The 144,179-nt window shown below is 44.0% G+C and overlaps 1 protein-coding gene across 1 annotated transcript; it reads left to right on the forward strand.

Moving 5' to 3' along the window:
• Window positions 1-9,046: 9,046 nt before the first annotated feature.
• On the forward strand, window positions 9,047-108,921 carry KLF13 (Kruppel like factor 13). The gene is made up of 2 exons (XM_038746262.1): window positions 9,047-9,657; window positions 102,120-108,921. Exons 1-2 carry the CDS (start codon window positions 9,090-9,092, stop codon window positions 102,410-102,412), a joined length of 861 nt encoding a protein of 286 aa, XP_038602190.1. The 5' UTR covers window positions 9,047-9,089; the 3' UTR covers window positions 102,413-108,921.
• Window positions 108,922-144,179: the final 35,258 nt, after the last annotated feature.

A 144,179-nucleotide genomic window follows, 5' to 3' on the forward strand; every position in this document is an offset into this window, starting at 1 on the left:
GAAGGGACAGCAGGAACTGAACTCTCCCCTCAGAAACTGCGTTCGTGGTTAGGATGGGGCTGCGGCACAGTGCACGGCCTTTAAAATAAGGTGAAAAGGGGAACCAGACGGTTTGCAAAGTTACCCGCTGAATTTGTCAACAAGGCGTGCTCTGTAAGGGAGACTGAAAAAATGACCCAGGTGAACAGACCCCCGCAGTATGGTTCTTCACAGTGGGCTTGTTTTGAAATGAACACAGCAGGGTTTAGTCACCAGTACTGCGATGACAATCTAGCACTTTGGGAATGGAAATCATGAGTTTCAACCCAGAGAATTTTTGCTATAGGATGGGTTCCTCACCTCTGACTCCTAATTGGATAGGGAATTTTTAATGACTGACAGCTGCTGCCCAGATGTGCCACCAGGTTTGTATAGGCCCTTCCGTCCCGCCCCCAGCTAGCTCGGGCTTGGGGTTTTTGGGTCCCTTTCCCTTGGGACCATCAGGGGATAAGAGTTAAAAAATTACGGGGAGTGAAGGTTCTGAAATGCTGTGTAACAAAGACATGGGCTGATACTATAAGCTCATTGTGGGCAGGGAATGTGTCTGTTTTATAGTTATATTATACTCTCCCAAGCATTTAGTACAGTGCTCTGCACACCATAAGCACTCGATAAATATGATTAATTGATTAATGTTCCTGGCAGAGGCAAGAAAATCCCAAGTATGACTGCCCAGGAGCTCTATGTACTGCAGGGAACATGTGTTCTGGTTCTGGTGTTCTCTGCCAAGCACTTAGTACAGTGCTTTACTCTCAGGAGGTGCTCAAACACCAGTGAGGCCCCAGATGGAACCAGAAACAGGTTGGATAAAGACCAGCAAATCTGTTCTCTCCCAGGCTCTACAGGCGTGAACTCGTGCCATTTGTGTTACTAATGCTTCTAGACTGTGAGCCGGCTATTCGGTAGGGACCGTCTCTATATGTTGCCAACTTGTACTTCCCAAGTGCTTAGTACAGTGCTCTGCACACAGTAAGCGCTCAATAAATATGATTGAATGAATAACACTAATGTTGCAGTGGTCTGAAATTCCCTTTCCCACTAATCCGACAGACTCTAGCTCTCCCCAGCTTCAAAGCTCTCACAAAATCCCACCTACTCCAAGAAGACTACCCCGCTTCCCAAACTCCAAGTCACACCAACCCATAGGCTACCTCTAGTTCTTGCAACATGTGCATATGTACATACCAGGCCAGAGGTAGGATGTGGGCCGGGGGTTGGTGGCGAGACGGGTGAGATCGCAGCGCAGTGCGAAGGACAGCACCGAGGAGCGAAGTGTGCGGGCTGGGAAGTAGGGGAGAAGTGAGGTGAGGTCAGAGGGGGCAAGGTGGTAAACTGCTTTAAAGCCAATGGTCAGGAGTTTTTGTTTGATATGGAGGTGAATAGGCAACCACTGGAGATTTTTGAGGAGCGGGGGTGACATTCATTCATTCAATCGTATGTCCTGAACGTTTTTGTAGAAAGATGATCAGGGCAATGCTGTGAAGTATGGACTGCAGTGGGGAGAGGCAGGAGGTTGCGAGGTCAGAAAGGAGGCCGATTCAGTAATCTAGGCGGGATCGGATGAGTGACTGCATTAACATGGTAGCAGTTTAGACGGAGAGGAAAGGGTGGATTTTAGCGAGGTTGTGAAGGTGAGACCGTCACCGTCTCATTCTTCTGTAATACTTTCCCAAGTGCTTAGTGCACTTGGTGCACTAAGTGCACTTAGTGCAGGGCACTGCACCCAAATGTCACTCAGTACATTCTTTTATTGCCCTCTACTACTTTATCCCCTAAATTCTGTAATTAGGTTGGCACTTCACACCACAGTTATCCCATGGAGAAACTTGACCAAAGTGGAGTAGAGAAATACATTATTTTAATTCTTTTGCTTTGGAAAAAAATCAGCATACTAAGCTCCTCTTTTTACACCACAACCCAGCCCACACAGCTTGCTCCTATAACTCTGCCAACTTACTCTCACTGTGCTTTCATTTTGTCTCTCTCACTATTCATTCATTCAATCGTATTTATTGAGCTCTTACTGTGTGCAGAACACTGTACTAAGCGCTTGGGAAGTACAAGTTGGCAACAATAGAGACAGTCCCTACCCAACAATGGGCTCACAGTCTAGAAGGGAGAGACAGACAACAAAACAAAACATGTGGACAGGTGTCAAGTCGTCAAAATAAATAGAATTAAAGCTAAATGCACATCATTAACAAAATAAATAGAATAGTAAATATGTGCAAGTACAATAAATAGAGTAATAAATCTGTACAAACATATATACAGGTGCTGTGGGGAGGGGAAGGAGGTAGGGCTGGGTGGGGGGGAACTCTCTCCCTATTGACTGCTTACTCTGTGCCTAGTGCTGCATTGAGCACTCGCATTCATTCATTCACTCAATTGTATTTATTGAGCGCTTACTGTGTGCAGAGCACTGTACTAAGCGCTTGGAAAGAACAATGCAGCAATAAAGAGAGACAATCTCTGCCCACAATGGGCTCACAGTGGCGGGGGAGGGGGGCGGGGGGAGAAGAAACAGACAACAGACAAGGAACAGGAATCACTATAAATACAATAATAATAATAATAATAATAATAATAATGATAATGATGGCATTTATTAAGCACTTACTGTGTGCAAAGCACTGTTCTAAGCGCTGAGGAGGTTACAAGGTGATCAGGTTGTCCCACAGGGGGCTCACAATCTTAATCCCCATTTTACAGATGAGGCACAGAGAAGTTCTAGACTGTGAGCCTACTGTTGGGTAGGGACCGTCTCTATATGTTGCCAACTTGTACTTCCTAAGCACTTAGTACAGTGCTCTGCACACAGTAAGTGCTCAATAAATACAATCGATTAAGTGACTTGCCCAAAGTCACACAGCTGACAATTGGTGGAGCCGGGATTTGAACCCCTGACCTCTGACTCCAAAGCCCAGGCTCTTTCCACTGAGCCCCGCTGCTTCCAATTATAGATATATACATAAAAGTGCTGTGGGACGGAGTAGGGGAAGAGCCAAGGGAGGGAGTCATGGTGATGTGGAAGGGAGGGAGAGCTGAGAAAAAGCAGGGCTTAGTCTGGGAAGGCCTCTTGGAGGAGGTGAGCCTTCAGTAGGGATTTGAAGGGAGGAACAGTGATTGTTTCGTGGATTTATGAGGCAGGGCATTCCAGGCCAGGGGTAGGATGTGGGCCAGGGGTTGGCATTGAGGCAGGTGAGATGGAGGCCCAGTGAAGAGCCAGAGGAGCGGAGTGTGGGGGCTGGGATGGAGAAGGAGAGAAAGGAAGTGAAGTAGAAGGGGGCGAGGTGACGGAGAGCTTTGAAGCCAATAGTGAGGAGTTTTTGTTTGGTTGCTTAACCACTGGAGATTTTTGAGGAGGGGGGTGACACTCCCTGAACGTTTCTCTAAAAGATAATCCAGGGAGCGGAGTGAAGTATGGATTGAAGTGGGGAGAGGCAGGAGGATGGGAGGTCAGAAAGGCGGCTGATGCAGTAATCCAGGCGGGTTGGGATGAGTGATTGTACTAATGTGGTAGAGGCTTGGGTGGAGAAGAAAGGGCGGATCTTGGTGATGCTGTGAAGGTGAGAGCGACAGGAGTTGGTGACGGATTCGATACGTGGGTTGAATGAGAGACCGGAGTCAAGGATGACGCCAAGGTTATGGGCTTGTGACACGAGAAGGATGGTTGTGCCGCCTACGGTGTTGGGAAAGTTCAGGAGAGGACAGGGTTTGGGAGGGAAGATAAGGAGCTCTGTCTTGGACATTTTGAGTTTGAGGTGGAGGGAGGACATCTGAGTAGAGATGTACTGAGAGCAGCAGGAGACGTGAGTCTGGAGGGAGAGAGAAGAGGGGAGGAAATGTAGATTTGGGTGTCATCGGCATAGAGATGGTAGTTGAAGCCGTGGGAGCAAATGAGTTCTCCAAGGGAGCCAGTGTAGATAATAATAATAATAATAATGGCACTTATTAAGCACTTACTATGTGCAAAGCCCTGTTCTAAGCGCTGGGGAGGTTACAAGATGATTAGGTTGTCCCACTTGGGGCTCACAGTCTTTATCCCCATTTTACAGATGAGGCAACTGAGGCACAGAGAAGTTAAGTGATTTGCCCAAGGTCATACAAGTGACGAGCGGCAGAGTCGGATTAGAACCCATGACCTCTGACTCCAAAGCCCGGGCTCTTTCCACTGAGCCACGCTGCTTCACTGGAGAATAGAAGGGGGCCAAGAACTGAGCCTAGAGGAACCCCTACATTTAGGGGATGGGAGGCGGCAGAGGAGCCCGCGAAGGAGACTGAGAAAGAACGGCCGGAGAGACGGGAGGAGAACCAGGAGAGGACGGAGTCCGTGAAGCCAAGGTTGGATAAACTATCCAGGAGAAGGGGGTGGTCCACACTGTCAAAGGCAGCGGAGAGGTCGAGGAGGATTAGGATCGAGTAGAGGCCAGTGGATTTGGCAAGAAGGGGATCACTGGTGACTTTTGAGAGGGTGGTTTCAGTGGAGTGGAGGGGGTGGAAGCCAGATTGGAGGGGGTCCAGGAGAGAGTTGGAGGAGAGGAATTTGAGGTAGAGAGTGTAGACGACTCGCCCCAGGAGTTTGGAGAGGAAAGGTAGGAGGGAGATGGGGCAGTAACTGGAGGGGGCTGTTGGGTCAAGGGAGGGTTTTTTTTAGGATGAGGGAGACGAGAGCATGTTTGAAGGCAGTGGGGAAGCCATTCATTCAGTAATATTCATCAAGCGCTTTCTGTTTGCAGACTACTGAGCTAAGTGAGAAGCAGCGTGGCTCAATGGAAAGAGCAGGGGCTTGGGAGTCAGAGGTCATGGGTTCTAATTTCACCCCGCCACGTCTGCTGTGTGACCTTGGGCAAGTCACTTAACTTCTCTGAGCCTCAGTTACCTCATCTGTACAATGGAGATTAAGACTGTGAGCCAGTGAGCCCACTGTTGGATAGGGACCGTCTCTATATGTTGCCAACTTGTTCTTCCCAAGCGCTTAGTACAGTGCTCTGCACACAGTAAGTGCTCAATAAATATGATTGAATGAATGAATGAATGAATGAATGAGCCCCACGTGGGACAACCTGATCACCTTGTACCTCCCCAGCGCTTAGAACAGTGCTTCAGACATGGTAAGCGCTTAATAAATGCCATTATGATTACTAAGCGCTTGTGAGAGTACAGTATAACCATAAACAGACACATTCCCTGACCACGACGAGCTTACAGTCTAGAAAGTACTTGAAGAAATAAAATCTAGAGGGGGAGACAGGAATTAAAATACATTTCAGGTCAGTAAATGCCACTAAGTAGATTTTTTTTTTCAGAGTTATCCGATCTTCCCGGTGTTCTCTGATGCGGGGAGCTTATTGCCAAGGAAGAGAGATTGTAATGGGGAGAAACAGGTTTTGACATTCCTCGGTTTCACTAGCAGCAGGAGACAATGGGACAGAGGCAGCCAGAGGGTCTCCCAGCCCGGCCGGGCTCCCTCGCTGGCAGTTGGGCCTGGTGATCAATCAATCAATCAATCAATCAATCGTATTTATTGAGTGCTTACTGTGTGCAGAGCACTGTACTAAGCGCTTGGGAAGTACAAGTTGGAAACATATAGAGACAGTCCCTACCCAACAGTGGGCTCACAGATCACAGTCTTGGTGATCACAAAGCGTGGGATGGGAGGAGAGGTGCTTATCTCACAGAGCTTCCAAATGACCATCTCCACAATCCCATGCTCCCCAAGCGCTTAGTACAGTGCTCTGCACACAGTAAGCGCTCAATAAATAGGATTGATTGATTGATCTCCCCGCAAGGAATGACATCACCGCCGATCCAATATAGATTCATTCATTCCTTTATTCACTCCATCGTATTTATTGAGCGCTTACTGTGTGCAGACCACTGGACTAAGCGCTTGGAAAGTACAATTCAGCAACAGAATCAATCCCTACCCAACAATGGGCTCACAGTCTAGAAGGGGGAGACAGACAACAAAACAAGATTCCAGTGCTTAGAACAGTGCTTGGCACCCAGTAAGCGCTTAATGATAATAATGATGTCATTTGTTAAGCGCTTACTATGTGCGAAGCACTGTTCTAAGCGCTGGGGGGATACAAGGTGATCAGGTTGTCCCACGTGGGGCTCACAGTTTTAACCCCCATTTTACAGATGAGGTGACTGAGGCTCCGAGAAGCTAAGTGACTTGCCCAAAATCACACAGCTGACAAGTGGGAGAAGCAGCGTGGCTCAGTGGAAAGAGCCCGGATTTTGGAGTCAGAGTTCATGGGTTCAAATCCCGGTTCCGCCAATTGTCAGCTGGGTGACTTCGGGCAAGTCACTTCACTTCTCTGGGCCTCAGTTACCTCATCTGTAAAATGGGGATTAAGACTGGGAGCCCCCCGATGGGACAAACTGATCAATCAATCGTATTTATTGAGCACTTACTGTGTGCAGAGCACTGTACTAAGCGCTTGGGAAGTACAAGTTGGCAACATATAGAGACGGTCCTTACCCAACAGTGGGCTCACAGTCTAGAAGATTGATCACCTTGTAACCTCCCCAGCGCTTAGAACAGTGCTTTGTGCATAGTAAGCGCTTAATAAATGCCATCATTATTATTATTACCCCAGCGCTTAGAACAGTGCTTTGCACATAGTAAACGCTTAACAAATGCCATTATTATTATTATTATCATTACCCCGCGCTTAGAACAGTGCTTTGCACATAGTAAACGCTTAACAAATGACATCATTATTATTATTATTATTACCCCAGCGCTTAGAACAGTGCTTTGCACATAGTAAGTGCTTAACAAATGCCATCATTATTATTATTATTACCCCAGCGCTTAGAACAGTGATTTGCACAAAGTAAGCGCTTAACAAGTGCCATCATTATTATTATTACCCCAGCGCTTAGAACAGTGCTTTGCACATAGTAAACGCTTAACAAATGCCATTATTATTATTATTATCATTACCCCAGCGCTTAGAACAGTGCTTTGCACATAGTAAGCGCTTGATAAATGCCATTATTATTATTATGATCATTACCCCAGCGCTTAGAACAGTGCTTTGCACATAGTAAGCGCTTAACAAATGCCATCATTATCATTATTACCCCAGCGCTTAGAACAGTGCTTTGCACATAGTAAGCGCTTAACAAATGCCATCATCATTATTATTATTAGCATTATCCCAGCGCTTAGAACAGTGCTTTGCACATAGTAAGCGCTTAACAAATGCCATCATTATTATTATTATCATTACCCCAGCGCTTAGAACAGTGCTTTGCACATAGTAAGTGCTTGATAAATGCCATTATTATTATTATGATCATTACCCCAGCGCTTAGAACAGTGCTTTGCACATAGTAAGCGCTTAACAAATGCCATCATTGTTATTATTATTATTATTACCCCAGCGCTTAGAACATAGTAAGCGCTTAACAAATGCCATCACTATTATTATTACCCCAGCGCTTAGAACCGTGCTTTGCACAAAGTAAGCGCTTAACAAATGCCATCATTATTATTATTATCACTACCCCAGCGCTTAGAACAGTGCTTTGCACATGGTAAGCGCTTAACAAATGCCATCATTATTATCATTACCCCAGCGCTTAGAACAGTGCTTTGCACATGGTAAGCGCTTAACAAATGCCATCATTATTATTATTATTACCCTAGCGCTTAGAACAGTGCTTTGCACAAAGTAAGCGCTTAACAAATGCCATCATTATCATTATTTATTATCATTATTTATTCTCATTACCCCAGCGCTTAGAACAGTGCTTTGCACAAAGTAAGCGCTTAACAAACGCCGTCATTATTATTATTATCCCAGCGCCTAGAACAGTGCTTTGCACAAAGTAAGCGCTTAACAAATGCCATCACTATCATTATTTATTATCATTATTTATTCTCATTACCCCGGCGCTTAGAACAGTGCTTTGCACAAAGTAAGCGCTTAACAAACGCCGTCATTATTATTATTATTATTACCCCAGCGCCTAGAACAGTGCTTTGCACAAAGTAAGCGCTTCATAAATGCCATCATTATTATTATTATTATTTAAAAAAAGACAAAAAGAGGGGCGGGGCGGAGGCGCAATGGTGGCCCAAGCCCCGAATGAGGTGTCTGAGCCAGGAGGGAGGGGGTGGGACCATTTCCACCAAGACCCCACCCTGAAACCGCGCAGCGTCTGCGGAGAAGGTTTGGCTGAGGCCGGCCACGGCCTTATCATTTCTAATTTCTGGGCCGCGCTCGGCCGGCCGGGAGCTGCCCTCCCATTGGCTGCGGCAACATGGCGACTCGGAGATGTATCCCTTGCAGGCCGCCGATTGGCCGGCGCCCCGCCGCCCCGGCCAATGGCCTTCTCCGTTTCCTCGGCTCGGTCCCGGCCGCCTCCCGAGCCCCTCCCGGCTCTGTTCTGGACGCCGCCGTTGCGTTTTTTCGGGTTTTTTTTCCCCCCCATTCTCTTCCTTCTCTTTTCCCTTCCTCCAGCCCCTGCTCTTCACACGCAGCCCCGCGATCTGCCCCAGGCTCCTGGGGTGACGTCGGGCCCAGATGTTCACCCCGGGCCACGCCCATCATCCACCAGACCCGAGGCGCCAATAACGGGCGAAGCTTATTCTACTGTCACAATGCAAGGAAAGGGGTAGAAAGAGACGGCTCCTCGTTACTATCATCCTTCTTCTCGTCATTTTTCTTCGGGCACTGGGAAAAGAACCCAAACACGTCTTTCAGAGCCGATGAAGAAGCGGCCCTCCGAGCTGGGATTGCTTCCTTTCTTTTAAATTTTTCCTCTTTTCCACCGGACTTTACATGCATTTACTTTTTCACGCTCAGCCGGGCGGGACCCTCTTGAATCGAGCTCGGTTCTGGTAAAAAAAAACCCACGCCCCATCCCTCCACTCCCACCAGCCTGGGGATTTTTCGTCCTCCTTTTTCCTCCCCACCCCCCCACCCCTTTCCTTTTTCATTCTAGGGGTGTGGGGAGGTGGGAGGGAGGGGAAAGTGCAATTTGGACGATTATTATTTTTTTTTTCCGACGAAGAACTGAGCTGTAAAATGGCAGCAGCCGCCTATGTGGATCATTTCGCAGCCGAGTGCCTTGTTTCCATGTCCAACCGGGCCGTCATCCACAGGCCCGAGGGGGAGCCGGCCCTTCGGGGGGAAGGTTTCCTGCAGGCCGAAGACAGGAGGGAAGGGAAGGAGGCGGGAAAGGACAACGCCTCCCTGTTCGTGGTGGCCCGCATCCTGGCCGATCTCAACCAACACATCCCGGACCCTCCCCTGCCTCTGCCGAAAAAAGAAAACCACCCCAAAAGGGAGAGGGGACCGGGCCGGGGCCTAGTCGAAGAGGAGCCCGGGCCCGGTGGGCTGGGCCTGGGCCCCGGTGGGTTGGTCCTGGGGCCCGGTGGAGGGGTCCCCGGGCCTGGGGGGGTGGTCCTCGTGTCCTCGGGGTCCCCTTCCCCCCGAAGCCCGGCCGGCTCCGACCCCAGCCTCAGACAAAGGAGCAGGAGGGGGCGAGCCCGACCCGACTCCCCCCAGAAAAAGCACAGATGCCACTACGCGGGCTGCGAGAAAGTTTACGGCAAGTCCTCCCACCTCAAAGCTCACCTAAGGACTCACACAGGTCAGTTGTTGTCCCCTCCCCCGGGAGAGGGGAGGGGGCTCGGGGGGAGGGGGCTGTGGAAGGAGTGGCCGCCCCCTCCCCATAATCAATCATCAATCAATCAATCGTATTTATTGAGCCCTTACTGTGTGCTGAGCGCTGTACTAAGCGCCTGGGAAGTACAGGTTGGCAACATATAGAGACAGGCCCTACCCATCAGTGGGCTCACAGTCTAAAAGGTGATAATCATGATAATGATGCCGTTTCTTAAGCGCTTACTATGTGCAAGGCACTGTTCTAAGCGCTGGGGGGGGATACAGGGTGATCAGGTTGGCCCACGTGGGGCTCACCGTCTTCATCCCCATTTTACAGATGAGGTAACTGAGGCACGGAGAAGTTGTGACTTGCCCAAAGTCACACAGCTGACAAGTGGCGGAGCGGGATTTGAACCCATGACCGCGGACTCCAAAGGCACTGAGCCACGCTGCTTCTGCTTCCCCATCCCCCCCATCCTCCTCCCCTTTCCTCCCCTCCCCTAGTGCCACCCTCTGATAATAATGATGGCCCGCTGTTGGGTAGGGACTGTCTCTATATGTTGCCGACTTGTACTTCCCAAGCGCTTAGTACAGTGCTCTGCACACAGTAAGCGCTCAATACGATTGATTGATTTATTGTATATATGTTTGTACGTATTTATTACTCTATTTTATCTGTTCATATTTATTCTATTTATTTTATTAATGTGTTTTGTTTCGTTGTCTGTCTCCCCCTTCTAGACTGTGAGCCCGCTGTTGGGTAGGGACCGTCTCTAGATGTTGCCAACTTGTACTTCCCAAGCGCTTAGTACAGTGCTCTGCACACAATAAGCGCTCAATAAATACGATTGAATGAATGAATGAATGAATGAAGCCCTTATTATGTGCAAAGCACTGTTCTAAGCCCTGTTGGGGAGTGGGTGTCCCCCCTCCCCCCCGGCAGGCCCCCACCCTCTCGGAGGGCGGTCCTGGGGGTCTTCCCGGTGGCGGCGGTCGCGGTGGAGGGGGTGGGGATATAATAATAATAATAATAATAACATTCGTCCATTCATTCTTTATTGAGCGCTTACTGTGTGCAGAGCACTGTACTAAGCGCCTGGGAAGTACAAGTTGGTAACATATAGAGACGGATCCTACCCAATAGCGGGGATGATAATAATAATAATAATAATGATAATAGTATTTGTTAAGCGCTGACTTTGTGCCAAGCACTGTTCTAGACCCATGGGGAGGGGAGCTGGTCCTAGGCCCATTTTCTTTTTTTTTTTCCGCCCTGCCCCTCCCCCTAAGGGGCTCCACCCTTCCCCCCCCAGGACCCCCTCCCCTCCCAAACCCCAGCCCCAAGGGTGGTGGGGGGACGGGAGGCTGTAGAGGTCAAGCGCTTAGTCCAGTGCTTTGCACCCAGTAAGCAGTCAATAAATAGTCATTCATTCAGCAGCGTGGCTTCATTGAGCGCTGACTGGGTGCAGAGCACTGGACTAAGCGCTTGGGAAGTACAGATGGGCAACATATAGATGGGCAGCATGGCCTAGTAGTAAGAGCCCGGGCTTGGGAATCAGAGGTCATGGGTTCTAATCCCGGCCCCACCACTCGTCTGCTGTGTGACCTCGGGCAAGTCACTTAACCTCTCTGGGCCTCGGTTCCCTCATCTGTAAAATGGGGATTGAGACTGTGAGCCCCACGGGGGACAACCTGATCACCTTGTGTTCCCCCCCAGCGCTTAGAACAGTGCTTGGCACAAATATTATTATTATTATTGTTGTTGTTGTTGTTGTTATAGAGACTGTCCCTACCCAACAGCAGGCTCACAGTCTAGAAGGGGGAGACAGACAGTAAAACCAAACAAGTAGACAGGTGTCAATGCCATCAGAATAAATAGAATAAGAGCTATGTACACCTCATTAATAAAATAAAGTAATAAATATGTACAAATAAAATAGAGTAATAAATATGTACAAATACGATTGAAGGAATGAATGACCAGGAAGGAGGGGTGGGAGGAGGATGGGTGGGGGGGCGGCCTGCCCAGCTTTTCTGGGGACCCCTGGGGGCTGGGGGCTGGGGGACTGTGAGCCCACTGTTGGGTAGGGACCGTCTCTATATGTTGCCAACTTGTACTTCCCAAGCGCTTAGTACAGTGCTCTGCACACAGTAAGCGCTCAATAAATGCGATTGATTGATTGATTGAGAGGGAAAAGGGGCGTCTCCATCCATCCACCCAGTGTTGCAAGGAAAACCGGGGGGAGGGGGGTCTGTCAATCAAATCAATCGATCAATGGCATTTGTCGAGCGCTTACGAGGCGCGGAACACTGTACTAAGCGCTCGGGGCTGCAGTGAAGGGGGAGGAGCAGGTGCTTGTCTTGAGGCTTGGGGAGGAGGAGGAGGGGTGTCCATCAATCAATCAATCGATTGATTTACATTGATCTGTCTCATTGGCACTTATCGAGAGCTTACGAGGTGCGGAGCACTGTAGTAAGCGCTCGGGACTGCAGTGAAGACCCAGGGGGCGGAGCAGGTGCTTGCCTCGTGGCCTGGGGGGGGGGGGAGGAGGGAGGGAGAGGTGGCCCTCCATCGATCCGATCGTTCATTCATTCAATTGTATTTATTGAGCGCTGACTGTGTGCAGAGCACTGTACTAAGCGCTCGGGAAGTACAAATCGGCAACATGATAGAGACGGTCCCTCCCCAACAACGGGCTCACAGTCTAGAAGGGGGAGGCAGACAACAAAACAAGCAGAACAAGTAGACAGATGATTGACTGACATTGATCTGTCTCAGTGGCATTTACCGAGCGCTTAAGGGGTGCGGGGCACTGTACTAAGCGCTCGGGAAGTACAAATTGGCAACATAATAGAGAAGGTCCCCACCCAACAACGGGCTCACAGTCTAGAAGGGGGAGGCAGACAACAAAACAAGCAGAACAGGTAGACAGATGATTGCCTGACATTGGTCTGTCCCAGTGGCATTTACCGACGGGCTTTGGAGTCGGGGGTCCCGGGTTCAAATCCCGGCTCCGCCAGTTGTCAGCTGTGTGACTTTGGGCAAGTCACTTCATCATCATCACCATCAATCGTATTTATTGAGCGCTTACTATGTGCAGAGCACTGTACTAAGCCCTTGGGAAGTACAAATTGGCAACATATAGAGACAGTCCCTACCCAACAGTGGGCTCTGGGCCTCAGTTCCCTCATCTGTAAAATGGGGATTCAGACTGTGAGCCCCCCGTGGGGCAGCCTGATCACGTTGTAACCTCCCCAGCGCTTAGACCAGTGCTTTGCACATAGTAAGCGCTTAATAAATGCCATTATTTTCATTAGTATTATTATTACCCTCCCCGGGGTACACTCTGTGGGAGCGACCCGTCTGTCTTTAAAGCCTTTTATAGCCCCGAAAAGGGGGAATCTGGTGGTCCAGATGGGCGTGGGGATGGGGAGGAGAAGGGATAACTGGTGGGGAGGGGGTGGGCCCTCCCTGAGCTCCCCCATCCCCCCGGGGTGAACTTGGGCTGCGTCGTGAACGCCCAGTGGAGGGGAGGGGCGGGGAAAGAGCAGCCTGGGTTCATTTGAGGACGCTGGCCCTTCTCCGGCTACTCTGCACATGCCTCACTCTGCTCCTCCTGTCGTTTTTCCAGTGCTCTAGGCCTTAATTTGTCGTTGCTCTATCCTAGTGGTCAATCAATCGTATTTATTGAGCGCTTACTATGTGCAGGACACTGGACTAAGCGCTTGGGAAGTACAGGTTGGCAACATATAGAGACAGTCCCTACCCAACAGTGGGCTCACAGTCTGTTAACAAAATAAAATAAATAGACAAATAATAGGTAAATGCCGGACAGGGCAGCTACTGGTCCCATCCTGGGGAGAAACTGGGGTGACTCCGTTAGCAGGCCCCCACCGGGCAGGCCAGATGCCCCGCTCTCTCTCTCTCTCCCTCTCACGCACGAAACCCGCAGCTCCACACCCCCAGATCCAGCTCCTGCAAAGAAGAAACTTCCTATTTACAATAGGTCTGCGTGGTTAACTCCCTTGCGTTGGCGTCCTCGGCCGCCCCGAGCTCTTTCCCGGGAATTTCAGGCTCGCGGAATGCACGCAGGTCTTACCCGGCGCAGTTGCTGACCCAACCTCACAACTTGGGCAGAAAGTAAACAGAGGTGAACAATAACCCTGTAGGCGAGGATTGAAGTCAGAAGTATGGCGTGGCACGCTTAAATCGGAATTATGGCGTGGCACGCAACGGACAGCCCCTTGGGAACGAGCGCGTGTGTCTGTTCTGTGACTGAGATACGGTTATAATAAGGCCCGAGATTCAAGCCACGTATAACTTATTCAAGCCGTGTACAGCCTCATCTGGCAATTCTCCCTGCGTACCGTTCACCAGTCCAGACCCCCCGCAACCACCCAAAGGATTAGTTTTTGTTTGTTTTGGTGGAAAGAGGGACCCCCTCGACACTGGGCTTATGAAAAAAGGATATTTCCATAGCTCACTCCTTCACATTCTGGTGCCTCATTCAAGCAGCGGCCCTTCAAAAGTAAGCTCCCTGGCATCTGAATCCCTAAAGTGACTGTGTCTTTAGTAGCTATTAATCAGTTCTATTGGCCCATATTTCATTAACAGTTTAAACCACTCCTAGTAGCAAAATAAACATGAATTATGGTAGTGAAGATCATGGAACATTTGAAGCCCCAAGCTTCTAGGAAATAGGAAGATGACACTCTGTTGGGCAGCTTTAGGTCTTGTGAAACGAGGAAACACCCAAACTATGTACAGACAGTTTGGCTCAGGAGCAGTGCAAATAGGAAGGAGCGTAGGCTAGTGGAAGGAGCACAGGCTTGAGAGTCAGAGGTCCTGGGTTCTAATTCTGTCTATGCCATTTGACTGCTGGGTGACGTCACTTCATTTCTCTGGGCCTCAGTTTCTTCATCTGTAAAACGGGGATTAAATCCTACCCCCTTCTACTTCGACTGTGAGCCCCATGTGCAACAGGGACTGTGACAACCTGCTGAACGTGTATCTACCTCAGCACTTAGACCGGTTCTTGGCACGCAAATAAGGGGCTTTATGCATTTTATTATTATCATTCTTATTATTATGGCAGCAGTGTAGCTCGTGGGTCTAAGATTTGAGGGAAGGGGAGGAGAGCTAATTTGGGAGGGAGGGTAGGGGGCTGGAGAATGGAAGACAAATGGAAAGAACCTTCTCTCCCACAATGAGATGCATGAGGAATTTGCTTGCCACCACTAATCCCGTCAGGCGAGATTACCCAGAGAAACAGAAAAGCAGCATGGAAAGAGCGTGGGCTAGGTGTCAGAGGACCTGGGTTCAAATCCCAGATCTGCTACTTGCCTGCTGTGTGATCTTGGGCATGTCACTTAATTTCTCTGTGCCTCAGTTACCTCATCTGTAAAGTGGGGTTGAAGACTGTGAGACCCACATGGGACATAGACTGTGTCCAACCTGATTATCTTCTACCTACCCTAGCACTTAGTGCAGTGCTTGGCACATCATAAGCGCTTAAAACAAATACCATTAAAAAACAGAGTGGTCTCGTATCATCAACATCATCGATGGTATTTTTGAGTGCTTGCTCTATGGAGAGCACTGTATTAAGCATATGGGAGAGTACAGTGAAACAGAGATTGGAGACACGTTTCCTGGCACATTTCCAGACCCAGACTTTTTAAAATTTAAGAAGAGACTCTGACAGAACTGGCGGTGCAAGAAATGAGGTTGTGATGATGCAGTGAGTCATTAAAAAAAAAGCCTATGTCAGGTTCGATTGTAAGGTTATGTCATACCACTGGTTACCTGGGTATCTCATGTTTGATACATTAGTATTTCTATCCCAATGACTATGTCTGTCAATGCCAAGTAAAGTGAATAATTGATGAAATTCTGAATGTCAAACAAAAAAAAAAAAACCTACAAGACAAGCCCTTTCATGTAAATATCCAGAAAATTAAAGGTCAAACCCAGTTTTTCTTACTCAGTTATCCAGATACTTCATTTACTAGCATATTCTTAACCTATAATCTTTGTTAGGAGGGTTGGAGTCACCTTAATCCAATTCGGCCAAATCAACATAGTTCAGGGAAATGTTCTTTGTTTTCAGTTTTCTTCCTAGGAAAGTTGGTCATGTCAAAAGGTTATGTCAGACTCAGAGAGGGGAAGAGAGCAGCCGCTCTGAAACTCCTGGTGGGCAGGGAATGTGTCTACCAACTCTGTTGTCTTGTACTCTCCCAAGCGCCTAGTACAGTGCTCGGCATGCAGTAAGTGCTCAATAAGTACTATTGATTGATTCTTCTTCATGTCAGTGTTCCCGGGAAGTCCACCCCCTGGGTTCTATTTATCTCAACCCATCTGCATGTTGAGACCGCTCCCTCCTTCAAGGGTTGGGCTTACTCTATTGTAAGATCATCGTGGGAAGGGAACGTGACAGTTATATTGTTTTATCATACTCCCTCAAATGTTTAGTACAGTGCTCTGCTTACAGTAAGTGCTCAATAAATACAATTGATTGAAAAATGGAGGACAGACAGCTATCCTGTAAACTTGTTTCCTGGAGCCTGCTTAACCAACGATTTGAGCTTCCCTCTCAAAAATCCACACTGAGGCCTGTTGGAAGCAGATACACCAAGTTCTTTGTTAATCCCTTAAATTCTCTGGGGCCATCAAACAGATCCAGACACTCAACCGGGGCTCTGTATCTGGCCCTGAAATCTGCAGTAAAATGACCCTCCCTTTAGAGAAACACAGCTATTATTACACCAGGGAGAATTTTTTTTGTTTTGTTTTGTTTTGTATTTTTCCCCCCTCATGGGAAAAACAGGGAAATCAGAGTACTGGTTCTGCTGCTAATGGGGAAGATGAAAAACACACAGCAGCTGCTCATTCATGTCGTCAGTCACAGCCCAAGAACAAGCACCTTAGACTAGGCAAAAGCTAAATGGAGACAGAATTACCTGTCTGATCTTCTTTACGGCCTCCCAAGTGTAATCTAAAGGTCCAACGTTATTGAGGAATCTCGGTCTCTCCCCCTGACCCATCTCCACCCGCCCGCCCAGCCTGTTTCCCAACCAGGCTGGGATCTGAAGGTCAACAGTTCTGGGACCTTTTGGTTCCAAAAAAAGCTCCAATCTGCGGCATATTTTTCCTCTTTGGCCTCATCCCTATTTTGAATTCTTTCCCACCTGAGGAAACTCCACCCCCTAGAATCCCCTCCTAGCAGCCTACTTCGCGAAAGTCCCTGAATCACTTTTCTCAGAAAAGCAGGGCTGTCACCAGCTACGGCAATGCCAGAAGGGGCCTGAAGATATTTATGTACTTCACAGATTCAAAGGAAGGGAGATGGACCCGGGAGACAGGCCAACGTGCTCATCCTCTGCTTTAAGATCTGCTTTAAGATCAGATGAGGGAACTGAGGCACAGAGAAGTGACTTGCCCAGGGTCACACAGCAGACTAGGGGCGGGGCTGGGATTAGGAGCTAGGTTCTTCTGGCTCCCAAGCCTGTGCTCTATCCACAAGGCCGTGTTGCTACTTGTGGGCAGGGAATCGCGTCTACAGACTCTTCCGTACTGTAGTTTCCCAAACACTTAGGACAGTCTTCTCTGCAGGCAGTAATGGGGATTAAGACTTGAAGCCCTATGTGGGACAAGAGGCGGTGTCTGACCTGATTAATTAGTATCTACCCCAGTGCTTAGTACAGTTCCTGGCACACTGTAATGTGCTTTAAGATCTGGTTGGCCCCGTCTCATCTAGGACTGACCCGTTGCTGGTTTGGTTTTCTGCTCGCTCAACGTGGTTGGAACCACAAATGCCCACGAAGCTGAGCCCCACGTGGGTGCCGGTCGACTCATAATAATAATAATGATGATGGTATTTGTTAAGCACTTAACTATGTGATGATGATGATAATGGCATGTATTAAGTGCTTACTATGTGCAAAGCACTGTTCTAAGCGCTGGGGAGGTTACAAGGTGATCAGGTTGTCTCACGGGGGGCTCACAGTCTTAATCCCCATTTTACAGATGAGGGAACTGAGGCACAGAGAAGTGAAGTGACCTGCCCAAAGTCACACAGCTGACAATTGGTGGAGCCGGGATTTGAACTCCTGACCTCGGACTCCAAAGCCCGTGTGCTTTCCACTGAGCCATGTGCAAAGCACTGTTCTAAGCGCTGGGGAGGTTACAAGGTGATCAGGTTGTCCCACGGGGGGCTCACAGTTTTTAATCCCCCTTTTACAGATGAGGTAACTGAGGCCCAGAGAAGTGAAGTGACTTGCCCAAAGTCACACAGCTGACAGTTGGCGGAGCCGGGATTTGAACCCATGACCTCTGACTCCAAAGCCCAGGCTCCTTCCACTGAGCCACGCTTACTCATCAATACACAGCTCCTAGGCGGAGTCAGGCCTGTTCGTGGCAGAACCCAGACAGGTCTGGCTCGGCCCGGATATTTTAGCCTCAGTCAGTCATGGGTATTTATTGAGCGCTTACTGCGTGCAGAGAAGACTGTCCTAAGTGTTTGGGAAACTACAGTACAGAAGAATCTGTAGGCGCGATTCCCTGCCCACGAGGAGCAGCACGGGCCTGGGAACCAGAAGGACCTGGGTCCTAATCCCAGCCCCGCCCCTGGTCTGCTGTGTGACCCTGGGCAAGTCACTTCTCTGTGCCTCAGTTCTCTCATCTGTATAATGGGGATTAAGACTCGGAGCCCTATGTGGGACAAGGGATGGTGTCTGACCTGATTAATTAGTATCTACCCCAGCACTTAATACAGTGCCTGGCTCACCGTAAATGCTTAACAAATACCATAAAATGTTAGCTTACAGTCTACGAGGGGAGACAGACATTAAAATAGATCAGGGGAAATGGTAGAGTAAGCTGCGTCTCCACTTTCTTTCACTTTAGGACCTCTGAGAGCTTGGAAGGCAGGTTGTAGAGAAAGGGCTCTGATCGTGCCCCTGAACTGTTTTAGTTTATGCTTAGGGATGCCCTCGAAAAGCAGATGCCTAAACCGCCTCCTCCTCAGGGTGTGGATTTATCTCTGCCAGAATCCAGGGGATTGGTTTCGTAAGGCGGTGTGTGAGGGACTCCAATCTTCGTCTCCTACTTTTAAAACTGCTTGGCTCAGGTGACAGCCAAGATCACAGAGCTCAGACAAGATAGTTCTTAGGTGACATTACACCTTCGAGGCTTAGATACAGTGCACTAAAACAGACAGAGAATACAGCAGGGATCGATCAGTTGTATTTTTGAGCACTTACTGGGTGCAGAACACTGTATTAAACAGTTGGGAGAGTACGGTGTAACAGAGTTGGTAGATGTGTCCTCTGCCCCCATGCAACTTCATGGGCTAAATCCTGTTATCCTCAAATATACTTTTTGGTGGAAACTTAACCTAAAGATCGCAGTGAAGAAAGATTGACCTTTCATTGGTTGACCTCCATTCGTCATGCCCCAATTCAGTCTTGTGAAAGTTTGATAAATTCATGTCTGCCAAAGAGGGCGATTCACTTTCCAGTAATACTCTCTTCTGACACCTGCTTGTGGTATGAAACGCTGAGCTTTCCATAAATCTGAATGTGAGTTAGCTGGAGAAGCAGTGTGGCTTAGTGGAAAGAGCAGGGGCTTGGGAGTCAGAGGTAGTGGGTTCTAATTCCAGCCCTGTACTTGTCAGCTGTGTGACTTTGGGCAAGTCACTTATCTTCTCTGTGCCTCGGTTACCTTGTCTGTAAAATGGGGATTAAGACTGTAAGCCCCACATGGGACAACCTGATTACCTTGTATCTACCCCAGCACTTAGAACAATGCTTGGCACATAATAAGCGTTTAACAAATACCATCATTATCATTTATGGCACAGAGATTCTAACTCAGTCGGATAAAACAACACCCAGAGAGAGACATATTTTTTTGTGACTCATGTGACCTTCCCTGTGCCCTTTCTGACCTACAGAAAAAGTAGCCATCGGAATCCATCTACGGCTACCCCTGCCAGGGCTTTGGATAAATTTTCCTGTGAGACTAATTCAGTTTTAAGGTCATTTAAAGGGGCCAGATACTCTGCTAAAATGGTTAAGCAAGCCAAAACACTGGGATGTTAACATGGGAAGCAAGAAAAAAAAATGCATGATGCAATGGTTGTAGCCCAGAAAGACATCAGAGATCATTGCTTCATTCTTTGTTCAGTCCAACCGCAAGGTTGAGGCTGCTCTCTGCAGGGCTGGCCTCTTCTAACTCTGACATTCTAGTGATGAACAGCCAGTATTTTGACTTCATCACACGCGGCTCCGTTGTCCAAACTGATGGGGAGCTTGGCTGACCACCAGTGGAATGGACATGCTGTCTTTCTTGGCAAAGACACTTTGAATACATTCCTACCTATTTGTTCCCTCAAAAGAATTGTTTTCAGAACAGCTCGGTTCTTGGCTTTTCCTTCTGCCCACCAGAGCCAAAACCTTTCTCCTCTAGCTCTCTTATCATGACCGATCCAAGACGAAGTTCCCAAATACTTTTCACTGCTGCGTGGCAAGACAAGAAAAACAAACAAACATGGAACTGCCTGGAAACTGTGGCTTGTTTACCCTACTCTGCTCAAAACCCAATTCCGACCTTTCAACATCAAGAAGCAGAGGGACTGTCATCTTAATAATGATAATAATTATTATAATTGTATTTAAGCGCTTACATGTGCAAGGCACTGCACTAAGAACTGGGGTGGATTTCTAAAGCTCACTGTGCGCAGGGAATGTGCCTGTTTATTGTTATATTGTACTCTCCCAAGCACTTAGTACAGTGCTGTGCACTTGGTAAGCATTCAGTAAATACAGCTGAATGGATACAAGCAAATCAGGCTGGACACAGTCCCTGTCCCACGTGGGGCTCACAGTCTTAATCCCCATTTTACAGTTGCAGTAACGGAGGCCCAGAGGAGTGAAATGACCTGACCAAGGTCACACAGCCGACAAGAGGCAGAGCCAGGATGAGAACACAGGTCCTTCTGACACCCATGCCTGTGCTCTATCCACTAGATCATGTTGCTTTCCTTCTTGAAGTAGAACTGTCTAACTGTCCTCTTGGATTGATCCTGTTGCCTTTTGTGGATTCCCAGTATGGGATGGCTACCGCTCTTCTTTCTCCCGTCTCCCGGGACCAGTGTAAAAATCTTTGCAAGTTCTAGGGTAAATCAGTTAGGGAAATGGCCCTCCTGCCCCTTTTTCCTCTTCCTCCTCATCTCCAGCTAAATTTCAATAAAAATGTTGTCTCCTTTTTCCCTTTTTGGGGAGGAGATGGGTGGTTGGATGGAAAGGGGTGAGGTATGCATAAAGGTGAGGTTGGGAGAGGGGGAGAGCACCCTCCAAAGTGGTTGGAGTCCTTGGCACCCGCTTTCTTCAGTTCTTTGTCTTCCCTTCTTCCAGCCTTCAAAAGCGAGTCTCCCCTGTACTCTCCCCTCTAGGCTGCAAACTCACTGTGGGCAGGGAATCTGTTATATTTTACTCTCCCAAGCTCTTAGTACAGTGACAGTGACCCTGTAAACGCTCAATAAATGATTGACTGGCTGACTTAGTACAGTGCTCTGCACACAGTAAGCACTCAATAAATACAACTGACTGGAATAGAGCCCGTTTCAGCTGGACTATTCAATGCCAAGCTTCTGTTAGCCTTCTAAGGGCAAGCCTTGATCCAAGTCATAAAATAGGTAACTCCCAAATTGGTTGTTTTTGTTCATTTTTTGAAGTAAATATTTGTCAAGGGAACAGCAACATTTCTGCTAAGCTCAGAGAACTATGTATTCATCTTATCAATCACTCAACAGTATTTATTGAGTACTTTCTGTGTGCAAAGCACTGTACTAAGCACTTGGGAGAGTATTGTAACCAAGTTTGTAGACTCTTGGCCTGCCCACAGTGAGTTTACAGTTTAGAGGGAAAATTTGCAATTCCATTTTTTACAAGTTGGACTTTGGGCAGCTCCTCTTCAGTGCGCACATATGTGCACACTTCTAGCCTGTGAGCCCACTGTTGGGTAGGGACCGTCTCTATATGTTGCCAACTTGTACTTCCCAAGCGCTTAGTACAGTGCTCTGCACACAGTAAGCGCTCAATAAATACGATTGAATGAATGAATACGTGGCTCATCTCTGAAGTCAAGGTTTTATCACCTCTTCTGAGGCTCAAACTCAAGACTTTCAGATAATGAGACTGCTATATTAGGAAGACGCTAATCGATCAATGATATTTATTGAATGCTTATTGTGGGTCAAGCACGTGAGAGCTTGGGCGGTTACAATAGAGTTGGTAAACACACTCTCAACCCACATAGAACTCAGAGTGTGGTGTATTTTTGAGAAAGAATCACTGCAGTGAGAATCTTAGGAAAACATGGAGCAAAATCTCGATTTCCTCCGTATTGGACTTTCTGCTTTGTGTATGGGGGATGGAGGGAATTGTTCGGGTCAAGTTCCTTGAACCCCCTGCCTACTTTAGATGCTGTAGACTATAATCTCATTGTGGGCAGGGAATTTGTCTGTTATTGTTGTATTGTACTCTCCCAAGTGCTTAGTACAGCGCTCTGCACACACTAATCACTCAATAAACGCGATTGAAGGAATGAAAGGATGAATGCTCCCTCACCATGGTACTGAAACCTTGCTCTTCTCTCCCTTTCCCTCCTCCTTACCCTCATCCACCTTCCATTCTTTAGAGACAATGCCAAGCACTGGATCAGTGTAATGATGCACAGACTTTTTATTATTATTGTTAGCAATAATTATAATAACAATATTTAGCGCTATATGTCAAGCACTGACCTAAACACTGGGGTAGGTACAAGCTAATCAGTTGGACACAGTCCCTGTCCCACCTGGAGTTCAGTCTTAATCCCCATTTTACAGATGAGGAAAGTGAGGCAGAGAAAAATGAAGTGACTTGCCCCAGTCCATACAGCAGGCAGGTGGTGGAGCTGGGTTTAGAACCCAGGTCCTTCTGGCTCTCAGGCCGAGCTGTAGCCACTAGGCCATACTGCTTCCCAGGACCTTCCTTGGATCCCAGAACCTGCTGCTTCTAGACTGTGAGCCCGTTGTTGGGTAGGGACCGTCTATATGTTGCCGACTTGTACTTCCCAAGTGCTTAGTACAGTGCTCTGCTCACAGTAAGCACTCAATAAATACGACTGACTGAATGAATGAATGAATGCTTGAGCCTCATCTCTCCTGGGTTACCCAAGGCCTCGTTCTCTTCCATTCTCTATGGTAGAATCACACTTTGGTCTCTTGACTCTGCTTTTCCTAGGCTCCCAAAACCTTTCTGATTTCCTGGCCCTATGCAACTGGCCTGGGATAACGATGACATTTGTTAAGCACTTACGTGCGAAGCACTGTTCTAAGCGCTGGGGGGGATACAAGGTGATCAGGTTGTCCCATGTGGGGCTCACAGTTTTAATCCTCGTTTTACAGATGAGGTAACTGAGGCCCAGAGAAGTGACTTGCCCAAAGTCACACAGCTGACAAGTGGCGGAGCCAGGATTAGAACCCATGACCTCTGGCTCCTAACTCTCACTTCTTACCCTGCGTAATACGTAACATGAAGCCCAAAGAATGGTCATCCCTGCCACCTAGCTGGGATGGGGAAATGTTAATACAGTGCTCTGCACACAGTAAGCGCTCAATAAATACAACTGAATGAACTGGAGCCTTCAGGCCTTGTTGCCCACAACTGCTTAGGGCTGAGGCCCAGAGCCCTTTCTGGTTTAAGTGGGAGCAGTGGCTACCAGCAGGGAATCAGAAGGACCTGGGATTCAGTCCTGGTTCCGCCACTTTGCTGTGTGACCTTGGGCAAAACACTTCGCTTCTCTGTGCCTCAGTTACCACATCTGTAAAATGGGGATTAAAACTGTAAGCCCCATGTGAAACAGGGACTGTGTCCAACGTGATTAACTTGAATCTACCCCAGTGCTTAGTACAGTGCTTGGCACATTTATGTTTGGTTTTGTTCTCTGTCTCCCCCTTTTAGACTGTGAGCCCACTGTTGGGTAGGGACTGTCTCTATATGTTGCCAATTTGTACTTCCCAAGCACTTAGTACAGTGCTCTGCACATAGTAAGCGCTCAATATGATTGATGATGATGATAAGGGCTCTTAAGCAGATAGCATCGAAAAAATAGCAAGTGCTTGGCAAATGTTACTTCCCAAGCGCTTAGTACAGTGCTCTGCACACAGTAAGCACTCAATAAATACGATTGAAGGAACGAATGAATGACCATCTCTCTCTCTCTCCGTTGCCGACTTGTGCTTTGTCCTTCCCAAGCGCTTAGTACAGTGCTCTGCACACAGTAAGCGCTCAATAAATACGATTGAATGAATGAATGAATGGTAAGGGCTTAGCAAATACCCTGAAAAAAAAAGGGGAACAGGAGAAGCTGGGATTCCATTGTCACAACTCACGGCTGAGGGTGGGCCATTCTTTTTGCATTTAAACCATTTAACTGGTGCAGAGAGCACCTCTTGTTTGCAGGGGTTTATTCATTGCGAACAAAAAAAAACCCCAAACATCCTGAACATTATGATAAAACCTTTGCCGTTTTCAAGCAGAAGCTATGCAGGGAACAAGGGACAAGGTGGCAAAACTGAAACGAGCATCAGGCACTGCAAACATGAAACAGAACTAATCAAGGGGCAACCATTTTGTGTGCACAATGATGCCAGGTCTGGAGGTCTCTCACTGGCCTCCTCAGTCGTACATTCACTCGGAGGTGAACTTCAGGCCAGTTCTGTCTTTGAACGTGAAGAACAACCGTAGACGTGAAGGCTTCCCAATTTACCCCGTTACATTTTCAGATGTTATTTATAAGGTTACCCTGTAATGAGCAATGGACAAAATGGTTCTTTGCAGAGGCAGATAACCCGGCCCCAGTGAACCGTGTTTGAAAAAAGTGACACTCTGTTGCCTACCCATTCTGCCATTCAAAGATAAAGTGGGTTGAGGGTGTTGCTTCCCGTGTCAGACCTCCTTTATTTGAATTGCTTGTAGCGGTGGTGGCTTATTTTGCTGCTTCAGCAGTGTATTCTGCTCTGAAGCGAGGTTTTGAAAAGTTGATGATCCGTGACTAATGATAGATATTTCTGTTAAGATGAGAAGCGGAATCCGCTAGGACAGTCTGTGTGATATACATTTCGCTTTCTGTGGGTTGGCTTACAGAAGCAGCGTGGCTCGGTGGAAACAGCATGGGCTTGGGCGTCAGAGGAAGTGGGTTCTAATCCTGACTCCACCACTTGTCTGCTGACCTTGAGCAAGCCACTTAACTATCTGTGCCTCAGTTACCTCATCTGGAAAATGGGGATTAAGACTGTGAGCCCCACGTGGGACAACCTGATTACCTTGTATCTGCCTCAGTGCTTAGAACAGTGCTTGGCACAAGTAAACGCTTAACAAATACCATAATTTTTCAAGCACTTAGTACAGTACTCTGTGCACAGTAAGCGCTCAGTAAATATGATTGAATGTACAAGAGAAGGCTTAGGTAGACTTGATAGCCTTTAAGTATCTGAAAGATCATAAGACTGTTAGAACCTGTTCTCTGTTGTCAGTGAGGACAGAACAAGAGGGTTGGTTTCAAACCCAAGACAGCTTGAGAGATTTAGGTTAGAAATTAGGAAGAACTGTCTAAAGTGTTCAGAGACACCAGAATCCCTAACCGAGAAAGTTTATAGAGGGTTCGATTTAGTTTTTGCCCCGAGGCAAGAGAGGAACCACTTGAAATCCCTTTCAGTTCTGCAGTCTTTTGATTCCTCTTGCCCCTGGTTTGGTAACCATGTAGCGACAGAGCTTGGAGTTAAGAGTCAGGAGACTTGGGCTTGCACAAAGTTGATGCCTAGTCCTGTATAGTGATTAATTCTGCACAGGTCAAAGGTATTTTAGAGACTTTTTTAGTGGAAACTGAGGCAAAACTCACAAACAATGCAAAACAGCATTTCTGTTTACCCCCTAGAACCCTGACATCTGGTCAAAAGATCACATTTACTGTAGTCATGTCCAATAGCCCCATTTGTCAGCATTCATTTTAGGTTGGTTTGGTTTGGGGGCTTTTGTTTTTAGATATTTTCCTTTTGCATTGTCAGAGCACTTGAAAGGGCAACATTTAGGGCAAATAGGGAAAAATAAGTGAATGACTAATGCCTTAGGAGAAGTGTGAGCACAAATGATGATAGCTGGAAGATTACTTAACACCTTTGGAGCATAATTAGCTAATTATACCTTTTCATTAATTCATTCAATGGCATTTATTGAGTACCTGGGTACAAAGCACTGCACTAAGCATTGGAGAAGAGTATGATAAAGGTAGAGCAAGATTCAGTCCCTGCCCCTCAGGGGAGTCTAAAAGTGGTGGTGGGTCATCACTGTAAGCTGTTAGTAAAACTGCAAACTCCTTGTGGGCGGGGGGCATTTCTACCAACTCTGTTGTATTGTACTTAGTCCCAAGTGCTTAGTACAGTGCGCTGCATACACTGTACTCAATAAATACCACTGACTGATTGATAGGGAAAAATTGAATACATAAAGCAGCATGAGAGCATAATGGTTTAGTGGGACCTGGGCTTGGGAGTCAGATGACCTGGGTTATAATCTTGGCCCTGCCACTTGCCTGCTGTGTGATCTTGGGCAAGTCACTTTTCTGTGCCTCAGTTTCTTCATCTATAAAATAAGGATCCAGTCCCTATTTTCCCCCTTACTTAGGCTGCGAGTCACATGTAGGACAGGAACTGTACCCTCCCTGATTATCTTATGTATCCCTCCTGGTACTTAATACAATACACATGGAAAATGTTCAACAAATATTAAAATTATTATTAGCAAAGACCCATAAATATTTTATCAGGGCAAAGGTAAACAAAATTAGAAGAGTCCCTCAATCTTTCAGTTCAATCAGATTTATTGAGCTCCTACTGTGTGCAAAGCATCATGTAGAGAAGCTCCTGGAGGACAGGGATCATGTCTACATAATCTGTTGTATCACTGGGTAACCATAGACAAATTTCAAGTTGCGCTACCTTTAATTAAGATGGAAGGGGAGGACTGGAAGAAAAGATGTGTAGTGTCAATAAGACTCTAAGAAAATTCATGAGATATCATAATGTTCTCTGTTCCCATGTCTGTCAGGAAGAGCTCAGTGGCACATCCTGGTTACAAATTTTTACAATATTTGTTATTTCACAATCCTCCTTTGTCCTCCTTTTCAGGAAGAAGGGCATCTTATACATCCCAACCCATTCATCCTCTTAGACGTGAGTCCCCCGCTTTTTTAATGGTATCTATAAGTACTTGCTAGGCGCCAGGCACTGTACTAAGTGCTGGAGTAGATACAAGCTAATCAGGTTGGACACAGTCCATGTCCCACGTGGAGCTCACAGTCCTAATCCCCATTTTTCAAATGAGGTAACCGAGGCACAGAGAAGTTAAGTGACTTGCCCAAGGTCACACAGCAGACAAGTGGAAGGTCCCAGGATGGGAACTCGGGTCTTCTGACTCCCAAGTTCACGTTATATCCACTAGGCAACACTGCCCCTGTGTCCAACCGTATTATTTTATATCTATCCCAGTGCTTGGTACTGTGCTTCGCACATAGTAAGTGCTTAACAAATACGATAATTAGTATTACTGCCTCGCAATTGGCAAATTAATCTGATACATACCACCCCTTTGACCAGACCAACCAGTCATTTCTACTGGGAAAGCCATGAAAAAGCACAAGTACTTGGGTATGTAAGGCCATTACTGTGTCAGATCATTTGTCCAACTAGCTTAGAATTCTTTCTCCAACAGTGACAAAAGATAACTTTTTGATAAGATAACTATCAAAGAAAACTGGATAACCTTTTGAAAAGATTATTATTATAACTTGGAAGAACCATGTGACCCCTTTAACCGTCCTAATGTTTAGGGATGTACAACCCTACATCCTGAACTTCTCCCCTGTGTACCTCAGTCGTATTCATTGAGTACTTGTTCCGTGCAGAATGCTGTACTAAGTGCTTGGGAAAGTACGGTTTAATAATAATTATGGAATTTGTTAAGTGCTTACTATGTTGCCAAGCACTATACTAAGCCCAGGGATGGATTTAAGCAAATCCAGTTGGACACAGTCCCTGTCCCACGTGGGGCTCACATTCTCAATCCCCATTTTACACATGAGGAACTGAGGCACAGAGAAGTGAAGTGACTTGTCCAAGGTCACAAAGCAGACAAGTGGCTGAGCCAGGATTATAACCCATGACTCACAGGCCCGTTGTCTCTCCACAATCAATCAATCAATTGTATTTATTGAGCGCTTACTGTGTGCAGAGCACTGTATTAAGCGCTTGGGAAGTACAAGTTGGCAACATATAGAGACAGTCCCTACCCAACAGTGGGCTCACAATCTAGAAGGGGGAGACAGAGAACAAAACCAAACATATTAACAAAATAAAATAAATAGAATAGATATGTACAAGTAAAATAAATAGAGTAATAAATATGTACAAACATATATACATATATACAGATATAGACACATATAACATATATATATATATCATGGCATATCCACTATGCCATGATGCTTGTCTGGTATAACAATATAATGGACATATTCCCTGCTGACAAAGGGCTTACAGTCTAGAGAGGTTGTGTGAAAGAATGTGTCCTTGTTTTGAAAAAAACTACGCTATTAACTTTACATTTTGGCATTATGCCCATGACCCTTTAGTAATACATTACTACGAGATATTCCGATCTAGCCTAGCAATGTCTTGTATTCTTTCCTACTCTCAATAGTATTTTAGGATATTCGATAATGTGGAAAGGGTAGAGGAAGAAAAGAAGTAGAAAAGGGAGAAAGTGGTGGGGAGAAGGATGGAAGCAATAAGAGGGGACAGAATGAAGCAGTTGAGCTGAGCTTGACGTAGTGGATAGAGCACGGCCTTGGGAGTCAGAAGGGTCTGGGTTCTAATCCCCGCTCCACCACTTGTCTGCTGTGTGACCTTAGGCAAGTCACTTCACTTCTCTGTGCCTCAGTTCCCTCATCTATCAAATGGAGATTGAGACTGTGAGCCCCAAATGGGACAGGGACTGTGTCCAACTCAAGTTGCTTCTATCCACCCCAGTCTTAGTACAGTGTCTGGCACATAGTAAGCACTTAAGAAATACCATCATTGTTATTATTATAAATGTTAACCTAGACTGAGATTGATAGGAATACATGCCAGATTTTCCCCCTGACACAGGATAGGTATTGTTGGCTGTTCCCAGACCCTGACCAACTGGAAAAAAAATTATCCAAATATCCCAGAACTACCTGTGAGCTGATGGGCTCCCCCTGCCCCTCCCTTTTCTTTTTTTATTATGGTATTTAATAATCATTTTAAATAATTTTGGTATTTGTTAAGCACTTACTATGTGCAAAGCACTGTTCTATTCATTCATTCAATCGTATTTACTGAGCGCTTACTGTGTGCAGAGCACTGTACTAAGCGCTTGGGAAGTACAAGTTGGCAACATATAGAGACGGTCCCTACCCAACAGTGGGCTCACAGTCTAGAAGGGGGAGACAGACAACAAAACAAAACATATTAACAAAATAAAATAGAATAATATTTATTCTAAGCGCTGAGTTCTAAGCGCTGAACACTGTTCTAAGTGCTGGCACTATTCTAAGTTCTTTGTTAAGCACTTACTAAATGCCCGGCACTGGACCAAGCACTGGAATAGATATTGGTTTGGACCCTGTCTGTGTCCCTCATGGGGCTCACAGTCTTAATCCCTGTTTCATAAATGAGGTAACTGAGATTCAGCAAAGTTAGAGTCCTCTAGACCATAAGCTTCTGTGGGGCGATAAAGTGTCTACCAGCTCTGTTACCTTGTTGTATTGTACTCTCCCAAGCGCTTAGTACATTGCTCTGCACACTGAATGCTAAATAAATATGCTTGGTTGATTGATTTGGTCAAGGTCTCACAGCAGGCAAGTGGCAGAGCTGGGATTAGAACCCAGGCCCTCTGGCTCCCAGGCCTGTGCTTTCTCTATAAGGCCACTGTTTTTTGCACTGGGTTTTTTTTTTTTTTTTTTTTTTGTTTTTTTTTTTTTTTTTTTTTTTTTTTGTGTGTGTGTGTGTGTGTGTGTGTGTGTGAGAGAGAGAGAGAGAGAGAGAGAGAGAGAGATTGATTATTGGGGTGCCTCAGAGGAATTTCCAAGAATTGGGTGAGTCTCCTGTATCCCAAATTGTTATTACTTGCTGCTCCTTCCTCCCCTCATCTTCCCCAAAAGTGTATTTTTTTTTCTATTTGGTGTGGTGAACCTAGAAGCCACACCTTCAGGCGCCTTGTTTTCTTTAAAATAAGTACAATCAGCCTAGCTACTTGTACATTTTCCACTTCTGCAGTTTTATCCCATGAGCTTTCTATTTTAAAAATGACTCTGTGAAAAAAAAAAAGGCACAAAATAAAACAAAAAATAACTTTTGCAGAGTTGAGATTCCTAACCACAACCCTACCCTCCAAACTTCTTACCATTTGGGCTCTTCCAGTCATGGCCTGGCCTTGGTGTTTTTCCAGCACTCTTTTTTTACCTCTTGGGACACGGACCAGAGTTTGGAGTTTTTTATGGTCATGAGGTGACGAAATAAAAAAGCTTTAAAAACCTGGACGCCTAATTCCAGAAACGTTAACACCTTGTATTCATGTCTGCCTGTCAAGACTCTCCAATACTCAACACCTTCCCTTCAGCAAGCAGAATCGGTGAGAGTTTGAAGCAATGGGCTTAATATCCTGTGTGTTTCTGGATAGTGAAGTTTTAGCATTACTCTGAGCGTGTAGTACATACGGTTCTTAGACTATAATCTCCCAGAAATCCTGGACATTTATCATGCCTAAATAGGTTAGCCAGCAAGTCTAAAATTCCAGAGTTGCTCTGACCAAACTGTGACATTTGTCATCTTATTCGTGAAAATAAGATGCTTGTCCCCCAGTGCAACGGCGCACGTGTTTTCTTCCAGTTGGAAGCACTTTTCATTGCCAGTAGATCCAAGGCAAATTCTGTTATAATTTAATGGTAAACATAACTTATTTCTATGGATCTTGAAATGTAGGTAGAACCAACTCAGGTGGGTACCAGCTTGCTTATTAAACTTATAGTTTTTTTTTCCCAGTTCCACTTTCAAAAACTTTTCTAAACAAATGATAGTGCTGACCAAAAAGCACCCAAACTAACTTGAACTTTATTTAGGCAACAGCTACTTTTCAGAAATATTTATAGCTAGGGAAAGGTATTTATAGAAGTCCTATTGGACAGCCTTTGCACTGCCCGTTCTCCAATCCCTCCCAGAAAATTAGACTGTCTTCTTAACTTGTTCATGACTATATTACCTCCTGGATGACACCTAGTCGGAAGTGGTAGGTGAATGGTAGGGCCTAGGGAAAAGCAAAGTACAAATCATGTCCACACACCTAAGCTTGTTTTCCTTCCTCCCGCAAGTCCAGAGGAGATTACTTTGAGAAGCCAGCTTCCCGTCACTTGGCAGGATAAACTTGTGAACTTTCTTCATGTCTAAGGCAATTCAAGAATAAGGTTGGTTTGTTTACAGCTGGGATCAGTCAATGCAGAGACCTACCTGGAGGGCAACCAACTGTCAGGGCTTCTGAACAAAACACTGGCAACTATCAATTATAAAAAACAGTTTCAGCACAGAGTGTTTTTTGACAACTCCATTAATTTTAAAAGGATTGCAGACCAATGCAAAAAACCCTGACTTTTTCAAGTACAAGTCGAGAATTGTGTTATTGTCCAGCTGAACACGGGTATGGCCCTTCTTAAGTGAACGAACCTGGAACTTGTTTATGTAGGACATGTGGTTTCTAGTTCTGTTTTATAACTTCAATCTGAGCCAGCTCTCCTTCTGCAGTCCAAACAACCTTGGATCAGCTGTTTGGAAGTTGGATCCTGCTGACAGAACCAAAATGATTTTCCGCTCAAATTAAGGAAAAACTTTTAGAGGTTTTTTTTTCCCACTTTCCCTAGTAGTTTTTCACTCTATTGATTCATTTTTGTTTGTTCCCAGCTCTGCCTTTGTTAACTTCAAATCACATGAGCAGTGAGATCACTATCGTAGAGCATTAGACAGTAGACAGTGTGGGTTAAGTACAGGCACTGAAGTCAGACACTCATATCCTGTATTTTTACAGGTCTTGCAAATTCAACAGTTTCTCTGAGTCTCCGTTAAGCATTAAAGAAACAGGAAAGAAGTTGATAGGGCAGCCCTAAGAAGATACTTTTAGAAAAATGATCTGTTTTTTTTCTTTTCTTCGGGGTTTTTCTTGGCGTTTGTCAAATAAAAACACTTGCTAACCAGGAACTTGGCTTAACCAGTGCAGCCTTAAATCAAGCTATCCTTAAGTGACCTCTTCAAAAGAGTACTGAATGGTTTGCTGCTTTAATTCCACCAGCACTGTGAAACAGCTAGGGTGATAAACAGTTCTGTTAATTTTATTTTATATGTTAAGTGCTTACTGTGTGCCAAGCACTGTTCTAAGCACTGGGGTAAATACAAATCAGTCAGATCAGACACAGTCCCTGTCCCACATGGGGCTCACAGTCTAAGTAGGAGAGAGAATGGGTTTTGCATCTCCATTTTACAAATGAGGAAACTGAGGCACAGAAAAGTGAAGTGACTTGCCCACTGTCACGCAGCAGACAACTCGCAGAGCTGTGATTAGAACATTTGACTCCCAGGCCTGTGGTCTTTTCACTAGGCCATGCTGTTTCCATCGCTTAGAACAGTGCTTCGCACATGGTAAGCGCTTAACAAATACCATCATTATTATTATTATTCCCAGTTTTCGCAGTCAATGGATCCATCAGTATTTGTATCAATCAATCAATCGTATTTATTGAGCGCTTACTGTGTGCAAAGCACTGTACTAAGTGCTTGGGAAGTATAAGTTGGCAACATATAGAGACAGTCCCTACCCAACAGTGGGCTCACGGTCTAAAAGGGGGAGACAGAGAACAAAGACATACTAACAAAATAAAATAAATAGAATAGATATGTACAAGTAAAATAAATAAATATGTACAAACATATATACATATATACAGGTGCTGTGGGGAAGGGAAGGAGGTAAGTTGGGGGGGATGGAGAGGGGGACGAGGCGGAGAGGAAAGAAGGGGATTCTTCCAATCTTTCATTTGTAACATGAAAGATTCTAAATGGGAATCTTAGGGAGGCTGTCATATTCCAGAACTTGATTCCTAGTCCACCTTTCCCTAGAAATTATCTATATCCCTAATCTGGACTGAGACTATGATACCCTACAATTGATAGGGAATTTGGGGTCCAAAGAATTGGCACACAATTGAAAAAAAAATCAGAGTAAGTTGTGTAATTTTAAGCATTTGCTAGGCTCTTTGCTTCACACTTCTGTGTTTAAGATATAATTTAAAAGCTGGAATGGTGTCACTAGTCAATTTGCAGTGAGACTTCGTATCTTGATATCCTTAAGACCTTGTATTTTTGAAAACCTATGGTACAAGGTTGCCTATACTAGAGGATAGTGCTAAATTCCCTGGAAGGTTGCATGCTTCCCTTCTCCTCCACATTGCCCCAACTCACTCCTTTTGCTCTACCCCTCTCCCCGCCCCACAGCACTTGTGTATGTATGTACAGATTTATAGTTGTAATTCTATTTATTTTTATTAATAATAATAATGATGGCATTTGTTAAGCGCTTACTATGAGCAAAGCACTGTTCTAAGCACTGGGGAGGATACAAGGTGATCAGGTTGTCCCACAAGGGGCTCACAGTCTTAATCCCCATTTTACAGATGAGGGAACTGAGGCCCAGAGAAGTGAAGTGAATTGCCCAAGGTCACAAAGCTGACAATTGGTGGAGCGGGGATTTGAACCCATGACCTCTGACTCCCAAGCCCGTGCTCTTTCTATTGAGCCACGCTTAATGATATGTATATATCTACAATTCTATTTGTAATGATGCTACTGGTGCCTGTTAACTTGTTTTGATGCTTGTCTCCCCACTTCTAGACTGTGAGCCAGTTGTGGGCGGGGATTGTCTCTGTTGCTGAATTGTACTTCCCAAGTGCTTAATACAGTGCTGTACACACAGTAAATGCTCAATAAATATGATTCAGTAAATGAATGAATGAAATCCAGAGAGAAATATTGGCAGTAGCATTAATTAGCACCGACTTGGGAGATGTGCACTGTACTACATGTTTGGGTAATAAAGAAGAATGAAATGATGCAATGCTTGTCCACAACAAATTTACACTTTAACAAGGGGACCAAATACTAAAATACTTTCAGTTAGGGAGTTCAAAAATAAATGAATTAAGCAGACATTTATATAGAAATGCTAAGGAGGGGATAAATAATAGTTAACAATTATGGTAATGATAATAGTAATAATAATGGCATTTGTTAAGTGCTTACTTTGTGCCAGGCACTGTACTAAGCACTGGGATGGATATAAGTAAATTGAGTTGGACACAGTCCTTGTCCCATGTGGGGCTCACAGTCTCAATCCCCATTTAGTGCATGAGCACTTACTATGTGCCAAGCACTGTTCTAAGTGCTGGAAACAAATCGAGGGTTCGGCCTATTCCCAAGGGAAGTAGTGAATGGGATGTTTCCATGCAATCTGATAGAAAGGGAGGAGAATATTCTGCACAAATATGTAGATGATACTAAATTGGATGGAGGTATCAGTACGTTGGAAGATAGGAATACATTTCTGAGTGATCTGATATAAGCAGTCTTACAATAACGGAGAGGAATGTGTTTGGAATGGGTACAAAGTGGCCTAATTGAGGATGAAAAATGAACCTCACAAATTCAGGGGAAAGACTGAAGCACAATAACGAAAAAAAAGGATCTGAGGGTCAGAGTTGACCACAGGACAGATCTAATGAAAGTATGACCTGGGAAGGGCTGGTAAGTAACCTTTTCCGTTTACTTTCTGTTTTCTTTTTACTCTTAGTGCCCAGTACAGTGTTCTGCTCTGCACACAGCAAGCACTCAGTACATTTCACTGATTGACTGGGACAGTTAGTAGTTCTCTATCCAATTTTGGGCACTGCATTTTTGAATGGATTTGGAGAAACTGGAAAGGATCCAGGGATCCAGGGAATGATGAAAGGGACTTTTTAGGAAAGGTTAGAGGAATTTAAGTTGTTTAACTTGCACGGGAAAAGCCTAAGGGGGGGCGGGGGATTTAAGTAGCTGTCTTTAGGCATATGAAAGTATTTTGTGAAGGAAATGTTGACCACTTGTTCTCCATGTCAAGAGAATTATGAAAAAGGGAGATGGGATTCAATTGAAATAGGAGCGATTTCAGTTGGGCGTAAACCCCTTTTGAGTGTAGAGTGATGGTAAAACACTAGAATAAGCTGCCCAGAGAACCATAGTCCGTGGTGATCTGTAAGACAGGATGAGACCCATATCTTGTCCTGCATAATCAGGCCAGATAACCTCATTCATTCATTCATTCCTTCATTCCTTCATTCAGTTGTATTTACGAAGTGCTTACTCTTGAGGTGGGAATTAGTGTTTGCAAAAGATTTAGGGGTTTGTATTTTATTCTTCATTAGGTTTATTTTTATTTTGTATTTTATTAAGCACTTACTATGTGCAAAGCAGTGTTCTAAGTGCTAGAAAGGTTACAAGATGATCAGGTTTCCCACGGGGGGCGCACAGTCTTAATCCCCATTTTATAGATGAGGTCGCACAGAGAAGTTGCCCAAAGTCACACAGCTGACTAGTGGCAGAGCGGGGATTTGAACCCATGGCCTCCGACTCCAAAGCCCGTGCTCTTTCCACTGAGCCACGCTGCTTCTCTTACTGTCCCATTGTCTAATCATCTAATATTGTCTAATATTGTCCCAACCCCACTGACTGTTATAGCCATGAAGCAAGCAGAGCAAGCCCTGGGGGATTTGATGGATCTGAGGTGGGCATTCACCATGGCACATCTGCTGTTGCCCCTTTGCCCCTGGCTCTGTGGAGGATATTTGGGCTGTGAGATGTGGGGGTGGAGGGGGGTGGGGGGTGCTTCATTGAGGAACAGCTGCAACCCCCGGATGTTTCTAGGGTTTTTAGACCCTGACCTCCACCTATGGGAGGGAATTGTGCCTATATTGGGGGCGGGTAGTTGTCTCCACTGTGGTTCTTAACCCTCAAACGTGGGCACTTGCCAAGCCTGGACACTGAGCCCAATTAATCCCCCAGTTCTGCGTGTGGGCCTCCTTGGTTGGTTGACTGTTTTCAAGGAGTGTGCATTCTGGCCTGTTGATGGATGGAAATAATTCACTATTATGAAGATTCAAATGATTTTTTTTTCATGGTATTTGTGAAAAGCTATGTGCCAGACACTAGAGGCTTAGCGGTTCCGGGATCAAAAGGACCTAGATTCTAATTTCCTGCTCCACCACTTTGCCTGCTGTGTGACCCTGAGCAAATCACTTAACTTCTTGGTGCCTCAGTTACCTCATCTGTAAAATGGGGATTAAGACTGAGAGCCCCACGTGGGACAGGGATCGCATCCAACCTGATTTGCTTGTGACCACCCCATTGCTTAGTACAGTGCCTGGCACATAATAAGCGCTTAACAAGTTCTACAGTTAATATTATTACTAAGCACTAGATACCCAGCTAATCAGGCTGGACATAGTCCGTGTCCCTCGTGGAGCTCACTGGCTTAATCTCCACTTTACAGATGAGGAAACTGAGGCACAGAGAAGTAAAGTGACTTGCCCAAGGTCACACACAGCAGACAAGTGGCGGAGCCGGGATTAGAACCCAGGTCCTTCTGATTCCCAGGCCTGGCTGTTTCTGGGGCCACGCTTCTCAGGCTTCTGAGAGCCTGCCTCTGCTGTTCTCCCTTTCTTTTGAAATATTAGGAGGACTGGAATGCTGGGGGTTGAGGAATGTTGATGTTGTGATAAGTCTAATTGCTCCCTCCAGAGTCATGCAGGATTAGTGGTTGTTGACAATTGTTACTTCTAAACTCACAAAGTTGAAGACCTCGCAGTGCTCACCCCCACCCATCTCTAAATATATGTTCTGCCTAGTTACTGGAATCCTTTGGCTGGCTCTTCCTACCCCTTTCTTACAGGCAGAAGGTAACTCATCTGCGTATGAGGTTAACTGTTCTCTCCCAAGCACTTAGTAGAGTGCTGTCCACACAGTAGGCACCCAATAAATATGATCGAATGAGTGAATAAACCCAAACACTGTGCCATTTATATAAATAGCTTAATGGGAAATTCCTGGGAAGCTCCAAAGTGGCTTATGATAATGTGAGGGTAAATTATTGGGTACCTCGTTATCAAGGGGCTTACGGTGCATTTTACAATTATAATGATGTCTACGGGGCTTTTCTTGGGTGAAACAAGGCAAGAGAGTTCCAGGAAGCCCATCCCTCATTCTGCTCCCCGCTTTCTTTCTGGCCTAACAATTTGGGGAAGGCAGTGGTTGGGAGAACCTGTGACGGTAATGGCATCTGAACGAATACCTCCAGAGAAACTGGATATGACATCCAGCTCCTCAGCGGGAAGCAGCATGGCCTAGTGGATAGACTACGGGCCTGGAGTCAGGAGGACCTGGGTTCTAACCCTGGATCTGCCACTTGTCTGCTTGGGGCTTGGGCAAATCATTTCACTTCTTTGGGCCTCAGTTACCTCATCTGTAAGATGGGGATTAAAACTGTGAGCCCCATAAGGGGCAGGGACTGTGTTCAACCTGATTAGCATGCATCTTCCCCGGCACTTAGGACAGTGCTTGACATATGGTAAATGCTTAACAAATATCATCATTACTATCATTGTTATTAATATTGTTAGCCTTCTTAGCCACACTACAACCTTTGCATTTACTCAGTTTCACTTGAACTTATCTTGATTTTACCTCCTCTTTGCTTTTATCTCCTGTCCTATGAATGTTGATTCCTTTGAATGGACACACATAAACACACACACTCCTGCGTTTCTAAATAAATGCCAAGCTATGTACAGAGAAGCAGAGAGAGTGCATGTTCAGGACTTAATATGATCATTTTAAAAAAAAACCGGGTATTTGAGGGATGGGCATCACTTCATATACTTCACTAATTTGTAAAGAATTGAATCTATAGTCCACCGATCCTTATGGTGGCAGCAATAAAAGGATTATGTTCCCAAGTGTGCTTTGCCAATTTGAATTGTGATGAATCAATCTATTATATTTATTGAGTGCTTACTATGAACAGAGCTCTGTATTAAGTGCTTGGGAAAGTCCAAGACAATAGTGTTGGTAGAAACGATTCCACCCTTTCAGTTTAGTGATGCCGTGATGCGACCTTCTTTAGAAGTAACTGAATCCATCATGGGATTCATATACATCGAAGTTTATAATACATGTGGTATTTGTTAAGCATTTACCATGTGCCAGGGCCTATTTTAAACTCTGGGGTGGATACAAGCAAATCAGGTTGGACATAATCCCTATCCCACCTGGGGCCCACAGTCTTAATCCCCATTTTACAGATCAGGAAATGGAGGCCTAGAGAAGTGAAGCGACTTGGCAAAGATCACACTGCCAACAAGTGTTGGAGCCAGAATTAGAACCCACATCCTTTTGTCTCTCAGGCCCGTGCTCTATCCATTAGGGAACATTGCTTCTAAAGCTGCTTTTAGTTAGAGTCGGGATTGCTACACACTAGGGAATTGGAGAGATAGGTGATGATGAGCCTTAGGAAGAATGGTGGCTAGGCAGAGATACCTTTGTGAAAAATATTTATGGTGGTTGGAAGTCTCTTATCTCTAACAGAATTTGTAGTCCTGGACTGCTGGTATCTGTTTGGTATTGGAGAATGACTTTCTGAAGTAATTTATGTCTAGGCCATCAAGGAAGTCAGGCTAGTCATATAAAAACAGCGCTTAGAACAGTGCTTTGCACATAGTAAGCACTTAATAAATGCCATCATTATTATTATAATTATTATAAAAGAGCCAACTTTTCTCTCCCAGTTTCCTCACGATTTAATTTGCTTGGGGTAGAAGGCCTGAACGCTCACCAGCACCTAGATGAAACAGTTTAGTGATGCCCTAAATAGCCCCCAAGGGGACTGAAAGTGTTAACTCTCCTCCCAAAGTGCTCAATTTAACTCTAAGCCCTGGAGGATTGGCTTCATTTAGCATACTGGACCAAAGTTCTTGTGAATGCTGCCCAAAATGTGGGTTCAGCTGTGAAAGGGAACAAACAGTGAAGATACACAGTGGAACTAGCAGCTGGGGAGGAGAGAAGTGTGCAAAGTGTAATGGGATAATTCTCGGAATTATGGGTGAATAAATAAAAAAATCCTACCTAGGATTTTTCTAGCAGTCAGGTTGATTAGGTACATGGAAAATTTCCTAATCTATCTATCTGCCAGGCCCATTTGATTAGTGGCATTCCTATAACCGAAATTCCCAGAATGCAGGATTAGAAGCTCACAGTGCCCTGAATCATTCTAAAACATAGTGGCTTTGAGGAACTGCTGCTGTGAATAATACCCATTCCCCAAACCCAGGCAATTTTTAATGGTCTCCAACTCCCACCAACCCCATCATCTGTAAATACAACCGCCTTACTATCTGAATCACCTGCTAACAGGTAGCCAGATGTCATGAATCGTGGGAGTGATCCGAAAGGGGAACATTTTCTGTGATTCAGTGCTGCAAATACAAAATCATTGTCTGCATATGTTTCCGATTTGCATTAGCTCTGCCCTTAGTTACATCCAGGCTGCTTTTTCCACTCACCACCTCCTATCCCTTTCCCCCTTTCTCTGTCACTATGTTTAGAGAACAAAAGCATCTACCCACAGCCAGCACACTTAGATATCGCCCACAAACACAGATTTCTATGACAACAAAACCTAAAAAGAATATAAAGAAGTCAGCATTTATCACAGTGATTTTCGTCTCCCTGCCTGACTTTCTTTAGGTTTAGGCGTATTTCTTCTAGTCCTGTGGGCATGTGATTGCTAATTTGCATGACTGTTTTAGAAAGCATTTTTCCTACCACAAAGCATTCACGCCCAGAAAATAATTACATGTCAGTACCCTGACAAGAGATAGCATGATCTAATAATGCCAGAGCTTCAGCCAACCTGAATTTAATTTCCAGCTCCGTCATAGATTTTCAGAATGATCTTAATCTTTTTGGTCCTCGGTTTTGCCCGCAAAGCTACTTAGAAAAACGTGCCACATAACAGCAGATTCCTTTTGAAATTCTGAGTCCCACATAAGCATATTCTGATTTTTTTAGAGGGAAGGCTTTCCATAGGAACATAAGCAGTGCTATTACAATATTGAACCGGGGGGGTCTTTACAGACTACTAGTGCGTCTCAACGGCAGCAAAGTATGTTTACCAACTATTGTAATGGTTACAGAAAAATCATGGCAGGCAACAGTCAAATTTCAGAATGCTCTTTCTTTGTCCTAATGATTGGGGCTCATTTCATAGGAATCAGCGTGGCATAGTCACAAGAGCACAGGCTTGGGAGTCAAAGGTCAGAGGTTCTAATCCCATCTCCACCACTTATCAGCCATGTGACTTTGGGCAAATCACTGTGCCTCAGTTACCTCTTCTGTGAAATGGGGATTAAGACTTGTTAGCCCCCTGTGGGACAACCTGATTACCTTGTGTCTACCCCAGGGCTTAGAACAGTGCTTGGCGCATAGTAAGCACTTAACAAATACCATCATCATTATAGGAATGCCTAATTCAGTGGGGGAAACCAGGGCAACAGGGTGGCCTAGCAGAAAGAGCGCGGACCTGAGAATCTGGGTTCCAGTCCTGGCTCTGCTAGTTGTCTGCTGTGTGATCGTTGGCAAGTTACTTAACTTCTCTGGACATCAGTTTCCTCAACTGTAAAATGGGGACTCAATACCTGTTCTCTCTCTTAGTCTGAGCCCCATGTGGGACAGGGACGGTACCCAACCTGATTAACTTGTATCTACCCCAGCCCTTAGGACAGTGCTTGACACACAGGAAACACACATCCCAACCGCACAGCACTTATTAATATATCTTTAAATTATTATAAATTTATTCATCTTAATATCTGTCTCCCCCTCTAAACTGTAAGCCCATTATGGGCAGGGAACCTGTCTTAATTCATTTGTATTGTACTCTTCCAAGTGCATAGAACAGTGCTCTGCATGTAGTAAGTGCTCAATTAATATGATTGACTGGAGAAGCAGCGTAGCTTCGTGGAAAGAGCCCGGGCTTTGGAGTCAGAGGTCATGGGTTCAAATTCCGGCTCCGCCACTTGTCAGCTGTGTGGCTTTGGGCAAGTCACTTCACTTCTCTGTGCCTCAGTTCCCTCATCTGTAAAATGGGGATTAAGACTGTGAGCCCCCCGTGGGACAACCTGATCACCTTGTATTCCCCCAGCGCTTAGAACAGTGCTTTGCACATAGTAAGCGCTTAATAAATGCCATTATTATTATTATTAACAAGTACCTCAATAAATACATAAAACTAAATAAATTTGTCAGTGGTCTGCTTCAAACAGGAATTCCCCATATACACCCATAGGAAACTTCATGATGTTGTCTGCTCCCTCCATGTTTTTGTCCATACCATTCATGACTGATATGGACTTCAGCTTGTGGCCCTCTCAGTGTGTGTCTTTTGGAAATTCATTCATTCATTCAATCATATTTATTGAGTGCTTACTGTGTGCAGAGCACTGTACTAAGCGCTTGGGAAGTACAAGTCGGCAACATATAGAGATGGTCCCTATAACCGGGCTCCTGCCAGTTAACGTGCTGATTATCAACTAGTCTTTCTCTCTCCATAGCTGAAGCTTCCCTGTCAATCTATCAGTGGTATTTATTGAGCGCTGACTGTGTTCAGAGCACTGTACTAAACGCTTAGGAGAATACAATACAACAGAGTTGGTATCATGTATCCATTGTGGTACTCTTCTCTTAGCTCAATTCACATTTAACATTTCTCCCCTGGAACTTTAATAGAGAAAGGCTCCTTACAGAACATGCTGAGAGAGGATCTCTACCCCAGGCTCCTGTCATTTTTTAAAAAAACTGGCGCTAATTTCAAATATTCCACTATGCTAAACATCACTCAACTTCCAAAAATGTAATCTAATTCCTAAAAATCACTTAAAAGTGATTGCAGTGAACATTTTTTTAATCGTTCATTCAGTCATATTTATTGAGCACTTACTGTGAACAAAGCACTCTACTACTCAATACCTACTAGTAGCCATATTTTGTATTTGATACCCTATATTAAACTATTTGATTTGTATCTATCCCAGCATATAGAACAGGGCCTGACACATAGCAAGTGCTTAACAAATACCATTTATTAAAAAAAAAACCAAAACTATCGTTAAGCCAGTTATGTTAGTGCTTGTGTTGATTATATTGAGTGACCCAAACATAACAGTACAAAAATTAGAGTTTTGAGCAACACTATTTAAATCACTCAACATCTACCAGTAGCCCTATTATGTATTTGATACCGTCTATTAAACTACAAATAAGGCAGTTATGTGGGTGCTTGTGTTCATTATACACAAACTTAAACAAATATAACAAACTTAACAGGATGAATATTCAGAGTTTTGATCAAATTATCTAAACCTCACAACATCTACCAGTAGCCACATTGTGTATTTGATACTACATATTAAGCTACCAATAGGCCAGTTATGCTGGTGCTTGGTTTGATAATCCTGAATGACCCAAACTTAACAGTGCAAAAATTGAGAGTTTTAATTTAATGCAAAAATAATCCAGGTAGCAGGTGGGGAAAGCGACTACTTTTCAAGTGAATTTTTACAGACTGGGAATGTGTCATTTTCCAACACTGATAGTGTAAGTGTTGGTGTCGTGTGATAGTTGATGCTATTTGTTATTGCTTCTAATGCTTATTATTCATAAAATGATAGCCTCAGGCTAAGGTAGGCTCCACACTGTGTTTCATAACTGACATCTATTTTGCAATTCAAGGGCAACGGTAACTCTGTTTGCCCTGAAACCTATTTAATAATAGCTTTATAGTAGCATAATGAAACAGATATTTCCAATCTCTGCCATCTCAAAATGCATTTTAAACATGCCAAAGTAAGGCAGTTCCATTAGGGCTTTTACCAATTGCTATTTTTATGTTGCGCTCATGCCTTTCTTGTTTCGGCAGTTTGTTTGCTTTCAGAAATTGTTGGTAACCGGTGAGAATCTTTTCAGGTAGCAATTTAAATATATACCACTGCATCTTAGGGAGCTCTGGAAATCTTTCCCAAAGTGTGTAGATTTTGAGCTGATTTTGCCGGTTTCCAGCAGGGGTTTCAGTTTTCAAACTTGGTGCACTTTCCCTTCATCTTTGCAAGTCTATTTGGGGCTGAAATTCATCATGTGTGGCCTTGAGTTGAATACTTTGGCAAAGAATAAAGCAAATCTGAGGAATATGCATTCAGGGTTGAAAAACCAAAGAAAACATCTTTTTTTTGGCCTGTGTATAGTCCCAGGGTATCTTCATCTATCTTACCCAACTTGCCAAAATAATTTTCCTAATAGCTGAAGTAAAACTCAGTCACATGTGAAGAAAATCAATTCAATGTTTGGGGAAACAGCATGGTTTAAAATGCTCTGTCCTGACCACACACATGGAAACTAATTCCAAATTGAGGAAAATAATGTCAGTTGGGCACAGTTGCAGGAGTACGTTCTCCTACAGGTCACGGTCAGAGAAGACGAACGCTTTGGGTGGTGTACACAGGGCTAAATTGAAACCTGTTAAAAATACAGTTCTAGAGGACAGCAGCTCCCCATCTAACAGAACGTGCGGCACACTGTCCATTGATTCATTCCATCGTATTTATTGAGCACTTACTGTATGCAGAGCACTGTACTAAGTGCTTGGGAGAGTACAGTGTAACAATAAACACACACATTCCCTGCCCACCACGAGCTTGGGGACTGGGTTTGTAGGCAAAGCTGCTTTCTGTGGGTGGACAGATATCGGATCTAGAAAAATTCCTCACTCTAACTGTACTTAGATAAATGTGATGTTTCAGACTCCTTTTAACACAAATAGGAGCCCTCTCTGCTTCCTCTATGGCACAGATCAATAGATCGGTCAATCAGTGGTGTTTATTGAATGCTTGCTGTGGGCAAAGCACCGTACTAAGCTCTTGGGGGAATACAGTGCCACAGAATTGGTAGACATGTTCCCTGCCCACAGTGAGCTTTCAGTCTAATGGGTACACTCCACACTTAGTTTTGCCAAAACTGAAAAGTGATGGCACTCCAAAAATCCAGACTCCAAGATCTGTGAGAAGCAGCATGGGATAGTGGAAAGAGCATGGACCTGAAACTCACAGGACATGGGTTCTAACGCCACTCCGCCACACAACTGCTCCGTGACTGTGGGCGAGTCACGTAACTTATCTGTACCTCGGTTACCTCATCTGTAAAATGGAGATCAAGACCCATGTGGGGCAGGGACTGTGTCCAAGCTGATTACCTTGTCTCTACCCCAATGCTTAGCACATAGTAAGCACTTTACAAATACAACAATTATTATTAGTATATATAATATAAATACTACAGTACTTATTAGCAACAGTGCTTCTCCTCCCTTGCCGATTTCCATGTCCATTGCTCCCATCAACCATCCCAGGCTTTTAATAGCATCAGTGGTATTTCCCTCCACAAAATTTCCAGGATCTGTCCTTTCTCCATCAAAGCAGCTTACCACTACGGTCCAGGCACCTGTCATATCCTGGCTTGATTACTTCATTCATTCAATCATATTTATTGAGCGCTTACTGCGTGCAGAGCACTGTACTGAGCACTTGGGAAGTACAAAGCCCTACTGAGAGCTCACCTCCTCCAAGTGGCCTTCCCAGACTGATCCCCCTTTTTCCTCCCCTTCTCCCCATCCCCCCAGCCCTACCTCCTTCCCCTCTCCACAGCACCTGTAGATATGTTTGTACAGATTTATTACTCTATTTTACCTGTACATATTTACTATTCTATTTATTTTGTTAATGATGTGCATTTAGGTTTAATTCTATTTGTTCTGGCGATTTGACACCTGTCCACATGTTTTGTTTTGTTGTCCGTCTCCCCCTTCTAGACTGTGAGCCCATTGTTGGGTAGGGACCGTCTCTATAGGTTGGCAACTTGTACTTCCCAAGCGCTTAGTACAGTGCTCTGCACACAGTAAGCGCTCAATAAATGCGATTGAATGAATGAATGAATACAAGTCAGCAACACATAGAGACGGTCCCTACCCAAAAACGGGCTCACAGTCTAGAAATCTGATTACGGCATCAGCCTCCCATCTCCCACTTTGCCAGTCCAAACTTTTTTTTATGGCATTTATTAAGCACTTACTATGTGCAAAGCACTGTTCTAAGCGCTGGGGAGGTTACAAGGTGATAAGGTTGTCCTACTTGGGGCTCACAGTCTTCATCCCCATTTTACAGATGAGGGAACTGAGGCCCAGAGAAGTTAAGTGACTTGCCCAAAGTCACACAGCTGACAATTGGCGGAGTTGGGATTTGAACCTATGACCTCTGACTCCAAAGCCCGGGCTCTTTTCCACTGAGCCACGCTGCTTCTCTGCTTCATTCTGCTGTTAGGATCGTATTCGTAGAACGGCACTCTGTACGTGTCTCCCCACTCATCAGACATCTGCAGCGGTTGCCCATTGTACTCTGCATCATCATCGTCAATCGTATTTATTGAGCACTTACTATGTGCAGAGCACTGTACTAAGCACTTGGGAAGTACAAATTGGCAACACATAGAGACAGTCCCTACCCAACAGTGGGCTCACAGTCTAAAAGGGGGAGACAGAGAACAAAACCAAACATACCAACAAAATAAAATAGGATAGATATGTACAAGTAAAATAAATAAATAGAGTAATAAATATGTACAACCATATATACATATAGTGGAAACTCCTGACCTTTGGCTTTAGGCCCACAATCCGCTTTCTCCCTTCTACTATTCAAATCTCATCTCTCACTGCATCCCAGCTTGCAGATTTCATTCCTCTCAAGCCCACCTAGTCACTGAACCTCATTCTCTTCTCTTCTGCTGCCTCTTGTTCGCGACCTTTCTCCCTTCACTCCCGACAGATCACCACTCTCCCCATCTTCAAAGCCCTTCTGAATAATAATAATAATAATAATAATAATAATAATAATAATAATAATGGTATTTGTTAAGTGCTTACTATGTGCAAAGCACTATTCCAAGCGCCGGGGTAGATACAAGGTGATCAGGTTGTCCCACGTGGGGCTCACAGTCTTAATCCCCATTTTACAGATGGGTAACTGAGACCCAGAGAAGTTAAGTGACTTGCCCAAAGTCACACGGCTGACAAGTGGCTGAGCTGGGATTAGAACCCGTGACCTCTGACTCCCAAGCCCGGGCTCTTTCCACTTTCCATCAGGCCTTCCCATTTTAGCTTTTACTCTCATTCGTTCACTCATTCATTCATTCAGTCATATTTATTGAGCACTTATTGTATGCAAAGCACTGTACTAAGCACTTGGGAGAGTACAACAAACACTTTCCCTGCCCACAATGAGCTCACAGTCTAGAGGGGGAGTAGACATTAATATACATAAAATAAATTACACATATATACATATGTGCTTTAGGGATGGGAGGGATGAATGAAGGGAACAAATCAAGGTAGTGCAGAAGGGAGTGATCTCCCATTCTCCTGTCTCTCCCCACTTCAATCGATACTTCACACTGCTGCCCGGATCATCTTTGTGCAGAAACGCTCTGGGCATGTTACTTTCCTCCTCAAAAATTTCCAGTGGCTACCAATCAACCTACGCATCAGGCAAAAACTCCTCACTCTCGGCTTCAGGGCTGTCCATCACCTCACCCCCTCCTACCTCACCTCCCTTCTTTCCTTCTCCAGCCCAGCCCGCACCCTCCGCTCCTCTGCCGCTAACCTCCTCCCTGGGCCTCGTTCTCGCCTGTCCCGCCATCGACCCCCGGCCCACGTCCTCCCCCGGGCCTGGAATGCCCTGCCTCCGCACATCCGCCAAGCTAGTTCTCTTCCTCCCTTCAAGGCCCTACTGAGAGTTCACCTCCTCCAGGAGGCCTTCCCAGACTGAGCCCCTTCCTTCCTCTCCCCCTCCTCCTCCCCCCGCCCTTCCTCCTTCCCCTCCCCACAGCACCTGTACATGTTTGTACATATTTATTACTCTATTTTACATTTACATATTTACCATTCGATTTATTTTATTTTGTTAATATGTTTTGTTTTGTTGTCTGTCTCCCCCTTCTAGACTGTGAGCCCACTGTTGGGTAGGGACCGTCTCTATATGTTGCCAACTTATACTTCCCAAGTGCTTAGTACAGTGCTCTGCACACAGTAAGTGCTCAATAAATACGGTTGAATGAATGAATGAATGAATGAGAAGAGGAGAGGAGGACTTAGGGAAGGCTTCATGGAGGGGCTGCGCCTTCAATAATGCTTTGAACTGGGGAAGAGCAATTACCTGTGTGATCTGAGGAGGGAGGGCATTCCAGGCCAGAGGTAGGATATGGGCAAGAGGTCAGCGGTGAGATAGATGAGATTAAGGCACAGTGACTTGCCCAAAGTCACACAGCTGACAGTTGGCAGAGCTAGGATTTGAACCCATGACCTCTGACTCCAAAGCCCGGGCTGTTTCCACTGAGCCACGCTGCTTCTCTAAGCCCCAAGCATTTTCCCCAAGCAATTGAGGTCACGTGTGTTAAGTTAGTGTGGCGGGGATGGGTGCTGAAAATTTAAATAATGGTTATAAAATTATGTTTAAAAATCCATAATGAGGGGACAGACCAGCTGGAAACAAGATGAATGGCCATCCTAGCCATAATGTGGGTTTTATTACCCTTTTTTGTTATAGCAGTGGCCCAGTGGAAGGAGCTATAAAAAGCCTGGGAATCAGAGGATGTGGGCTCTAAGACTGGCTCCACCACTTGCCTGCTGGGTGACCATAGACAAGTCACCTAACTTCTCTGTGCCTCAGTTTCCTCATCTGAAAAATGGGGGATTCAAAATACGTTCTCCTTCCTACTTAGACTGTGAGCCCCATGTAGGACAGACACTATGAGCAACGTGATTATCTTGTTATCTACCTGGTGCTTAGGACAGTGCTTGTCATATAGTGATTAACAAATACCTCATTGTTATGAATAATTAGGTGTATGCAGTTTTTGAAAAAGAAGAAAACAGCAGGCACAAATCCCAATGGGATCAAACCCAAAGTGACCTGAGCCTTTTTTTTTCTTTTTAATTTATGTGCTGTCTCTGAATAAGATAGAGTTCCTTTGGGTGCTTTGGCAAGCTTATAATTTAAATGCTAAGTACAGAATTCTGCACACAGTAAACTCTCAATAAACACCATTGATTGAATATAACTAATATCCTGTTCTTACTAATCTATGGATTGGTTCTCATTTCACCCTGGTTCACACAGTAACCATTGAGTTACATGCGGTACTTGCTGTCTCCAAACCTGTAACTTCTAAATGGAGACCCCAGACTATTAATACTGGTGAATAGCTACTGCTTTAAAAAAAAAAAATCATCTGAATTTGGAGATAATACAAGATATTTTTCAAACATATCCTTTTATTTTTCATTTTCTTCATTTCTCAAATCTAAATATCACAGTATGCCGTTTTATTTTTTCCATCTTGCCAGACCTTTTAAAAATAAGAATGAATGAGGTTTTAAAAAGGCAGAGAAGAATACCCACAAATTGGGTGTGGGACAAAGCATTTCTCGAGGATGATCAACATTGAAGTTTCTTTTGGGGGCAGCAAGGCAAAGTCAAAGACTTCGCTTTGGGAGTGCGTAAATATGGTATGGACTCCCACTTGAACAAAAAAGAAACCACAGAAGTTCCAACTGCCAGTATGTGGTCAGTCCATCCATTCATAAAGAAAAGGGTGCTTCTTACTTACCTCATGGGTAATCCTGGCCAAATTTAACTCGGTAGCCTTGGACTGTTTTACACTGAATACCTACAGGTTTCATGACCCAAACTGCCTATTTACTTATGTTCCCTGGGGTCATTATTTTCAGGAGGTGAGGCTTTTTAAAATTTGAAAAAAGAAAGCAGCAGAGTCAAAAGGAGGATCTTTGGCTCTTTGTTACGCATCTTGAAGGGAAAGGTATACGCTTTCAGGATCATAATTGACATTAACTGAAAAGAAAGCAGCTAATAGAACATACATCTACCCCCACCCAGATGGAAGGCTATAGGAACACCTGCCAGCACTGACATGTATGGAAAAAGAAGCTTTGAGGACATCTAATTCTGATCCCCGGCCTGGGTGGGGTTGTTTTCTTTCATTTAATTGCTAACCAATTTCAAACAAACATTAAGTAGAACTTTTTTTTCCAGAAAAAGTTCTGCAGACTAATTTATCTCAGTTCTTAGTTGGGGTGGCAGGTTTTAATCTGCATGCACCTGTATATATGTTTGTACATATTTATTACTCTATTTATATATTTATTTTACTTGTACATATCTATTCTATTTTATTTTGTTAGTATGTTTGGTTTTGTTCTCTGTCTCCCCCTTTTAGACTGTGAGCCCACTGTTGGGTAGGGACTGTCTCTACATGTTGCCAACTTGTACTTCCCAAGCGCTTAGTACAGTGCTCTGCACACAGTAAGTGCTCAATAAATATGATTGATGATGATGATGATGAAGGTTTATAAGCCCATTAAATAAATAACTAGACCATGTAATCAGAACACTGGAACACAGGTCTGTTTGGTTATCAATCCAAATAACTATTTCTAAGAGATAACTATTTCTAAGAGCTGATCTGTGTCTTATTGATAAAAGCTACTCACTGATGTCTTAAGTAACATCTGATTTCCTGTGACCACCCTCACCTATACAATTGATCAATTTATTTGAAAACTGGTAGTGAAAATGTAATAGGGTATCCATGGTAAACTTCATTTTGTTTTTTAAAAAGCTCTGGTAACAGTCTAACTTTGCATTAACAGTTCAGAAACTCTTCAAGTTTGTCCATCTGAGGGGTGTCTATTCTATGCTTCTCACACACCAATTACAGCTGTACGAAGGTGGGCATGATCCCCAGGGGAAAAGCAATATGCAGTCAATCAATGTCGTATTTATTGAGCGCTTACTGTGTGCAGAGCACTGTACTAAGCGCAATCCTGAATCTGAGTATGGTGGGAGTCTCCAGAGCATTAGGAATAACTAGGGAACGTCATTCCTGAGATGTCAGGACCGAAAACCTGCCCAGTACAGTTGATGAAGAAGCAGCCTGGCCTAGTTAATAATAATAAATAAATAATGATGGCATTTGTTAATCGCTTACTATGTGCGAAGCACTATTCTAAGCGCTGTGGGGGGATACAAGGTGATCAGGTTGTCCCACATGGGGCTCACAGTCTTAATCCCCATTTTACAGATGAAGCAACTGAGGCCCAGAGAAGTTGAGTGACTTGCCCAAGGTCACACAGCAGATGTGGGGGAGCCGGGATTAGAACCCATGACCTCTGACTCCCAAGCCTGTGCCCTTTCCACTGAGCCACGCTGCTTCTCAATAATAAATAAATAATAATAATAAAGCATGGGCCTGGGAGCTGGAGAGCCTGAGTTGTAATTCCAGCTCCACCACTTGCCTGCTAGATGACCCTGGGCAAGTCACTTCACTTGATTTTTTTTTTTAATGGTATTTGTTAAGCGCTTACTATGTGCTGGGCACTGTACTAAGTGCTGAGGTAGATCCAAGATAAAGCAGTTTGGACACAGCTCATGTCATTTAATCAGTCATATTTGGTGAGCTCTTACTGTGTGCAGAGCACTGTACGTAGCGCTTGGAATAGGACGATATTACAATAAATAGAAACATTCCCTGCCCACAGTCAGTTTACAGTCTAGAGGAAGAGTTCGTTGCATTGGTCGGGGCTCACGTGGGGCTTTAATCCCAGCCTTTAATCCCTGTTTTACAGATGAGGAAACTGAGGCCCAGAGAAGTGATGTGTCTTGGCCAAGGTCACACAGCAGACAGTGACAGAGCTGGGATTAGAACCCAGGTCCTTTAGAGTACTAGGCCCAAGCTCTACCCATTAAACCACACTGCTGCTCACCTCTGTGCCTCAGTTTCCTCCACTGCAAAATGGGGATTCAATACCTGTTCTCCCCACTACTTAATAATAATGATGGCATTTATTAAGCGCTTACTAGGTGCAAAGCACTGTTCTAAGCGCTGGGGAGGTTACAAGGCAATCAGGTTTTCCCACGGGGGGCTCACAGTCTTCATCCCCATTTTACAGATGAGGTAACTGAGGCCCAGAGAAGTTAAGTGACTTGCCCAAAGTCACCCGGCTGACAATTGGCGGAGCCGGGATCTGAACCCACGACCTCTGACTCCAAAGCCTGGGCTCTTTCCACTGAGCCTCGCTGCTTCTCTGTGACTTGACTGTGAATGTGGGACAGGGACTGTCTCTGGCCTCATGAACTCGCATCTACCCCAGTGCTTAGAACGGTGCTTGACACATATTATTGCTTAAAAAATACCATTGAAAAAGAACAACTGGATGGTCATGACAGTGGCTTTCGTGGGGTCATTTGCACTATCCCTCATTCTTGCCAGTCATGTTTCTGCTGGGACCCTGAGGCCAGTAAGTTGGCAGAATTGTAGCATATTCCTGAGGGCACGTGCTGGTTTTGCCCACATTAATCAGCTACATGTGTGACCAGGTCTAGAACCTTTATATGAGAAGCAGCGTGGCTCAGTGGAAAGAGTACAGGCTTTGGAGTCAGAGGTCATGGGTTCAAATCCCCACTCCGCCAATTGTCAGCTGTGTGACTTTGGACAAGTCACTTAACTTCTCTGGGCCTCAGTTCCCTCATCTGTGAAATGGGGATTAAGACTGTGAGCCCTATGTGGGACAACCTGATCACCTTGTATCCCCTCCAGCGCTTAGAACAGTGCTTTGCACATAGTAAGCGCTTAATACCATCAATATTATTATTATTATCCTGAATCCCAGAACGATGTTCTATTCCCTGACCAGCAGCAGGCTGATAAGCAAAGTTCATTCATTCATTCAATCGTATTTATTGAGCACTCACTGTGTGCAGAGCACTAAACTAAGCGCTTTGGAAGTCCAAGTTGGCAACATATAGAGACGGTCCCTACCCAACAGCGGGCTCACAGTCTAAAAGGGGGAGACGGACAACAAAACAAAACATGTAGACAGATGTCAAAATCATCAGAACAAATAAAATTAAAGCTATATGCACAGCCTTAATAACACTCAGAAGCATACGGATTGCTTTTTTTGAGAAAGTCTAATTTATTAAGTAGGCAGAACAGCATTCTGTTACCTACAAAATAATTCAGAGTTACTGGTGAAATATTTGATTAAATTGAGCCATTATTTGTACAAATAACTTTCATTAAGTCATTATTCATTTCCCTCGAGAGAGGTGCCTAAAATGTATTTCCCAACAATTTTTAAAACCAGTCCTGGATGGTCAGGGTTTGTCTGCATTTTTTACAAGTAATTATGTTTAAGGTGAGAGAACAGCGTGGTTTACTCATCAAGATATTCGATACCAGCATTAGTTATGCATCTGTGGCAGAAAGAAAATGAGATTATAAATGCCAGAGTGAGTTATTTTTCTCCCATTACACGGTTAAAAACCAGGGTTTTCTAAAGTTAGCAGCTGGCAGCTGCATTTTCATGTCCCAACCAGACTTGTTGGATCTGTGATGGTGGGGAGGTGCTGATGTGTGGAAAAAGGAAATGGGCAGTTCTTTTCCAGATGGGGAGGGAAAAAGATCACCGTTTAGTGCTGTCATCAAAGACACCCAAACTACATTCAGAAGCTTTGATACTGGGGCTTCTCTTCATCTTACCCGGTGGGCTGAAAATTTTTCATTCATTCAGTCATATTTATTGAGCGCTTACTGTGTGCAGAGCACTGTACTAAGCGCTTGGGAAGTACAGGTTGGCAACATATAGAGACAGTCCCTACCCAACAACGGGCTCACAGTCTAGAAGATCAGAAAATTTCTGACCTTACCTTACCTTTTCAGTGATTGAAATTTTTGAATTTGGAAGGCTAAAAGGTGCTTTTGTTCTCTGTCTCCCCCTTCTAGACTGTGAGCCCACTGTTGGGTAGGGACTGTCTCTATATGTTGCCAACTTGTACTTCCCAAGCGCTTAGTACAGTGCTCTGCACACAGTAAGCACTCAATAAATACGATTGATTGATTGATTGCTTTTCTTCTTACATTGAAAGCTTAGTGGTATTTATGATCACCTATTGAAGGCAAAGCATTTTATTATGTCCTGCTCTTTGTGGGCAGGTCTACTAACTCTGTTATATTGGACTCTCCCAAAGACTCAATACAGTGCTCTGCACACAGTAAGTGCTCAATAAATACCTTTGATGGATTCCAACAGAAGCAAAACATACGTTCCTTACCCACAAGGAGTCTACAATCTAAGGTCGATGGAAAAATGCCAGTGGAAAAAGACATAGACAGTTTGGTCTTTTTTCACGCAAGTGAAAGCAAAAGGATTTTTCCACCTCACCAATAGTGTGAATCTACTTGTGCTTAGAATCAGAATCCTCTCCCCGCCCACAAAGAAAAGATTAATGCTAAAAATAGCAGAATTATCCAGTATGCAGGGCAATGACTGTTGATTGTGTTTGAGTCCTAAAAGGTGTTGAACAAAGAAAGCTTCTAAACATGGGTGAGAAAAACAATCAACATTTTCAGTAGTGTCTATTACACTTGAACTAAAGATCAGTTCAGTTTTAAGTAGAGTTTGTCTCATTTACCAGGTTTTGAACTGCTAAATTTCATAATTCAGGTTCTTTTGAATAAACATGCTTAGTGCTTTAAAAGGGGTCAGTGTTTAATGGGTTTAGTTTCCCGATTTGACTGATAATAGTAATTCATTCATACATTCAGTAGTATTTATTGAGCACTTACTGTGTGCAGAGCACTGTACTAAGCACCTATAATAATAATAATAGTAATACTAGTAATAGAAACTAAGTGCTTACTCTGTGCCAAGCATTGTGCTGCATGCTGGAGTAGATACAAGATCATCAGGCCCCACATAAGGCACACAGTCTAATTGGATGGGAGAACAGGCATTGATCCCCATTTTGTAGGTGAGGGAACTGAGTCACAGAATAGCTAAATGACTTGCCCAAGGTCACACAAAAGGTAGATGGTGGAGTGGCTTGGCCTAGTGGAAAGAACTAGGGCCTCGGAGTCAGAGGACCTGGTTTCTAATCCCAGCTCAGCCACTTGTCTGCTGTGTGTGACCTTGGGTGGATCACTTAATTTCTCTGGGCTTCACTTACCTCGTCTGTAAAATGGGGATTAAGACCTTGAGCCCCACGTGGGACACGGACTGTGTCTTACCTGATTGGTTTGTATCTACCGCAGCGCTTACTACAGTGCCTGGCCCGTAGAAAGTGCTTAACAGCTGAACAAATATGAGATTAAAATAATAAGTCTGCTGATACTGCTTCTCTAAAATAGCCATATTTCTATTTATTTTCTAAAAAAGTCCAGCACCCAATTCTTCCAACATGGTAAGAACACTCTCCCTACCTTCAAAACCTTATTCATTCATTCATTCAATCATATTTATTGAGCGCTTACTGTGTGCAGAGCACTGTACTAAGCGCTTGGGAAGTACACGTTGGCAACACGTAGAGACGGTCCCTACCCAATAACGGGCTCACAGTCTAGAAAGCACATCTCCTCTAAGAAGCCTTCCTCCACTAAGCCCTCAATTATCATCATTTGCACCTTTTATTCAACCTTCCCTCAGCCCCACACCACTTCTGTAAATATCTGTAATTTATTTATATTAATATCTGTCTTCCCCCTCTCCCCCTAGACTGTAAGCTCTTCTTGGGCAGAGAATGTGTCCATCAAATCTGTTTTAACAACATAACAACTCTCCCAAGAGCTTAATAATAATAATAATAGCATTTATTAAGCGCTTACTATGTGCAAAGCACTGTTCTAAGCACTGGGGAGGTTACAAGGTGATCAGGTTGTCCCACACGGGGCTCACAGTCTTAATCCCCATTTTACAGATGAGGTAACTGAGGCATAGAGAAGTTAAGTGATTTGCCCAAAGTCACACAGCTGGCAATTGGCAGAGCCAGGATTTGAACCCATGACCTCTGACTCCAAAGCCCAAGCTCTTTCCACTGAGCCATTCTGCTTCTTTATTGTTCTGCACACAGTAAACACTCAAATATGATTGTTTGATTATGAAGAGTTTTCTAATTGAGAAAAGCTGTATTGGTGACTACAGAAACTTTTAGCTCCAAGGGAGAACATGAGAAGGGGAGGAAGAGTATGTTCTTAAGAATCAAATGAATAATCCAGTTGAGTAGTTGATAATGGTGGTGGGAAGGATGCGGTAACTGCAGAGGTGTAATTTAGCCTAACAACAAACCATTGTATTGCCAGTTTTAACCTGCATATGGGAAAAGACCACAAATGAATAGTATAAATGTGGGAGGCCTAATATGATGAAAGATTTGTTTCTCTAACTAGGAAATGTTTTCCAAAATATAAATTCTCATTTTTGTCTTAAAAAGTCCCAACACGGTGTAACACCATTCTTTTTTTTAATTGTTAGGTTGACAGCTGCATTTTGAAACACAAACAACAACAGCAAAACAAACAAAGGCAGTGTGAGGCCAAATGCTACATTGACAAATAATTGCAATTTTTGCTCAGAATAGAAAATAGAGTCAATATTCTTGATCCTGTTAATAATAATAATAGCAAGCGCTTAATAAATGCCATTATGTGCAAAGCACTGTTCTAAGTGCTGGGGAGGTTACAAGGTGATCAGGTTGTCCCATGGGGGGCTCACAGTTTTAAACCCCATTTTACAGATGAGGTAACTGAGGCCCAGAGAAGTTAAGTGACTTGCCCTTCAAAATGAGAGCCATGCTTAAAGGGAGAGAAATCATAGCTGATAAAATTTATTTGCAGTGAACACGAACTTTGAATACCAAAGGAAAGAGAAGGTTTGTCATAAACTCCATGAGGGCAGGGATTATATCTACTAATTCTTTTATATTCTTCCAAGAGTTTAGTTCATCATCAATGTTATTTATTGAACATTTACTGTGCATGGGCACTGTATTAAGATCTTGGAAGAATACAGTACAACACAGTTGGTAGACACAATCCCTGTGCCCAACCGGCTTACAGTCTAATGGTCTGCGCAAAATGTGTACTTAAAAACTGACTGATTTTATGTTCATACAACTTAGTCATAAGATTTGAACCAGAACTCACAAGACTTCACAGCTGGCTAAATCCTTTCTCACTCAGAGTGGTGAACTGAGTGTAAATTGGGCACTTGATTTGAATGGATATTTTCCTTGGGTTTGCATTTACATTTACCTGGAATCTGTTTTATTGTGAGATTTTCACAAAAGCAGTTCTTAACCACTGTGTTTCTATTTTCTTTGTGCTGGCCGGTCATTAAACTGAACAGCTGATACGATTCAGAATCTTGCATTTCACTTCCTCCCAGGAGTTTGCACTATGTTATCTATCACTTTGAATTTGATCTGCTCCTGTACACTGCAAATGCAATGTATTATTTATCTCCTTTCTCTTTGTGGATGTCTTAAGCATTTTCCTTATACAGTGGGAGTAAATCTGAATCAGTTGATGAGCTTTTATTTAGTTTGGAATTTTGAACTGGAATGCCACCGAAACCCTTACTAATTTGGTTTCCCCAGGAACTAACAGAAATGAGCTTTACATCATCAATCGTATTTATTGAGCGCTTACTATGTGCAGAGCACTGTACTAAGCGCTTGGGAAGTACAAATTGGCAACATATAGAGACAGTCCCTACCCAACAGTGGGCTCACAGTCTAAAAGAGTGGGCTCACAGTCTCACAGTTACAATGTGGCATACTCTCAATAATAATAATAATAATAACTGTGGTATTTGTTAAGTGTTTACTATGTGCCAGGTATTGTACTAAGCACCGGGGGGGATACGAGCAAATTGGGTTGGACACAATCCCTGTCATGCATGGGGCTCACAATCTTAATCCCCATTTTACAGATGGGGAACTGAGGCAGAGAGAAGTGAAGCGATTTACCCAAGGTCACACAGCAGACAGGTGGCGGAGCCAGGATTAGAGACCATGACCTTCTGACTTCCACTCTATCCACTCCAAATCCCAAATTGTTTTCCTTAGAGGGAGACTTGATGTCTTTTAGATCGCTCTTGAAGTGTACTGAAAGGTGTCCTTAAGAGCTAGATGTTAGAGTATCAATCTGTGAGCCGAGCTTCCGACTGGAAATGATTTAAAGCTTGGCAAGAGCATTTGTTTCAAATGCTGGCTCCTAGGATGGGGGTTCAGTGCCTCTTGGCTTCTGTCAGGGCAGAGGACAATCCTGTTGATTTGAAGATAAAGGTCATTTGGAACCACTATAAGAACAGCAAACACTGAGGGTAGGAAGTAGGGTGAGTAGTTTTGATAATAACTCAGCAGTGACTTTCGAAACCAAAATGTCCCATTGGATGGGACTTTTATACAGTCAGTTCTCCTGTAATATGGAAGTTGCAGTCTTGAAGAACCCCGTGTTAAAGGAAACTAGAATTCATGTTGTCCGACACTTCACATATGTTCAATCAGTGGTATTTATTGAGCACTTACTATGTGCAGACCCTGTGGTGTTTAATAATAATAATGATGATAATGATGGCATTTATTAAGCACTTACTATGTGCAAAGCACTGTTCTAAGCACTTGGGCACTGTTTAGGAGAGTACAATTCAGGAGTGTTGGTAGACACATTCCCTGGCCACAGTAAGTTTACAGTCTTGAAGGAGAGACAGACAATAATATAAATAGATTACAGATCTATATGTAAGTGCTGAGGGTGGGGTGAATATTAAATGCCCCAAAGGTATAGAGCCAAGAGCAGACATGCACAGGGGAGAGGGATTTGGGGAAAGAGGGCTAAATTGGGGAACACTTCTTGGAGTAAATGTGACCTATAAGGACTTGAAGATGAGGAGCGTGGCGGTCTGGCAGATATGGAGTTGGGGGAGAAGCAGGGCAGAGGGAGGACGTGGGAAAGATGTTGACAGTGAGATGGATGAGATCAGGACACAGTGACCAAGCTAATGCTAGAGGAGAAAAATGTTTGGGCTAGGCTAGAGTAAGAGATTAATACGGTAAGATAGATGGGGACAAAGTAACCGAGTGCTTTAAAGCCGACGGTAAAGAGTTTCTGTTTGATGCGGAGGTGGATGGGTAATGACTGGAGGTTCTTGAGGAGTGGGGAAGCGTGGACTAAACTACTTTTAGAAAAATGATCCAGGCAGCAGAGTGAAGTATGGACAGGAGTGGGGAGAGACAGGAGGCAGGGAGGTCATTGAGGAGGCAGGAGTATTTGAGATTCATTCATTCAGTTGTATTTATTGAGCGCTTACTGTGCTTACTATGTGCCAAGCATTGTTCTAAGCACTGGGGGAGATATCTTGCCTGGGTCATAGGTTAGATTTTCCTGTAATTGATGATTCCCTAATCAATCAATTGTATTTATTGAGCGCTTGGTGTGTGCAGCACACTGTACTATATGCTTGGGAGAGTACAGTATAATGAAGTTGATAGACCTGTTCCCTGCCCTTAACGAGTTTATAGTCTAGAGGGGAAGGCAGTCATTAACATAAATACTTTGCAGATTTGTACACAAGTGCTGTAGGACTGAGGGAGGGGTGAATAAAGAGTGCAAAACTGATGCACATTCACAGGGTCTCCTTTATAGTTTCTGATCTTCCATTCATTATATCCATTTAATTCTCTGTAGCCCTAATGCCAGTTTCAGAGGACATCAGGGACGTTAGTTGTTTTGTTTTTAAATTTCACTTTAGGAAACTTAGTTGAGTCAAGAGAGGAAAAAGGATAGAAAGCAGCATGGCCTAGTGGAAAAAGCACCCGCCTGGGAGTGACAGGACCGGGGTTCTAATCCCAGCTCTACCACTTACCTGATGATGATGATAATAATAATAATAATAATAATAATAATAATAGCATTTATTAAGCACTATGTGAAAAGCACTGTTCTAAGCGCTGGGGAGGTTACAAGGTGATCAGGTTGTCCCACGTGGGGCTCACAGTCTTAATCCCCATTTTACAAATGAGGTAACTGAGGCACAGAGAAGTTATGTGACTTGCCCAAAGTCACACAGCTGACAATTGGTGGAGCTGGGATTCGAACCCATGACCTCTGACTCCAAAGCCCATGCTCTTTCCATTGAGCCACACTGTTAAGTGATCTTGGACAAGTCACTTAACTTCCCTGTGATCAGTTAAGTTCATCCCTTGTAAAATGGGGATTGAATACCATTTCCTCCCACTTAGATTGCCCCTTCATGTACTACTGTATAAAGTCATGTGTGAGAATCGAATACGAGTGTACCTAAAGAGCACACACATTTATTGTACTTCCTGTTGAATTACTGGAAGAAAGGGGAAGTCAATTTTCCATTTTAATGGTAATTTGAATGTGGCTTACAATATTTGGAGTGCTTAGAACAGTGCTCAACGCTTAGAAAGTGCTTGGCACATAGTAAGCACTTAATGCCATTATTATTATTATTATTATTTGTGATAGTCACTACTGGTGATGAATGGAGACTATAAAAAATAAACAACCAGAAAAAAAATCAACTCTTACATGGCACATGAGAAGGTTCCTAACATCTGTTTATTCAAAGATAATGTGATTTCCAAGTGAAAGTTTCTAGTTGTGAGCCAAGGAACTGCCTTGTTTAGAAATTTTGATTTTCACCATTTGGACTCCATGCTAGATATATGGGCCTTAGGAAGGAGCAATTAATTTATGGATTTTAATAGTATTTTTTAAGGGTTATGTGCCAGGCACTGTATTAAATACTAGGTTAGATAATAATAATAATAATGATGGCATTTGTTAAGTGCTTACTATGTGCAAGGCACTGTTCTAAGCACTGGGGAGGATACAAGGTGATCAGGTTGTCCCACGTGGGGCTCACAATCTTAATCCCCATTTTACAGAGGAGGTAACAGGCACAGAGTAGTTAAGTGACTTGCCCAAAGTCACACAGCTGACAAGCAGCAGAGCCGGGATTAGAACCCATGACCTCTAACTCCCAAGCCCGTGCTCTTTCCACTGAGCCATGCTGCTTCTCAAAGGGCGCATTTTGAGTGTTTTCTGTGTGCAGCAGAGCACTGTACCAAGCACTTGAGAGAGTACAGTGCAGTAGAGCTGGTAGACACGTTTTCTGCACACAAGGAGTTCACAGTCTACAAGGGGAGACAGACTTTAAAATAAAACACAGAAAAAGGGGAAATGGGAGTGCATAAGGATATGCACATAAATGCTTTGGGGTTGGGGCGAGAAGCAGGTGCTTAAGGGGTACAAAGCCAAATGCATAGGTGATGCAGAAGGGAAGATGGGGAAGGGAAGAGAGGGCTCGGTCAGGGAAAGCCCCTTGGAAGAAATATTTTAGGAGGGTTTTGAAGTTGCAGAGAGTGGCAAATTCTCAGATGTGAAGAGTTAGGTTCCAGGCCAGAGGGAAGGTGAGGGCAAGGGATTGGCGGTGGGGTAGATGAGATTGAGGCAGAGAAAGTTCATTCAGTTAATCATATTTATTGAGCGCTTACTGCGTGCAAAACACTGTTCTAAGAGCTTGGTAGAGTACACTATGACAATAAACAGACACAATGGGATTTGTTAAGCATCATCATCATCATCAATCGTATTTATTGAGCGCTTACTGTGTGCAGAGCACTGTACTAAGCACTTGGGAAGTACAAGTTGGCAACATATAGAGACAGCCCCTACCCAACAGTGGGCTCGTGCCAGGCATCATACTAAGTGTTGGGGTAGATATAAGCTAATCAGGTTGGACACAGTCCCTGTCCCTCAAGGGACTCATAGTCCCCATTTTATAGATTGGTATTAGAGGAGTGAAGTTGGTAGAATGTTGTCATAGGAGACCAGCAAGCTCTCCATCCCCTCACCCCCTCCTACCTCACCCCCCTTCCCTCCTTCTCCAGCCCAGCCCGCATCCTCCGCTCCTCTGCCGCTAACCTCCTCACTGGGCCTCCGTCTCTCCTGTCTCGCTGCCGACCCCTGGTCCACATCTTTCTTCTGGCCTGGATTGCCCTCCCTCCTCTCACCCACCAAACAATCACTCTCCCCCACTTTCAAAGCCCTACTGAAGGCACACCTCCTCCAGGAGGCCTTCCCAGACTGAGCCCCATTTTTCCTCATCTCCCACTCCCTTCCGCATCACCCTGTCTCTCTCCCTTTGGTCTTCCCTGCTTCCCTGTGCCACAGCACTTCTGTATATATCTATAATTCTATTTATTTATAATGATGCCTGTTACTTGTAATGATGTCTGCTCCCCCCCCCCCACCCCCCCCCCCCCCAACCCCCGAAGACTGTGAGCCCACTGTGGGCAGGAATTTTCTCTCTTTATTGATGTATTGTACTTTCCAAACTCTTAGTACAGTGCTCGGCACACAGTAAGTGCTCAAGAAATACGATTGAAGGAATGAATGAATGAGAGAGAGAACTGATTTAGTTCCTTAAAGCTCTATGTGGGAAGAGAGCACCTCTAAAAACTATTATATTGTATTTTCCTAGTGCACTGTATATAATAAATGCTCTATAATTATCCTTGATTGATTGATAAAACTGGCCATTCTCATTGGGTGACTCCGATTTAATAACAGTTATAGAATTTGTTAAGCATTTACTTTGTGCCAGGCACTGTACTAAGCGCTGGGGATGTGGACGGTCACCATGCCTAGGCGACTGAGGAGAGTGTTGTCTCTTGCCACTTTGAAAGATAAATTATTTATTCTGACGGTTTTGCCACCTGTCTACATGTTTTGTTTTCTTGACTGTCTCCCCGTTCTAGACTGTGAGCCCGTTGTTGGGTTGGGACCGTCTCTATATGTTGCCGACTTGTACTTCCCAAGTGCCTAATACTGTGCTCTGGATGCAGGAAGCGCTCAATAGATACAGTTGAATTGAATAAATGAATAAATAGGGGCCTCTCTGGAGAAAGGAAAAACAGGTAAAGGAAGGAGGGTACTAGGGAAGAGCAAGGGGAGAAAACTGTACTGGTGTCTTTATTCTGGACACCTGTAAAAAGTGGGAATGTAAGCTGAGTGAATTAATTACAAATTACACTCATCTCTCCCCTACGACTGACTGGGCCAGCCGGGTCCAGGAGGATACCAGGAAGATCCAGGAATTCATTCAATTGTATCTATTGAGCACTTACTGTGTGCAAAATACTGCACTAAGTACTTGGGTGAGTACAACATAATAAACAGACAAATTCCCAGCCTGTAACAAGCTTACAGCTAGGAGAATGGGGTCTGGTATGGGCCACAAGTTGGAGAGTAGAGCAGGTATCTCTTTATAGCCTCTGGAAACCCCTATATTTCCTGCTACCGTCTTTACAGGACATCAGGAGCTTATAGGAATTGACATGTGAGAGCAGCCCCCAGCACTTAGTACAGTGCCTGGCACATAGTAAGCACTTAAATACCATAATAATTATTAAGTAGAGGCAACCCCCCTCCTCAAGTGCCTTTCTTGCCTTTCCTCCCCCTCCATCTCAACATTTCATACTGAAACTTTCCTGGGAGTTTTTTTCAGAGCTTCCCCATGGATAAGTAGGGAACTGTTGTGATATAATCTCATTTCTAGACCCACTTCTAGACTGTGAGCCCACTGTTGGGTAGGGACCATCTCTATATGTTGCCAACTTGTACTTCCCAAGCACTTAGTACAGTACTGTGCACACAGTAAGCGCTCAATAAATACGATTGAATGAGTGAATTGCAATTCAGGGAAGTAACTATCACAGTAGACATCAGACTACTAGGTGGTCCTTTTATATGATATTTGTTAAGAGTTTACTAGGATCCAGGCCCTGTACTAAGCATTGGGGTAAATACAAGCTAATCAGGTTCATTCATTCATTCATTCAATCGTATTTGAGCGCTTACTGTGTGCAGAGCACTGTACTAAGCGCTTGGGAAGTACAAGTTGGCAACATATAGAGACGGTCCCTACCCAACAGCGGGCTCAAGGTTGGACATAGTCCCCGCCCCACATGGGGCTCACAGTCTTAATCTCCATTTTACAGATGAGGTCACTGAGGCACAGAGCAGTTTAGTGACTTGCCCAAGGTTACACAGCATACAAATGACAGAGTTGGTTTAGAACCCAGGTCTTCCTTAGAGAAGCAGCATGCCTCAATGGAAAGATCCCTGGCTTGGGAGCCAGAGGTCGTGGGTTCTAATTCCGGCTCTGCCGCTTGTCAGCTGTGTGACTTTGGGCAAGTCACTTAACTTCTCTGTGCCTCAGTTACCTCATCTGTAAAATGGTGATAAAGATTGTGAACCCCACGTGTGTCCCCACCGCCCCACAGTGCTTAGAACTGTGCTTTGCACATAGCAAGCGCTTAACAAATGCCATCGTTTATTTTTTATTTTTTCTGACTTTCAGGCCTGTGTATTATCTACTGGGAAACACTGCTTCTGGTCCTTCTTATAACAAAAACAAAACACTGAGCAGTGTTGTTATTCAGTATCAAACATTAGCCCCAACTGTATGTCTCTTCATAGTTGTCATCACCCTTAATGCCCACTCGTCTCTGGACTGTAAACTCGTTGTGGATAGGGATTATATCTACTAACTCTGTTGTATTGTGCTCTCCCAAATGCTTAGTACACAACTCTGCACACAGTAAGCACTCAAGAATCAACCAATCATATTTATTTGGCTAAATAATATGATCCACCAACTTTGATGAATTAGATGTTCCCAAGGTTAAGGAACTTTAAAGACCAAGAGCTGGTTCAGGGGAGGAAAAAAATGAATAGATATAATGAGACCTCTATTAAAAAAATCACCTACTAACCTTGTTAAAAGATGCTTTCCCAAAGCTCTAAAATGAGCTGATTTTTCAGTGCCATTTAGTATTTTCTCAAACACAACAGGGAACATGCCTGCCAGCACTGTGTATCTTATTCTCCCAAGTGCATAGTAGAGTGCCTTGCACCCAGGAAGCACTCAGTAAATACCATCGATGATGAAAACTATTAAACAGCATGTATGAAGGGCTAATTATAGAGTAGTTCCATTCTGTAATTGGAGGTTTGGGGATGGAAAAATCAATTACTGAGTTCATCATATGCCTCAAACTTTTGGAAATGCTTAGGGTTTAGCAAAAAATATTCTTTCAAGTGTTTCACCCCTTCAATTTTGAGACCTATATGTACTTTGAGGGAAACTTAATCCTTACGTTTGATTCCTTTACACTTAACTCATCAAAATCTTGCTTTGTAAAAACTTTGATATAAACAGGATTTGGGTCTATTTCTATTTGGTTTTTGAAGCTTTCCTTCACCCTTGGTTGTACTATCCCACGCACTTAGTACAGTGCTCTGCACACATTTAAGCACTCAGATACAATTGATTTATTGATTACTATTTTGTCAGCATTTTCATGAACAAAGAGTCTCTAGTGAATTCTAGGGAGTTCTTATGTTTCTTTTCTGAATGACTCTGAAAGCAGAAATCCTGGAAATTCTCTAAAGTTTACAGTAATGTGGTCCAGTTCCCAGCACCTTGTCCCTAAAACCTGCATTTCAGTTGGTGAAGTGTAAGAATCAACATAGGACTCTGTCTTTTGGCCTAAAATTTAGGAACACAAATACACACTATGTGTTTTGTACACTGACTAATCAAATTAGAACATCTTTAGGCTTAAAATTTAGTGACACAAATATACATTGTATATCTTTTACATTGACTAGTTTGCTCATGTTTTAAAAAATGCCCCATGAACAAACAGGAGGCTTAGTGTTCAACTCTTTAGATACCCTCAGGAATAATTTGCCTTTCAGTTTGGGTCTGCTTTGTTATTTGCAGGCCTAAGTGAGGATTTTTGAATTTACAAAGCTTTCACCTTTTCTAACCTGTAGATGGTTTAAAAATCCATCAAATGGATGGATATTTGATGTCACAATCTAGAATACATGGGGAATGTACTTTGAGGATAATCCTAATATGTATAATGCTCAGCAACCCATTTATCAGAATGCTTTTTGTAAAGAGCACCATACTAGGCACTATGGGGTTTATAAAAGGAGTAATTTTTTAATACTTACATTTAAAATTACTTATTGATGTTAATATCTGTTTTCCCCGCTAGACTGCAAACCCATTATGGACAGGGAATGTGTCTGCTAATTCTGTTGTACTCTCCCAAGCGCGTAGTACAGTGCCGTGCACATAGTAAGCACTCAGTGAATACTAATGATTAAGGAAATGGCCCCTATCCATGAGGAATGTATAATCTAATGAGGGAGACAGTAGATCCCTCAAATATCAATAGACAAGAAGATTAAAAGTACAAGAGCATAAGCAACAAAATTATTCCTGAGTTTACGGAGATTAAATTATGAGCCTCGTGAGGGGACCAGATGAAATCTAATTCCCATGTGTGTATTCTGTCCCAGCATGTAGTATAGTGTTCTGCATACACAGGAAGCACATTTTTTTTTTTCTTTGTAGTATTTGTTAAGCATTTACTACGTGTCAGGCACTATACTAAGAGCTGGGATAAGTACAAGATAATAGAGTGGACCCAGTCCCTGTTCCACATAGTAGCTCACATTCCTAGTCCCTGCTTTACAAATGAGGGTAACGAGGCACAGAGAAGTTAAGTGACTTGCCCAAGATCATTCATTCATTCAGTTGTATTTACTGAGCACTTACTGTGTGCAGAGCACTGTACTTAGTGCTTGGGAAGTACAAGTTGGCAACATGTAGAGACAGTCCTTACCCAACAGTGGGCTCACAGTCTAGAAGATCACACAGGAGACAAGTGGCATAGCCAGGATTAGAACCGTAATAAATACAATTACTAGTACTACTTCTACTACAAGGATATACCAGAATGCTAAGGTAGTTGTCAGGGTTGGGTTTACAAGAATTACCTTGAAAAGAAGGGTTCTGTTTTCTGAAACAGAATGGTGAAAACATTTCAGGTGACAGAGATCACTTACACAATAACTCAGAGGTTGGCTGGAGGGGTCTCCAACTGGAGTACACTGGACGGTGGCAACTAGGCATAAGGGAGCCAGCTGATATTCGCATTCACCAGCCAAAATGAAATGAAGAAAATAAACTGGCCCCTCTCGTTATAAATTTAAGAGGTCTGACTTTTCTAAACCCTCAGGTTTTGGTCCTAAACTCGGTGCCTCAAATAAAACACCCTCAATCATAAACCACTTAAACTGCTCCTAGAAATCATCAACTAGCAAAGCCTAAAACCAGTGGCTTTTTGGCCTGGGGAATTGATTTTGCCCATAGGCTTGCCAGATTTTGCAAAATATAACACCAGAGTCATCCAATCCCAGGAAAGCTAAATGAAAAAGCAGAATAATCCTCAGAACTAAAGTGAGATGGAGAGACCAGTATAGAATCCACATAGGAGAGACTGTAAAGTTCCCTTTAGAGTAGAAACTCATCGTCAGCAGGGAATGTATCTACCATCTTTGTTATATTGTACTCTCCCAAACAGTACCGTGCTGTGCATGCAGTAAGCACTCAATAAATAGGATTGATTGGAAATCAAACCAGATTCTTACCTTAGAGGACCCCGCTTCATATCAGCTTTGGTTCTTGGGACAATTGCCACGTTGTAAAACCACTCTCCCCATAGCACAGTACCCCTGTGATGCAGTCTGTTATCCTAAAAGTGTGGGAACTGATGTTAATTGAGCTAAAGGTCAACTTCATTAGTAAAAGCAAATCACCTGCTTAGATTCTAACTAAATCTCTGCTCAGGGAGTGGATCACTACACAAGTCTGTTGTTGTTGTTCTTCACTCTCCACTTATTCACTTGTTAAGCCCTCCCAAATGTACTGGCTCCAGATTACAAAAGTAACATTTCTAAGTGTTTTGATTTTTTTTTATTGCCACTTACAAAATATGGCATTGCCACACCTGGAATGTTGTATTCATTCTGACTACCGCCATGCCTCTTAGGAGGATATAGTACAACTTGTCAAAATACTCTTCCCAAAGGCTTAGTTTGGTGCTCTGCACACAGTAAGCACTCAGTAAATACCACTGATTGATTGGTCCAACTGGTTAGGGGGATGAAGAAGATTGGAGGAGTTAGGACTTTACACTTTGTAAAGTTGATTGAGTATATGCGTGATTTACGTTCACAAAATCCATGAGCATGTGACCAGGGAGAGTATGCCTTTGTTCTTCACTAGTATCATCAGCATTTATCAATTGTTTGTGAGCTGAGCTATGGCTTCATTGGCTTACAAAGCAGTTAGACTCTGAGCCCCATGTGGGCTAAGGATTGTTCCCAATCTGATTAACCTGTTGCTGTTCTGGTGCTTAGAGTAGTTCTTGACATATAGTAGGCACTTACTATTCTATTTATTTTGTCAATGATGTGCATCTAGCTTTACTTCTATTTATCCTGATGACTTGACACCTGACCACGTGTTTTGTTTTGTTGTCTGTCTCCCCCTTCTAGACTGTGAGCCCGTTGTTGGGTAGGGACCGTCTCTATGTGTTGCCAACTTGTACTCCCCAAGCACGTAGTACAGTGCTCTGTATACAGTAAGCGCTCAATAAATACGATTGAATGAATGAATGAATGAATGAATGAAGCACTTAACAAATACCCGCATCATCACTGTTATTATTATTATCATTATTAATGGAGAAAACTGAGACAGGCCTTGCATGCCATGACCACAACAGCATTGCAAAATAAAAGTTTGTCTCATCTCTGTTCATTCAGTTGTATTTATTGAGTGCTTACTATGTGCAGAGCACTGTACTAAGTGCTTAGGAGAGTAGTATATAACAAACCTGCGCAGTCAAACTCAACTCATGAAGATAATCTCGTTTTTGAAAATAAAGGACCGTTTTATTTTTCTGAGTCATTTGTGAAGTGCTTGGGAAAGAATACTGTCCCAGACCCTTGCGTTATTTTCATCTAACACCAGTTCTCTTCATAGAGAAGACTCATATGGAAATTCAATGAATCAGATTTATTGAGTGCTTACTGTGTACAGAGCACTGTACTAAGTGCTTGGGAGAGTACAGTATAACAGAGTTCCCTGCCCACAGTGAACTTACAGTCTAGAGGGGGAAACAGGCATTAATATGAATAAATAAATTAAATTACGGAAATGTACATAAGAGCTGTGTGGCTGAGGGAGGGGTGAGTAAAAAGTGCAAATCCTAGTGCAAGGGTGATGCAGAAGGGAGTAAGAGAAGAGGAAAGTGAGGGCTTAGTCGGGGAAGGCCTCGTGGAGGAGACGTGTTTTTAAAACTTTGAAATCCAGCCAGGATTAGAAAGGCTTTGAAACTGGGGAGAGTGAAAGTCTGTCGGATATGAAAAGGGAGGGAGTGCCAGGCCAATCAGGATGTGGGAGAGAAATTGGCTTTACGGTGAGCAGGTTGTACAGAACTGAGTAGCCCACTGTTGGGTAGGGACCGTCTCTATATGTTGCCAACTTGTACTTCCCAAGCGCTTAGTACAGTGCTCTGCACACAGTAAGCACTCAATAAATATGATTGAATGAATGAATGAATGAGTACCCCATCCCCCCTCCTCCTCCCCATCCCCCTAACCCTACCTCCTTCCCCTCCCCAAGGCACCTGTATATATGTTTGTACAGATTTATTACTGTATTTATTTTACTTGTACATATTTACTATTCTATTTATTTTGTTAATGATGTGCATCTAGCTTTATTTCTATTTATTCTGATGACTTGACACCTGACCACATGTTTTGTTTTGTTGTCTGTCTCCCCCTTCTAGACTGTGAGCCCGTTGTTGGGTAGGGACCATCTCTATGTGTTGCCAACTTGTACTTCCCAAGCGCTTAGTACAGTGCTCTGCACACAGTAAGTGTTCAATAAATATGATTGAATGAATGAATGAATTAATACAGTAGCATATTGAGTAGTGCAGAACTCCTTATCTTCGCACCCAAATCCTGTCCTCCTCCTGACTTTCCCATAACCGTAGACAGCACCACCAACCTTCCTGTCTCTCAAGCCCATAACCTTGGCATTATCCTTGACTGCTGTCCTTCAACTCACATATTCACTCTATCACTAAACCCTGTCACTTCAACCTTCACAACATTGCTAAAATCTGTCCTTTCCTCTCCATCTAAACTGCTACCATGTTAATCCGAGCGTTTATTTTCATTCATTCTGTCGTATTTATTGAGCGCTTATTGTGTTTATCCCATCCCATCTTGATTACCATATCAGCCTCCTTGCCGACTTCCCTGCCTCCTGTCTCTCCTCACTCTAGTCCATACTTTACTCTGCTTCCCAGATCATTTTTCTACAAAAAAGTGAAGTATGGACAGGAGTGGGGAGAGATAGGAGATGGGAAGGTCAGCAATGAGGATGGTCCCGAATCTTCCCTCATATGAAAGAACTTGATGTCGCTAGGCACAAAGCTGCCAACTGCAGACAGATGTGACTAGAAGAGCTTAATCCTGTCTCATGGCTCTCCATCTTCCATTTTTTTTCCCTAGCCCGCTTTCTATCTTACAGCCTAGGTAGTTTTTATGAACTCTGTGGTTTGTCAGAATGGTCTCTTGAAGACATTCAAAAAACAGGCATCAAGTCCCATTTGTTTATGGCAAGATTCTAAATCAGTCATTTGCATTTATATCTGTATGGTTACATTATTAGCATTTGCTAATTAGTATATTAGTATATTTTTTATATACTCAGATCGTTAAAGCTGTTCGCAGTTTCACGTCAAAATCACCTCTCCTCATTGCTTTCCCTTTCATCTGTTGGAGGTGTGTTCCTTCCCTAACTTCTTTTAGAAGACAATTTGCTAGCATAATAATAATAATAATTGTGGTATTTGTTAAGCACTTTCTATGTGCCAGACACTGTATTACGGGTTGGGGTGGATACAAGATAATGAGGTTGGATGCAGTCCCTGTCCTGTGTAGGTCTCACAGTCTTAATCCCCCTTTTACAGATGAGGTAACTGTGGCACAGAGAAGTGAAGTGACTTGGACAAGGCCACCCAGCAGACAGGTGGCAGAGCCAGGATTAGAACCCACGAACTTCTGATTCGCATGCTTGTGCTCTTTCCACTAGGCCACACTGCCTCCCTTATCATCTGCCCCCCCCATCAGTGTCTCAATCAATCAATCAATCAATCATATTTATTGAGCGCTTACTGTGTGCAGAGCACTGTACTAAGCGCTGGGAAGTACAAGTTGGCAACATATAGAGACAGTCCCTGCCCAACAGTGGGCTCACAGTCTAGAATGGGGAGACAGAGAACAAAACCAAACATATTAACAAAATAAAATAAATAGAATAGATATGTACAAGTAAAATAAATAAATAGAGTAATAAATATGTACAAACATATATACATATATACAGGTGCTGTGGGGAAGGGAAGGAGGTAAGATGGGGGCTTGGGGGGGGGCGGGCAGGGAATGTGTCTGTTTATTGTTGTTTTGTACTCTTCTAAGCACTTAGTGATGATGATGATGGCGTTTATTAAGCGCTTACTATGTGCAAAGCACTGTTCTAAGCGCTGGGGAGGTTACAAGGTGATCAGGTTGTCCCATGTGGGGCTCACAGTCTTCATCCCCATTTTACAGATGAGGGAACTGAGACTCAGAGAAGTTAAGTGACTCGCCTGAAGTCGCACAGCTGACAAGTGGTGGAGCTGGGATTTGAACCCATGACCTCTGACTGCAAAGCCCGGGCTCTTTCCACTGAGCCAGTCAAATGTCCCCCATCCCTCCACCCTCCCACCCCCCTCCGGCTATGGCCCCATCTTCCTGCCACCATTCATATCCAACTAGTACTTCCCAAGCGCTTAGTCCAGTGCTCTGCACACAGTAAGCGCTCAATAAATACGATTGAATGAATGAATCATCCACTCCCTTCCACCCAGAAATCCATTAGTGCAGTGCTGTGCACACAGTAAGCACTCAATAAATATGATCGAATGAACAAATGAATCTCTTCCATCTTCTACTGCTTGCACATATACCATTAATCACCCAAGGGGCGACACAAAGCCTTTATGTCTGTGGGGAAAAGGTTTTTGGGGCTGAGCTACGGGGAGGGGAGACGGAAGAGTGTTGGGGGAAGTCGACAGGGTTGCAGGACCCTTGGGAAAGGTCTCACTTGTTCTCAGCCCCACCTTGGTGACCTGTCCGAAGGCCAGGAGAAGCCAGGTCCGTCCCCTGCCCTCCCCCACACCCTGCAGATGTTTGGAGGGGCTTTGTTCCCTGAGTGACAATTTATCATCCCTCTTTCCACCCTAGAGCAGCCAAAGGAAGTCTACTCACAGGAAGGAAAGACCAATCTGAGCGTTAAACTCTGCTGCGCCCCTACCCTTGGGTATTGTGTATCTGCTGAATTTCCAATCTGATCGGTCTTTCTGTCAGTTAATTATAACTGCTGGGGCTGGTTCGTTCCCTTTGACTTTTTCAAACTGTTGCATTATGGTGATCAATAAATAGAAACTTAATAAAAGGTTGTATTAAATCATACTTATTATGCACTGTAAGGCTAAACCCAAGTGCTACTTACCAAGGGCCCAGGAGGAAGTCATCTTTTTCCAGTTCCCAAACTATGCGCGCCACCAATATAGAACCCCCAAAATATCACGGTCAGCAAAACCTCAATGATGGATACTCTTCAACTGAAAAAGGGCAGTCGAGTATGACTTAAGACTGCTTGGAGACATAGACCATTAGGCTTCAGGCTTTGTCAACAGCTCTTGTGACATGGAGAGTAGAATGATGTATTCTACCCTCTTTCACTGGCCAAGAGAAACAAAGCTGTTTTCTTAGTGCCCTGAGGCAAGAAGTTATCAGCTTCTTCTGTTTTTCTGTCAGAAAAATAGGCTTTTGCGCCACCCAACAAGTATCTGTTGCCGTTTCAGGGATTTCAGATTCCCGCCCCACAGTTATTCAGAACTTTGCCTGTAAAATATGCATTCTATTTAGTCATTCATTCATATTTTTTGAGCACTTACTGTGCGCAGAGCACTGTACTAAGTGCTTGGGAGAGTTCAGTACAACAGTAAACATTCATTCATTCATTCATTCAATCGTGGTTATTGCAAACACATTACCTGCCCGCAAGTTTACAGTCTAGGGATAAGTAGGCAGACCGTAATATAAATAAATTACAAATATGTACACAAGTGCTGTGGGGCTGGGTGGGAGGGGATGAACAAAGAGCAATTCAGGGTGACACAGAAGGGAGTAGGAGAATAGGAAAAGGGGACAGTCAGGGAAGACCTGTTGAGGAGATGTGCCCTCAATAAGGCTTTGAAGGCAGGCAGAGTAATTGCCTTTGGATTTGAGGAGGGAGGGCATTCCAGGCCACAGGAAGGACATGGGCGAGGAGTCAATGGGGAGATAGATGAGATGGGGGCATAGTGAGAAGGTTAGCTTCAGGGGAGCGAAGTGTGCAGGCTGGGTTGTAGAAGAAGAGCAGTGAGGTGAGGTAGGAGGGAGCAAGGTGGTGGAGTGCTTTAAAGCCAATGGTGAGGAGTTTTTGTTTGGTGCAGAGATGGATGGGCAACCACTGGAGTTTCTTCAGGAGTGGGGAAACATGGAGCTTCTGCTCTACCTAAAAAGCCTCTCGGTACGGGAGAGAATCAAGGGCGAAGACTGAGTTTACTACGCGGAAGGAGGCAATGGTAAACCACTTCCACATTTTTACAAAAAAAACTGTATGGATACAGTATCAGAATGATTGCAGATGGAGGTGGGGCGTTCTGGGAGAGATGTGTCCGTGGCATCGCTATGGGTCGAAGATGATTTGACGGGTCGAAGATGATTTGATGGCTTAAGACAAGACAAAAAGCCTCTGTTCCTCTCCCAGGGATTTTAGAGTCCCAGTTATTCAGAAATTTGCCCGTAAGTTCCATCTGAGGTTGAAATGATCTTTGTTTACTATGAGAATCCTCACCGAACTCAAACTTTCAAAACATAAGCATTCTCTTCGGTGATTTATGAGTTCTGTGAGTTCGGGAGGTCTCCCCCTATTTCCACCGCTGGCGTCAGCATATGTGGGAGTCTATCTAGAACTCTGTAAGGTAATTGAATTCCTGTTTGCAAAGGCAGTTTCACTTGTGTTTTTATTTTTCACTCTGGGCCAAATTGTGACTTTGGGATGAGAACTCAGCCAGGGGTGAGCGGGTGTCTGTGGTAATACATAGCAGAAGTCTTCCCTCTGTTGGATCTTGTATTGCGTGTGTGTGGTTGAGTCTTTTCCCGTCTGTAAAACTGCAGCTATGGAGAAGAGAAAGTCAGATAAGTCAGCAGTTTCTGGTGAATGGAGTTTTTGGGTAGGTACCAAGTCTGATTATTCCTGGCGTTTGAATAATGAATAGGTAGTACTTGCATCACACTGGGAAGAGGCTTGTACTAACTTTGTCTTGTCTTATGCCGTCGTCTCTGACCCATAGCGACGTCATGGACACATCTCTCCCAGAGCGTCCCTCCATCTGCAATCATTCTGGTAGTGTATCCATAGAGTTTTCTTGGTCAAAATCTGGAAGTGGTTTACCAGTGCCTCCTTCCACGCAGAAAACTGGAGTCTCTGCCCTCGACTCTCTCCCATGGCACTGCTGCCCAGCAGAGGTGAGTTTTGACTTGTAGCAGATTGCCTTCCACTCGTTAGCCACTGCCCAGGCTAAGAATGGGTAGGCCTCTGCTTGACTCTCCCTCCCATAGTCAAGACTGGTAGAGTACTGACTGGAAACCATTCAGGTGAGCCCCTGAGCGGGATCTGCTAACCTTAGGGAAGTCACAAACCTCCAAAGACCAAATTTCTGGCAAGACTCTAGACTGTAAACTCACTGTGGGCGAGGAACATGGTTACCAACTCTGCTGAATTGTACCCTCCCAAGCGTGGGAAAAGCAGCATGGCCTAGCGGAAAGAGCCCAGATCTGGGAGTGAGAGGACCTGGAATCGAGTACCTAGTCTGTGAGTCTGCCACTTGTCTGCTGTGTGCTCTTGGACAGGTTGCTTCACTTCTCTGTGCCTCAGTTACCTCATCTGCAAAATGGGCATTAAGACTGTGGTACATGGACTGTGTCCAACCTGATTATATTGTATCTTTCCCAGTGCTTAGTATGGTGCCTGGCATATAGTAACTCTTAAAAAATACCATTAAAAAGCACTTAGTTCAGTGCTCTGCCCACAGTAAGCACTCAATAAATACCGTTGATTGATTAACTCTTAGTAAAGCCACTACTCCAGTCTGGCCCACATGGAGCAGCAAGAGAAACTTTCCAAAACCACATTACTAGATCACTAGCTTCCTCAGAGTTTACATCAGCTCTCTGCCCTCTTTTCCTCTCTACCCGCTGTCACCCACCATCCCCAACGTGAATTCTTGTGGCATTTCCCAACTTCTCAGCTCTCTTCCAAGCTATATCCTTCTCCTCCTTCAAGACTCTCTTAAAAGCCTACTTCCTCCAAGAGAACTAACGTGGTTTAGGGAGGCTGAAGGCTAGAGTTATAGGTTTATAGTTAGAGTTCCTATTTGGCCACTGGCCTGCTGTGTGACCTTGGACAAGTTGCTTCACCTCTCTGTGCCCATTTCCTCATCTGAAAATATGGAAGTAATAATAATGATAATAAGTAATAATAATAGTAAGAAGCAGCAGTGCAGTCTAGTAGATAGAGCATGGACCTGGGAAACAGTGTGACTTAGTGGAAAGCACAATGGCTTGGGAGTCAGAGGACATGGGTTCTAATCCCTGCTTTGTCACTTGTCTGCTGTGTTACCTTGGTCAAGCTGCTTAACTTCTCTGTTCCTCAGGTACCTTATCTGTAAAATGGGGATTAAGACTGTGAGCCCCATGTGGGACAGGGGCTATGTCCAACCTGATTAGCTTCTATCTACCCAAGCACTTAGAACAGTGCCTGGCATGTAGTAAGTGCTTAACAAATGCCATAAAAAAGCACTTAAAAATACCATTAAGAAATAATAATACCTGCCTCTGTGAGGATGAAAGAGACAGCAAAGGTAACATAAAGATGCTTTGGTAAAATACAAGAAGAATCTGAGAAGTCATTACAGATTAATAGACATGATAATAATAATGATGTCATTTGTTAAGCGGCTACTATGTGCAAAGCACTGTTCTAAGTGCTGGGGAGGATACAAGGTGATCAGGTTGTCCCACGTTGGGCTCACAATCTAAATCCCCATTTTACAGATGAGGTAACTGAGGCACAGAGAAGTTAAGTGACTTGCCCAAAGTCACACAGCGGACAAGTGGTGGAGCCGAGATTAGAACCCATGACCTCTGGCTCCCAAGCCTGTGCTTTTTCCACGGAGCCACGCTGCTTCTCTAATACTATTCTCTAATGCTTCTCTTAATACTATTTCCAGTCTCCCAGCTTGTCAATACCATTTACTTTGATTTAGAATTTTCATCTCTATAAACATACACACATATTTCTGTTACTTATATCTTTAGGCATTATACCTTGGGCGCACGCAGATTTTTGTCTAATTAATTAGATGATTGTGTATTTGTGTTTTTCTTGCTTGTGTTAGAGCGAAGATTCCTCCAGGACAGGTACAATTTCTCATTCTTTTCACTCATTAATTCACTCATTCAGTCGTATTTATTGAGTGCTTACTGTGTGCAAAGCACTGTACTGAGCACTTGGGAAGTACAAGTCGGCAACATATAGAGACGGTCCCTACCCGACAACGGTCTCACAGTCTGTATTTTCACACAAGGTATGGTAGAAGCTTCTGCCAAAGTAAGTGATGATAACGATGAAAAATCACAGTTTAGAGGAATTTGGGGGTGATGTAGTAACAAAGGGAGTTTAAAAAAAAATCTATGAATCTTGGCTGAAATTTAGACTTTCCCCAGACAACACTATTTATAATAAAAGCCTGATTCATTTTCTAGAATTAGGTTCATTTCAAATGAGCATTTTTTCCAAATCCACATAATGTCATACCAGATGGTATACTATCAATCGATCAGTCATATTTATTGAGCGCTTACTGTGTGTAGAGCACTGCACTAAGCACTTGGGAGAGTGCAATATAACGGAATTGGTAGACACATTTCTCTGCCCACAGTGAGTTAACAGTCTAGAGGGAGAGGCAGACATTAATATAAATAAGTAAATAAATTACAGATAAGTACATAATTGCTGTGGGGGCTGAGGGGGATATGGGTAAAGGGAGCAAATAAGGGTGATGCAGAAGGGAATGGGAGAAGAGGAAAAGAGGGTTTTGTCAGGGAAGGCCTCTTGGAGGAGGTGAGCCTTCGATAAGGCTTTAAGGTGCGGGGAGAGCAATTGTTGGATATGAATTGTTAGATATGAGAAGCAGCATGGCTTAGTGGAAAGAGCACGGGCTTGGGAATCAGAGGCCATGGGTTCTAATCCCGGCTTTGCCACCCACCAGCTGTGGGCCTTTGGCAAGTCACTTGGCTTCTCTGTGCCTCAGTTCGCTCATCTGTAAAACGGGGATTAAGACTGTGAGCCCCAAATGGGACAACCTGCTTACCTGATATTTACCCCAGTGCTTAGAACAGTGCTTGGCAGAAAAGTGCTTAACAAATACCATAATTATTATTATTATATGAAGAAGAAGGGTATTCCAGGTCAGAAGCAGGGACAGAGATCATGTCTACTACCTCTTTTTACTCTCCCAAGAATTCAGTACAGTGTTCTGCACAGACTAAGCGCTCAAGACTATTGATTGCTTCAGTGAGGCAGAGACCTGGAGATTGTAAACTCCTTGAGGGCCAGGAGAATGTCCTTTATTCTTTCTGTACTCTCAAGTGTTTACTATGGTGCTCTGAACCTGATAATTTCTCAATAAAAACCATTGATTGTTGTGATACTTTGTTCCAGCATGTGCTATTTTCTTGTTTCAAGTACGGTCTCTCCTCCTGAGCTCCCACTAAGTCACCAATTCTACCAAAAACAAGTAGCTATCCAAACACTCATTAGATTGAGTATAAGAGCAGTGTGTATCTCTAAGCCTCAGGTTCCCATACAATTCTATCTTTGATTCATCTGTGCTATAGGGAGTTCTTTTATGCCCATCACAGGTCACCATTGAACACTATATACATTTAACGCATTCCCTTGAGAATAAATGATCATTTTAAAAGTCAAAGTAGAATTTATATGCCACATCAGATAGGAACATTTTCCAAGGAGCGGGAAGATTACTTGGACTTAGCACAACAACTTTGCTGGTATGGTGCCACAACAGAACAGTTAAAAATGAGAAAGGCAGTCTTAAAAGAAAGCAGAGATGCTGCTTAGAGTCACAAGATGAAAGTACTCGTACTCTCTCTGTAGTCTGCACCCTGGGCTCCAGTTTTGTGCTAATTGTCACCCTCAAAAAGATTTATCGAGCCCTCATGACGTGTATATAGCTGTATTAAGTGCTTGATAATAAGCAAAGCAAACTTAAAACCAGAAGACAGGCCACGCACGAGTTGTTCAAAATCTAAAGGGCAGACAGGAGGGAGAGAGACAAACCTAGAAACAATTAGCAGCAGACATTTATTTAACAAGTGCTTTTCAGCAAGATTGTCCACAGCCAAATAATAATAATAATAATAATAATAATAATAATGATAATGGCATTTATTAAGCACTTACTATGTGCAAAGCACTGTTCTAAGTGCTGGAGCACTGTTCTAAGCCAAATGGTGACACTCTCTGATGCCCCTTTCCCGATCTCTTTTTGAGAAATAGAAAGAACTCACATTCTAAAGATGTTGAAGGTCCTTATCCAACCGTCTGCCCTTAGACATCAGGAAAACTATTGCTAGAAAGACACCTTGAAAACCAGTATTAAAAATGCTAGGGTGGAATTAATTTTCACTCTAGCCAAAAGGAAGTGATGAAGTTTATTTCTACTATAAAAGTAGGTGTTTAAATGCTAGATTTGTCACTTTACTAGGGAAATGCTGAATAAGGAATTTTAATCTGGAGTGGGATGAAACCACATTGACTTTTATAGCATGAAGGTGCCCAAGACGGCTTGTTGAGAGCCGACTTGATTCATCCACATTTTGCACTGAAATCATTTGTTGAACCTGGTGACTAAGTAAACGATTGGAGTTTGTGGTGGCATTGATGTCATCTTCAAACAGACCTCAATTTTTATATTCATACAAGTTCAAATGAAAGAAACCAGAAATATTAGGATTCTCGACCGGCGTCCTGGACCGAATCCCAGATACAAGCGTTGATGAAATCAAAAGAAACATAAAAGAGCGCTCAAAGTGATTAATGGAGGTGATCTGTCAGCTGTTGGGCCTCAAATGCTGCATTTTTAACCCTCCTTTGTAATCCAAAGAAGAGGAATCCCCATTTGGTTCAGGAGAGGCAGTGCTAAAGGGGAGAAAGTCACCTTTCGGTTCTGATTCCTCCACCATCTTTCTGTATCACCTGAGGGAAGATTCTTTTACCCTGGGGGTTCTTACTTTTCTACCCACAGCACACCTTATGGGCAGGCAACATGTCTGCTAATTCTACTGTATTATACTCTCCCAAGCACTTAATACAGTGCTCTGAATATAGGAAGCACCCAATAAGTATGACTGAGTGATAGTACTGGAGTATGTTGCCAACTTGTACTTCCCAAGCGCTTAGTACAGTGCTCTGCACACAGTAAGCGCTCAATAAATACGATTGAATGAATGAATGAATGAGAAGTTCCATTGTTTGCCATCAAATAATTTGGGCAGGAATTAGTTATTGGTGGCAAAACTCTGTTATATCAGAAGTTGTGTGAGCCGTGGATTATGCGGGTTCAGATTCTAAAATTCAGTTTCTTAAATTGCAAATTAATGTCAGATCACATTGTCATTCTCTCCTTGTCCCAAATATGGCACTATGAAAACATGAAAGAAAACTGAGGATGCTGGACATAACTGAATGTAGTTCTTTTTTTCAATTGTATTTGTTAAGCTTACAGTATTAATTCCCATTTTATAGGTGAGGTAACTGAGGCACAGAGAAGTTAAGTGACCTACCCAAGGTCACACAGGAGATGTGGCAGAGTGGGGATTAGAACTCAGAACTTCCTATCTGGCTTACTTAGGATCAGAAGTGTTATGAAAAGCAATGCAAAAATACAAAGAGTGATTTTAAAATACTAGAATAATTTGGGAAGCCCATCTTAAGACCTAAAATCTGTTTCAGGTATGTACCTTGACATTAAAAAAAGTATTTTTTTTAATATATTGCGAGTATATCAAAGTCTATCACAATGAGGCAGGTAGGTACAACACTGTTTCCTACTTCAGCCTACTTGAAGTCTTCCAGTCCACGTTAGCTATTAGGCTGAGGAAAAGAATAAAGATTTAGTATATTTGAGGTGTCAGTGCTAGTCTCATAAGGCATGGGGAATTTAGTCATAAACTATTTCACTCAATCAACGAAGCCATTGATAGAGTACAGAATAACACTATAACTGACACATTCCCTGCCCATAACAACCTTATAGTCTAGAGGGATGGAAAGTTATTCATATAAATAAATAAACTATGGATTTGTACATAAGTGCTGTGGGGCTGAGGGGGCGGTGATTAAAAGGAGCAAATCGGGATGATGCAGAAGAGAGCTGGAGAAGAGGAAATGAGGGCTTAGTCAGGGAAGGCCTCTTGGAAGAGATGTGCCTTTGATAAGGCTTTGAAGGTGGGGAGAGTTATTGTCTGTCAGATATGAAGAGAGAGAGCGTTCCAAATTAAAGGAAAGGTCAGTGATGAATACAGCCGAATAAGATCTAGGGATCATGGGCAATAATGATTATTACATTAATTATCTTTTTTCCAGGGAAAAAAGAACCTTGAAATTGCTCCTTTTGTAATACTTACCTTTGATCAATCCATCCATCAATCCATCAATCCTATTTGTTGAGTGCTTCACGTATGCAGAGCACAGAACCTTGGTCAAACCGTCATTAGAATACAGTGGCCAAATTCTGCAAATAGGCTGGAGGAAAGTAATGAAAATGATTAATAGGTTGGCAAAAATAATATTCTGGCTTTCAAATATAGTAAAAGTGATTGCAGCTTTGGAGAAGGTGACCAGATGTTTTCCATTTTCAAAGGGTGACAAATTATAGTGAGAGATTTAGGTTCAACATCAAGATAAACTATAGTAGGTGTTGGATACAGAATCACAGAACTGAGAAGGATTGTAGAACTCGTCTTACCTAGCCCCCTGCCTCTGGGAGGCATCTTAATGATAGTGATAATATTAAGTATTTACTCTGTGCCAAGCATTATACTAAGCACTGGGGTAGGTGCAAACAGATCTGAAATGGTCCCTGAGCTCAGTGGGGCTCACAGCCTAAGAAAGAAGTATTTTAGCCCTAATTTACAGATGAAGAAACTGAGGCATAGAGAAATCAAGCGACTTGCCCAAGTTCATACAGCAGGCAAGTGGCGAAGCCAGGATTGAAACCTAAATCTCTTGATTCCTAGGACCAGGCTCTTAATGCTTATTTTTTTTAATGTTATTTGTTATACACTTACCACGTGCCAGGCAGGAATTGTATTAAGTGCTGGGGTAGATACAAGATAATCATTTTTGACACAGTCCGTGTCCCACTTGAGGCTCACAGTATTAATCTCCATTTTCAGATGAGGTAACTGAGGCACAGAGAAGTTAAATGTCTTGCCCAATGTCACATAGACAAATAATAATAATAATAGTGACATTTATTAAACACTTACTATGTGCAAAGCTCTGTTCTAAGCACTGGGGAGGTTACAAGGTGATCAGGTTGTCCCACGGAGGGCTCACAGTCTTAATCCCCATTTTACAGGTGAGGTAACTGAGGCCCAGAGAAGTTAAGTGACTTGCCCAAAGTCACCCAGCTGACAATTGGCAGAGCTGGGATTTGAACCCATGACCTCTGACTCCAAAGCCTGTGCTCTTTCCACTGAGCCACGCTGCTTCTCATAGGGTTAAAATCCAGGTCCTCTGCCTCTCAAGCCCATGCTCTTTCCACTAGACTACATGCATCATTCACTGTGAACTTTAAAACTGAGCAGACACTATTCTCTTCTGTATAGACTTACCAGAAAGTAGAGAAATTGGCTAAAAACTCTAGGTTGAATCCTCACTCACCCACATAACACACACACAAGCTTACATTAAGGTAAGCAGGTCGTATAAACATTTGCCCTGCAATTATTTTTCTGTAGGTGTTTATTAAAACCTCCATTGATCAAAGTCATATGTGAAGCCCAAGGCTCTGTTGCAAACCTATAGAAACTTATCTTTTCTGTGGAAAATCCAGACCATTCATTCTAATAGCGAAACAGAAGTCTTGTTGCTCAAAATCACATCTTCATTAATCAAAAAGCAGTTAACCACTCAAATCTGAGTAGCCATGTATGAAGCCAGGTAGAAGAGACATTATAGAAAGTCTTACCCTCTAAACAGAGAAATTCAGTCCTTTTGTTTACATCCACCACCCTTTGGGAAAATGAGGCCATTTGTTGCAGAATAAATGCCACCTGGCAAACAGCAGGTAAACCATGTGCTCTGCTGTTCCACATCAGCCGGGAATCACCCAATTACATCTAGAAATTCCCCCAAATAGGTAAAAGAAAGTTGTTTATCTGAACTGTAGTCAGCCTTTGAGGCGCAGTGCAGATTTGTGACATATAATAATAATAATAAAATAATAATGGCATTTATAAAGCACTTACTATGTGCAAAACACTGTTCTAAGCACTGGGGAGGTTACAAGGTGATCAGGTTGTCCCATGGGGGGCTCACAGTCTTAATCCCCATTTTACAGATGAGGGAACTGAGGCACAGAGAAGTTAAGTGACTTGCCCGAAGTCGCACAGCCGACAAGTGGCAGAGCCGGGATTAGAACGCATGACCTCTGACTCCCAAGCCCGTGCTCTTTCCACCGAGCCATGCTGCTTCCCCAAGCACTTAGTACTGTGCTCTGCACACAGTAAGCACTCAATAAATACTATCGATCGATCGATTGATTGACGAGAAGTGGTGTGCCAGTGCACTGAGAGCAGAAACGAGAGTCAGGAACTCTACAACCTGCTTCTTAAGTTTGGTGTGTACTCTCCGTAGAACAAGCCACTTCATTATAAACTCTTTTGCAGCTTGAGGGAAGGAGAGGACATCATTTGTTTAGAAAAAAGAAACCCTAACCAATCCTCTAGAACACATTTCTCCTGAATTCAGCCCATCAGTGGTATTTATTGAGTATGTACCCTGTGCAGAGTGCTAAACTAGCCCCTAATTCCTACCTGTATACTCCTTGTCAGTGCTTAGAATTGAGCTATACACACAGTAAACAATGAATACTGTTATTATTACTATCGCTACTTGGGAGAGTACACTAAATTAAGTAGACTCTATCCCTGTCCTGTACTCTTTGAAAGTGTAATGGTCGTAGGGCTTTCCAGTTTTTTCTCTCATTCATTTATTCAATCGTATTTATAGAGTGCTGTACTAAGCTCTTGGGAAGTACAAATTGGCAACATATAGAGCCGGTTCCTACCCAACAACGGGCTGTCTTGCGTCTTTGTCTCAGCTTCCTGTGTCTGGGATGAAGTAGTCAGTTCAGCCAGGATCTGTGGCAAAACAATTAAGGAGTATTCATTCATTCATTCATTCATTCATATTTATTGAGCGCTTACTGTGTGCAGAGTACTGTACTAAGCGCTTGGGAAGTACAAGTTGGCAACATATAGAGACGGTCCCTACCCAACAGTGGGCTCACAGTCTATAAGGGGGAGACAGAGAACAAAACCAAACGTATTAACAGAATAAAATAAATAGAATAAATATGTACAATAAATAATAAATAAATAGGAGACCTAACATAAAGGACATTTCCAAGCATGGTTGCCATAGAAACTGGGTGATTTCTCAGGCGTGACATATGGATTCATTAGTTTGGGGAATGATTAACTGATTGTGAAGGAGGAAAGCCATAGGAAGCAGCAGAGGACCTGGGTATTAATACTGGCTCCACCACTCATCTGCTCTGTGACCTTGGGCAAATCACTGAAGTGCTCAGTGCCTCAGTTACCTGATTTGTAAAATGGGGATTAAAGGGTTCTCCTTCTGACTTGGACTGTCAGCCACATGTGGGACAGAGACTCTGTCCAATCTGATAATATTGTACCTTACTCCAGCAGTCATTACAGTGTCTGACATCTGCTAAGCACTTAAGAAAAAAGAGTAGATGAAAATACATCATACACGCATACCATACATAAGGTCACCAATGACCTCCTGCTTGCCAAATCCAACATACTGGAAACAGTTGGCCTTTTTTTAATGGCGTGCCAGGCACCATGCTAAGCACTGGGGTATATAGAAGCTAATCAGGTTGCATACAGTCCCAGTCCCACATGGTGCTCACGGTCTTAATCCCCATTTTACAAATGAGGCCACTGAGGCACAGAAAAGTGAAGTGACTTGGCCAAGGTCACACAGCAAACAGGTGGCGGAGCCAGGATAAGAACCCAGGTCCTTCTGAGTCCCAAACCCGGGCTGTAACCACAAGGCTACACTGCTTCTTGGCAACAACAATAATAAATGCATTGCTCATTGTGGGCAGGAATGTGTCTGTTGTTATTTTGTACTCTCCCAAGTGCTTAGTACAGTGCACTGCACGTGTAAGCGTTCAATAAATATGATAGAATAAACAAATGAATGAATGAATTCTTTCACACCCAGGTAATGATGTCACTGTGACTAGAAACATTTGCTAAAGGAACCAGAGGACAGCTTGACATACCAATATATGTGCCCTAGATATGTTTGAGTACACTAGAAGCACAGCCTTTTAAGATATGATTTTGGTAGTAACTGCTCCTTTAAAACAATCATTGACCAAAAAGGTCAAACAGCCCAACCACCAATTATCCTATTATCTCGAACAGTTTCACACACAAAAAAAAATCAATCATTTTTATTTATTGAGCACTTACTATGGGCAGAGCACTGTCCTAAGCACTTGGGGGAGTACAATGAAACAGAATTGGCACATTCCCTGCCCCTAACAAGTTGACAGTTTAATGGTCAGGGGGAGTTGAGGGAAGATAAGGAATTGGCTCAAGCCTACACATTTCTAACATGCCTAACATTTTAAAATTGTGTCTACTTCAGAATATTACCCAAATAATTTGGACCAAAACAATCCCCTTTGAGAGGGGTGGGAGGAATTTAGTCAGTCAATCAATCAAACGTATTTATTGAGCACTTAATGTGTACGGAGGATTGTATTAAGCACTTGGGACAATACAATATAACAGAATTGTAGATGCATTCCCTGCCCACAAGAAGCTTTTGGTCTAGAGGGAGAGATAGATATTAATATAAATAAATAAAATAACAGATGGTATTTATTAAGCACTTATTATGTGCCAAGCGCTGTACTAAGCTCTGGGGTGGAGACGAGCAAATCAGATTGAACACAGTCTCTGTCTCATTTGGGGCTCATCGTCTCAATCCCCACTTTACAGATGAGAGAACTGAGGCACAAAGAAATGACTTGCCCAAGGTCACACAGCAGACAAGTGGCAGAACCGGGATTAGAACCTATGACCTTCTGACTCCTAAACCTGTGCTCTATGCAGTACACCATGCTGCTTCTTTCATAATAATAATAATAATGACAACGATGGCATTTATTAAGCGCTTACTATATGCACAAAGCACTGTTCTAAAGCGCTGGGGAGCTTACAAGGTGATCAGGTTGTCCCACTGGGGGCTCACAGTCTTAATCCCCATTTTACAGATGAGGAACTGAGGCCCAGAGAAGTGATGTGACTTGCCCAAAGTCACACAGCTGACAATTGGTGGAGCCGGGATTTGAACCCATGACCTCTGACTCCAAAGCCTGGGCTCTTTCCAATGAGCCATGCTGAGCAGTGGGGCTGAGGGAGGGATGAATAAAGAGTGCAAATCCAAGAGCAAGGTTGTCAAGGGAGATGGAGTAGGGGAAATGAGGGCTTAGTTGGGAAAGGCTTTTTGGGGGAGATGTGATTTTAATAAGGCTTTGATATTCATTCGTTCATTCAATCGTATTTATTGAGTGCTTACTGTGTGCAGAGCACTGTACTAAGCACTTGGGAAGTACAAGTTGGCAACATATAGAGACAGTCCCTACCCAACAGTGGGTTCAAATATGATCAATGCACCCTGAATTTTCAGGGTACAGTGATCATACTATCCAGATAATTGCTGTATCTCTACCTCTTAGTTTGTGCTGGGTCAACAGAGTTTCAGTGCTCCTTTCTTTATTCATTTAGTCATATTTATTAAGCACTTACTGTGTGCACTGTACTGTACTAAGCTCTTGGGAAAGTACAGTATAACAATGAAGAGTGACAGTCCCTGCCCACAACGAGCTCACAGTCTAGAGGTGGGGAGAAAGATCTCCCCCTTCTAGACTGTGAGCCCACTGTTGGGTAGGGACTGGCTCTATATGTTGCCAACTTGTACTTCCCAAGTGCTTAGTACAGTGCTCTGCACACAGCGCTCAATAAATACGATTGAATGAATGAATGAATATCCACCCAAATAAACAGACACCAATTCAAATAACTAAAATGACAGATATGTACATAAGTGCTGTGGAGCTGGGAGGGAAAGAAGAGCAGAGGGAGCAAGTCAGGGCGACGCTGAAGGGAGTGGGAGATGAGGAAAGGTGGAGTGTAGTCTGGGAGGACCTCTTGAAGGAGATGTGCCTTCAGTTAGGCTTTGAAGGTGGGGAGAGCAATTGTCTGGCGGATTTGAGGAGGGAGGGCGTTCCAGGCCAGAGGTAGGACGTGGGCCAGATGTTGGCGGTGAGATGGGCCAGTTCGAGAGGCACAATGAGAAGGTTAGCACCAGAGGAGCGAAGTGTGTGGGCTGGGTTGTAGAAGGAGAGAAGAGAGGTGAGGTAGGAGGGGGCGAGGTGACGGAATGTTTTAAAGCCAACGTGAGTGTACTTCGGGTCATGACTCTCCTGAAGACAAAATGAAACCTTTTCTTCTGAATGGGAAGAAAGTGAGTAGCAATCAATCAATCAATCGTGTTTATTGAGCACTTACTGTGTGCAGAGCACTGTACTAAGTGCTTGGGAAGCACAAGTCGACAACACATAGAGACAGTCCCTACCCAACAGCGGGCTCATAGTCTAGAAGGGGGAGACAGAGAACAAAACCAAACATACTAACAAAATAAAATAAATACAATAGATATGTACAAGTAAGATAAATAAATAGAGTAATAAATATGTACAGACATATATACATATATACAGGTGCTGTGGGGAAGGGAAGGAGGTAAGATGGGGGGATGGAGAGGGGGACGAGGGGGAGAGAGGGGGAGAGCAACAGCCCAAGCGCTTCATCTTAGAAACCAACCCTGTGATCTCATAGGTCTTTTCCAGTTCTAATTTGCCTGATTCAATATTAGAAGAAATACTGACATTTGCAGAAAATGTTGCGTCCTATTTTCCAAGGATTAAACTCATGCCTAAGCCAATTTAGTCATCCTGTAAAGGCAAACACATGAATGGTTAAGGAATTGTTCCCCCTTCAATATAAATATTCCCATTAGGTCTTCCCATCTGTGCTTTCTTTAATGCTTCGTTCTATATACCATGGCATTTCCTCTTTTCCTGATAATAAATACTTAAATCTCCTATTCAGTAAATACTGTCATTAGCCAAGGAATGTGGCTTTTCCCCTACCCTCTAGGATACGTGCACACAAACACAGTGAATTCCAGAAAGTTCTCTTCCACAGGCCTGGACAACCAGTTGTGTCCTCCTTCCTCTCCCCCTCCTCTGCCTCCCCATCCCCCCGCCTTACCTCCTTCCCCTCCCCACAGCACCTGTATATATGTATATATGTTTGTACATATTTATTACTCTATTTTATTTGTACATATTACTCTATTTTATTTTGTTTATATGTTTTGCCTTGTTGTCTGTCTCCCCCTTCTAGACTGTGAGCCCGCTGTTGGGTGGGGACCGTCTCTATATGTTGCCAACTTGTACTTCCCAAGCGCTTGGTACAGGGCTCTGCATGCAGTAAGCGCTCAATAAATACGATTGAATGAATGAATGAATGAAAGGTGATCATCCAGAACACCTCTAGGAAAGCCTCCCTAAGATGGCACCCACTGGGTGTCTAGCTGCCCCTCTCATTCTGATGAGGTTGGAAGGTTTTGTGCTGTGCTTTTCCCAGGGAGTTTGACTATTCTGAAAAATATTATTTTCCTGATCAGAGGCCCACGTGGTGACTTGAAGAGATGTCTTTGAAGTATGCAGCTCTTTTGCTGCCACTTGGTTCAGTCAGAGCAACCTAGCCTCTGCACACCACAAATATGATGCCTTATTTGTTTTTAGCCCAGGCTTCTTGGGCAGTACTTTCTCCTTTGGAGGAAGAGGTCTCTCCCTGGGCTTTTTGATCTCCTTCTTCCTGCTCCTAGAATTCAGACTCCTTGTTTGTATAGCTCCGTACATACATACACACTCACACCCCGCCACACACATTTTTAATTAAAAAAGAAAGGTGCTGCCCAGTGGTCTGCTGAGAAATAATTTAACGTGTGCTTTTCATGATTAAGTGAAGTTCTCTCCTGTGGCATATTAGGGTTTTCCTTGAAACCAGATCTTTTCTTCCCCGTGCGCTCCCACGCAGCCACTAAGATGCTTTCTCAGAGGCCAGTGTAAATACATTCTCTCTAAAGACTGAGCTGAAGTCACAGCCAGTGAGTGGTGGCCATCACAGAGCGAGGTGGAGTATCTATGGGTAAAAGCATACCAACTTTTGAGACATCCATTAAGAATAACCCCACTCCATGAGGGTAATATCTTTCTTTTTGAATGGGAGAGCTCTGTTTCAGTCCTTGGTTTTCTGAGCCCATTATGTATAGAAAGCAGTTTGAAATGACAAGTTAACTTTTACTGATTTAAAAACAAATTCTAAACTAGTGATGTGGCCTATTTATTCATTTGATAGTGATTAGCTGTTGACATTTAAAGCATAGTAAGTGGTCTTCTCAGATCCGGAGATCTGCAACAGGTTGCAAATGTGGTAGGGAGAAAGTGGGAGACAGGGATCAAAGGAAGTGGGGAAAGGAGTGGGGATGGGAAGCAGGAGAGGAAAAGCTGGAAGGGAGAGAGGAAGAGACAGGGAAGAGTATTTACTCACCTTTCATCTCTTTGTTTTTGAATTTGTTAATCTCTTATTATGTGCCAGGCATTGTACTAAGCACAGGGGTAGATACAAGCTAATCAGGTTAGCCACAGTCCCTGTCCCTTATAGGGCCTACAGTTTCAAGCCCCATTTTACAGATGAGGTAGCTAAGGCACAGAGAAGTTAAGTGACTTGCCCAAGGTCACGCAGCAGGCAAGTGGCATAGCTAGGATTAGAACCTAGGTCTGTCGCACTCTCAGGCCTCTGCTCTTTCCAGCAGGTCTCGCTCCTTCTCTGATTTGAGCCAGATCCTCATCACTGCAGTCCAGGAGACAAAAACACTCCCATTAGGGCCTGAGTGGTGGTGGACCCCCGCACTGATCCCGAGTCAATCAATCAATTACATTTATTGAGTACTTACTGTGTGCAGAGCACTGTCCTAAGTACGTGGGAGAGTACAGTAGAACAGAATTAGTGGACATGTTCCCTGTCCATAATGAGCTTACAGCCTAGAGGGAGAGACAGACATGAATAAATATGAACAAATAAGTAATAAATAATTTGTAATGTATAATTTGAAGATACGTACATGAGTGCTGTAGGGTTGCGGGTGGGGCGAATACCAACTGTCCACAGATCACAAATTGAGGTGCATAGATGATGTAGAAGGGAGAGAGGGCCGGGGAAAAGAGGGCTTAATTGTGGAAGGCCCCTTGGAGGAGATGTGACCTTAGATGATTTAGGTGGTCCTAGCCGCCCACCTCTGTCTTCTTCTTCTTCTGCCCTGTCTTCCCCTCAGCTCCCTCACCAAGGTGGGAGGGCATTGACCTTTTCCCACCATTTCCTATCATGATGCATATCACAGCTGACCTGTGGGGTTTTATTCATTTTTTTTTTCATTTTGTTTGTGCTCAGAAAAATCTAATTTAGGAGACAGGAGTTTGTGACCGGAAGATCTGACATAAGAAGTGGGACACACCCTAAGACCCTGGGTCTGTCCCACTGAAATGGAGGCATCTAGTCACCTAACTCAGCATGGGGGTGGAAGGGTGGGATTGTGACTGTGTCCCAGGGCACAAAAGTCTGTCCCCTATTCCCTCATAGTAGACAGTTGTATTTATTGAGTGCTTACTGTGTGCAGAGCACTGTTCTAAACACTTAGGTGGGTACAATATAACACTAAACAGACATTCCCTGACCACAGGGAGTACTCAAGTCCTTCTCACAGCTCCTTTTTCCTAGCGTCCCAGCTGCCTTCTCTACAATATCGCTCACCCTGCCTCATTTCCTCCCAGGGATTTACATATCAGTGTAATCACCCAGATAAAATAAAACAGAGAATTAAGAAATGTCTTCATAAAGGCATTCATTGTGGTGCTTATCCACTTCATTTTGGGATGAGTGTCAGTCAATCAAACAATGATATTTGCTGAGCACTTACTATGTGCAGATCAGGGTACTAAGAGAAGCAGCGTGGCTCAGTGGAAAGAGCCCGGGCTTTGGAGTCAGAGGTCAAGGGTTCAAATCCCGGCTCCGCCAGTTGTCCACTGTGTGACTTTGGGCAAGTCACTTAACTTCTCTGTGCCTCAGTTACCTCATCTGTGAAATGGGGATTAAGACTGTGAGCCCCCTGTGGGACAACCTGATCACTTTGTAACCTTCCCAGTGCTTTGCACATAGTAAGCACTTAATAAATGCCATTATTATTATTATTATTATTACTAAGCTCCTGCGAGAGGGTTTTTTATGCTATATGTTAAGCACTTACTATGTTCCAGGCACTGTTCTAAGCTCTGAGGTAGATACAAAGTAATCAGGTTGGGCATAGTCCATGTCCAACCTGGGACTCACAGTCTTAATCCCCATTTTACAGATGAGGTAACTGAGGCACAGAGAAGTGAAGTGACTTACCCAAGGTGTCACGACAGTCAAATGCTGGAGCCAGGATTAGAACCCAGCTCCTTCTGGCTCCCAGGCCCGTGCTGCATCCACTATAATAGAGTCAATCAATCAGTATTTATTGAGCACTTAGTGTGTGCAGAGCACTGTTCTAAGCACTTGAGAGAGTAGAATACATCAGAGTTGGTTGACACGATCCCTGCCCACAACAGGGAACAATAGGTTAGAGTTGGGAGACAACAATATCAATTCTGTTCTGAAATATGGGTTTGATTTTTTTTACACGGTATTTCAGTTTGAGAGAAATGGCTTTCTCATAGTCAAGATCAGGATCAGTTGGTGTAAGTTAAAGGGCAGGGTGAGGAAATAAGTTAGTATAAAAGGGAGTGAATGCTGATGTAGTTTTGGCTTAATAAAAGCCCTCCCGAGCACACCACTGAATACCTTGTGTCAGATCTTTAAATATACTGCCCTTTCTTTCATCCCCACCCTGCAAAAAATATCGAGAAACCACCCAGCAGAATTTTACATCCTGCGGGGCCTAGTGGAAAGAGCACACTGCTGGCCGTCAGAAGACCTGGTTCTAATCCTAATTCTGCCACTTGTCTGACGTGTGACCTTGAGCAGGTCACTTCACTTCTCTGTGCCTCTGTTCCCTCATCTGCAAAACAGGGAATACTTGTTCTCCCTCCTACTTAGACTGTGAGCCCCATTTGGGGATCTGATTATCTTGCATCTACCCCAGTGCTTATTATAGTGCTTGGCACACAGTAAGCACTTACAAATACCACAATTATTATTATTACTACTACTAATAAAGAAAATTAAGTTATCACACACATCCTTCTAGCTCAATCAAAGCTTAGGTAACAAGAATTTCATGGAGTTGGACACCTGGTTGCATTGGCTTCCTGAGCCCCTGAACTACTCTGGTTTAGAGATTTGTTATTAAGCCCTAACTAATTTTACGGGAGCTTGAGGTAGGAAAATTCCAGTTTTCCATTGCCAAGGGGCAAAAAGCAGTGGTTAGAATAGCATTTTTTTTTTTTACAGTCCCAGGTTCCATTTAAAAAAAAAAATTATTCTGCTGTCAGCTTGGTTTCTGCTCACCAAGAGAAACTGAATTTGGTCTTTTGAATTCATGATAAAGGCTCCAAACTGTTGTCTTACTTCCCCATTCCAAGTATTGCTAGCTTTGAAAGACTTGCCTCCTCCCATCTTTCCCATTTACTGCAAATAAAACCTGTGGTTTTCCATGTCACATTGCTGAAGGCCCCCTCGTAATCAACACGTGGGAAGGTGAAACCTGAGAAGATTAAATCCTTAATCTCTAAATTCTCTGAAGCTATTTTCTTTTAAAGCTCACACTCCATTAAGGCTTCCATCTAAAGGCAGGCTAGAACTCAAGAGGGTGGGGGAAGGGATTGGCCCATTGGGAATGGTGAAAATAGTGGTTGGAGAGAACCGGCCCAGGGAAGCCTGGGAGAGGAGGGAGGAAGGGAAGGGAAAAATCTGTCCAGAGAAGATCTTTCCCAGCATTATCTAAAATCCCCCCGACAGCTCTTTTCTGGAACCTCTGAGGCTAGGGATCGTGACACCATGGCCTAGAGGAAAGAGCTTGGGCCTGGGAATCAGAGGACCTGAGTTCCAAACCTTGCTCTGCCACTTGCCTTCTGTGTGATCTTGGGCAAGCCATTTAACCTCTCTGTGCCTCAGTTCCCCCATCTGTAAAATGGGGACTCAATACTTGTTCGCTTTCCTAATTAGATTTTGACCCCCTTGTGGGACCAACTTGTACTTCCCAAGCGTGTAGTACAGTGCTCTGCACACAGTAAGTGCTCAATAAATACGATTGAATGAATGAATCTTGAATCTCCTAGCACTTACTGCAGTGCTTGGCTCATAATAAGCCCTTAACAAATACCACAGTTACAAATACCACAATTATTTTTGATCATTATTATCTTGGACAAGTCATTTGACTTCTCTGTGCCTCGGTTTCCTCATCTGTAAAATGGGGATAAATTGCCTCCCTCTTAGGGTCTCTTTGACTTGTCCCTCATGTGGGACAAGAACTGAGCCCAACCTGATTGTTCTGTACTTATCCCAGCACTTAGTATAGTTCTTAACATGGTAAGTGCATAACAAATGCCACAGAAATAATGGTGATAGTTACTATTGTCCCTCTGTTGTACTTTCTTGTGCTTTAATTACAATGCTGTGAAGCAGTAAGATCTCAATAAGTACCAATGAATGATCACAAACCCACATCCTTGCTGAAATCTTTATCTCTAAATTAAGAGATTACATCTAGTGTTTGATCAATCAGTCAGTCAAATTTATTGAGGTTTTACTGTGTGCAGAACTCTGTACTAAGCTCCAGGGAGAGTACAGTATAACACTGGTAGCAGACTTTTCCCTCCTCATTTTAGAGAAGCAGCATGGCTCAGTGGAAAGAGCACGGGCTTTGGAGTCAGAGGTCATGGGTTCGAATTCCGACTCCACCACATGTCTGCTGGGTGACTTGGGCAAGTCACTTAACTTCCCTGAGCCTCAGTTACCTCACTTGTAAAAAGGGGGTTAAGACTGTGAGCCCCACGTGGGACAACTTGATCACCCTGTATCCCCCCTCCCCAGCGCTTAGAACAGTACTCTGCATATAGTAAGTGCTTAACAAATGCCATCATTATTATTATTATTATTATTGTTGTCAGCTGTGTGACTTTGGGCAAGTCACTTAACTTTTCTGGGCCTCAGTTTCCTCATCTGTAAAATGGGGATGAAGACTGTGAGCCCCACATGACCTTGATGACCTTGTATCTCCCCCAGTGCTTAGAACAGTACTTGGCACAAAGTAAGCGCTTAACAAATACCAACATTACTATTATTATTATTATTATTATTATTATTATTAGACATGTTCCCTGCCCACATCAAGCTTACAGTTTAGAGTTTAGAGTATGAGAATGAATATTTCCCCACATGAGCTAAATAACCCAGAATGTTGAACTTAAGGAAACAACACTATTAAGTCTCTTCTTGATACATGAAGGCAACAGAATGGAACTGAGTTTGATTTCAAATCTTACCAGGCTTTTTAAGGCATCTTTTGGCAGGTACTTTTTTTTTAAAGACCCTGGCACCAAGGATATCATATTCTAATGCTTCACTCACCAGTGGTGAAGCCATGAAAGCTATTATAAAGCTGATCCGGTTAAAGATCTGGTCTTGCTTCCAGGGCTGTGAAAATTCTGCAGTGTTCCTAAATGAAGTAAAAGACTTGAGACTTGGACTTGGGGCTATTTTGTCACCGCTTTCTATTTTAATCATTATTATTATCTGGGATTTGAACCAGAATTTCACCCCCAATCACATCAAAGACACAGGTGTCCCACCGGAGGCCTGTGCTTTTAACAAACTGAAATGTTTTGTTATCTTAACATTTTCAAAGGGGGACACCCTATGTCTCAAAGTATGTTTAAAGTATGATTAACCAACACTGTTGAGCATTGAAAGTGTCTGAAGCAGAACAAAATACACAACGTGGGTTGCATTTTTTAAATGCTTGAGCATTCTTTCCCTTTTTTGGACTCTTACAAGCAATTTTTTTCCTTAAACCTTCTCATGTCACTCCTAAGGACTGACCTTTGCCTTGGCTGCTAAACTCTTCTATGGATATTTACAATAGGTCATCAGAATCAGAATTCAGTCACCACAGCCACGAGTGTCAGCCTCGGTTTTACCAACTCCCTCTCAAGGTTTAGTCTCTCTGTGATGATTTTCCAGTCAAAATCTAGGATGTGAATTCTGTCCACATCTGAGTTTCAAAATGCCCCAGTTTGGACTCAGGGAGCAAAGAGGAAATTTGCAGCAGTGTTGAAACCAGTTTTGGAAGGAACATCGTGTCCCTTTCGAGCTAACTCTTAGGCAAGAAAACCGTACTGGTTGCTTGTTCCCTGATAAGATTAGGCAGTCGACTCATAATCTCTCTATGTTTTTTTTTTAATTGCTTTCCTGTCAGGGAGAGAGAACATTTATATAACCTACCTGCACTGAAAAACCACATCCCCTCTGAATGGAGAGGCAGAGGCATCCTGATGATTTGCACACGTGGGTTTTATTTGGAGCAGTCAGCTTTCATGGTCATTATCAGAAGAAGCCACAGCTTTGGCCTTGGCTTTATTCTGATGCTCACAACCCAGGGAAGGCGGGACAAGGTTACAAAGTGCTAGCAACATGCAATCTTATCAGCTAGGCGAGAAAGTGTTTAGTACAGTGCTCTGCACACAAGAAGTGCTTGATAAATACGATTGATTGAAAGAATAAAAGTCAAATCATTTGCTCCGAGAACCTAACGGGGTAATCTGATGTTGGGATAGGAATGTTGAATCCCAGCCCTACCTCATTCAGTAAAGGCTAGTGCCACAGAAGTAGCCACAGCGTTTATTGCAATTCACTGTACTAAACTCTTGGAAATAAAAAACAAGCAAGGGACGTATTTCCCGTCCCACCAGGAGCCTCAACTTGAAAGTTTGAGGACCATGTGGGACAGGGACTGTGTCCGGCCTGATTATCTTTTATCTGCTTTGTTTCTGAACTGTACTTTCCAAGTGCTTAATACAGTGCTCTGCACACAGTAAGCACTCAATAAATATGATTGAATAAACAAATGAATACTACAGTGCTCAGTCCAGTGCTTGGCACAAATACCATTTGTGTCAGAAGTCATGGGTTCAAATTCCGGCTCCACCAATTGTCAGCTGTGTGACCTTGGGCAAGTCACTTAACTTCTCTGTACCTCAGTTACCTCATCTGTAAAATGGGGATTAAGACTGTGAGCCCCGCGTGGGACAACCTGATCACCTTGTATCCCCCTCCAGCGCTTAGAACAGTGCTTTGCACATAGTAAGTGCTTAACAAATGCCATCATTATTATTATACCATTATATTATTATTATTAAATTGTTAATATTGGTATTATTATCAGGATTCTGAAGAAACATAGGCCTAGATCTGCAATTTGGAGGGGCGGGGACAAGAAGCCTGGGGGATTATTTTGAGTAGTAGCCACAAAAGATGAGCAATAGTGGTTCCTCATTCTGAGGAAGCCAATAAAAGAAGCCACTTTAGGCCTAAGAGTTTGAGAAGGGAATAGAAAACAGCTGTCTAACACAGAATGGGGTGAAAAGAAGTTTAAGATTTGGCTTTAGGAGGGGACAGAACATGGGAAGGGAGATGGTACTCTCCCAATTGCTTAGTACAGTACTCTGCACTAAGTAAATTCCATTTGCTCAGTACAGTGCTTAGTAAATACCATTTCTTGATTGATTGATTCCTTAGGAAACATTAAACATATAATTTGACCTTGGGGTCCATTTGGGGGGAATGTTAATTAAAATAAAAAATGTGGTATCACTGTACTAACCACTGGACTAGATTCAAGATAATCCAGTGGACACAGTCCCTGCCCCATTAGGGACTCACAGTCTAAATGGGAGGGAGAACAGAACTTTAATCCCCATTTTACAGATGAGGAAACTGAGGCACAGAGAAGTTAAGGCCAAAGGCCAAATAGCAGACATCACAGAGCCAGAATTAGAACCCAGGTCCCCCGACTCCTAGGCCCATACTGTTTTCACTAGGCTACGCTGCTTCTCTTATCATCCCCATCAGCACTGAGAGGTAACAGCAGCCACAGCTACCATCTTAGGTGCACATAGTAAGCGCTTAACAAATGGCATTATTATTATTATTATAAGCACGGGATTCATGTTTTTTTGGCCCTCTAATGACTTCTAATGCAAGGAAATAGACCGCCCGAAGCCAAAAGAGTTCCCCTTCATTATTGGTGCCGGGCCAGTTGGTGACGGAACCTAGCGAGCCCACTGCCAACTGTATTTGGCTAGATTTGGAGGGGTCATAAAACACTCCCTGGGAAATGCTTGCCTGGCTGATAAAGTGGTAGGAGACCTTCATGGGCAGGAGATACTAGAACAAACTACATCCTCCCTGTGTCCTTCAAGAGTGCTCTCTTATCTGGAGGCCAAGGTAGAGCTAATGGAAGAGTCTGTGGGTTACAAATGCTAGAAAACAGAGTCCAGGGCACAAAGGCCTGGAAAAGTTGTTTTTTGTTGTTGTTGTTGTTGTTTTTTAATGTCCTCCCTTACCTATCCCTCCTGACAACTTGGCGCTTGAGGCCAATTAGAGTATTTAAGTATTGTGAAGAAATAAGACAGAATATTGTGCTCTTGCTTCCCAAGCTGTCTGCGCTCACACTCCAGGGAACATCCCCTGGGCCTCCCTGGCTGGGGGAGGTGGTGATTGAAGTGGGGAGTGCAGTTGGGCCTTTCTGAAAAACAAGCCGCTTTGAGAACAGAAAAGTACGAAATTCAGGACCGAGTTTGTTGGTTTTTTCTTTAGTGGTACTTGTGAAGCACTTACTGTGGGCCAGACTAAGCACTGTGATAGATAGAAGATAATCAGGTTGGACACAACCCTGTCCCACATAGGATTTAAAGTCTAAGTCAGAGGAAGACTTAATCCCCATTTTAGAGATGAGGTAACTGAGGCACAGAGAAGCGACTTACCCAAGGTCATGTGGCAGAGCTGAGATTAGAACCTCGGTCCTTCGACTCTCAGGTCCGGGCACTATCCACTAGGCCACACTGCTCTCTTCTACAAAGCCAGGTGTGACAATAATAATGATAATAATTAATAATAATTCTGGTACTTGTTAAGCGTTTACTATGTGCCAAGCACTTTTCTAAATGCTGCGGTAGATACAAGTTAGTCAGGTTGGACACAGTCCCTGTTCCTCATGAGGCTCGCAGTTTTAATCCCCATTTCATAGATGAAGTAACTGAGGCCCAGTAAGTGAAGTGACTTGCCCAAAGTCACATAGCAGATCAGTGGTGGAGCCGGGATTAGAACCCAGCTCTTCTGGCCATGCCCTATCCACAAAGTCACACTGCTTGTGGAACTCCTCACAAAACTAAACCAACAGGCCACAGCCAGCCCCATTGTCTCCCAGTTTGCATCATCATCATCAATCGTATTTATTGAGCGCTTACTGTGTGCAGAGCACTGTACTAAGCGCTTGGGAGGTACAAGTTGGCAACATATAGAGACAGTCCCTACCCAGTAGTGGGCTCGCATCGAGAGTGACTGGAAGAGACCATTGTGTCTACAAAGATTTCAGAGAATGGGGGGGGTGGGAAGTGGCGGCCGGAAGGGCCTCTTCTCGTTGCTACCTGCTGATGTTCTGGTTTATGGGAAATGAAACTTGTTTGGTGACAGGAATAGGAGTTGGCCAATTTGTGATCCTTCTAAATCTCATTTTCGCTAGTGCTTCTCTTTTAACGGACATTGCATTTTGTTAAAGGGTTATGTTAACCAAAAGGAGAGCGGAGTGATCAAGACTGGGGTTTAGGGATTATGGAGCACGACAAAGATTTCCCCACCAAGGGCACCACTTGGGTTCCCTTGGGTTCTGTCATGCCCGTCAGGCAGTTCTGCAACTGTGAATCTCAGAAACCCTTGGGGCTTTTAAACCCCTTTCCGTCACCCCCGCCACTCCCCTCCACATGCTTGCTGGCTGTGGAAGAGTGAATACAAAAGATGAACAAGCAAACAGTCCAAGAGCTAGAATGGGAGCTCGCTGTGGACAGGGAATGTGTCTGCTTGTTTCTGTATTGTACTCTCCCAAGCACTTAGTAGAGTGCTTTGCACACGGTCAGCACTCAGTCAATACGATTGAAAGAAGGAATGAATGAATAAAAGAACAACCCCTCTTCCACCTCCATTTCTCCATTCCTCTGGTTCTGTCAAAGACTACACCATTGCTATTTTAGGAGGAGAAATCATTAGGAAATAGAAGTTGTGCTTCATCTACTGATTTAAACTATGGAGCAGGTTATGGAGTAAGCGGCCTGTAGTTCGTTGATTTTTAAGGAGAGCCCTGGGTGTGCGTAGTCTTTGCTCTTTCACAGTGGGTCAATTTGCTCCTTACTTTAAGTTTGGGAAGTCACCATGCCGGATGAGCAACTCTATAATGGTGTTGCCAGATTTCCATTTCGAGAGTTTAGGCACCGGCATTCCTGGGAAGCAGCTGTGGATAGGGTGGAGTCTGAGACTCGGGAGGGATAAAAAATACCATGATCTCAGAGAAAAATTACCCCCTCTGTATGAGCTCACCCAACGCTTTTCAGGGAAGAAATGACTCCTCTAAAGCACTAGTATTGAGTCTGGTTAAATGTCTACAGTTTTGAGAAAGTCATGGGGAGTACAGGGCTTGGGTGGGAAGATGAGTTCTGTTTTGATGATGATTGTGGTATTTGCTAAGCAGTTACTATGTGCCAGGCAGGGACATGTTAAGTTTAATGTGGTGGCGGGACATCCAAGTAGAGATGTCTAGAAGACTGGCAGAAATGTGAGACTACAAGGAAGGAGAGAGGTCAGGGCTGGAGAGGTAGATTTGGGAATCTTCCGCATAGAGATGGTAGTTGAAGCTGTGGGAGCGAATGAATTCTCCAAGGAAGTTGGTGTAAATGGAACAACCTTCCCCTTCATATATAAAAACCTCTAAAGTCTTAGTAAAATCATATCTCCTAGAGGCCTTTCCCGACTAAGCTCTCTTTTCCCCCTCTCCATCTCCCTTCTGCGTGATCCTTGCCCTTGGATTTGTACCTTTAATTCACCCCCACCATCAGTCCCACTGCACTCAAGTACATATCCATAATATATTTTAATGTTTGTCTCCCCTTCGTGACTGTAAGCTCCTGTGTGAAGGGAACAGGTCTACCGACTCCTCTGAATTGTACTCTTCCAGGTGCTTTGTACAGTAGTTTGCATACAGTATGCACTCAATAAATACTGCTCAGTGGTTGAGAACTGAAAGGGACCCAGAACTGAGCTTTCAGGGTTTCCCACAGTTAGAGTGTGGGAGGCGGAGGAGGAACCTGTAACAGAAAATAGTACAGAATGCGCTCTCTAAATCAGCACTCAAATAGGCACAAGCAATGACTTTTTAGGGAAAAATATGAATAATTGTTTTGTGTCAATTCATTGGATGAAGGTGATATAAAAAAAATTTGTCCAAGGAGCCTAAATATCTTGAACTAGCTCTGATTAGCCGCCAGAGCCAAGCAGTGGGGGGGATGAGGAGAGGGAAAATGGGCATCGAAACAGCTGGAACATGGTTCTCAGACAATCAGTCGATCAATCCATTAAATGTTTTATTGAGTGCTTATTGTGATATTTGTTAAATACTTACTGTGTGGCAGGCACTGTTCTAAGCACTGGGGTGGATACAAGCAAATCGGATTGGACCCAGTCCCTGTCGCGTATGGGGGCAGGGATTATCTCTATTTGTTGCTGAATTGTACTCTCCCAAGCACCAAGTACAGTGCTCTGCACACAGTAAATGCTCAATAAATATGACTGAATGAATGAATGGGCCTTACCTTCTCAACCACCATTTTACAGATGAGGTAACCGAGGCACAGAGAAGTGAAGTGACTTTCCCAAGATCACACAGCAGACTAGTGGCGGAGCCGGGATTAGAACCCAGGTCTTTCTGACTCCCAGGCCATACTCTATAATAATAATAATGGCATTTATTAAGTGCTTACTATGTGCAAAGCACTGTTCTAAGTGCTGGGGAGGTTACAAGGTGACCAGGTTGTCCCATGGGGGGCTCACAGTCTTAATCCCCATTTTACAGATGAGGTAACTGAGGCGCAGAGAAGTTAAGTGACTTGCCCAAAGTCACACAGCTGACAATTGGCAGACCCTGGATTTGAACCCATGGCCTCTGACTCCAAAGCCCGGGCTCTTTCCACTGAGCCACGCTGCTTCTCAGTGTGCTTATCATGTGTAGAGCACTGTACTTAAGTGCTCGGGGGAGTACAGTATAGCAGAGTTGGTAGATACATTTAGACTTTTAGACTGTGAGCCCACTGTTGGGTAGGGACTGTCTCTATATGTTGCCAATTTGTACTTCCCAAGTGCTTAGTACAGTGCTCTGCACATAGCAAGCGCTCAATAAATGTGATTGATGATGATTGATGATGATACATTTTCTGCCCACCAGGAGCTTATAAATTAGAGCATCTATTGATTCTCCTGCTGTAGAGAGCTTTGAGATTAAGGGAAATATTCCAGTTCAGATTTCAGCTGACTTGTAGGCAGGGGGAGGAAATCAGTCAGTTGTATTTATTGAGTGTGTACTCTGTAAATACAAATACAGGGCAGTATACTAAGGGCTTGGGAGAGCCGACTTCTGGAGCTACTGTTTATGCTAATGATCCCAAATGGTCTTTCCTTATGAGAAAGGGAGGACAATATGCTGGTGTCCCAGAGCCTGAGGGAAGACAACAGAAGTCAATCTGTCACCGAATCCTTTCGGTTCTACGCTCACAACATTGCTACAATCCACCCTTTTCTCTCCATCCAAACTGCTACCATGCTGATCCAAGCACTTATCCTATCCCACCTTGACTACTGAATCTGCCTCCTTGCTGGCCTCCCGTCTCTCCCCACTCCAGTCCATACTTGGCTCTGATGCACAGATCATTTCTAAACAAAACTGTTCAGTCCATGTCTCCCCCATCCTTAAGAGAAGGTGGCTGTCCATCCACCTCTGCCTCAAACGGAAACCCCTTACCTTCAGCTTTAAAGCCGACAATTTATTTATTTATTTATTTTACTTGTACATATCTATTCTATTTATTTTATTTTGTTAGTATGTTTGGTTTTGTTCTCTGTCTCCCCCTTTCAGACTGTGAGCCCACTGTTGGGTAGGGACTGTCTCTATATGTTGCCAACTTGTACTTTCCAAGTGCTTAGTACAGTGCTCTGCACACAGTAAGCGCTCAATAAATACGATTGATTGATTGACAATCAGCTTGCCCCTCCTACCTCACCTCACTAATTTCCTACTACAGCCCAGCCCAGTGTATTTGTTAAGTGCTTACTATGTGCCAAGCACTCTTCTAAGCACTGGGGTAGATACAAGGTGATCAGGTTGTCCCACCTGGGGCTCACAGTCTTAATCCCCATTTTACAGATGAAGTAACTGAGGCATAAAGAAGTTAAGTGACTTGCCCAAAGTAGCACAGCTGACAAATGGTGCCGGCATTTGAACCCACGACTTCTGATTCCCAAGTTCGAGCTCTGTCCACTGTGCCATGCTGCTTCCCAGGTTGTACCCTCCCATGTGCTTAATACAGTGCTTTACACGTTGCACTCAGTAAATGCCATTGATTGATTTATTGAAAAAGAAAAGAGAATAGTCTTCCTGTCTAAATACCGTGAGGGCCTTGAGAGGCAGGTTAGAGCACGGGCCTGGGTGTCAGAAGTTTGTGGGTTCTAATCCCGGCTCCACCACTTAATAATAATTTTAATTTTGATATTTGTTAAGCGCTTACTATGGGCAAAGCACTCTTCTCAGTGCTGGGGAGGATACAAGGTGATCAGGTTGTCCCATGTGGGGCTCACAATCTTAACCCCAATTTTACAGATGAAGTAACTGAGGCACAGAGAAGTTAAATGACTTGCCCAAAGTCACACAGCTGACAAGTGGCAGAGCTGGGATTTGAATCCATGACTTCTGACTCCCAAGCCCGGGCTCTTTCCACTGAGCCACGCTGCTCCACTTGTCAGGTGTGTGACCTCGGGCAAGTCACTTCACTTCTCTGTCCCTCAGTTACCTCATCTATAAATATCTATTCTATTTATTTTATTTTGTTAGTATGGTTTTGTTCTCTGTCTCCCCCTTTTAGACTGTGAGCCCGCTGCTGGGTAGGGACTGTCTCTATATGTCGCCAACTTGTACTTCCCAAGCGCTTAGTACAGTGCTCTGCACACAGTAAGCGCTCAATAAATACGATTGATGATGATGATAAAGTGGGGATCGAGACTGAGCCCCCCCGAGGGATAGCGACTGTGTCCAACCTGATTTGCTCGCCTCCACCCCAGAGGTGCCTGGCACATAGTAAGCGCTTAACAATTACCTCAAGTATCATTATGATTATATAAATACCTAGGCGGAAAGCTCTTCCAAAACCTCGGAGCGAATTGGAGAGCAACAGCAGGCAGCTCTCGGTAACCCGGTGTCCATCTCTGTCCACAGGCGAGAGGCCCTTCGCCTGCAGCTGGGAGGAATGCGACAAGAAGTTCGCCCGTTCCGATGAGCTGGCCCGACACTACCGCACCCACACGGGAGAGAAGAAGTTCTGCTGCCCGATCTGTGAGAAACGCTTCATGCGCAGCGACCATCTGACCAAGCATGCCCGTCGCCACGCCAACTTCCACCCCAGCATGCTGCAACGTCGCAACGGCAGCAGCCCCAGGACGGGATCCGTCAGTGACTATAGCCGCTCAGATGCCAGCAGCCCGACGATTAGCCCTGCCAGTTCTCCGTGAACTTACCTGCACTGGACATCAGCACTTTGGGCCTCAGCAGAACCTAATACACTTTGTGGAGTTTGATTTGTGTTGCACACGTCTAGAGCTCTATTGCTTGTTGTCGGTGTTTCATTTTTTTTTAATAATTCAGTACGTTCCTGCCTCTCACTGCAGTTTCCAAGCAAATACTTTTCACCTCATCCAGTGGGTGGCTGAACTAACCTCACAAACGGACGGATCTTGGTGTTTCACTTAATAATGCCTACACCTGAATATCCCTTTGGTTTCATAGCCCTAGGCAGATGCCCTTGCTTCTTGTTGTTATTATTTTTTTTTAGAAAAAAATCACTTTAAAAAGCAAACAAAAAACAACTTTTCTTCACCTCAGGTGTAAAAGCAGTTTTGTAGAAACAAATTGCACAATAAAACACCCATATGAGTAAAATTCAACTGCGTTGAATTCCCCCCTCCCCTCTCTCAGGGATGGATATTTATGTTACACAATACGTACAATGAAGAGACACCCTTACTGCAGCCTTACTCTGTAAATAGATTTGCACTCAGAAGTTCTCCGTTGGATTCTCTCACACACTGGGAAAAAATAGGACTGGAATTGGGTGCCGGGCTCTTTGGCCCCGGGCTTCGCGATGGAAGCATGTTGATTTGCGTGATATAGGGGACCGCCAAGATGTCACTAAGCTGTCCATAAGGTGGCTTATTTGGGAATCTATAGCTCTGTTTTCTCTTTCCTCCCCGCGAGCCTCCCTTCTCTTCTGAGTGCTGAGTGACAGGAAGAAAATAACCCCTGTAATTCCTCCGTGGTGATTCTCCCAAACCCCGCTTCAGGTTCCAAAAACTTCCCATCCAAAAGTCATGAAATTCCAGCCTAGATTATTAAATCCGATGCCTTAAACTCGAGAGTCAAACGTAAGGAAACGCAGATATTCTGGTCCCCGCTTTTTACGGCAAGGTGGCGGAGACTCTTAACAGAGGCATTTCATCTTCTGTTTCTTCAGAAACTTCTCACCATGCCTCCCATTTTTACAAGTTGTCGCATTCTTAACAGTGCCTCTCCACTGACCATGAGACAAGCAAATTAGAATGAAACTTCAAAATCCCATCATTAAAAACAACTTTCCCCCTTTTGAAGTGCTGAGGAAACAGGGTAGTGACTGAGTACACAGACCCAAAATCCGATGATCAGGGTACTTTCAAACTGTGCAAGTTAATCCTAATTAGATGCGGAACTTTCTCAAGAAAGGAAGTTGCTGCATATTATTGCAACTTAACTGTGGTCATTGGTCAAAGCAAAAGCCTTTAATAGTATAACCTGAATTTTGACTGGAAAAATAAAGTATGTTTTTGATTTTTTGTGTGTGTCAAAAACTAGTTTAGCTCAACTGCATTACAAATTTCCCTGCCTAGATTCGTCAAGCGGCATCACAGTTGCTGCTAAGGCATAATACTTTCAATTAAAAGAGGATACTGTAAATGCTTTACAAATGATATTCTGCAACAAAAGACCAGAACATTGTGATGTAGAGCATTTTCCCATTGATAACTCAAAGATGTTCCTGGAAATATGGACAGTGAAAGCTGCCATTTGGGTTTTTTTTTTAATTCTGAGAAAAAAGTGGCTAAAATACTGCAGTGAATTCCGTGTCCCCCATCTCCCCTCACCCTCGCCCCAGTGCATTATTGTCACCATGCTAACTGGTGTCATTTACTCTAATCCTTTTCACACCACCACTTTTTTTGTGACAACGGAGGACTCAATTTAGCCCTTTGGATGCCAACAAAATAGGAGGCAGATTCTCTGCCATCCATTGTATCTGGTGGCACTGGCCAGTCCACTACCACCGGTTCGCTGCCTCTTTCAAAATGGGCATTGGCAGCGTAGAAAGGACAGGCTCTGGGTGTTTTACTGAAAAAATTCATTCCCCTCTGTCAGGGTAGAAATGGCCATTGAGCAGTGCAATGGTCAGCGTTGTTAATAAATCTTCTTCTGTTTAGCTGGGTTAGTTCCGATGGCGTGTCTTGAATTTGGGTGCTTTGGGATTATAATCGTTTTGCATTTTTTCCTATTACTGTAAAAATTAACATGCCATCGAGTGTAGCATAGTGAAGAAAAAAAAACCCTATATACCAACCTGCTGTTTGTTATAAAGTGAATCCCTCCACATTCCAAAGGAGTTTCCAATTCCTATCTTATTTGCTGCTTTGCATTGTTCCAGTTTGCCAGTTTCCAATTTTGTACTGTATATTAACTGTGATAGGCTAATAATATGTTATAGGTTTGTAAGTAGTGTGATGGGTACTTGCGTATAACATTTGCAATGTTCATAATACCTTGCAATCTGTTTGGGTTGTATGTTTGGTGGCTTGAAGCACACATTTCAGTATTTTTACGTATTTTCATTTCCGACGTCACCGTCTTACTTTTCTAATGAATTGTTGTCACATTAGGCTGGGCCTTTTGGCTTAAGGAGCAATCTGAGAATGAGAAACAATGGGACACGTTTGTATTGTAGTGAAAAGTTAAGTTTGGGTTGTGGATCATTTAAAGGGCTGCCTCCCTCGGTAGCTCTCAGGAAGGGAAAAGCCACGTTGGAGCTCCGAAGGACAATTTTGTAACGTTTTCAAGCCTTTTTATATGATATTCAGATAAAAATCTGCATTTTAGAGACATTTCAGGTATCAGGAATTCACATTCCAGGCTCTGCTACACTGGTTCAAAAGGTCCTTTTGTGCCTTGTCACTAAGGGAGTCTTGAAGGCAAGCAGAGTGAATGCTATAATAATAATGATGATGGCATTTATTAAGCCCTTACTATGCGCAAAGGGCACCCACTTCTAAAGCCATTCGTTAGGGATGAAATCAATGATCCTTCAAGTTATTAACATAATGTGACAATGGAGATGCATTTCAGACAATACATCCGCCCAGATAGGAAACGCATAGAAAATGGTGGCTGCTCAGAGAGTCCACGTGTCTTTACAGAGGAGATGAGCGTGTCTGTGTTATCTATTCAGCTGGGAATTTGTTTTTCCAAAGAAAGCACTTTGTTTCATTTTGTTTTTCTTTAAACAATCCTGTGTCTAGTGCCTTTCTGTCTCAAGGAAGGGTGACATTGCCTTAACGTATGATTTCTTGTATCACGTAAGCTAGGAAAGGAACTTAGAGTAGATCCACTGCGCGGAACTGAGTTGATTTCTCTCAAGTCTTGTGTAAAGTCTCTGTGGCCTCATTTCAGTTTCCCACATCAGTTTCATGCCCTGCCCCATAAATGAGGCTGAAGAGCTGTGTGTGGGGTGAAGCCAGAGGCACACCGATGGCTCTACTAGCTGATATGGGCAAGCAATGGGCCTTAACACTTTTTCCCTTCTTCTCAACTCCTTGTGCTTTAATTTGCTAAGGTGGAGGGAACGAAAAATTTAAGAAATCTTGGGCCACGTTCCGTTAGAATTAGTCTAGGAGATTTCCATTTCTCCACAAATAAAATCTGAACGTGCAGGCTAGGCATTTTGCGATCAGCATTTATAAAAAGAAAATTGCCGGTCTTTTCTCCGACAGCTCTATAGAAACCAGTTTAAACTGAGAAAGGGAATTTAAGATTCCACCAGAATCGAACAGCAACGTCCTTCCCACTTGTAGTCTTTCGTCCTTAATTTGTAAGCGTTTGGGCCTGCCTGTTGGTTTCGGGCTGGGACGGGAACCAGAAATCTGGAAATAGTGAAAAAACGAGACATGATTTTTGCGGCGTTTTTCAGCTCTGCCAAACCAGGGAGAGCTGGAAATCTCACAAAGCAGCTGGTCCTTTAAATTTCCAGCCTGATTCCTCCCACCAAAGAGGTACTGAGAAATGTCTGTCTCTGAGGGCAGGGATCATGTCCATGAACTCCCCTGAAATGCTTAGTGCAGTGCTCTCTGATTCCTGATTCCTCAGTAAATACTATTGATTGACTAATTGATGGAATCTGTCACTTCATAATGTTCACCCTAGACCATTTAAAACTTGCTATGCAAACAAGGCCTTTCTCAATTGGGTCGTGTACAGTCGAACTGCCATGTTGTCAGTCAATCAATCAATCGTATTTATTGAGCGCTTACTGTGGGCAGAGCAGTGTACTAAGCACTTGGGAGAATACAATATCACAATATAACAGAGAGCGTAGACACATTTTCTGCCCACAACAAGCTTACAGTCTAGAGGACTAGAGAACTTATACATTATTTCATACTTTTTAAAGTCCTTGGACATATTTTCAAGCAAAATATTTTGTATATACATAGGATTAGATTCTACATAGTCTACACTATGCTGACAAAAAAAAATTATTTCTCCAAGTCCAGGGACCTATATCTAGGTATTGAAACGTAGCTTCAGGGATAAATTTGCACTTGAGAGCAGTCCTCTCCCGTCTTGGTTTTCACATTGATTTTCATGTATCCAAAGACCCAATTTGACCCCAGCTGTTTTCCGGAGGAAGCACTGTTTGGGGGAAAAAAAAAAAAAAAGGAAAAAAAAGCTCCTCTGTGGGCAGACTGATTTGAAATGGAGAAACTGAATGCTTTTCTTCTACCCGACACCTCAAAAATAACTCAATCTGAGGCCTGGGTTTGCGCGCTGTGGTGTGAGACCCACAGTCCGGAAATGCTTTTCCTCCCGGCCTAACCTGAATTTTGTTCCAACGCGGCAAAAGGATTTGGAATCCCTGTTGTTTCAGTCATCCTGACGAATTACCCCTCAGCAGTGCTCAAATACAACTTTTAATAAAGTACCACCACCACTAGTATGACAACGGATTCGCCAAGACTCATTTTGGGGGTCAAATTGCAACCAGTAGGGAATGGGAGGGGTACCTATTATGCATTTTTCTAACCAAATAACAGAAACCTATTTTCATATATTGTAAACTGATTTTCTTTTTCAGTGTGTTCCACTGACTATCATTTCACCTTACCATTCTGTTTTTTTAGGACGTTAACTTGGTCACTGTTGGAATCGTGCATTCATGAAAGCATATATTTTACAAACATTTTGAAGCTCGCCTCCATTCGTGACAAGAGCATCCTGTGGTGAGAGCCTCGTGGCTATGTTTTCATATCGCTCTTCTAGCTTTACAAGTACATTGTTTGAAATGACATCTAGCTCTTCAAGGCCCCTCTGTACAGCTTTAAAATCTTAATACTTTAATCCCGAAGAAGTTTAGACCTTTTTTTTCTCTGTGGGTGCAGCCAGTGTGGGCACAGGAAGTAGCCTGGGATGTTTGAGTAATGTTCCTCTTTCGTATTGATTTCCTTTTACTTCCCATTCCCCAGAGGAGAAGATTAGAGTTCTACCATGGGAATTACGAGTTTTTACCACAACATGGTGAATGCATCCACCCCCTCCCAAAGAAAAGAGAAATAAAGGAAACATTCTGTGTAGTAAAGGGTAGGGCTACTCTAGTAAAGTATCTGGATGATTCAGACCTAGATTTATACTGAATTATCCAGTTTATCTCAGGTAGAAGTCACTTTTCGACCTGAATGACCCAGATGTTATTCATGTAGACTCAGCCAATGCCCACCACCCTGAACCTTTGCTCAGAAAAATAAAATAAAAAACATGGATTTTTTTCCTACCTCTTTGATCCTGATTGGTATTCCATGTTATCGTGTTTCATGTCAGTCAAGAGAAAGGCAAATCAACTGGGAGACCATTTCCCCAGAGCATGGCACAGGCTAAGAATTGGGTTTCTTAGAAGAGGCTGACAAACTGACTCTGTGGTTCTCCTAAGATCCCAGTTTGGATGCCGATACCCTCATTCACCCCGGCAGAAACAGAGAGCGGAAGCTGTCTCTATGCAGCTATTAGGGATGGGCAAAATGCAAGGTTCAAAGGGTTGGAGTGACTTTGTATATCTACTGTGGATTGCAGGGAAGAGAAAATAGCACTACTTTTCTACTCCTGGTGAATGAAAACGAAACAATTTTAAGGCACCTACTGACCTGGACTATAGCTGTATGTCACACTAGAGAACATCTTCACAGTGCAACTATGCAGAGTTTTATTGTTGAGGCTTGTAAATGACCATACAAACACACCCAAGTGTGTATAGACACATGCACAAGGCGCCAAACTCTCCTTAGATACTTGTACAAAGCTCTCTGAGAAACCCAGGGGACATCGTCTCAGAGAAAGAGGCTTAAAGGACTCTAAGGAGAATCCCAGGATCCTAGAACATTTTCATCAAGAGCATTATTCTCACCTTCCCGCTGGACATTTTTTTATCAGCAACACACCAATGCTTCCAAAGGTCACTTTTTAACTTTCCAAATCACTACATTGAAGTATTACAGTTGTACAGTTATGCCGGCCTATTCTTGCTCTGCTGTAACTTTTTATGTATTTTGTACTGCATAGATTATATATTGTAATGATGTCCTATGCAAAAAGAAAAATTAACAGAATTGTAAAATATATTGTCTTAACTTGTATGCATGGTTAGTGATGTTTACATTTTGAAATAAAAATTTATAATGAAGTTAGTTTAAATTGATCTGATTTTTTTAAGGGGGAGGTTTGATTCCTGGTTATTTAAATGGCCACAAAAAAAAATCCTTTGAAATTCAGGCATATTTGCTAGAGAAACAGAAAATGGGTGGAAGATGTCAAGTCTTTAGATCTTCAGTATTTTTATGGACAGTGGCATTTTGAGAGATTGATCACCATTTCCCCATACTAGAACTAATGCATCCTGGAAAAATAGCCTGAACCACAACTAAATGACAATGTACTCAGGAAAGAGAGTCATGTTATTGTTGTCTGTCAATCAATCAATGAATCAACCGATTTTTTTGATTGAGTGCTTATTGTTTACAGAGCACTGTACTAAGTTGGAACAGTACAATAGAAGTGGTAAGTACGATTCCTCCTGTCTAGGAATTTACGATCGAGAAGGGGAGACAGGGATTAAAATAAATTTTGGAGAGGAAAAGTAGGAAAGTATAAAAATGTGTACGTAAGTGCTGTGGGGGTGGGATGAGGATCAAAATATTTAATGGGTACAGATCCAAGTGTGTAAATGACACAGAAGGGAGGGAAAATAGGGTGGGGAGATTAGAGGTTAGTCAGGGAAGGCTTCTTGAAGGAGATACTATTTTAGCAATCAACTAATCATATTTATTGAGCACTTTCTGTGTACTGGGTTAATGTACTAAGTGCTTGGGAGAGTATACAACACAACGATATAACAGACACATTCCCTGCCCACAACGAGTTTACGGTCTAGGACTTGGAAGTTGGAAAACAGTGGTTTCTGTTGGATATGAAGGGGGAGGAGGTTTGAGGCAGAAGGGAGGAGAAGGGCAAGGGGTCAACAGTGAGAGGTAAGACTGAGGCTCAGTAAATAGTTTGAAGCTGGAGGAGCGAAGTGTGTGGGCTGGGTTTTAGTGGGAGAGGAATGAGGTTAGGTGGGATGGGAAGAGCTGATAATACCTTAAAGCTGATGGTGAGAAGCAGCATGGCATAATGGCTAGAGCTTGGGAGTCAGAAGGTCATGAGTTCTAATCCTGGCTTGGCCACTTGTCTGCTTTGTGACCCTGGGCAAGTCACTTCACTTCTCTGGGCCTCAGTTACTTCGTTTGTAAAATGAGGATTGAAACTGTGAACCGCGTGTGGGACAGGGACTGCGTCCAACCCGATTTGCTTGTATCAACCACAGCACTTAGTACAGTGCCTGGTACATAGCTAAGCACTTAAAAAATGTCAACATTATTATTATTATCATCATTATTATGGTGAGGCACTTCTGTTCGATGTGCATGAGCTGCAGAGTGCTGCTGACTGAATTCCAGATATCAGACCCGCCTCATCCATCTCAAGTTTATCCTTCTAGACTGTGAGCCCACTGTTGGGTAGGGACCGTCTCTATATGTTACCGACTTGTATTTCCCAAACAGTTAGTACAGTGCTCTGCACACAGTAAGTGCTCAATAAATATGATTGAATGAATGAATGAATGAATCTCTCTCCATATCTCTCTCTCCCCCTCCCCTCTGCAGCTTCCACAGTTCACTGCTGCCTCCTCGGGAAATTTAGACATCAAGGTTCAGAATCTGGTGCTGGGGAGACACACTGAACTAACGGTTCTTCATTCATTCATTCATTCAATCATATTTATTGAGCGCTTAATGTGTGCAGAGCACTGTACTAAGCGCTTGGGAAGTACAAGTTGGCAACACATAGAGACGGTCCCTACCCAACAGCGGGCTCACAGTCGAGAAGGGGGAGGCAGAGAACGAAACAAAACATATTAACAGAATAAAATAAATAGAATAAATATTTACAGATGAGATGACTGAGGTCCGGAGAATCCAAGCGACTTATCCAAGGTCACACAGAAGACACGTGGTGGAGCCCAGATTAGAACCCAGGTCCTCCGGACTCCCAGGGCCTGTGCTCTATTCCCTAGGTTCATGCTGCTTCTCTACTGATGCCAAGGGTGGGGAGGGGCAGGGGGGACAGGTGGTATTGGGGAGTGGGCTGCCCAGTGGCAGAGGCGTGCTGGGAATGACAATAATAATAATAATAATAATAGTTCTTGTTAAGCGTTTACTACGTGCCAAGCACCGTTGCAAGCGCTCAGATAGATATAAGTTAATAAAGTTGAACTCAGGCCCTGTCCCACGTGGGGCTCACATTCTTAATCCCCATTCGCAGATGAGGTAACTGAGGCCCAGAGGAGTTTAGTGACTTAATAATAATAATGATTATTCTGTAAACTAGGCCCAATAATTCCTATGTAAATAAAAGGAGTTTTCCCAAGTGGGGGTATTTTTTTTAACTCCCAGTATCCATTCGGATGAGTGTTAAAACATCAGGATATTGCTGTTAGGAGGTGTTAGCAGCAGAGGGATCTCGTGGTCTGAAATTACCACCTCTGACACCTAGGACTGCTCAAAGAGGTGGGAAAGATACAGTCTTCTTCCTTCCTGGTAACTTTTACATGACTTCTAGCTAATGCTTGAAATGAATGTTGGGGCTTCATGCTGAGATGCTAGCGTCTCTTGTAGTATAGAATTCACAAGTCATATTGCATACCACAGCACACAAAATGTGCACTATTTCACTCAATGAATATTGTGTACAACATCACTTTTTAAAGGTATTTGTTAAGCACTTACTATGTGTCAGGCACTGTTCTAAGCGCTGGGGGAGATACAAGTTAATTAGGGCAGACACTGTCCCTGTCCCACATGGGGCTCACGGTCTGTTAGACCCTTGAATTTGAATTTATTAGGACTGTATCTAGTCCTTGCATTTATTAGAGCCTAAACTGCTTGTGGACAGGGAACGTGCCTGCCAACTCTATTGTACTCTGCCAAGCACTGAGTAGAGTGCTCTGCACAGACTAAGTGCTCAATTAATGGAATTGATTGATTATTTAGTGCTTATCTCTAAAGTATATCCTCATTCCAGCTCCTTTGTTAATAAGAGTTGGTCATCAGCACAGTGTAGAAGTTCAGTGAACAGTGAACAAAGGGAACTCCAGGAGAGCAAACACCTAGGTTAGAAAATATTAAGTGGAGGAAGGAGATTTCTTAAAGAGCATCATCAGCACTGCCGCTATAGCTATTCAGAGATCAAATTATTGAGCTATTTCCCGGCCAATTCGTGCCCAAAGCCAAATTGATTTCCTCCTCTAGACGGCAAGCTCCTTGTGGGGGAACATGTTCCCCAGCTCTGTTGCATTGCACTTTCCTGAAATTTAGTATGATGTTTTGCACACACTAAATCCTCAATCAATTAATGATATTTACTGAGCACTTACTGTTTGCTGAGGACTGTACTAAGCGAGTGTGTGAGTACAATAAAACAGAGTTGGTGGCACCCTCACTGCCCTCCAGGAACTTACATTCTTGGGGAGGTTAGGGGAGGGGCATATATTAAAATAAATCAGGGATACGTGCAGAAGTGCTGTGGGGCTGAGGCTGTGGTGAATATCATCATCATCATCATCATCAATCGTATTTATTGAGCGCTTACTGTGTGCAGAGCACTGTACTAAGCGCTTGGGAAGTACAAGTTGGCAACATATAGAGACAGTCCCTACCCAACAGTGGGCTCACAGTCTAGAAGGGGGAGAAAGAGAACAAAACCAAACATATTAACAAAATAAAATAAATAGAATAGATATGTACAAGTAAAATAAATAAACAAATAGAGTAATAAATATGTACAAACATATATACATGTATACAGGTGCTGTGGGGAAGGGAAGGAAGTAAGATGGGGGATGGAGAGGGGGACAAAGGGGAGAGGGAGAGAGGGGGAGTGAATAGAGGGTAGGGAAAATTAGGGCATAGTCAGGGAAGGCCTTTTGGAGGAGAAGTGATTTTAATTACATTTTCAAGGTGGGGGGAGAGGTGGTCTGTCCTATACAAAGGGGAAAGGAGTTCCAGGCTAGAAGGAGGCTCTGGGCCAGGGATTGGCTGTGAGCTAGATGAGATCGAGGTACAATCGAGGTTGGCATAGGAAGAGCGAAACGTGAGGCCTGAGTTATAGTCCTCTAGACTGTAACCTCATCCTCTAGCCTGCAAGCTCACTGTGGGCAGGAAGTGTGCCTTATGTTGTACATTGTAGAGAAGCAGCGTGGCTCAATGGAAAGAGCCCGGGCTTTGGAGTCAGAGGTCATGGGTTCAAATCCTGGCTCTGCCACTTGTCAGCTGTGTGACTTTGGACAAGTCACTTAACTTCTCTGGGCCTCAGTTCCCTCATCTGTAAAATGGGGATTAAGACTGTGAGCCCCCTTGGAACAACCTGATCACCTTGTAACCACCCCAGTACTTAGGACAGTGCTTTGCACATAGTAAGCGCTTAATAAATGCCATCATTATTGTTATTATTACTCTCCCAAGCGCTTAGTACAGTGTTCTCCACACAGTAAGCAGTCAAATACTCTTAACTGACTGACGGTCTAGTAGGAAATCAGGAAATAGGAATGAGCCGATTGATTGATTGAGCTAGAAGCTGACATAGAGGCCTATTTTGACGAGGGAAAAGCACTGCCAAGCCCCATTCTGACATTTTCACACAAATGAAGCCAAGCTGGAGTACCAAGACATGCCCTTTCCCAGGATTCCAGCCAGTTCCATGGCCATACAGGCCTGGGCCAAACTTGGCAACAGCTCCAGAAACACCTCATTAACCAGCGGTGGGGGTGGTCAGGCCTGGAGGCTCACAGAAGCCATAGCAGCACTTTGCCTTTGTGTCTCCTGGGACTGGCGAGGTGAGGAAGTGGGTTGATAACTGTTGGAAAGGAATGAAAAAGGAGGAAAAGAGTGGTGACTCTGTAGGAGTCTCAAAGGCTGGGTGAAAATCTGCAGCACTGCCTCCTGGTTTCCCTAAGACCTCCTCCCACTTTTCCTGATCCACATTCCACCTCTTCCAAGTTCCAAGGCCCAGTTTGAGAAACGCCTTTTGACTGTAATTTCATTGGGTAGGGACCGTCTCTATATGTCGCCAACTTGTACTTCCCAAGCACTTAGTACAGTGTTCTGCACACAGTAACTGCCCAATAAGTACGATTGAATGAATGAATGAATTGCGCACAGGGACTGTACCTCGCAGATCTGTTGTATTGTACTCTCCCAAGCACTCAGTGCTCAGAAAACACCATTGATTGACTGATTGATTGAAAGAGATTATCACCTATTTGTTCCTTGTACATGTGGCAGCCTGACAATTACTGCCATTTACACACACACACACACACACACACACACACACACACACACACACACACACACACACACACACACACACACACACATATATATACAGAAAAACCCTTCTCTAAATTCAGGGACAACCTCCCACCAGCCCTTCACCTCTCATTGATAATACTAATACTACTACTGCTACTACTACTACTGCTACTACTACTACTACTACTACTACTACTAATAATAATAATAATGGCATTTGTTAAATTCTTACTATGTGCCAGGCACTGTACTAAGCGCTGAGGTAGATAAAAGCTAATCAGGTTGGACACAGACCGTGGGCCAGGGGCTGGCCCATATGGGGCTCACAGACTCAATCCCCATTTTACAGAGACGGTAACTGAGTCACAGAGAAGTAAAGTGACTTGCCCAGGGTCACACAGCAGACGAGTGGTGGGGCCAGGATTAAAACTCATGACCTTCTGACTCCTGGGCCCATGCTGTAGCCACTAGGCCATGCTGCTACTTCTTGCTCCAGGCAATGTCCTGATAGAGTCAGAATGTTGTCTCAGGAAATGCAATATTCATTCTTTCAATTGTATTTATTGAGCACTTACTGTGCTCAGAGCCCTGTACTAAGAGCTTGGGAAGTACAAGTCGGCAACATATAGAGAAGGTCCCTACCCAACAATGGGCTCACAGTCTAGAAGGGGGAGACAGAAAACAAAACATGTGGACAGGTGTCAAGTCGACAGAACAAACAGAATTAAAGCTAGATGCACATCATTAACAAAATAAATAGAATAGTAAATATGTACAAGTAAAATAACTAGAGTAATGAATCTGTACAAATATATACACACGTGTTATGGGGAGGGGAAGGAGGTAGGGCGAGGGGGATAGGGAGGAGGAGATGAAAAAGGGGGCTCAGTCTGGGAAGGCCTCCTGGAGGAGGTGAGCTCTCAGTAGGGCTTTGAAGGGAGGAAGAGAGCTAGCTTGGCGGATGTGCGGAGGGAGGGCTTTCCAGGCCGGGGGAGGACGTGGGCCGGGGATCGAAGGCAGAACAGGCAAGAACGAGGTAAAACTTCATTTAAACTATTTTCCTTTCAGAAGGCAGAAGGCATACTGATTCTGAGGCCAATTACATGAAGCAGAAACAATCAATCAATCAATCATATTTATTGACTGCTTAATGTATGCAGAGTGCTGTGCTATGCACTTACAAGAGTACAGTATAATAGAGTTGGCGGACATATACCCTGTGCAGTAGGAGCTGTCTCCAGTAGGAGACAGACATTAATATGAATAAACCACGGATATGTACCTAAGTGTTGTGGGGCTGAGAGTGGGGTTAATATCAGTTCTTAAGGTTCTTAAAGGGGTCAGATCCGAGTGCAAGGACAACTCAGAAGGGAGTGGAAAAAGAGAAACTGAGGGTTTATTGAGGGAAGGCCTCTTGGAGGAGGTGTGATTTTAATAAGGCTTTGAAGGTGGGGAGAATTGATCATTTGTCAGATATAATAATAATAATGATGGCATTTATTAAGCACTTACTATGTGCAAAGCACTGTTCTAAGCACTGGGGAGGTTACAGGATGATCAGGTTGTCCCATGGGGGGCTCACAGTCTTAATCCCCATTTTACAGATGAGGGAACTGAGGCCCAGAGAAGTGAAGTGACTTGCCCTAAGTCACACAGCTGAAAATTTGTGGAGCCGGGATTTGAACGCATGACCCTGGACTCCAAAGCCCGACCCTGGGCTCTTTCCATGAAGAGGGAGGCAGTTCCAGCCCAGAGGCAAGACGTGGATGAGATGTTGGGGGCAATATAGATGAGATCGAGGTACAGTCAATAGATTAGCATTAGAGGAGCAAAGTGTGCACTTCGGGTTAGAGTAAAAAAGAAGAGAGGTAAGGTAGGAGGGTTCAAGGTGATTGAATGTTTTAGAGTCAATGGCAAGGAGTTTCTGCTTGAGGAGAATGGACAACTACTGGAGATTCTTGAGGAGTGGGGAAACATGGTCAGAAGATTTCTTGTAAAAAAATGATCTGGGCAGCAGAGTGAACTAAGAACTGGATTGGGGAGAAACAGCAGGCAGAGAGATCAGCAAGAAGGCTGATGCAGTAATCAAAGTGGGGTAGGACAAGTGCATGGATTAATGTAGTAGCAGTTAGGATGGACAGGAAAAGGTGGATTTTAGCTACGTTGTGAAAGCACAACAGACAGGGTTTTGTGACAGATTGAATACGTGGGTTGAATGAGAGAGATGAGTCGAGGATAATGCCAAGGTTATAATACTAGGATGATGGAAGTAATAAAGTTGCAAAGCAAGCGTTTAAAAAAAATGATGTCACCTGATGGTATTAAAGTACAAAAAATTCATTCATTCATTCATTCAATCATATTTGTTGAGCACTTGCTGTGTGCAGAACACTGCACTAAGCGCTTGGGAAGTACAAGTTGGCAATATATAGAGACGGTCCCTAGCCAACAATGGGCTCACAGTCTAGAAGGGGGAGACAGATAACAAAACAAAACATGTGGACAGGTGTCAAAATCATCAGAATAAATAGAATTAAAGCTGTATGCACATCATTAACAAAATAAATAGAATAGTAAATATGTACAAGTAAAATAGAGTAATAAATCTGTACAAACATATATACAGGTGCTGTATATATATATATATATATATATACATATATACAGCATATATATGCATATATATATATATACACATACATATATATATATATACATGTATACGGGGGAAGGGAAGGAGGTAGGGCAGGGAGGATGGGGAGGAGGAGAGGAAAAGGGGGGCTCAGTCTGGGAAGGCCTCTTGGAGGAGGTGAGCTCTCAGTAGGGCTTTGAAGGGAGGAAGAGAGCTAGCTTGGTGGATGTGCGGAGGGAGGGCAATCCAGGCCAGAGGGAGGACGTATGCCGGGGGTTGAAGGCGGGACAGGCAAGAACGAGGCCTGGTGAGGAGGATAGCGGCAGAGGAGCAGAGGGTGTGGGCTGGGCTGGAGAAGGAGAGAAGGGAGGTGAAGTAGGAGGGGATGAGGTGATGGACAGCCTTGAAGCCAAGGGTGAGGAGTTTTTGCCTGATGCGTAGGTTGACTGGTAGCCACTGGAGATTTCTGAGGAGAGGAATAACATGCCCAGAGCGTTTCTGCACAAAGATAATCTGGGCAGCAGAGTGAAATATAGACTGAAGTGGGGAGAGGCAGGAGGATGGGAGTTCGGAGGAGGCTGATGCAGTAATCCAGTAAGGATAGGATGAGAGACTGAACCAGCAAGGTAGCGGTTTGGATGGAGAGGAAATGTTGGATCTTGGTAATGTTGCAGAGGTGAGACCGGCAGGTTTCAGTGATGGATTGGATGTGTGGGGTGAACGAGAGAGCGGAGTGGAGGATGACACCAAGGTTGAGGGCTTGTGAGACGGGAAGGATGGTAGTGCCATCTACACTGATGGGAAAGTCAGGGAGAGCACAGGGCTTGGGAGGGAAGATAAGGAGTTCAGTCTTCGACATGTTGAGTTTTAGATGGTGGGCAGACATCCAGATTGGGATGTTCCGAAGGCAGGAGGAGACACGAGCCTGAAGGGAGGGAGAGAGAGCAGGGGCAGAAATGTAGATTTGACTGTAAGCTCATTGTGGGCAGAGAACGTGTCTACCAGCTCTGTTAGACTGTACTCTCCCAGGCACTTATTACAGTGCTCTGCACACAGTAAGCGCTCAAAAAATATGATCAATCAATTGATTGATAGCTGCCTCATCTGTTCAAAATGAAGGAGAAGCTAATATGTTCATCCCCTCGGTCCCAATGTCATGGGAGTAATAGCCTCTCTTGCCTTCTGGACCTCTCACTCTTCCCCATTCCTTTCTTCTTTCTTTTTTTTCTAATGGCATTGGTTAAGTGATGACAATGTGCCAGGCAGTGTACTAAGCGCACGACTGAGCCCCCTCCTTCCTCTCCCCCTCCCCATCCCCCCCACCCTACCTCCTTCCCCTCCCCACAACACCTGTATATATGTTTGTACTGTTTTATTACTCTATTTATTTTACTTGTACATATTTACTATTCTATTTATTTTGTTAATGATGTGCATCTAGCTTTACTTCTATTTATTCTGATGACACTTGTCCACATGTTTTGTTTTGTTGTCTGTCTCCCCCTTCTAGACTGTGAGCCCGTTGTTAGGTAGGGACCATCTCTTTGTATTGCCAACTTGTACTTCCCAAGAGCTTAGTACAGTGCTCTGCACACAGTAAGTGCTCAATAAATACAATTGAATGAATGAATGAATGAATATGAGATTATCAGGATGCACTCTCTGTCTCACATAGGGCTCACAATCTTAATCCCCCGTTTTACAGATGGGGTAACTGAGGCACACAGAAGTTAAACAATTTGTCCAGGGTCACGAAACAGACAGGTGGAGGAGCCCGGGTTAGAAACCAGGTCCTCCGTGTTCTTTCCACTGAACCACGCTGCTTCTGATTTTGTTCTAATTTTAAGTTCACAGTGTGATGTATTAGCATTGGCTGCACAGATTCATACCAGTGAATTTGTACATCTGCTTGTTCCCAGGATCTCTGGCTTTTCATAACTTACACTAAGAAACTCTCCTGAGCCTAAAAGTATTTTAAAACAAAAATATGTACATCCGATCTTTCCTTAGTTGACATTAGGCCTTCACTGAAATAGATCTACAATGAAGCAAATGCACACCACTCAATCAGTGGCATTTATTGGGTGCCTATCCCGCGGAGAGCAATCTACTTAGCACTTGGGAAGGTAATTTTGAAGTTGAGTTAACCTGAAGACACTTAACAACTTGGGCCCAAGAAAGTTTCTGATTCAGTCAATCAATCTATCAATCAATGGTATTTATTGAGTGCTTGCTATGTGTAAAGCATTGTACTAAGCTCTTGTATAGTATAATGCATATATAATGCATATAATGCAGAGTATAATGCAACAGAGGTGGTAGACACATTCCCAGCACTTAGCACAGTGCCTGGCTCATAGTAAGTGCTTAACAAATACCATAAAAAAAAAAAAGAATGCATCACTCCCTCTTCCTTCTTCCTCCCCCATTTGGGAGTGTGTTACCAGAAATGTGGCATTTTAAAACCATCTCGTTAAAAAAACAGAAGATTTGCCACCGGGAAAATGGAGACATTTCAGAGAGAGTCTTTTAACCAAAAATGTCCTTATGTTTAGGCATTCCTTACACCTAAAAACAATTTCTCCCTCTCAGGGTCTCACTTGGAGAGTTTCCAGACTCAACTATGAGAGGGAGAGTCGAGCAGAGGCCTACCCATTCCGAGCTTGGCCAGTGGCTAGCGAGTAGAAGGTAATCTGCTACAAGTCGAAACTTACCTGTGCCGGGCAGCAGCGACATGGGAGAGAATCGAGAGCGGAGACTCAAGTTGACAGCAAGGAAGGAGGCAATGGTAAACGACTTTCGTATTTTTACAAAGAAATCTCTGTGGATACACTACCAGAACCACTGCAGATGGAGCTGGAATATTCTGGGAGAGATGTGTCCTTGAAGTCGCTAAGGGCCGGAAACAACTGGACAGCATAAGACAAGATAACAATCATTTGGATATTAGTAACAGTTGTAATGGTATTTATTGAGCATCCATTAGATGCAATTCACTGTACTGAGCACTGTGATAAACACGATTGAATGAATACCAACACTGTAAACTCTTTCAGGCCTGAGATTGTGTCTACCCACTCTAATGTACTCTCCCAAGTGCTTACAGTGCTCTGCATGCAATAAGCACTCAATAAATAGCCCTGGTTGAGTGAATAATAGTAATAATGATAATAATGGCATTTATTAAGTGCTTACTATGTGCAAAGCACTGTTCTAAGCGCTGGGGAGGTTACAAGGTGATCAGGTTGCCCCACGGAGGGTTCACAGTCTTAATCCCCATTTTACAGATGAGGTCTCTGAGGCCCAGAGAAGTTAAGTGACTTGCCCAAAGTCACACAGCTGACAAGTGGTGGAGCCGGGATTTGAACCCATGGCCTCTGACTCCAAAGCCCGGGCTCTTTCCCACTGAGTCACGCTGCTTCTCTAAATGAATAAATGAATGACTACTAATACTGTAAACTCCTTCAGGCCAGAGACTGTGTCTACCTACTCTAATGTATTCTCCCAAGTGCTTACAGTGCTCTGCATGCAATAAACACTCAATAAATAGCCCTGGTTGAGCGAATGATACTAAGGACTTGGGAAAGTGAAAATGATCCATTCACTGCCTACAATGAGTTGATACTCTAACAGAGAGCGCCATAAATCTAATTGCCGAAAAGCAATCAGAATGAAGTACACAAAGACTACAACTGAATATACTTGTACACACAAATTCTATCGATGTGTATAAACAACTATATAAGTGGCAGGCAGGTTGTAAAGTTCATGCATTTCCAGGTGTTGGGAATTAATCAGGGAAGACTTATTGGAGGATGTGAGATTTTAGGATGGCTTTGAGCAGGGGGAGAGCACTGGACTGTCAGATCGGTGAGTGGATGGAAGAGGGAGAGTGAAGGACAAGGTGCAGTTTGAAGGTTAACTTGGAAAGAGTGAAGAGAGTAAGATGGGGAGTAATAATAATAATGGCATTTATTAAGCGCTTACTATGTGCAAAGCACTGTTCTAAGCGCTGCAGAGGTTACAAGTTGATCAGGTTGTCCCACGTGGGGCTCACAGTCTTAATCTCCATTTTACAGATGAGGTAACTGAGGCACAGAGAAGTTAAGTGACTTGCCCAAAGTCACACAGCTGACAGCTGGTGGAGGCGGGATTTGAACCCATGACCTCTGACTCCAGAGCCCGTGCTAGCAAGTGAAGAGTGTCGATCTGGAAGACAGGAGAACTTTGCCAAGTGTCAGGAGTCTCTGCTTGACGGAGAAGGAAGTGGGAAGCTAGTGGGTTGTTGAGAAACGGAGAGCTGTGTATCAAACAACACTTCAAGAAGACCCCTTCAGCAGTGCGTAGTAAGAGAAACTGCACTGCCTAGGGGAAAGAGCATGGGCCTGGGAACTGTGTGACCTTGGGCAAGTCAATTAACTTCTCTGTGCCTCAGTTCCCTCATCTGCAAAGTAGGGATTCAATACCTGTTCTTCCTCCTACTTTGACCGCGAGCCCCAGGTGGGACATGGTTATCTTGCATTTAGCCCAGCAATTAGTACAGCGCTTGGCACATAGTAAGTGCTTAAAAAATGCCACAATTATCATCATCATCATTACAGATTGGAAGGGGGAGAGGATGGAGGCAGGGAGATCAGTGAGGAGGCTAGTCTGAAGTATCAGATAAGATGAAGACTTTCTAGAAGACATTTCTGAGTTAGAGTGGTCTCTGAATTTTGATGACTGTTATTGCAGAAATCAAGGCTTCAACTAGAATTGAAGCATATCACTCTTAGCTGTCTCTGAGAACGTGATAAGCAGTGCAACTTAGTTGTTTTTTTTTTAAATGGTAATTGTTAAGCACTTACTGTGTACCAGGCACAGTACTAAGCACTGGAGCAGATACATGCTAAACAGGTTAGACACAGTGTCCCACATGGGGCTCACAGTCTTAACCCCCATTTTACAGGTAAGGTAACTGAGTCACAGAGACGTGAAGTGACTTGTCCAAGGTCACAAAGCAGACAAGTGGAGGAGCCTGGATTAGAACCCAGGTTCTTCTGAGTCATTGGAAACCATCTCCACTGATAGCACAGCCCCAATAGACATTCATTCATTCATTCAATCGTATTTATTGAGCACTTACTGTATGCAGAGCACTGTACTAAGCGCTTAGGAAGTACAAGTTGGCAGCATATAGAGACGGTCCCTACCCAACAGCTGGCTCACAGTCTAGAAGGGGGAGATAGTCCCACATGGGGCTCACAGTCTTAATCCCCATTTTACAGGTAAGGTAACTGAGTCACAGAGACGTGAAGTGACTTGTCCAAGGTCACAAAGCAGACAAGTGGAGGAGCCTGGATTAGAACCCAGGTTCTTCTGAGTCCCAGGCCCATGTTCTCTCCACTAGGCCACGCTGTTTTTATTTTAGCTTTAAAGGGAATTTGTATCTCTCTCACCTGCAAGATTGTGAGCTCCATGTGGGCAGCAACCGTCTTCAATGTTCCTGTTCTTCATACAGTCCCAAGCACCCAGCGATGATGATGATGATGATGAAGTTGGTGATGAAGGTGACAGTTTCCTGTCAAGACGAATAGTAGTTTTGGTCCATTGTCTGACGAAGGAATTGGTTACAGTGACAGCTGTTTGAGCAGTGCCACTCTCACTCTCTCATCCCAGCCTGTCATGTTCCTTCTGGGGCATAGAGTACAATCTTGACTCTACCACTTGTCTGCTGGGTGACCTTGGGCAAGTCACTTAACTTCCTCTGCCTCAGTTTTCTCCTCTGTAAAATGGAGAATCAATACCCGCCTCCCTTCTACTTAGAGTGGGATCCCCCTGTGGGACGGGACTGTACCCGATCTGCTTATCTTTCATCTCCCAATCAGTCAATCAATCGTATTTATTGAGCACTTACTGTGTGCAGAGCACTGTACTAAGCACTTGGGAAGTACAAGTTGGCAACATATATAGTCCCTACCCAACAGTGGGCTCACAGTCTAAAAGATAATAATGATGATGGCATTTGTTAAGTGCTTACTATGTGCCAAGCACTGTTCACAAGGTGATAGGTTGTACCACGTGGGGCTCACAGTCTTCATCCCCATTTTACAGATGAGGTTACTGAGGCACAGAGAAGTGAAGTGACTTGCCCAAAGTCACACAGCTGACAATTGGCGGAGCTAGGATTTGAACCCATGACCTCTGACTCCAAAGCCCGGGCTCTTTCCACGGAGCCATGCTGCTTGTTTGGCACATAGTTAGCACTTAACAAACACCACCATTATGAAAACAATAAACTGGATGGTTTTGAGTGCAGCATAATGCAAAGCATATTTTTTTTATGTACAGAATCTATTTATGTGAAACAGCGTGGCTTAGTGGAAAGAGCATGGGTTTAGGAGTCAGAGAGAGGTCATGGGTTCAAATCCCGGCTCCGCCGCTTGTCAGTTTTGTGACTTAACTTCTCTGTGCCTCAGTTACCTCACCTGTAAAAGGGGGATTAAGATTGTGAGCCCCACATGGGACAAACTGATCACCTTGTATCCTCCCCAGTGCTTAGAACAGTGCTTTGCACATAGTAAGCGCTTAACAAATACCAAAATTATTGTTATTATTATTATTAGTGGCAAGAGCACAGACTTGGGAGTCAGAGGACGTGGGTTCTAATCCCGGCTCTGCCACTTGTCCGCTGTGTGGCCTTGGGCAAGCCAATTAACTTCTCTGTGCCTAAATTCCCTTATCTGTAAAATGGGGATTAAGAATGTGAGCCCACGTGGGACCACCTGATTACCTTGTATCTACCCCAGCACTTAGATGACAGCTTGGTACATAGTAAGTGCTTAACAAATGCCATTATTATGATTATTGTTACAGCCAAAGGAATCCCAGAAAACTCCCATGCTGTGCCCTAGTGACATAACCCAGCCTGTGGTTGCCATGGTAGCCTTTACAGTTTTCACCGCTCCTGTTCACAATTTTTTTTCAGGAATTCTTGGATGAACGCTATCACTGGAAACCATCTCCACCGATAGCACAGCCCCAATAGACATTCATTCATTCATTCAATCGTATTTATTGAGCACTTACTGTGTGCAGAGCACTGTACTAAGCACTTGGGAAGTACAAGTTGGCAACATGTAGAGACGGTCCCTACTCAACAGCTGGCTCACAGTCTAGAAGGGGGAGACAGACAACAAGACATATTAACAAAATCGAATAAAAAGAACAGTAAATATGTACAAGTAAAATAGAGTAATAAATCTGTACAAACATATATACAGGTGCTGTGGGGAGGGGAAGGAGGTAGGGCGGGGGGGGATGGGGAGGGGGAGAAAGGGGAGAGGAAGGGGGGGCTCAGTCGGGGAAGACCTCCTGGAGGAGGTGAGCTCTCAGTAGGGCTGAGGAGTTTGGATCTAGAATGCAGGTGTCCTGACGTCTTGACCTGTACTCTTTCCACTGGACCAGCAACCGGGCTCAAACGCCTAATACAGGGCTCCAAGAAGCAGATTAGCTTAGTGCTTGAGAGTCAGAGGACGTGGGTTCTAATTCCGCCTCCGCCACTTGTCTGCTGTGTGACCTTGGGCAAGTCACCTAACTTCTCTGTGCCTCAGTTACCTCATCTGTAAAATGGGGATTAAAACAGTGAGCCCCACATGGGACAGCCTGATTACCCTACCCCAGCACTTAGAACAGTGCTTGGCACATATCAAGTGCTTAACAATTACCCTAATCATTCATTATTATTATTGTTATAAGACTGTAAGCTCATCATGGGCAGGGAATGTGTCTGTTTATTGTTATATTGTACTCTCCCAAGCACTTAATACAGGGCTCTGCACATAGTAAGTGTTCAGTAAATGCAACTGAATGAATGAATGAATGAATGAAGACCCTTTCTCAACCAATGTTGGTAACACATTATAAACAAAGTAAGTGGTGAGCCATGAGCAGTGACAATTATCTACATGAGATGTGCAGATAAATGAGCATTACGCTGTGTGAACAGCACAAACACGCATACTCCCACACACACATGCAAACCACAGACCGTCACAGAGCTGGCTTTCCTAATTCCCTCATCAGCCCACTTCCTAAGGAAAGGAGACTGGAAACCATGGAGCCACCTAACAATACCGGGTTGCATCACACTAGAGACCGCGTTAGGGGATTTGTGTACGTCAGCGGACTTGACTCGGTCCCCAGAGAGTTCATGGAGCAGAACGGGGCGTGAATCGTGGCATCTCCAAAGGAGCTGTTAAAAGGTGGCCCTGTTACTCGACAGAACTCTGGATGTCCCAAATCGAAGGACGCAGGCCATGGCAGGTGAGTTCCTGTAGGGCATAAGGGAGATGGGAGAGAGGCAGATAAAAGACTCGGGAGGATCGTGCAGAACACCCAGTGTTAGAGAGCCAAGGTTAGACTAAACAAACTGAAAGGGGGGAGATTCCAGGAGGGAGTTTCAGGCCGGACTCCCCCTCAGGCCGCACGGTGAGTGAGGAACGATTACAGTTGGGAGAGAAGATGATAATAATAAGGGGGATGATGACAAGTCGATGGCAGAACCAGAGAGAGAGGAGGCTGTAAAAAATAATTGGTGGCTTTTTCATTTTTAAAAATGGAAAACAAAATGGCGAGACGACTCTAGCTCTAGCTGATTAGAAGGTGCAGGAGCAGAGCTCGATTTCGATTTCTGCTATTTTTACGAGCAAGTGTGCCTTTCAGGAGAAAGGGGCTGCGGGGTGGCCACAAGGGGACATTTCCCACAGAGGAATGAGACTGGCTTTTGTCAGCTCACTGAATCCATGATTGAGGGAACATTTGAACACTGAATACAGAGTCAGATCTTAAGGCTGAGAGAGTTAGTACAGTGTTCTGTGTACAGTAAGTCCTCAATAAATACAACAATGAATGAGAGTTGTGGGCATTTCAGTTAGGGAACCATCCAACTCCAGGTTCCCTGTCAACTGTGGCTTCAGTTAGGGAACCATCCAACTCCAGGTTCCCTGTCTTCTGTGGCCTCTGAATTTCTCTGAAGGGATCCTTTCACGTATAAGAATAAGATGAGGAGGTATCTTGTTTCTTGAGAATAAGGACAATTACTCTCCTCCATTTCCAGGCCTTTTTGAGGGTAAATCTCTTCCAAGATTCTTTCCCTAAGTGCCTCTTTCCGCTTTCCACTCTCTCTATGTCACCCTGACCTGCTCCCTTTGTTCATCCTCCCCCCCAGTCCCACAGCAGTTATGTAGTTATCCGTAATTTATTTATTTATATTTAAGTCTGACTCCCCTGACCCCGGCAGACTGTAAGCTCACCGTAGTCACGGAATGTGTCTGTGTATCGTTCCATTATATTCTCCCAAGTACTTAGTACAGTGCTCTGCACACAGTAAGCACTCAATAAATACAATCATATTCTCCCAAGTACTTAGTACAGTGCTCTGCTCACAGTAAGCACTCAATAAATACAATCAAATGAATGAATCAGTGAATGAAAGAATGAAAGGACAGGGCTCGGCATACAATAGGCATTCTATTAATGCTGATACTGGCTTCTCCTAAAAATTCTAACATCCTTGGAGCTCAAGGCAGGATCAGAAATCTCCGTGGTTTCATTTCCAGATTTCCTGAAGGCACACAGAGCCTTTCCCACTCTGTGACTCCAAAGTGGGGCTTTAATACAAGGCTCCAACTCCCAGGGGCTCAGGTGCTGAGTGTGGGAAGAAAGAGCTGAGAAATAGTCTCTTTCTTGGCCCGGGGAAGGGGGAAATTTGGTACCTTTTCTTATTTCCAGTTAAGCTCTGTGATTCAGTTCTCTACTCTCCGTGAGGAAAACATAATTACTGTGAAAAACTAGCATCAGCCTAGAGACCTGGAAGACTGAGTGTGTAATGGTGCCAGGGAGGAGGTGGGCAGAAACTTGCCAAAGCAGGAGGCTGGAGGGGGTGCATTCGCAAGGCCAGCACCTCCACAGGCAGCGAGACAAACATAATTGTGGCTGCACTGACCTGAAAACTGGAAAAGGGAACAAAACATACCCATGTCCCTTAATCATCACCGACCCAACTGTTTCCCCAGGGGGACTGAGCAAATATGCTGTGGGCAACCTATGGTCTCAAGTTTATGGTTCGCAGGCAACATGGCCCAGTGGCGAGAGCCTGGGCTTGGGAATCAGATGATGTGTGTTTCAAATCCTGGCTCTGCCACCTGTCTGCTGCGTGACCTTAGGCAAGTCACATCACTTCTCTGTGCCTCAGTTACCTCATCTGTAAAGTGGGGATTAAGACTACAAGCCCCATGGGGGACAAGGACTGTGTCCACCTAATTACCTCGTATTATTCCAGTGCTTAGAACAGTGCTTGACACATAGTAAGTAAGCACTTAAATATAATGATAATAATAATAATTATTATTATTATTAAGAAGGCTCCAAAATATAGGTAAGAAGCATCACATAATGGGCAGGAGATTCTACATGCCTGCTACATTAATTGACTTTATTGGGACATTTGGGAAGCAGACAGAAACTCTTTATAAGCCTACTTTTAACCAAATCTCTCATCGGGCTTCTCATGTAAGGAAGACTTCTCTCTTAACCCACTCATTACCCGAGGATTAAGTCAACCCAGCTACGTAGTCTGCAAAAGTGATCCATCTTTTCTCCTTTTTTAACAAGTCTTTGTAGATTCATAAATATTCTAAAACAATTTTAAATTTTAATTAAATGCTATATTCAGCCCCATGAAGCAACCTTGGAGCCAGAGGTATAGGATGAAGCAATATTATAAATCTAATGAAGCCTGCTTTTAGGTGGGCAGTTCAGACACATTGGTTTACCTATAGAGTAATTTGCCTGGCTCTCCTAAGATAAAACATCTGTTCCTGCCATCCTCATTACACGATGCACCATCCTTATTTATGAGGCCTATAATTAAGAGTAATTGACCGTGGGCACTCTGACTTTCTTTAAATTATGCGTAAAAATGAATTATGGAAACCCCACCATTAAGGAGGATGATTATCTATTCCCGATCACATCTTAAGGGTAATTATTTGGGTCTACAATAACTGGGACATGTCCCTCAACAGAAACCATCCCTTGCTAAAATGGGTCGTGTGCCTTTAAGGGGTAAATGTTTTCAGTTTCCCAGGCTCTCAGAGTGAGGATAACCCACTGAGTCATCATGACTGCAAGATCCTGGAGACTAAATTGCACAGATACAAAACATAACAAAACACAATAGCAGCGGGAAGAGGAAAACCGGATTAAAAAAACACACGATATTTTACGTAAGTGTCTGACCGAAAACTATAAAGTGGAAGAGAAAGAAGAATCGGCCCAGCGGTTCCTGCCTCATCAGCAGACCTGACAGATGCCTTGTTCCCTTCGGCACCCGCTCTTTCACAATCCGGCTACTATGAAGATTCCAGCTTTGGAGGCCGCCCGGGCGGGCTTTTTGGTTCCACGTTTACCATGACTTCTTCCTTTGCGTTTCTGGAGACATGACATAGTGACAAAAGCCAGTCTTTGCCACAACTGGAGGCTAGGATTGTTCTCCTGAGGGAGGGAAGGGAGCTGGGCCTGACCAAATTCCGCGAATTGCTCTTCACCCTATGGCATCTCAAACCATACGGCCTGGTGTCGTGAGCTGAAGACCCATGAGCCCGAGACCCCCTGACCACCCCTCCTGCCCTCATTCTTGGCCTATCTCACTGCTGCTGAGGAAAATGGGCATCTCCCTTTCAGGCACTGGAGCAGAAAGGAGTGTGAGCCCACTCTTTTAGACTGTGAGCCCACTGTTGGGTAGGGACTGTCTCTATATGTTGCCAACTTGTACCTCCCAAGCACTTAGTACAGTGCTCTGCACACAGTAAGCGCTCAATAAATATGATCGATTGATTGATTGTGGATTAGGGTTCCCTACCCAACAGTGGGAAACCCATTTGGGAATCTCAGCCTTTCCCAGGTTCTCATTTTCATGTCGCCAGGTGGAAAATATTTCCCTCCATAACCAAAGGGTTTCGTGAATGAAGCAGTTAACCCCGATCTAACAATTAATCAGTGGAATTTATTGAGTACTTACCATCAAGTAAAAATAATAATGACATTTGTTAAGCGCTTCCTATGTGCCAAGCACTGTTCTAAGTACTGGGGGGGATACAAGGTAATCAGGTTGTCCCACCTGAGGCTTACAGTCTTAATCCCCATTTTACAGATGAGGTAACTGAGTCACAGAGAAATTAAAAGTGACTTGCCCAAAGTCACACAGCTGACAAGTGGCAGAGCCGGAATTAGAACCCATGACCTTTGACTCCCAAACCTGGGCTCTTTTCACTAAGCCATGATGCTTCTCAAATACTACACTAGGTGCTTGGGAGAGAACCATACAGTAGAGTTGGTAGACAGTTCCTTGCCCGGAAGGAGATCATTTGATCTGCCTCTTTCACCACAAGAATTGTAGCTAAATGGAGCCCGTGAGCTTGCACACACCTTTACATCTGTGATCAGTCAATAGTTCAGCTGATTCTCAGTGTGGGCAACTCGGCGAAAACTGAAACCTCGGTTAGAACCTTTCAAAACTTCATTACTGCGGCCTGCGCCTAATGTAAATCTTCAACCTGACAGTAGCATGGAGAAAGTGGAAGATTGGTAAGACTCATCTTTAAAGACTTAGAGTCCCTATGTTTTTTAATCTCTTCTATTCACACACTAAGCGACTCCGGACAAATTGCTGAATCCTGCTCACCTCAGTATCTTCTTCTATAAAATAGGCATGACAATACCATCCTATAATAATAATAATAATAATGGCATTTGTTAAGCGCTTCCTATGTGCAAAGCATTCATTCGATCATATTTATTGAGTGCTTACTGTGCGCAGAGCACTGTACTAAGCTCTTGGGAAGTACAAGTTGGCAACATATAGAGACGGTCCCTACCCAACAGTGGGTTCACAGTCTAGAAGGGGGAGACAGACAACAAAACAAAACATATTAACAAAATAAATAGAATAATCAATCAATCAATCATATTTATGGAGCACTTACTGTGTGCAGAGCACTGTACTAAGTGCTTGGGAAGTACAAGGTGGCAACATATAGAGACAGTCCCTACCCAACAGTGGGCTCACAGTCTAGAAGGGGGAGACAGAGAACAAAACCAAACATACTAACAAAATAAAATAAATAGAATAGATATGTACAAGTAAAATAAATAAATAAATAAATAAATAGAGTAATAAATATGTACAAACATATATACATATATACAGGTGCTGTGGGGAATGGAAGGAGGTAAAACAGGGGGATGGAGAGGGGGACGAGGGGGAGAGGAAGGAAGGGGCTCAGTCTGGGAAGGCCTCCTGGAGGAGGTGAGCTCTCAGTAGGGCCTTGAAGGGAGGAAGAGAGCGAGCTTGGCGGATGGGCAGAGGGAGGGCATTCCAGGCCCAGGGGATGACGTGGGCCGGGGTCGAAGGCGGGACAGGTGAGAACAAGGTACAGTGAGGAGGTTAGCAGCAGAGGAGCGGAGGGTGCAGGCTGGGCTGGAGAAGGAAAGCACTGTTCTAAGCTCTGGGGAGGATACAAGGTGATCAGGTTGTCCCACGTGGGGCTCACAATCTTAATCCCCATTTTACAGATGAGGGAACTGAGGCTCAGAGAAGTTAAGTGACTTGCCCAAAGTCACACAGCTGACAATTGGTGGAGCTGAGATTTGAGCTCATGACCTCTGACTCCCAAACTCATGCTCTTTCCATTGAGCCATGCTGCTTCTCAGCTCTATCTTGCGGGGCTGGGGAAGAATAGCTAACACAAAGGGAAGCAAAGCACTTAATCAAGGTAATATGCTCTACAGATGTTTACGTGGTAAGAATGGTCATGGGTTCAAGTTCCGGCTCTGCCAATTGTCAGCTGTGTGATTTTGGGCAAGTCACTTAACTTCTCTGGGCCTCAGTTACCTCATCTGTAAAATGGGGATTAAGACTGTGAGCCCCCCGTGGGACAACCTGATCACCTTGTAACCTCCCCAGTGCTTAGAACAGTGCTTTGCACATGGTAAGCGCTTAATAAATGCCATTATAGAAAAAAAAAGAAACCGACTGCAAGAGAGAAGAATTAAAAGACTGTGGCTGGATCAGAAGAGTGAAAGAACTGGCCCACTGCAATCTTCCTGGAAGACTGTACTAAGCGCTGGTAACTGAAGCACAGAGAGGGGAAGCAGCATGGCTCAGTGGAAAGAGCCCGGGCTTGGGAGTCAGAGGTCATGTGTTCTAATCCCGGCTCGGCCACGTGTCTTCTGTGTGACCTTGGGTAAGTCACTTAACTTCTCTGAGCCACAGTTACCTCATCTGTAAAATGGGGATTAAGACTGTCAGGCCCACGTGGGACAATCTGATCACCTTGTATCCCCCCCAAGCTTAGAACACTGCTTTGCACATAGTAAGCTCTTAACAAATGCCATCATTATTATTATTATTGTTAAGCAACTTGCCCAAGGTCACAAAGCAGATGAATGACAGAGCTGGGATTTTTTTTATGGTATTTGTTAAGCGCTTACTATGTGCCAAGCACTGTACCAAGCACTGGGGTAGATATGCGCTAATCAGGTTTGATGCAGTCCATGTCCCACGTGGGGCTCACAGTCTTAATGCTCATTTTACATTTTACAGTGACCTCATCTGTAAAATGCGGGTGAAGACTGTGAGCCCCAAGTGGGACAACTTGATCACCTTGTCTCCCCCCCAGTGCTTAGAACAGTGCTCTGCACTTAGTAAGCGCTTAACAAATGCCATCATCATTATTATTATTATTTTACAGATGAGGTAACTGAGGCCCAGAGAAGCTAAGTGATCTGCCCGAGGTCACATAGAAGACAAGTAGTGGAGCTGGGATTAAGCAGTAAGGTCCTTCTAACTCCAGGGACCTGTGCTCTGTCCCTCCTCCTCCTTCTCCCCACCACCACATGTATATTCTCCAAGAGAGACCACTGGATGTCTAAATGAGTTTGTTACCTAGGAAACACATGTCAGGGCCACCCCAAATGACCCCCTCCTCCCTAGCATAACAGACCACAGCAAGGCAGGTCTACAAACAAGCTGTTGATTGACCAAAACATATGATGGGTGGCTAAAGAAGAATTTGCACTTAAATCTGCCCCCCTTTAGGCACTTCATTCAATCATACTTCATTCGATCCTATTAACTGAGAGCTTACTGCGTGCAGAGCACTGTACTAAGCGCTTGGGAAAGTACAATATAACAATAAACAGACATATTCCCTACCCATAATGAGTATGCAGTCTAGAGGGGAAGACAGACATTAATATCCCCCCACCCTATCTCCTTCCCCTCCCCACAGCACCTGTATATATGTTTGTACAGATTTATTACTCTATTTTACTTGTACATATTTGCTATTCTATTTATTTTGTTAATGATATGCATCTAGCTTTATTTCTATTTATTCTGATGACACCTGTCCACATGTTTTGTTTTGTTGTCTGTCTCCCCCTTCTAGACAGTGAGCCTGTTGTTGGGTAGGGACCGTCTTTATATGTTGCCAACTTGTACTTCCCAAGCGCTTAGTACAGTGCTCTGCACACAGTAAGCGCCCAATAAATATGATTGAATGCATGCATGAATGAATGAATGAACATAAATTAATTACAGATGCATACATAAGTGCTGTAGGGGGTGCTTGATATTCATCCCATCCTCAGCCCTCCAGCACATAAGTACATATCTGTAGTTCTTTTTTTACATGTCTCCCTCTCTAGACCGTAATCTCCTTGTGGACAGGGAATGTGTTTACCAAGAGCTAGGTACAGTGCTCTGCTCACAGTAAGCCCTCAATAAATAGCATTGATCGGCGGTCTGATCTGCTCTGTAAAACATGCTAAAAAACACTCAGCCCAATAATTTCTAACTTTCTTGGAGAAATAATTTGGCCTAATAATAATAATAATGATGGTGTTTGTTAAGCGCTTACTATGTGCCAAGAACTGTTCTAAGCGCTCAGGGAGATACAAAGTGATCAGATTGCCCCACGGGGGGCTCACAGTCTTAATCCCCATTTTACAGATGAGGTAACTGAGGCACAGAGAAGTTAAGTGATTTACCCAAAGTCACACAGCTGACAAGCGGTGGAGCTGGGATTAGAACCCATATTCATTCATTCAATCATATTTATTGAGCGCTTACTGTGTGCAGAACACTGTACTAAGTGCTTGGGAAGTACAAGTTGGCAACATATAGAGATGGTCCCTACCCAACAACGGGCTCACAGTCTAGAAGCGGGAGACAGACAACAAAACAAACATGTGGACAGGTGTTAAGTTGTCAGAACAAATAGAATTAAAGCTAAATGCACATCATTAACAAAATAAATAGAATAGTAAATATGTACAAGTAAAATAGAGTAATAAATCTGTAGAGACATTTATACAGGTGCTGTGGGGAGGGGAAGAAGGTAGGGCGGTGGGGGATGGGGAGGAGGAGAGGAAAAAGGGGGCTCAGTCTGGCAACAGTCAAATGCCCGGCACACACTGGGAAGCAGTATGGCCTAGTGGATAGAGCAAGGGCCTGGGAGTTCAATGGAATTGAGTTCCAATCCCAGCTCCTGACTTTGGGCAAGTCACTTCACTTCTTTGGGCCACAGTTCCCTCCTCTGTAAAACAGGGATTAAGACTGTGAGCCCCATGTGGGACAGGGACTGAGTCCAACCTGATTAGCTTCTCTCTACTCCAGCACTTAGAACTGTGTGGACCACCAATCCACATTATTATTATTATTGTTATTATTATCATTATCACTATGACGTTCTGACCTGGTGAGAAGGCACATGAGTTGGCGGACTTCCTCCCTCATGGCGGCCGCCCACCGGCGCAGGTTGTAGTCAAGGAGCTCCCGGATGAGCCCCTGGGAAATGATTTTAGACTGTGAGCCCACTCTTTTAGACTGTGAGCCCACTGTTGGGTAGGGACTGTCTCTATATGTTGCCAACTTGTACTTCCCAAGTGCTTAGTACAGTGCTCTGCACACAGTAAGCTCTCAATAAATACGATTGATGGTGATTATGTGCCGCAGGGCCGGGTTGGTGGCCAGGGACCAGGGTGATGCAGTGCACCGCGACAGCCGAGGCGCAGCCGTAGCACTTGGTGGAGGACGTTTGGCCACAGCCCAGGGCGGACAGGGTCCAGTACTGGCTCGCCGTGAACATGGGCTGCACCGTGGTCCAGGATGACTTGCTAGCTACCTCTCTCTGCTGGAGGTCGTACTCCAACAGTTCCTTCTGGGAGGCAAACACTTTCTGCCGCCTGCAGGGAATGGGCAAGGGGAGGGAGAAAGGAAGGGAAAGAGGAGAAGCAGAGTCAAGAGGTGCAAAACCAGGAACAGGGGTATCATCATCATCATCATCAATTGTATTTATTGAGCGCTTACTGTGTGCAGAGCACTGTACTAAGCGCTTGGGAAGTACAAGCTGGCAACATATAGAGACAGTCCCTACCCAACAGTGGGCTCACACAGCCCGTCTGCACACGGGCTGGGCCTGGGATATCCACTGCAACAGAGGAGAGGTCCTCTGAAATATTTAAATGCTCTCCAGTCTTCTCCTAGTCTTAATGCTTCCTCAGTCTTCTAGAGAAGCAGTGTGGCTCAGTGGTAAGAGCCCGGGCTTTGGAGTCAGAGGTCATGGGTTCAAATCCCAGCTCCGTCAGTTGTGTGACTTTGGGCAAGTTACTTCACTTCTCTGGGCCTCAGTTACCTCATCTATAAAATGGGGATTAATCAATCAATCAATCAATCAATTGTATTTATTGAGTGCTTACTGTGTGCAGAGCACTGTACTAAGCGCTTGGGAAGTACAAGTTGGCAACATACACAGTCCCTACCCATTAAGACTGTGAGCCCCCCATGGGACAACCTGATCACTTTGTAACCTCCCCAGCACTTAGAACAGTGCTTTGCACATAGTAAGTACTTAATAAATGCCATTATTATTATTATTATTATCCCATATCCTCTGACTTCCAAGCCTGTGCTCTTTCCACTAAGCCATGCTGCTTCAGAGCATAGGCGTGGGAGTCAGAAGGACCTAAATTCTAATTCTGGCTCTGCCACTTTTCTGCTGTGTCCTTGGGGAAGTCATTTCACTTCTCTGTGCCTCAGCTATCTCATCTGTAAAATGGGGATTAAGACTGTGAGTCCCATGTGGGTCAGGGACTGTGTCTGACCTGAGGAGCTTGTATCTATCCTGACACTTAATACAGTGCCTGACATATAGTAAGGCCTTTATAAATAACTTTGAAATGTGTATTAAAAAGGACCCCCAAACTTACCTGCCAACACCAGGTCCGACTTGCTTGTTCACAAGACCAGATGTGCCACAAGGTGAAGAGAAAGTGGAGGCAGTGTTCATGTGGTGAAGGGAGAGACACCCAAATCCTGCCTGGTGTCTTAGGAGAAGCAGTGTGGCCTAGGAGAAAGAGCAAAGGCCTGATAGTTAGAGGACCTGAATTTGAATCCCAGCTCTGCCAATTTCTTGCTGTTCTTCTTCTTTTTTTTTTTTTTTTTGGTATTTGTTAAGGGCTTCCTATGTACCCGACACTGTCCTAAGTGCTGGGGATACAAAATGGTCGGGTTGAACACAGTCCCTGTCCCACATGGGGCTCACAGCCTTAATCCCCATTTTACACAGGAGGTAAAACTGAGGTGCAGAGAAGTGAAGTGACCTGCCTAAGGTCACACAGCTGACAAGCGGCAGAGCCGGTGTTAGAAGCCAGATCCCTCTTACTTCCAGGCCCCTGCTCTTCTCCTGGTCTTCCCTCTACTTTGACTGCGAGCCTCATGCAGGACAGGGACTGTATTCAACCTAAATGACTTGCATTGACCCTAGTGTTTCGAACGATGTTTGACACACAGTAAGTGCTTAAGAAATACAAGTTTTCTGTGTCCCAATCTCATCTAGCTAGCCACCTACCCCTTTCCCACGTCCTCCCCCTGGCCTCTATCTCCCTCCCCCTCCATATACGTCAGACCTCCACAGTCAAAGCATTACTAAGGTCACATCTCCTCCAAGAGGACTTTCCCTCTTTTCCCTGACTCACTCTCCCTTCTGTATCATCTATGCACTTGGATCTGTGGCCTTTGGACATTTGATATTTGAATCATCACCAACTGCATGGCACTTATGTACACATCTCTAAATTACATATGTTGCCAACTTGTACTTCCCAAGTGCTTAGTGCAGTGCTCTGCACACAGTAAGGGCTCAATAAATACGATTGATTGAATGAATATAAGTGATTTATTTATTCACATAATATCTGCTTCCCCCTCTAGACTATAATCTTTTTGTGGGCAGGGAACGTAGTGGTTAGATCTTGGGGCTTGGGAGTCTGAAGGACCTGGGTTCTAATTCTGACTCCACCACTTGTCTGCTGTGTGACCTTGGGCAAGTCACTAAACTTCTCCACGCCTCAGTTACCTCATCCGCAAATTAGGGATTGAGACTGTGAGCCCCATGTGGGACAGGGTCTGAATCCAACCTGATTATTCTGTATCTATCCCAGGTCATAGAATAGTGATCAGAGTATAAAAAGCAACGTGGCTCAGTGGAAAGAACATGGGCTTTGGAGTCAGAGGTCAGGGGTTCAAATCCCGGCTCCGCCAATTGTCAGCTGTGTGACTCTGGGCAAGTCACTTAACTTCTCTGGGCCTCAGTTACCTCATCTGTAAAATGGAGATTAAGACTGTGAGCCCCCCGTGGGACAACCTGATCATCTTGTAACCTGAACAGTGCTTTACACATAGTAGGTGCTTAATAAATGCCATTATTATTAACAAATACTATTAAAAAGGGCTTAGTACTGTGCTCTGCACATTGTAAGCACTCAATAAATATGATTGATTTATTGATTGATTAAAAAAAGGTGTGGAGGCGTAGTCAAATGTTGGCAGGCCAGAACAGACCCAGGCGCAGCTGCTCTCTTCCTGGATAGGAGGGCACCTGGTTATTTTCATGGCTGAATGAGAAGGAAACAAACTACTTGGGAAGAGGTGGGGAGGAAAACGACTGAAACCTGAGACACACCTTCTAGATCTGAACTGACAAAAAGGGGACCGTTAGAAGGTACACCTGTCATCACAAAATGAGTGTAGTAATGAGGGGTTTGGCACCATCAAAGATCCAGAAGTTCAGATCAGAGACAAAGCCCTTAAAAAAGATTAAACCTTGGGGTCAAGGGTCAGGAGACTGGAGTTCTGTCACAGCCAGGGCTGCTTGTTGGCCTGATCTCACTTTAAAATGGAGGAAAGGAGAGCTATTGTGAGGGCTCTAATTAATGTCTATAAAGCACGCTGAGAGTCTCAGTAGGGAAACGAATAGAAATGCATCATTAACGATTTAATTTTCATTCATTCATTCAGTCGTATTTATTGTGCCTTTAGTGTGTGTGCAGAGCACTGTACTAAGCACTTGGGAGAGTACAATATAACCATAGACGCATTGCCCACAAAGTTGTGACAATGGACTGTAATTCTTTTCAGCAGGCCATGCTTTAGTCTGAGATTGCTAATCTTTTGATAGTTACTTAGATTTCAGCTTCTTGTCTCAACAAAATATGGAATTGGAGAAATGTGGGAAATTTATATTTTATACATGCATACATATACATATATAATATGTATTAATCAATGGTATTTATTGACTGCTTATGTGCAGAGTACTATACTAAGTACTTAGGAGAGTACAATGTAGCAGAATTAGTGGACACTTTCCTATCTACCTATTCATTCATTCATTCAATCGTATTTATTGAGCACTTACTGTGTGCAGAGCACTGTACTAAGCACTTGGGAAGTACAAGTTGACAACATATAGAGACGGTCCCTACCCAACAGTGGGCTCACAGTCTAGAAGCCCCTTGGCAGATTACTCTTTTCCCAAACTAAGCCCCCCGTTTCCTCAGCTCCCCCTCCCCTCCACATCACCCCAACTTGCTCCCTTTGCTCTACCCCCCCTCTCCCCACCCCATAGTACTTGTTTATATATGTACATATCTATAATTTTATTTATGTTGATGCCTCTTTACTTGTTTTGATGTGTATATATCTATAATTCTATTTATTTATTTTGATGCCTGTTTACTCGTTTTGATGTCTGTCTCCCCATTCTAGACTGTAAGCCCAGTGTGAGCAGGGATTGTCTCTCTTCATTGCTGAATTGCACTTTCCAAGAGCTTAGTACAGTGCTCTGCACACAGTAAGTGCTCAATAAATATGACTGACTGAATGAATTATCTATCTATCTATCTATCTATCTATCTATCTATCTATCTATCTATCTATCTATATACATACATATACCCCTACCTGGAGAGTTTCCCGTAAATTTCCAGTCTCGGCTAGAGGAGGGAGAGTCAAGCAGAGGTATACCCATTCCATTCCTAGCTTGACAAGCATCGTAGCCCAGTGGAAAGAGCAAGAGCTTTAGAGTCAGAGGTCACAGGTTCAAATCCTGGCTCTGCCAATTGTCAGCTGTGTGACTTTGGGCAAGTCACTTAACTTTGCTGTGCCTCAGTTCCCTCATCTGTAAAATGGGGTTAAGACTGTGAGCCCACCGTGGGACAACCTGATCACCTTGTAACCTCCCCGGTGCTTAGAACAGTGCTTTGCACATAGTAAGCACTTAATAAATGCCATCATTATTATTATTATTAGGGCAGTGGCTAGCGAGTGGAAGGCAATCTGCTGCAAGTCAAAACTCACCCGTGCTGGGCAGCAGTGGAATGGGAGAGAGTCGAGGTCTGAGACTCAAGTTGACTGCACTCAAGGAGACAATGATAAACCAATTCCAGATTTTGACCAAGAAAACTGTATGGATCCACTACCAGAACGATTGCAGATGGAGGCGGGGCGTCCTGGGAGAGATGTGTCCATGGAGTGGCTATGGGCCGGAGACGACTCGACAAGGTAAGAAAAGATAAAATGCTATGTATAGGTATATCTATCTCAAAGGAACTGATTGATTGTTTTCTTATTTCACAAGAAGCCTAACTAGGATCACTGACTTCAACTGAACTCGGTATGTCGTGTTGAATCCCCTGGGCTTCAACAGGAAAAACAGCATTTGGGAAGTGCATGAGGTGGAAAAGTCTTAGTAAACATGTTTGTTTTGTCAATTAGTTTGGCTTGAAGCCTAGTAGTGGTTCTTGTAACAGATTTATACTGACAAAACCAGAGGTCCCTAGAGGCTTGTAGACAAATAAAGATTGTGTCTTTACATTCTTTCCCAATTTTAACCAGCCTGATGCAAGTAAAATCCTTAGCTTTGATCTTAGTAACAATGGATGTTGACAGAAGTCTTCAAGTTAACAGGCAACAAATCCAGTAGAGAAAACATAAAATGAACACAATAGACCAGGCCTCCAGCTTACAATCATAAAACATTAACCTTTACCCCAGAATTGTTTGCTAAAAAAGCCAAACACGACCACAGATTGTACCGTCATAGAAAGGAGGTGGGGAGACTAAACAGAGGGCCAAATTATTCTGAAACTGGAATATTTGAGTCCTAAATTATCTAATTGGACTGTCGGTGATAGATAAATACATTACAGAAGCCTGGAAATCTAAAGATAAGAAATCAATCAAGGCTACTTACTGATCTCTTTACTATGTGCAGAGTGCTTTACTAAGCACTTGGGAGAGTACAACACAACAGAGAAATAGGAGACATATTCCTTGCCCATAACAAGCTTACAGTATAGACAGACATTACTATAAATAAGTGATTTCTAATATATAATTTAAATAGAACGTAGAAAATTTCAACTGGAAAGAAATTCTACTAAAAAGAACATCTTGGCCATCTAATTGCCCTCATCAAAAGAAGCTAGAATCGTGTTCATAAAACTATACAGAACATTAGACGCTGTAACAAATTGATGATGAAGTTATGAACCCCCTCGCCTTTTTTGGTATTTGTTAAGAGCTTACTATGTGCCAGGCTCTGAACTAAGTGCTGGGGTGGATACAAGGTAATCAGGTTGGACACAGTCCCTTGTCCCACATGGGGCTCACAGTTTTGATCCCCATTTTATAGATGAGGTAACTGAGGCCCAGATTAAGTGACTTGCATAAAATCACACAGCAAACAGGAGGAGCCCGGATTGGAATCCAGGTCCCTGACTTCCAGGCTGATGCTCTTTCCACTAGACCAAAACTGCTTCACCTTTGTTCTGCTTATTTCATCCCGATCATCTTGGAGCATTGGCGTGCCCTTATGGACTTGGCATCATAATGGCAATGCCACTAGTTTTGCCTCCTCAGCAAAGCCTGTCAGAAGCTGGGCAGGAAATGGAGGACGAGGACGGTGGTGGTGGTGCGGCCCTGGCCATGATGGCGGCGGCGTTGGCGAGTGTGCTGCTGGACGTGTCCTCCCCCGGACAGTTTGAGGAGTTGCTCCGACTCACCGACAGGTCACACACACACACACACACACACACACACACACACACACACACACACACACACACACACACCCCTGCACGAAACAGCCCAACGCCTCCTCCCCCTCCTCCTCTTTCCCTTCTCTTCCCCCCCCTTCTCCGCTTCCTTCTCTCCCTTCTCCTCCTCCTCCTCTTTTCTTCCTCCTCGTTCTTTTCTCCTCCTCCTCCTTCTCCAGCCCAGCCTGCATCCTCCGCTCCTCCGCCGCTAATCTCCTCCCCGTTAGGCCTCGTTCTCGCCGGTCCCGCCATCGACCCCCGGCCCAAGTCCTCCCCCGGGCCTGGAATGCCCCCAATCCCTCTGCCCATCCGCCGAGCTCGCTCTCTTCCTCCCTTCAAGGCCCTACTGAGAGCTCACCTCCTCCAGGAGGCCTTCCCACACTGAGCCCCTTCCTTCCTCTCCCCCCTCCCTCGTCCCCGTCTCCATCCCCCCCGTCTTACCTCCTTCCCTTCTCCACAGCACCTGTATATATGTATATATGTTTGTACATATTTTTTACTCTATTTATTTATTTTATTTGTACATATCTATTCTATTTATTTTATTTTGTTAGTATGTTTGGTTTTGTTCTCTGTCGGGTAGGGACTGTCTCTATATGTTGCCAATTTGTACTTCCCAAGCGCTTAGTACAGTGCTCTGCACATAGTAAGCGCTCAATAAATACGATTGATTGATTGATTGATTGATTGATCTAGGCTGCCCAGCCCCTTTGAGCTGGAATGAGAATGCAGGCAACGAAGATTGCTTCCCCATCCATCACCACTCCACTGTGCACACTCCCTGCCCAGAGTAAGCAGCAATGGTGTCAATAAAGATTAATAATAATAACCGTGGTAGTTTTTAAGCACTTACTATGTGCCAGGCACTGTTCAAAGCATTGGAGTGTGCACAAATCGGGTTGGGCACGCTCCCTGTCCCATATGGGGCACACAGTCTTCATTCATTCATTCATTCATTCAATCGTATTTATTGAGCACTTACTGAGTGCAGAGCACTGTACTAAGTGCTTGGGATGTACAAGTTGGCAACATATAGAGATGGTCCCTACCCAACAACGGGCTCACAGTCTAGAAGGGGGAGACAGACAACAAAACAGAACATGTGGACAGGTGTCAAGTTATCAGAATAAATAAAAATAAAGCTAGATACACATCACTGACAAAATAAATAGATAGTAAATATGTACAAGTAAAACAAATAGAGTAGCAAATCTGTACAAACATATATACAGGTGCTGTGGGGAGGGGAAGGAGGTAGGGCAAGGGGGATGGGGAGGAGGAGAGGAAAAAGGGGGCTCAGTCTGGGAAGGCCTCCTGGAGGAGGTGAGCTCTCAGTAAGGCTCCCATTCCCATTTTACAGGTGAGGTAACTGTGGCCCAGAGAAGTGACTTGCCCAAGGTCACACAGCAGACAAATAGGGGAGCCAAGATTAGAACGAATGACCTTCTGACACCCAGGCCCGTGCTCTATTCACTGCTGCTTCTCGGTAGATCGGCTGGTTGGAAGGAGACTGCTAACTCCCCAAAAGCGTAGGAAGTAAGAGCGCCCTGAATACTGGGCACCGGACGTCATCGGCTCTGATAGCTGCCAAGTGACGAGGCTAAGCGCTGGGCAATGCTTAGGTGCCGGAAAAATGAAAATAATAATAATAATAATGATAGCATTTATTAAGCGCATATTATGTGCAAAGCACTGTTCTAAGTGCTGAGGAGGTTACAAGGTGATCAGGTTGTCCCACGGGGGGCTCACAGTTTTAATCCCCATTTTACAGATGAGGGAACTGAGGCCCAGAGAAGTTAAGTGACTAGCCCAAAGTCACACAGCTGACAATTGGCAGAGTCAGGATTTGAACACATGACCTCTGACTCCAAAGCCCATGTTCTTTCCACTGAGCCACGCTGCTTCTCTTAGCCACGCTGCTTCTCTTAAGAGATTCTTCCCAAATGCTAGGGTTCGGACAGCCCCATCCTGCTGCCCCCTGGCTCACTTGAAATTGCTACACTGAATGTCAGGCACCATGAATACTTCTTATGTTCCCCCACCCACCATGTCTTAGAACAGTGCTCAGCGCTTAGAACAGTGCTTTGCATATAGCAGAGAGGTGCTTTGCACCTCCCCCATTTTCCTCCCCCCCTTTTCCCTCCCCTCCTCCCCATCCCCCCGACCCTACCTCCTTCCCCTCCACACAGCACCTGTATATATGTTTGTACAGATTCATTACTCTATTTATTTTACTTGTACATATTTACTATTCTATTTATTTTGTTAATGATGTGCATCTAGCTTTATTTCTAGTTATTCTGATGACTTGACCCCTGTCCACATGTTCTGTTTTGTTGTCTGTCTCCCCCTTCTACACTGTGAGCCCATTGTTGGGTAGGGACCGCCTCTATATGTTGCCAACTTGTACTTCCCAAGCAGTATCAACGCTTAGAACAGTGCATTGCACATAGAAAGCGCTTAATAAATGCTATCATTATTATTATTAATACAGTGCTCTGCACACAGTAAGCGCTCAATAAATACGATTGAATGAATGAAATAGTAAGTGCTTAACAAATGCTATCATTAGTATTATTATTATGTCCAGGAGCTGCTGGATTAAGCAGCAGCAGAAGAGGAAGAAAACAACTAGGTGTAAGTTCAGTTCTCTATCTCTCCCTCTCTCCTGTTCTCCCTCCACCCCATTAGCAAGGTAGGATGAATGTCGATCTCACCAAATCCTTCTGCTTCCAACGGGATGCGGGAGTGAGCGCTGGGCAGGAGTAGAGGTTGGGCAAGGGCGGAGGCTTGGGAAATGTTCTTCCCTCCTATCTGGCAGCTTCTCGGTGCCAGGGACAACGAGGGCACCATGGGTTGGGGTGATGGGCAGGAGTAAGGGCAGAATGTTGCTTTCAGCCTGCATCCACCCATCCCAGCTCCATGGCTTTTCAGAGCCAGAGGAAAAAACTCCCACCTGGTCAGGTCGGGGATAGGATTCCCTTGTAGATCTGGACCCCGTGGAATCCCACGCCAGGACTTTCTAAGGGTCAGAGCCCCTGCCTCCCTCAGCCAAACAGCTGGCTACCAAATCCTCTTCATTGATTCATTCATTCAATCATTTATTGCGCGCTTACTGTGTGCAAAGCGCTTGCGAAGTACAAGTCGGACACGTTCCCTGACCATAATGAGCTTACGGTCTAGTAAATGCTTAACCAAATACCATCAAAAAAAGTTTCTATGACTTGGGTTTGGCTGGAAGCATAAAATGGTCTTTCCAGAACATCACAGACCAAAGTCTCATAATATAATGCAGAAGTCATTTTTTTTTTTTAATGGTTAGATACAAGCTAATCAGGTTGAACCTGGAATCAATCATTCGTATTTACTGAGCGCTTACTGTGTGCAGAGCACTGTACTAAATGCTTGGAATGTCCTCCCTCCGCACATCCCCCAAGCTAGCTCTCTTCCTCCCTTCAAAGCCCTACTGAGAGCTCACCTCCTCCAGGAGGCCTTCCCAGACTGAGCCCCCTTTTTTGTCTTCTCCCCATCCCCCCCTCCCTGCCTCCTTCCCCTCCCCATAGCACTTGTATATGTTTGTACAGATTTATTACTCTATTTATTTTACTTGTACATATTTACTATTCTATTTATTTTGTTAATGACGTGCATATAGCTATAATTCTATTTGTTCTGACGATTTTGACACCTGTCTACATGTTTTGTTTTGTTGTCTGTCTCCCCCTTCTAGGCTGTGAGCCCCTTGTTGGGTAGGGACAGTTTCTGTATGTTGCCGACTTGTACTTCCCAAGCACTTAGTACAGTGCTCTGCACACAGTAAGTGCTCAATAAATGTGATTGAATGAATGAATGAATGAATGAACACATCCCTATCCCAACATAAGGCCCAAGGTCTTAATCCCCATTTTACAGATGAGA

Source organism: Tachyglossus aculeatus, chromosome 5 (assembly GCF_015852505.1).
Source record: "Tachyglossus aculeatus isolate mTacAcu1 chromosome 5, mTacAcu1.pri, whole genome shotgun sequence".
NCBI lineage: Eukaryota > Metazoa > Chordata > Mammalia > Monotremata > Tachyglossidae > Tachyglossus > Tachyglossus aculeatus.

What these genes read in the sequence shown, in the direction of transcription:
- KLF13 (XM_038746262.1), top strand. Translation starts at nt 9,090, where the DNA reads ATGGCAGCAGCCGCCTATGTGGATCATTTCGCAGCCGAGTGCCTTGTT. An exon ending in TCACCTAAGGACTCACACAG is followed by an intron (nt 9,658 to 102,119) that starts GTCAGTTGTTGT and finishes CTCTGTCCACAG; the next exon opens with GCGAGAGGCCCTTCGCCTGC.